Raw genomic sequence first — 130,132 nt, 5'->3', positions numbered from 1 at the left:
TGGCATTTTAGGAATTAATGTTTTACAGATGATGGAGGCTGCTGTCAAATTAAAAAAAATAAGGCATTGACCTTTTCTGCACAAAAGATTTGCAGCATCTTTTCTAAAAAGTGCATGAATTTTCTAAGCAATTGCAGTTAAGATGGTTTATTATTGGCCATCTTCTCTAAGTTCAGGAATAACAAGGAAGGACTGAAGTGAAGCACAATATGACATTATCTCATTAGTTTTGGTGCATAAATCTCTAATCACAAACAGGGGAACAACTGGAAGAATTTTCAGTTTTTTACCAGCCAGATAGGCCATCCCCCACATCACCAAAGCCATGGCCATCCATAACTTCCCTTGGGCCCCATCACACCACTGTTGGTTTTTCCTGAAAAATGGAATCGGGCACTGGGCCCTGACATCCAAACAGCAACTCGTTAAAGGAAATGCTGCCAACCTAGCCCCTAGAAATGTAGACATCACAAGCTGAAACGAGGCTCGACGGCACCGAGTGGCCAGGTGCCCTGCACAGAATGACCCGTGTCTCAGTCCCACTCTCGCACAACAGCGTGACCCAGCCACTCCACCCCCGTTCAGCACAAGAAGTGACTCTGAGGAGCAGGGCAACTCAACCAGAGGAAGCTGCCAATCCACAGCGCTGCCAGGATCTGAGCTCGATCCAGCTGAACCACCAGCTCGTGCTCGTTGACACGACGGTTGAAACAGGAAGGCTGGAGAGCGCATGTTGAGAAGACTTACTTCTCTTATAGTTGAAACTTCTTGCTGTAAGGACCACTTCCAATAAATAATCCTAAATGTGTAGTTCTGTCTGTGGTGAGCTCTCATAAGCATGATCAGTGATCTTTATCTGTTCCTCCTCATATCCATGGGGGATGTGTTCCAAGACCCCCTGTGGGTGCCAGAAACCATGGGCCCTGTATATACGGTGTTGTTTCCTACACACACATACCTCTGATAAAGTTAAATTTATACATTAAGGGGGCTGGCGTTGTGACTCAGCATTGCTGACCTCCCCTATGGACGCCGGGTTGAGTCCCAGCTTCCGATCCAGCTTCCTGCGAATGTGCCTGGGAAAGCAGAAGAAGATGACCAACTACTTTGGCCCCTGCCACATGGGAGACTCAGATGGAGTTCAAGGCTCCTGGCTTCGGCCTGATAGAGCCTTGGTTACTGCAGCCATTGAGGGAGTGAACTAGCAAATGGAATCTCTCTCTTCTCTCCTCCCACCCCGTCTCTCTAACTCTGCCTTTCAAATGAATAAACACATCTTTTTTACAAAATTAAAAATAAATTAGGCATTGCAAGAGATTAACAATAACAACTAATAAAATAGAACAATGAAAATACTATGTAACATTTAAGTGAATGTGGTCTTTAGAAAGAGTCAACACAAATATGAGTATTTTTGGACTGTAGTGGACTGTGGAAAACTTAAATGACTGAAAGTGAAATCTAGGGCAAAGAGGGACTACTGTATGGTAAAGATCATTTTACAGGTGGGAGAAAGAGGTCAGGTGGCTTGACCAAGATCTTTTGATTGGTACACGGCCTGCCTTGCCCAGTGAGAGACCTCCAGGGACAGGTGTACTGGTTCATTGCGGTGAAGGGAGACCGAAAGCAGAGGAAGCTGGTGCTGCATCACCAGAGAACAGTTCGGGGAGGGCTAGGGTGCAGGTGAAATATAAAGAAAACAGTGCCCTGATGGGCTCAGGGCAAGCACAGCTGGGCACCAAGTGTCCATATCAGGTCTGGACTGCACAGTGGACCCAGGGTCCTGTGTCCTTGGAGGTGCAGTATTATATGGATGTCGACGGTGCATCCAGAATCCACTGGCTGCAAACCAAGGCTGCTTGTTTGTGTCAAAGCAACTTGGACCCCCGTGTAGGCTGCTTCATTCTTATGGTTTTAATCAGCAATGCTTTTGATGGTCAGTGCTTTTCCAGAACAAGTCTTCGAGGGGAGTGAGAAAGTGGCCAGCACCCAAAGGGGGTTATTTGACTCTTTCCACGGTGGTGGTGGTGCGTCCTGGGCACAGATGCTGTTTCCTGTCCCCTTTGCAGCTGCCTTAGTCTTTGTGACTACAGCCTGGGGCACACAGGGCTTTGTCAGGCTCAGACACTTTTATCTTCTCAGGCCACAGTGGCACTGGATACCTGCAAAGTATTTTCTTTCCACAGGTTGTGGGAATTTAAAACACTCTTACATTTTACAATAGCTTTTCATGAGGATTTATAGGAGTGTGCAAAGCAGCTTGCTTTTACAACTTTTTCCAGAGGACCTCCATGTATGAGTTTAGCTACTTTTATTTTTTTAATTTATTATTCATCTAATTTATCTGGAAAGCAGGAGAGCAAGAGCGAGCAAGCGAGCGAAAGCAGTCCTGTCCATTGGCTCACTCCCCAAATACCCACAACAGCTGGGGGTTGGCCAGGCCACAGCTGGGAGTCAGGGACTCAATCCAGGTCTCCCGTGTAGGGCAGGAACCAAACTACTAGGGTCATCACCTACTAACCCCCAGAGAGTGTGTTAGCAGGAAACTGGAGTCAGGAGTGGAGCTGGGACTCAAGCCTAGGCACTCTGGTATGGACACAGGCTTCCCAAGTGCAGTCTTAAATGCCATTCCAAATGCCCAACCCTGCTTTGATTGTCTGAAACATTTTTTTGAGGGGGAGAGAGAGAAAGGAGAACGGACAGCGCTGCAGACAGAACTCCCTTCTGCTGGCTCACTCCCCAAATGCCCACATTGGCTGGGACTGGGCCAGAGCAGCAGCCAGGAGACAGGAACGCAATCCAGGGCTTTCACTACTCCAGCTGAGCCCTAAATGCTCCGTGTCATGGTCTGCGACGGCAGGCAGCTGGAATCAGGAGCTGGAGCGGAGTATCCAGCCTCGGCATTCTGATACGGGATGTGGGCGTCTTTAACCAGTGGGCCACATACCCTCCCCAGGTTCATTTTTCTAGGAAGACAAAGCATCTAAGTATGTTTGAGAACTCCTGGTTTAGTCCAACCTTCTCATTTCCTAGGGGAGAAATTAACAAAAGCAGCAACAACCATCATTATTTGTGTTAGGAGAACTGAGGCACGGAGTAATTTAGCAACTTCTTCTGGTGCCAGGTAGCCAATGGCAGGCTTAGAATTATTTGTATTTAATTCAATTGTTGGAGTTTTAGAAAAACAAAAAAAAATTTTTTTTGCCAGTAAGGCTGATGCTAGGATAGATGTCATACCCATGGTCCCATTATCCTGACTACAACATGTCATACATACGATACCATCTCACCTTGCTCAATGAGGTCGGCAGTTTTGAGCCAGCACTGTTAAAGCTTTGTCAGAAAGTTCTGGAAATTACCAGTTCTGCTATTATTCAAGACAAATCTCAAGTCTGGCTATCAAAACTAATGCTATTGAAATTCAACTGCTGAGACAAAATTGGTTTTAAAAGATGGATTAAAGTGCAATTTAAATCTAGAGGGAAAAGCATTTTCTCAAACACTTATCACAAGTGGGAAGCAGAAAGCCATGCTTGTCCTTGAGAAATGCCACACATTTAGAAATAAAATCATCAGGACATAGGACACTTAAGGCAGTTTTGATAAACAATATAATAGAACAAAAGTACTTGAACTAATCAGGCTTAGAAAATAAGTGATCAGATTTCTGAGTCATTTCATTACAGGATAAATTAAGCAAACTGAGGGTTTTTTCTTTTATTAATGCTTTATTTTATTTATTTGAAAGAGAGAGTTACAGAAAGAGCTAGAGCCAGAGCAGAGAGAGGTCTTCCATCCGCTGGTTCACTCCCCAGATGGCCGCAGTGGCCGGAGCTGTGCTGGTAAGAAGCCAGGAGCCAGGAGCTTCTTCTGGGTCTCCCACACGGGTGGAGGGACCCAAGGACTTGGGCCATTTCCTACTGCTTTCCCAGGCCATAGCAGAGAGCTGGATCAGAAGTGGAGCAGCTGGGCCTTGAACCGGTGCCCATATGGGATGCTGGCACTGTAGGTGGCAGCTTTACCTGCTACACCACAGCAGCGGCCCCGAGGATTTTCTCTCTCTCAGTTACTCATGGAATGCTATTATTTGCCAAGTACTGGCCCAGGGCTTTCTATATCTTTTCGCAGGTAAACTTTCCAATAGTTCTGTGGGAAAGGTAGCTCTGTTCCCATTTTACAGATGAGCAAGGTGAGAGCTGAAAGGGTAAGTTTCTTGCTGTGTTAATTTTCTTGGATTGCTACAACATGTTACCACAAACCAGGGGGCTTAACCCTCAGAAATGGATTGTTCCGCATCAGTCAGAAACCAAGGTGTCGGCAGGGGATGCACTCCCCTGGAAATCTCTATGGGAGAATCTACCTGCTTCTCCGGTGTTTGGTGGCACCTGGTGTCTCCTGGCTGGTAGCATCACCCCAGGGCTGCCTCTGGTGGCATCAATCCAAACTGTGGTAGGTGTGCGTCAAGATGGGCTTTGGCTTTCAAAGTAATGGAGGGAGTGGGGGTGAGAGAACTTTAAGGGAGGAAGAAAGTAAAAAACATGTGAAAATTTAGGACCCTAAAGATGGGGGCTATGCAGCAAAGGATAAAAAACCAAATAGAGAGCTATACTGTTACTGCAGGTTAGTGCTGCCTCCTTGGTCAGGTTGGGGGAAATGAGTGATGCTTGAGAGGCGTGCATGCTTGCTGGTCGTCCTTCAGAGTAGAGCATAGGACAAGGTTCTGACTTGCCCAATTGGGCATTTCCATCCCCCCAGGCTAGTCTAGAAGTGGACAGTAAATGCCGTCAATGACATACATGGGGAATTCTATTTCCCAGATGGCCCTAGTGAGGTTTCCTGTTTCACCTGCTCTTTCCACAACGTGATGCTCCCTTCCTTTGAATCAGAATGGACCTGCGACCAAGGCAGGAGATACTTACTCTGTGGCTGCTGAAGCTGGGTCAGGAAAGATGCTGTGGCTTGTGCTTGACTCCCTGAGAACCCAGCCTCCATGCTCTGAGACCATGCATGAGGAAGCCCAAGCATCTGATGCAGAGGCCTGGTGCTGATATTCTAAGTCCGACCCCAATGAGGCCATAGCCAACATCACTGCCAGATGTGGGTGAGTGACCAAGACTTCAGATGACTTCAGGCCCCAGCCTTTGTGCTAATACAGTTCGCACTGCAAGGAGCAAGGGAGGAGCTCTTCGGGAACCATTCAACTTGCAGAAGCATGCGTGTCGCAGTCAGGATAATGATGTTTGGCCAACTATCTGGGCACCTCATGGCTCAGTCAAGTTGACACACAGAATTATTCATCACAATGAATAAAATACATTCTTGTTATTAAAATAAAAGCCACTATGTTTTGGAGCAATCAATAACTGGAACAACCCATTTCTAACCTACAACTGGAAGCTGATTTGTACAGTAAGATAACAGTAATTGTGGGAGAAAGTGGCTTTACAGCCAGCTGATAAAAGCCAAGACAGAAATAGCAGTGTAGGCACAGTTAGTCCTGGATCCAAAGCTTTAAGAAGGAAGGCAGTTTTCCAGAAGTTGTCAAAGCAACTAAAGAGGATAGGAAGAATCTCAGCTTTCAAAAATGCAATTATGATCCCAGGGAAAGAAAAAGATGGGGAGGTACATAAAACACACATTAAAACAAAGTTCAATATTTGCAAACTACACAACTGATAAAAGATTAATATCCAGAATCTATAAAGAGCTCAAGAAACTCATTAACAAAACACACAATCCAGATAAGAAATGGGCAAAGGACTTGAACAGGCATTTTTCAACAGAGGAAATTCAAATTGCCAATAGATGTATGAAAAAATGCTCAGGATCACTAGCCATCAGGGAAATGCAAATCAAAACCACAATGAGGTTTCACCTCACCCCAGTTAGAATGGCTTTCATACAGACATCAACAAACAAATGCTGGCAAGGATATGGGGGAAAAGGCACCCTAATCCACAGTTGGTGGGAATGTAAACTAGTACAGCCATTGTGCAAGACAGTATGGAAATACCTCAAAAATATGAAAATAAGTCTACCATATGATCCAGCCATCCCACTCCTGGAAATTTACCCAAAGGAAATGAAATCAGCATATGAAAGAGTTATCTGTACCCCTATGTTTATTGCAGTTCAGTTCACAATAGCTAAGATATGGAATCAACTGGATAAAGAAAATGTGGCGTGCGCACACACACGCACACACACACACACGCACTATGGAATATTATTCAGCCATAAAAAAGAATAAAATCCTGTCTTTTGCATCAAAATGGATGCATCTGGAAATGATTACACTTAGTGAAATAAGCCAATCCCAAAAAGACAAATACAATATGTTCTCCCTGATCTGTGATAACCGATAGAGCACAAAAAAAGTAATGTATATGAGCAAAATTGACATTTTGAGATCCAATGATTGTTTCAGCCCTAGTCTCTACTGTTGAGGAGGTATTGTTTTTCTTCTTACTATTTGTTGAATTTTTTACTTAATGCTGGGTTAATCTTATGAGTATAAAATAAAATGAAAGATAATTGTAAAAAATTAAAATAATAAGAAAAGGAGGAGGAGGGTAGGGTAAGAAGTATCACCATATTCCCAAATCTGTATGTATGAAATACATGAAATTTGTTCACATTAAAATTTTTTTAAATAATTAAAAATTTAAAAAATTTGGAAGTTCACCCTTAAATAGACATTTAGACACCTTCAAAAGGCAGGACAATACGACACAGGTTATTTGTAAGAATTACAGCAGGAAAGAGAAGCAGAGATTTCCTCTCCTTCCCTTCCTCTTTTTTTTTTTTTTTTTGGATAAATTTCAGAGCTCACATCATTTCATCTCTTGAAACTTAGTATGTATTTCTAAAAAAATACACATATTCTGACAGAATCACATCACTGTCACAGCAACAAATATAGCATTTATTTATAAGCAGCAGTCTCAGAAATATCATTTTATAGTTTTTATTTAAAATTAGGAATCAAGCCAGCGCCGTGGCTCAACAGGCTAATCCTCCACCTGAGGCGCCGGCACACCTGGTTCTAATCCCGGTCGGGGCGCCGGATTCTGTCCCGGTTGCCCCTCTTCCAGGCCAGCTCTCTGCTGTGGCCCGGGAGTGCAGTGGAGGATGGCCCAAGTGCTTGGGCCCTGCACCCACATGGGAGACCAGGAGAAGCACCTGGCTCCTGGCTTTGGATTAGCGCGGTGTGCCGGCCGCAGCGGCCATTGGAGGGTGAACCAATGGTAAAGGAAGACCTTTCTCTCTGTCTCTCTCTCTCACTGTCCACTCTGCCTGTCAAAAATAAAAAAAAAAAAAGGAAAATACAGATTTTATTTATTTGAAAGGCAGAGTTAGAGAGGGAGAGACAGAGAGAGAGATCTTCCATCTGCTGGTTCACTCCCCAAATGGCTGCAATGGCCGGAGCTGAACTGATCCGAAGCTAGGAGCCAGGAGCTTTTTCTTGGTCTCCCACATGGGTGCAGGCGCCCAAGCACTTGGGCCATCCTCTACTGCTTTCCCAGGCCATAGCAGAGAGCTGGATCAGAAGTGGGGCAGCTGGGTCTTGAACCGGCGCCCATATGGGATGCCAGTGCTGCAGGCCAGGGTGTTAACCCGCTGTGCCACAGTGCTGGCCCCACAAAATACATCTTTACAAAAAAGAGACCCATGCTATCCCTTACTGAGGGTCTGCTGGGCAGCAAGCTTTCCCCCACTCTGAGGGAGAGCTTACGATCCACCTGTACAGGTGAGAAGCTGGGCTTAAGCAGCACTGAATGACATGCCTGGCTGTTAGTGGGAGAGCCAAGAACCCAATGTGGGTTTTGTCTCCCCTAAGTCCAAGCTGGTTGGCTATGAATATGGACAAAGATGCTCAGTGCTTTGGGGCAGCGCTGAGTCTTTAGCCATGTATTACATTTTAAGTCAGTAATTTGAAATCAGATGTAAAGAACACGCTTAGGAAATGCGACATCTGGGGTTGGTGTTGTGTCATAGTGAACTAAGCCACCACCTGCAACCCTGGCATCCCATATGGGTGTCAGTCCTAAACCTGGCCACTTCACTTCTGACCCAGCTCCCATCTAATGCACCTGGGAAAGCAGAAGATGGCCCAGGTGCTTGGGTCTCTGCACCATGTGGGAGACTCAGAAGCAGCTCTGGGCTCCTGGCTTTGGCCTGGCACAGGCCCTGCTGTTGCAGCCATTTGGGGAATGAACCCATTGATGGAAGATCTTTCTCTGTCTTCTCTCTTGGTCTCTGTCTTTTTAGCTCTGCCTTTCAAATTAATAAAAGTAAATCTTAAAAAAGTGACAATCAGAACCCTAACGAGCCCTGTCAAGGCATGGGGGTCCCTGTGTCTCACAGGAAGAAACTGGGAAGGACAAGTGTGAGCCTGCATTCGTGTTAACACAAAGCCGAACAAGAACAGGGGAGAAATGCAGCAGAGACACTTGCTAAACCCAGCCCCAACCACCTTCCAGAGCTGCCAGTGCTCACCATTAAGGGGCTGAAGGACGATTAAGACTTCCCAAACTTGTGGCTTCCCCACACTGACAGTTGTCCCCCTTATTCTTTATTTTTTCTCAAAGATTTATTTATTTATTTGAAAGAGTTCTATATAGAGAAAGGGAGAGATAGAGAGAGGAGAGAGATCTATCATCTGCTGGTTTACTCCCCAAATGGCCACAATGACCAGGACTGAGCCAGGAGGCCAAAGCCAGGAGCTCCACCCTGGTCTCCCATGTGGGTGCAGGGGCCCAAGCACTTGGGCCATCCTCCACTGCTTTCCCAGGCACAATAGCAGGGAGCTGGATTGGAAATGGAGCATCTGGGACTCGAACCAGCGCCTATATGGGATGCTGGCGCTGCAGGTGGCAGCTTCACTTGCTACGCCGCAGTGCTGCTCTCCCCCCCGCCCCTCCCTATCCCCTTATTATTTCTTAAACATTTTTTTGAGAGGCAGAGAGCGAGATGGAGATCTCCCATCTGTTTGGGGGCACTTCTGTAATGCTGGGGGTGCAATCCAGGTCTCCCTCTAGGGAGGCAGGAGCCAACTACTTGAGCCATCATCTGCTACCTTCCAGGGTCTGCATTCACAGGGAGCTGGAGTCAGGAGCCAGAGCCAGGAATTGAACTCGGGCCCTCCGATGAGGGGACATGCATGTTGTCACCGACAGTGCTAAGACTTGCTCCGCTGCTCCCCGTTATTACTAACAGGTTTTATTTCATCAAGTAATGAAAACACTGACATGCAAAAAGATAACCAAAGCAGTGGCAGGCCGAGATCAGCTTTCCCCTTCCGTCCTGTTAGGAAGGAAGCCCAAGAAGCAAAGAGAACGACTGCCTCGTGATGGGAAAAGAAGGAACCGGGGCTACGTGCTGCACTCCCCAAATCCAGAGATAAGACACTTCCTGCACAGCCATCAGACTAACGGTGTTTCCTCGGCAAAGCTGAGAGACACAGCCGTGGAGGCCAGGGAGTCTGTTCTGCAGGCGGGAGTCCGGATCTGTAGGTCTCCACCCAACACCAAAGTTTTAGAACTGCAGGGGGAAAAAAGACCTGGAAGGGGCTTGTACAAGAAGCCTCGTTTTTTCTTTACTCTCGAAAGAAATTTGCTTTAAAAAAAATCAACAACGCATGCAGCGCATGTATCACTGGCTGAACCAAGTATCATGGATCATAACTAATAAGACAGCCCCTGCCCCAGGAGAGCCATCAATTGTTACTGCTTGGAGACTGTTTCCGAAATGTTTGAAACACAGCACTTACTTTCTGATGTATCACAACCACCGGCAGATACAATGACTGAACTGTGAGGCTCCACAGATGTGCCCCACAAATGCGTGTAGAGAAACTCATCTCACTGTGGATCTTGTCACCCCATTCTCTGAACCCTGATGGTTCTATTAAGTGAGATCTATGACCAGGAGAGATGCACTGGTCATTTGGACTTCAGCTTAAGGGAGAAGAGGACACCACATTCACTCACTTGAAACACATCTTTCAGAAGGCAATGTGGTATTTTCGTGCCAGTTTATGTGATAATTTTACTGCACAAGAAATCACAGAGATTGCATAAATACCCATAAATACCATATAGACAAGAGTTAAATAAAACAAAAGGTTGTTTTATTCTGATCAAATAAAACGAGAATAACTCAAGGCTTAAAATACCAGTGACTTCCCAAATGTGGCTCCTTCTGAGAGAAAACTGACCTCTGGCATTTGCTAGGTACAGTAATATCGACTAAGCAAAATGAAAAATTGCTTTGCAGTTAAAAATACCAAAAAGCAACTTACATATTTGTGTAGCCCTCTTAGCAGCAAGTATAACAAACAACAAGGATGTCAGGTTGCCTGCTCTTGCCTGAAGCACGGCTGGAATTTTTAGTGACAGTGACAATTTATGTAGAACATTACATACTCTCCCATGAACTGCAACCGCAGAAACGAGGATACAAAATAATAGATGGTACAGGAGTTGACTTCTTTCTTTGGGGGAACAGAAATGCTAGACGTTAAAATTTCTTCAGTCACCTATTTGCCCTGTGTCAACACATAAAAATACAAATAAATATCTGCTTACAAATGAAGTTCATAGTATACTGTTATAAAAAAAATTTTTAAAAATCAAAAATCTTATTTTACGTTTTTGTCATTAAATAAAAATGCTAATATACAGACATACTTGATACTGATATCAATTCTAGGAGTCAGTGTTTCATTTCTCCGTCATGACCATGGTATAACAGTGCTAATACATGGACGACAAGACTCACATCCCAAACGCAGGTTTCGTTTTACTAAGAGTCACTCAAGATGCTTTTTTCTCTTTTTCTGTTTAATTAAAAAACGTTCATGTTTTGGCATTTTAGAATTACGTTTGAAGTTGTCTGAAAAAATACAATTTCAATGCAAAAACCGTATCAGGCATTCGAGAGTATATTGCTGGTGCTTTAATCTTTTTGCATGTCTCTGTTTTCATAGAAAAAAAAATCCAATAAAATAAACACGTCTAAGATTTTCCATCATGTTAACAAGATGTCTCATGCACACAAACTCAAAAGACGGAGGGCTGGGGTCAGACATCTTTCTTCTGCATTTGTTCTAGCTTTCTTCTTAGGAGGCTGTAATTCTCCTTAGTTCCCGCTGCCCCAGGGTCGAGCTGCAGGGAGATTTCGTAGTGTTTCTTGGCTAAGCTGAGGTGTCCCCAGCGATGATACAGCACAGCTGAAAAAGCAGGAGAGGCATCTCACTGGAAGCGCTCGGGGCAACGTGCACCTTCCCAAGCACTTGCACGAAGAATTACTGGGAAGCCTTTGCCAAGGGTTTTCAAAAATCAGTGTTTAAAAAAGCAAGGCTTGTACCACAAACTTTGTTTATTGTAATTACATTATTCCCTGGGGATCGTCTGTTTACCCACTGTCAGGGACTCCCAGGGTGCATGGCAACGTTAGACGGGAACACCTGCCTTCAGCAACATGCTTACATAAGGGCAGGCAGAAGAGGGCCTTCCACATCTCAAAACTGCCATCAACTTTCCAGGAAGCCAGGCTGCAGGGGATGAGGCTGCAGGTGTAGCTTTGAGAACTGACTATGTATAAGTCTGTTTATTTTTAAAGATTTATTTATTTTGAAAATCAAGAGTTACAGATACAGGGACAGACAGAGAGAGAGAGAGAGAGATCTTCCACCCAGGAGTTCACTCCCAAAAAGGCCTCAAAGGCTAGGTCAGGGCCAGAGGCTTCATCCAGGCCTCCCATGTGGGTGCAGGGGCCCAAGCACTTGGGCCATCTTCTGCTGCTTTCCCCAGGCCATTAGCAGGGAGCTGGATTGGAAGTGGAGCAGCCAGGCCTTGAACAGGTGCCCATATGGGATGCAGATATCACAGGGGGCAGCTTTACCTGCTATACCACAGTGCTGGCCCCTGTTTATCTTATTTTTATTTTTGACAGGCAGAGTGGATAGTGAGAGAGAGAGACAGAGAGACAGGTCTTCCTTTTTGCCATTGGTTCACCCTCCAATGGCCGCTGCGGCCGGCGCATCGCACTGATCCGAAGCCAGGAGCCAGGTGCTTCTCCTGGTCTCCCATGCGGGTGCAGGGCCCAAGTCCTTGGGCCATCCTCCACTGCCTTCCCGGGCCATAGCAGAGAGCTGGCCTGGAAGAGGGGCAACTGGGATAGAATCCGGCGCCCCAACCGGGACTAGAACCTGGTGTGCCGGCGCCGCAAGGCGGAGGATTAGCCTGTTAAGCCATGGCGCCGGCCTGTTTATCTTATTTTTAAAAAGTATTATGAAGAAGCCAGACATTTTCGTTATTTTAAAAATTTGAGGGCAGAGACAGAGAGACAGAGAAATCTCCCATCTACTAGTTCACTCCCCAGATGCTTGCAACAGTTGGGGCCTTGCCACTTGGAAGCCAGGAGCTGGAAACTCAATCCAGGCCTCCCACAAGGTGAGCCACCACCTGCTATGTCCAGCAGGAAGCTGGAATTGGAGTGAAGCGGGGACTTGAACCCAGGCCTGAGAAGTGACATGGGTATCTGAACAGCCAGCCTAAATGCTTGCCTTGCCATTCATTCATTCATTTATTCATTTATTTATGACAGGCAGAGTGGACAGTGAGAGAGAGAAAGAGAGACAGAAAGGTCTTCCTTTTCCATTGGTTCACCCCTCAATGGCCGCTGCAGCCGGCGCACTGTGCTGATTCGAAGCCAGGAGCCAGGTGCTTCTCCCGATCTCCCATGCGGGTGCAGGGCCCAAGGACCTGGGCCATCCTCCACTGCACTCCCAGGACACAGCAGAGAGCAGGACTGGAAAAGGAGCAACCGGGACAGAATCCAGCACCCCCACTGGGACTAGAACCTGGTGTGCTGGCGCCGCAGGCGAAGGATTAGCCTATTGAGCCGGTGCCGGCTGCCATTTATTTTAAATAAAGATTTCCCTACGCCTCTGGCAAAGGAGGAGCTTGTATGTCGCTGGGTGGAAATAAAGGCTGCGGCACCAAGAAGTGGTCATAAGATGACAGTTACAATCAGCCTCAGTATTAGCATAACGAGCCCCTGATTGCTGTGGGGACTTTGTAAGTAAAACTTCTATATGGGCAGAAGAGCGGCTGGCGCTGTTCCTGCTTCTGAAGTCGCGGGCAGCAGGTGAGGGGAACGCACACTTGTATGGCTGAGCACTCAAAACATGAGCACGCTGTGCTCTAAGTACCCTAACCACAGGGATGTGAAGACAGAAGGACGGAACGCTGGGGAATAAAGCTTTGCAAGTACATCTGTAGCCAAACCAGTTTTTTTGTTTTTCTTTTTTGGCAGTGGTGGTGGTGGGGTTCTTTCTTTCTGGACAGAGGAGGGAAAACAAGGCAAGCTGGCCAATAAACTTCCCAGGTACCTTCCAGCCTGACAGGTTAGGATCCTTCACATCAAGAAGGAAACTTTGAAAATTTTTTTTTTTTTAATTTTTTGACAGGCAGAGTGGACAGTGAAAGAGAGAGAGACAGAGAGAAAGGTCTTCCTTTTGCTGTTGGTTCACCCTCCAATGGCCGCCGCGGTAGCGCGCTGCGGCCGGCGCACCGCGCTGATCCGATGGCAGGAGCCAGGTGCTTCTCCTGGTCTCCCATGGGGTGCAGGGCCCAAGGACTTGGGCCATCCTCCACTGCACTCCCTGGCCACAGCAGAGAGCTGGCCTGGAAGAGGGGCAACCGGGACAGGATTGGTGCCCCGACCGGGACTAGAACCTGGTGTGCTGGTGCCGCAAGGCGGAGGATTAGCCTAGTGAGCCGCGGCGCCGGCCGGAAACTTTGAATTTTAACCCTAAGAAGGTGATAATGTGAGTGAGCCATTTTCAGGACTGTTCTGGTGTTGCAATTATAATTTCTAAGTGTGACTACGAACAGCCACCTTTTAAAACCACATTCTTTAAGGTTTGTGATCTGTTTTGTAAGAGATGATCTGCAAGGCAGAGAGAGAGAGAGAGAGAGAGAGAGAGAGAGAGAGAGAGAGAGAGAGAGAATTCCCTCATTTGCTTGTTCATTCCCTAAATGGCCAAGGCTGGGCCAGGGCTGAGGGCCGGAGCTGGGAACTCAGTCCAGGTCCCCCATGTGGGTGGCAGGGTCCCCGATTACTTGAGCCAACACTGCTGACTGCAGGATCTGCATTAGCAAGAAGCTAGAGTCAGGAGCCAGAGCTGGGAAGTGAACCGGGCATTTCAATTTGAGATGAGGGCATCTTAACCGCTAGGCCAAATGCCTGCTCCCATCAGACCATATTTAGGACCAGATTATGAAGAGCAATGAAGGCTAGCCTTGGAGAAAAAACAACCCTCCCAACATTGAGTTTACAGAATTATGCCCATTTCATTACAGTTCCACAGGATTTCGGTATGGTTCAGGTTGAAACTTTTCCTTACCCAAATTACCATGGTAATTTGCAGCATTTGGATTTGCCTTAATTGCCTTGAGGAATAAAGCTTCAGATTCCTAAAAAAAAAAAAAAAAAAGAAATATATATAAAAGGTATGGTATACAAAGCGAAAGTGAGTCAGAGCTTCCTGCCTGTGGTTTGCAAACATCTGATGTCCTCGGTGTGCAAATTCTGCTCAGAAGAGGTTCTGAAGGGCCAGCAGGAAGCCAAGGGGACAAGAGCGAGAGGAAGGGGACAAGGAGTGCACTGGTGACTGAGGGAGGGGATGGACATGCTCGTGGCGGCCACCACCTGCCTGCCAGAGGTGGCTGAGACTTTGCAACTTGAAGCAGGGCGCTGGGTTCAGGGTGCTGTGGAAGATGAGCAAAGATCAAAGAACAGAACAGGTCTGGCTGAAGATACCTGTGAAGGTGCCATTCTCTCTGGCATCGATGAACTCATCTCCAGGACTCTCAAGGTAGGAATGGGGGCCTATGCTCTACCCTCAGCAGCCAAAGCTCGAAAGACTGCACAGTGACAATGAGGAAACGGCAAAGCTTTCACCGTTGTGTACATGACCGTGACCGAATGCCCTGGGTGTCAGAACTCATTCCCGTATAGATCTGCATTTCCTCCAACTAGCGCTGACTTCCGGTCACTATGGGACAGGACAACCTGTCTTCCCACTGATCACGTGGCCCTCTTCTACCATTATGCTGTGAAACCAAGATGGCCCCAAATGCCCTGGGGGCCGCTATTCACTGCACCTGCACTGTGTTCCTGAAGGGTCAAGGTTCTAATCCACCAGTGCCAGACCCTGGGCTTTGATGGCCAAGGTGTCTGTGTCCTCTGTGAGTTGGGCAGGTGGGTTTCCTGCCCGCAGCATTGTGGTCTCATCACATCATGACCACCCATGCCTTTGCTGTCACGCTACTCCTGCAAAGCAGGCTGGGAACATGGGCAAACACCTCCGAAACCGCAGCCTTTTACACGGAACTGGCAGAGAAAAATTCAAATTTTGGCAATGACATCCGAGGGGGACGGAGGAAAGACCTGGGGGTGACACACGGCGCGTCAGCTCGGAGGCAGAATCTTCATCCCAACGCCCCTCCAGAAGTCCCAGGTCTTCCATTTAAAACCTTGAGCTCGAGAAAGAGAAAGGCCAGGAAACTGAAATCTACCTCTGGCTGTGTGCAAATGAAACCTGCAAATCTACCTCTGGCCTCCCTGCAGATGAAGCCGAGTAAACCAGACAGAGCTGGTTTAGAACTGACCGGCAGGCTCGGAGGAGCCCAGCGCTTGCAGACTCCCGTCTTTCTTCCTTCACCTGGGCGCTGAGGAGCCGCAGGGACACTGGCGCCGAGGGCAGGAGGCGCTTGGGTTTATGCCTCGTTACAGGGCACCTATCCCGGTGGAGCGCAGGAGGATGCGAAGGCTGGACAGGGAGGAATGGGTTCCGGGAGAACAGGCGGAAAGCAGGGGACCCGGGAGACAACAGGGGAGCAAACAGAGTGAGTTGTGCAGCCCAGGGGACGGGATGGCTGCAGGTGGACAAGGGAGGGTGGTAGAGGCAGAGCTGGCTCGGGGGAGTACGGGCTGGCAGGGTGCCCTGACCATGCCTTTCAGCTGCCTGGGGGAAGGGCTGGGGGCCTGGGCAGAGCACGCGTGGGTGTCCGAGGCCCAGGGAAGGCTCCGCTGCTGAATCTGCCTTTTCGCTCGCCCTGAGCTGCAGGCATCCTGGGGCCTCGCAGCCCGGCAGTGAGCCGATTCACGCCGATGAACACGCGAACTCACCTTTGAAATCGAGGTGTTTCCATGCTCAGCAAGGGAAAACGGCACTTTCTGAAGTGCATTAGACGGAACGCAGGTGACAAGGTTTTGGGCTGACAGCGACCTTGCCAGCAAGGTCTCTAAGTAGGAGCAGGGCAAAGGAGGAGAATTCAGCCAGGCAGTCCCTAGGTGTGGCATGAATGTCTCGTCTTTGGGAGACTGCTCTGAGCCCACAGGGCTGGCAGCAATTCAGAGAGAGAAGTCCCGGGGCCGGCAACCCCGCCAGCACGGTAAAGCAGCAGTTCGGCAACCTCTGCGGGAGGTTAGGCAGAGCGCCACCTGCAGGCCCCCCAAGGAACACACTGAAGCCAGGAGCCGGGAAGTCACTGCTGTTGGGTCAACGGGGCTGCTCGGATAAGACACAAAGGCGCCCTGGAACCACAGACCTAACAGGATGCTCAGTGCGCCCATCAAAGGCTCAGAAGACACTCCAGAGGCCTCAACACTTAGGATCAAGGGAGAGAGGCTCAGCACAACTACTAACAGGGCTTCGCACCTGCCTGTCTCCGTGCCGGCCAGCGATGGAGACACACACAGGACTGAGACAGGGCCCCAACCTCCAGCAGCCTGCATGTGCTCTGAAGAGACCGGGCAGGGTAATGACAAAATCAAACAGCCAGTGCTCAGGTGAAAAGCGCCAGACAGCACAGCTTGCCTGGCGGACAGCTGGGCTGGAGGGCTGGTCACTGCAGCCCGCAAGTCACCCCATGTCCCCTCCGCTCCACAGCACCTGCCCAGGCCTCTGCAAGGAGACCCACCTCGCACAGGTCTTAGGTCAAAGATTCCAAGTTGGCAAGCAGGGGACCCCCAGCCAGGGCACATCCCAACGAGCTCACAGCCAGGGCCTTCTGACGGATTTCCCCTTTCTGTTTCGTGTTTTAGGCTCAGTGCCCTGGCCTTGGCACTTAGGAAACCAAATAGGCAGAAAAGTGGGACACCAGTTCCTGGGTCCCGCTCTATGGAGTATTTCCTGCTGTATCTGCAAATGAAAGGCCGGCGTGACCTGGAAGCCAAGTGCACTAGGACCTGGCCCCGTCTTAGAAATTCCAGTTTAGAGAGCGTGGGCTCACGGGGCCATCAACGCAATGCGCTGCACCCTGGAGGCTCACTGAGCTGGATCTCTGGTGGAGAACAGAGCTCCCGAACCCTCCTAGCCTGGAAAGACCATTGGAGAAGACCGTCAAGTTCACCCGCAAACGCTCCACCTCCCTCCGCACGAGTACATCCCCCCAAAATAAAACTGGACCCCTCAGGAAGCCGTCTCTGGAGCAAAACCGAGAACTGCTGAAAGGCACGGTGAAGCCGTCGCACTCCCTGGCATTCCACTTGCAGAAGGCAGCACAGGCTTCACCAGGGCTATGGAAAATGACGGCACCTGTGATGTCTAATGAACGGAAGAATAAATAACACCAAACGGGTGCTGACCAGTCACTCCCGTTAGGCCCCATAACTTCTCTGCAGCCTCAGGGTGACCCAACCACACACAGAGCCTGCTTCTGCAACTGAACGGCTCTCACAGCTGGACGAAGGCCTGTGTTCCCTGTGCCACCATCGGACACCAGGGTGCTGGGTGAGACGCCTACTCTCTGGCCTGACTTGTCGGGAGGGCCCTGGGCCTGCTGCACACGCTCCCCTGGGAGTATGAGGCACACAAAGAAAGTCTGTGATCCCTGGGACAAGGACCCGTGCATCCCCTCTGCTCCCTACCACCTTGGGGCTGGCAGAGCCCAGGAGTAATACCTCATGGTTCTTGTGGTCAGAACCCTCTGACCTTGGCAGTGACCTGGAGGTCGGATGAGGAAGGACGGGTCACGTGCGGTATCCTCTGTGGATCCATTGTTGTCTTGGTGCAGAAAATGCCCCGCAAACAAAACCCAAGGACAGAGGCAAACCCCACGACCCCTGCTGGCACCCCACCCTCACCCCTGGTGACGTCCTGCCTCCTGGGAGAGCCACCCCAGGGCTCTGCTGCCACGGTCCTGAGCGAATTCTGAAGTCAACGGGGCAGAAGGGAGCTTATGGCTCGCTCAGATGCCAGCATCCCCTGTACGAAAGCACAGCCTGTGGCTCACACACCTTGTATTTCTGCGCCTTGCCCAGCACGTTGGCCAAGGAGAACATAAGAGAGTGGTCGTTAGGGATTAATTCCAGTGCCTCTCTTCCAACTGCTTCAGCTTGGGCTAAATTACCTGGGAGGAAAAAATGGAAAAGCAAAACACGTGTAAAGATCTCATCTGTGTCTTAGCTTCTCTGTAATCCACAGGCCTGTGTGTATTTTACACAACAATTACGAGTGAAGTAGGAAACTCCACGTCGAGCGCGTAAGACACACACAGACACATGCGCCCACACAGGAGGCCTTACCAGTGGCAAAGCCGGTGCAACTTGGCACCCTCCTGACAAAACACACAACCAGCTGTGGATTAGATTCTGTAAAACCATATAAAACCTAGTTTACGATTTTCCCCAGATACCAGTCCAAAGCAGAGGAAAATAGATCTGCAAAAGACGTGCAGGAACACTTTCATTGCTGAGTGTTTCTCATATGGAAACGTGTATTGCATACTTTCCTTAGAAACAAGCGGGGTGAGGGCAGGGGTTTGGGGCAGCAGTTAACACATCCCTTATGGGAGCACCCAAGTTCAAGTCCCGGTTCCTCTCCCCATTTCCTGCTTCTTGCTCACACACACCCTAGAGGCAGCATGGCTGTCTCTGATAGTTGGGTCGCTGTCACTCGGGAAGATCCAGATTGAGGTCTGGGCTCCTGGTTTCAGCCTGGCCCTCCCACGGCTGTTACGGGCATTTGGGGAGTGAGCCAGCAGCAGAGGAGAGCTCTATGTGTCTGCTCAGGATGGAAGGGAAGGAGGGACAAGGGAGGAGAGAGAGAGAGGGGGACAGAGGGAGGAACACCTGCTTGGTTGAAATTCTACCAAATTACCACCATCATTTCCTAAGAGACGTTGGATTTTCGGAACGAGTGGAGCCGAGTTACTCCTAACTGGCGGAGTCCAGTCTGTTATGGGCTAAGAAAGCAGATCCTCAAGTCCACTGGCATCACATCTCAAATAAGGACCCATGGCTCTACGTGGGGACTCGAGGCCGTCTCCTGTGAACCTGGGGGCATGGACCTGGCACCGTCCCATGCTGCTGTCTTCTGGGTGCCCCTGCGTCGTGGTGTGGCTGTGGCGAGAAGCCAGGTACGCACCCACGCCTTCCAGGACAACCCTTCTAAGTGTCACATCACTTCCCCACGCGTTCGAGAAGCTGCGTTTTCCAGAATAACAGACATTTCTATAATGTAAAATGTAAAAACCCTATAGCTATTTATTTATTTACTTTTAAAGATTTATTTGAAAGGCAGAGTTACAAAGGGAGAGGGAGAGACAGAAGGAGAGAGATCTTCCATCTGCTGGTTCACTCCTCAAATGGCCACAACGGCCAGGACAGACAGAAGGCAGAAGGCAGGAGCCAGGAACCTCTTCCTGGTCTCCCACATGGGTTCAGGGGCCCAAGCACCTGGGCTGCTTTCCCAGGTGCATTAGCAGGGAGCTGGATAGGAAGCGGAGCAGCCAGGACAGGAACTGGTGCCCACGTGCGATGCCGGGGTTGCAGGCGGTGGCTTTACCCAGTGCACCACAATGCCAGCCTCTATTTCTAAACTGGGGATGGGGGGCACACAATAATCCATGTCTCCTAAGGTCCTACAGTATGACACTGGGAACAGCTGTCTGTGGCTTGGTTAATCTGCCTGTGGCACCTGTGCTGTCCAGGAGGATGATCATGTTGTTCCAGGCCAAGCTGTGTTCGGGCTTCAGCACGGTGGCGTTCCTCCAGGCATTCAGTGCGTCCACGTGACGATTGAGATCCGCGTACTGCAAACAAATCAGGGATGGAAAAACCAACATCGCAACTGTTTCGCTCGCTCTCTCAAAGGAATCACCGATAAGTAGGTAAGCAATGAACAAACTCCCGCCCCCACATCCCAACAACAAAAGAAACCCTGGTTTTTACTGAGGGAGTTTCTAATTGGTTTATATCATGTCAGTGAATCCTGGAAACAATGCCGATGGAGTAGATATTGTTATCGTCCCACTCTACAGAAGAAGCCATAAAGGGCAGGGAAGGTAAGTCGCTTGCCCAAAGTAATTTATCTAGAACTAGTAGAGCTGGGAGCTACAGGGGTGGTCTAGCTCTGGAGCTGGAGTTATGGTAACCATGAGCAGCTAATGGCCACGGCAGATGTGCGGTCACATTTCAGATGACCATCGGCTGGGCACAGATTGCCCATTGGTTTTCCCCAGAAATTCTCAGGCCACTTCTCTTCGGTAAAGTGTCACTGACTACTGTCACCGTAGTTAATTCAAGGCTGTGAAGTAGGGTCCAGGAGCACCTCACCCTTGCCCACACCACAGCCTAACACAAGTGCACAAGTGCAGCAGAGACACCTGGGAAGTCACCCACCGTCATGTGCAGCCCCTCGGCAGCACGGTGCCTGTCTGCCTCACTGAGGAAGGAAAGAATTACCTGGTGTTTTCTTTCTTTCTTTTTTTTTTTTTTTTTGACAGGCAGAGTGGATAGCGAGAGAGAGAGACAGAGAGGAAGGTCTTCCTTTTTGCCATTGGTTCACCCTCCAATGGCTGCTGCGGCCGGCGCATCTCGCTGATCCGAAGCCAGGAGCCAGGTGCTTCTCCTGGTCTCCCATGGGGTGCAGGGCCAAAGCACTTGGGCCATCCTCCACTGCCTTCCCGGGCCATAGCAGAGAGCTGGCCTGGAAGAGGGGCAACCGGGATAGAATCCGGCGCCCCGACCAGGACTGGAACCTGGTGTGCCGGCGCCACAAAGCGGAGGATTAGCCTGTTAAGCCACGGTGCCGGCTACCTGGTGTTTTCTTTAGGTGGGAATTTGAACACTGGTAACAAGACAGCTGGCTCTCAACTGGCAGAGTTAATAGAAGCCACAGGGGAGAAAGTGTTGGGATGTGCGGCAGGTGAGCTTACCCTTATCTCCAGCTCAGTTCAAATGCACATTTCGTCCAAATGCACCTGGGCCCCTCAACTGCAGAATGCACCAGCGATAAGTACCCATCACGGTCTTCCTGATTGTGAGAGGGTGCGTTTTTATCCCCAATGAAATATTTCCACTGGTTCTGAGACCCACACAGCAAACAGGCACCACATTATGCAAGAAACAGAAAGGTCTGACGCAATACGGTGCATTCACGAATCCCCATTGCTAAAGACATGGTCAGACTTCCCATGAGACTCAAACTCAGGCAACGAAGTTCAGTCCTTTGAATGAGGAACGGATGTGAAAAGCTCCCAAAGTGAAAGCAATTTGGGATGCGTAAGTATGCTACCGTGTAATTATCTATATTTGATGTCCCAGGGATTTTCCAAGTCAGTTCTCTCTAGCAAGCGACGTGCATTTGAGTCGCTTGGACAAGATCTGTCATGTCATTCTGGCACATCCGGGACAACCAACATGGCCGCGTTCATACAATGCAACAGAACCCTTGACACACTGTACTATTTCTTATGACCATCACCGCTGTTCATTGAAGAACGACAGACTGGACGGGTAAAATGTACTTCCACGTGAGCTCCATCCCTACTCTCCTTAGGGCATCCATACAAAGTGCATAAACCACTTAGGGAAGCAGAGAACTGTGATTTAACAGGGACCGCCACCCAGGAGGGCGATGAGAAATGTGCACCTGTTCACCTGTTCGTCCTAAGCCCCTCTTCTTCAGACACCTGCCCGCCATGCCTGCCCTTCCGTGCTGGGTGCCACCGGTGCTGATGTCTGCAAACTACATTTCTCAGGCTCCTGGGCCACCTGGCTCGTGGCATTCAGACCAGGGGACACTCTCTGGCCGGCTCCTTCCTTCCCCTGCCTCTCTCTGAAGTGGCCATATCTCGGCCAACCCCCCCCCCCCCCCCCCGCAGTCCCCAGCTGGAAGGAGAAGCCTCTCCTGCCTCCCTGATCCCAGCTCCTGGGACAGCGCCCCTTTCTGTGATCCTAACACTAGCAGCATCACTTCCTCCCATCTGTTCCCCCAGTCCTATGGAGTCTCCTCCAGCTGAGAACCTCCGAGCCACCAGTTTTGCTCTTCTAGTCTCCCGATGAGTAACCAATTCCCTCTGATAAATCTTCTCTATTTGAGGCAGTGTGGTCTGTTTTCTGGAAGACATCCGGCCTGGGACAAGCAGTCCTGGCATCATGAACTGTCCCCAGGAAAACCTCCAGACGCCACAGCTGTCCCTCTCTGCGCCCACGAAGACATCCAGAATGATCCAGCTCTCCTGAATTCCTATCCTACGGGGGAATTAATCACATTATCATCTTTTCTTATCAGGCCCAGAAATCAAAGAAACCTTTAAGTTTTTAAATTCCTCTGATTTGCCAATATATACATGGGTTCTTTGAGCTGTTACAGTTCAAGCTCCTAATGCTTTTAAGCTGTCTGGCAGGCATGAGGTGGGTAATTAAACCACAGAGAGCAGACGTCCAAATTAAGCAGAACAGTGGCCGGAAAGGAACATGGGAAGACCATCTCACGGCAGCGTAATCAGTCAACAGTACCGACGAAAGCGATCAAGGGCTCAGTCTGTTCAAGATTACAGACTTGGATGCTCTTCCAAGTCACACAAAACCCAAGGGGACGGCATGACAGAAGCCAGCAGGGGGTTAAGCTGTGGCCTGCACTGCCAGCATCCCATACAGGTGCTGGTTCAGGTCTCAGCTGCTCCACTTCTAATCTAGCTCCCTGCTAATGCGCCTGGGAAAACGGCAGAAGATGAGTTCTTGGGACCCTGAATTCACATGGGAGACCCTTCTGAAGCTTCTGGCTCCTGATCTCAGCCTGGCCCAGCCCCGCTCTTTGTGGCCATTTGGGGAGTAGACCAGTGGATGGAAGATCTCTGTGTCTCTCTCTTTCCCTCTCTCTGCACCTCTGCATTTCAAATAAATAGATAAAATGTTTTTTAAAGAAGCCAGTATTTTATATTCTGTCTTCCTTTCTTCGGCTGTATCTCTTGTAGAAGGCTCATTCAGCATAAATTCTTTATTTTTCAAATCCTAAGAAACTGCAGCAACAGTCGACTACTAGGGGAGGCAAGAAACCCGCTACACAGTCGAGCTTTTAGGTGTAACCTAAAAGAGTTACCCACTTTGTGAGCAATAACCTAAGAGAAGAGTTATCTCCAAAACAGAAAAAAGGAATGAAAGAACTCCTATGGCTATCCAGTGCAGCGTGTTCTTCAAGCCCTGGTTAGCAGACAGTGCAGGAACAGTAATGCGCATATTCATAACACACTCCGCATCGACTGGATAGTGCCCCAGCGGCTCCTGTCCTGCACCCAGTCCTTTTTCTCACTTCATTAGCCTAGGAGGATCGAGCTTGCTTGGGAGATGGTTATGTTTTCTGGTGTTTACCTGCATCAGCACAGTGAGGTTTTACTGCCCCCAAGTCGCCCGAGAGCTTATCACTACAATAGCCTGAGCGCTCCTCCCAACTTCAGCAAAAGCTATTTCCACACCAAGCATCTACCCGGATATGTAAACGCAGGTACTATCTTCCTCAAAGTACATACATCGATCGGAGAGCACAGAATTGGGAAATGTAAAAAAAAAAACAACAACCCAGAAACGCACTCAGGGTCAGGTGGGTCCGGGAGTTGATGCTGGATGACGGGATATCGTGGCATCCGTCTCCCTTGTTCAAACACCTTCCTGCCCATGGACTGAGCCTCATTACTGCCCAGGAGGAAGTGATTCCTCTTGCCCACTTTGGAGCAAGCTTGCAGAGATGTCATTTCCCCGTAGCACCACATAACGCATGCTTTCCACTTGTTTGAAGAATCCAAAAAAGTACAAGCCAACTCGCTCTATAAAATTCCCGACACCAGCATTATCGGCCCCCGACAGTGACTTAGGCAGAGTGGGAAAGCTGAAACTTTACTGTGACCTCGCTCTAGGTTCCTCACTTCTGCTTCCCACTCATCAAATCCCATCTCCGTCTCAAACCATGGCCGCCCAGTCCAGACACAGACACCAGGGCCAAAGACACCCACATCACAGTGAAAACTGCAGCCCAGTTTTCCAACGAATTTAAAGCGACTAGCGCGTTCTGGGTTGCTCTCGCCATGTAGTCTTTCTGTTCTGGAACGATCAGTCTGTCGGGGAGCTGCTCTGGGGCAGGGCCGACCACACGGTACCGTTCTCCCCTGCAGACTCTGCTCTTAGTTTTTACAACGAAGGCTCTCTACGGAGCGCTGGATTCCCTAACTCAAATGGGATGGGAGATGTACAACCAGTTTTGGGAATGGGTTCCAATAATGCAAAGACTCCAGAAAGCCAAGAAGCTTCAGGTCTTTAAAATGAAAACAAACAGGCATTGTGTTGGCACCCTGGGACGTGGTCCGCCAGTGAGGCTCAGCTGGAAACATCTGGAAAATTATACACGAGTTTCCTTAAAGAGCTACATCAGTGTGCAACATGTTCCAGTTTGGTTAAAACAAACAAAACATTTTTACTGTAACAATTTTATCTCATAAATTAAACATACTATGAACATGCATATCTGGTTTCTTAGAACCAAATCAAAGGGTTGACTGAGGGGAGAATATAATCTTTCTTATTTAAAGAATTTTGCCATTCATGTCTCATTTTTTTTTTGTCAAGAAAACAAGATCAATATGAAATTTAAGACTATCGTAGAACATACTCTTTTAAGATTTATTTATCTTATTTGAAAGGCAGAGTTAGAGAGAGGGACAGAGGGAGAGAGGGAGAGACAGAGAGACAGAGAGAGAGAGATCTTTCATTCACTGGTTCACTTTCTGGAGCTGGGCCAGACCAAAGCCAGGGGCCTGGAACTCTATCCAGGTCTCTTACATGGGTGGCAGAGGCCAAAGCAGTGCTTTCCCAGGCTCATTAGTGGGGAGTTGGATCAGAAGTGGAGCAGCTGGGACTTGACCCGGTGCCCATATGGGATGTAGGTGGAGGCTTAACCTGCTATGCCACAGTGCTGGCTCAGAACATATTCATTCTGATTTCCATCAAATAGCATCAAAGGCCTTTCGAATAACTCCCACGCCCTCTGAAGCTGTCTCTTTTGGGAGAAACTGCCCCGCAGGTGAAGACAGATCTCTCTCGAGGAAACAGAGCAGGAAGCTCAGAAATCACAGGCGTGTGCTTTTCAAATCTCAGTTTTTACCAAGTCATGCTTTGAGCCAGTGAAATGGATGTTTACCAGGAAGTTACCTCTTGGAGTACTGTTTTATAGGGAAGAAGCGATTTAAAGTGTTTCAGCAGCAGGTGTCTGGCTGAGCTGGTGGGATGCCGGCTAAGATGCCTACCTCCCATATCAAAGTGCCAGGGTTCGACTCCCAGCTCTGGTTCCTGACTCTAGCTTCCTGGTGACCCTGGAAGCAGTGCTCATGGCTCACGTGACAGTGTCCCTGCCACCCACTCAGGAGACCTGGGTTGAGTTTCCAGGTTCCCGCTTCAGCCGCGGTCCAGCCCAGCCATTGTGGGCATCCGCAGTGGATGGCAGCTCACCCATGTCTATTTGCCCATCTCTCTGCCTCTCACATAAATAGTTAACAATTTTTAAAAAGAAAAAAATTAATTTATTCTTTAGTTCAAGCTATTGCCTTGGTGATCTCTTAAACTTGATCAATTTGAGTTGGACTGCTCTCTAATTGGAGCTTAAAATAACATAAGGAGATGAAACGGCTACCTGCAAGTGAGATAAATAGAAGAGGTCTTCAAAAAGTTCATGGGAAAATGCATGCTATGAAAAACTGCATGGGCCGGCGCCGCGGCTCAATAGGCTAATCCTCCGCCTTGTGGTGCCGGCACACCAGGTTCTAGTCCCGGTCGGGGCGCTGGATTCTGTCCCAGTTGCCCCTCTTCCAGGCCAGCTCTCTGCTGTGGTCCGGGAATGCAGTGGAGGATGGCCCAAGTGCTTTGGCCCTGCACCCGCATGGGAGACTAGGAGAAGCACCTGGCTCCCGGCTTCAGATCAGCGCGATGCGCCAGCTGCAGTGGCCATTGGAGGGTGAACCAATGGTAAAGGAAGACCTTTCTCTCTGTCTCTCTCTCTCTCACTGTCCACTCTGCCTGTCAAAAACAAAACAAAACAAAACAGAAACTATGCATGGATTTCAAAGGTTTTTTTTTTTTTTTTTTTTTGCACTGAAACAAAGCTACTGTTTAATTCCATTCTTCCACACATTTCAGAGAGTATTTCCATACATGTAAAGAACATGCCGGATGGGTGTTGCTACTGTGATTTCATTACCATGAAGGAAAAACTCAGCCTTCTCTTCTGTAGACCCAGGCCACCGTGAGCTTACCAGGCGCCCGAGGTTGTAGTAACAGTCTGGGTATTTCCTTCTGTGTTTAATTGCTGTCCGGTAACTCTGTTCGGCAGCCTCGAACCGTTTCAGGCTGTTCTGTACGATGCCCAAGTTCATCCACGCGGCAGCAAAGTCTGGCCTAGAAGAGCATTTAAAATATATATATATATGTGTGTGTGTGTGTGTGTGTATAAGCAAGACAGAGTCCGACGTAGATGCTGGAACAAAGAGCCCAGCTGTCACCGGCATGGGTATCAAGACAACGCTTACTGTATCTGCACGGCCAAGGACAGCAGCTCCTCAGCTTCCTGGAGCTCATTCCTCTCTTTCAAGATATTTCCAAGATTATTCATGGCATGAACATACTTGGGGTTTAACCTGGATGTTGAGAGAGAAACCAGACAAAGTGTTACCGCTCAGAAGTTCCTACTAAACTCTTAAGGACCTGGTTAAGGTATCTCAAAGCTGGGGTCTTCAAGGGGACAGGGGAATACAACAGGTGCATATACATGATATGTGCTCTGGGACACAGGTGCACAGTACCTGACAGCTTCCCGGTAATATCTGATAGCAGCAGTTTGGTTGCCTTTGTCGGCCAGGTTTTTGCCAATATTGTAGTGAACCTGCAGAGGTGACAGGTTAAAGGAAACATCTGGATGTCAAAGGATTCTTTCTTGAGAGCTGGGGTATCTGTTATATTTTCTAACTGAAGCCCAAAAAAAGTGAAAGGATTTAAAAACAAAAAAGCCGCCCACCAGAACTTGGGCTACAAGCCTCTAGGGGCTAGGCCGGGGGCTGGCTTGTGCTTTAATTCCCCACCCTGCAAAGAAAAAGTTTAGAAGAAAAGGAAGTAAGGAACACAGCACATCCCTACAGTTCCAGAGAAGGAGAAAGAACTAAAGACCTGACCAGAAAATGCCAGAACATCATGAAACCAGGCTCATCCTACTACGAACCCCTCAAATCCCCCTCCTCTCCCACACACCCTAGTAGAGCTGGTTCAAAAAGCCCAGCCACAGGTGCACAGGAGAGGAACAGCGACTCTGTGCCCTTTCTTGTGCGACACCGCTCTTCTGCTGCTTTAGAAGCCTTTCGCCTCATACGCGTTGTGGTGGAGAGTTTATGTCCCTCCCAAAGCCTGAAGTGGAAATGCCAAATGCTAACGTGCCTTTGGGAGGTGATTCCATCACGAGGGTGAAACCCAGATGAATATTATCAGGGGGCTCTATCAAAAGTGGAGCAGCCGGCATACAAACCGGCACCCATATGGGATGCTAGTATCACAGGCAACAGCTTTACCTGCTACACCATAGCGCCAGCCTTGCTTTTTTCTCTTAAAGTAAAACAACATCTAAGACTGCGGTATCCCCTCAGGTTCATATGTTGAGCCTCTAGCACTCCAGAATAGGTCTTTAAAGGGAAAATGAGGTCCCGAGGGTGGGCCCCAGTCCCGTGTGACTGGCATCCCTGTAAGAAAGGGAAACAGGGGAGCTAGGGTTTAGCCTCGTGGCTAAGAGAGCTGCATCCCCCAAAAGAGAGCCTACGTTTGATTCCTGGCTCCGGCTCCTGACTCCAGCTTCCTGCCAATGCAGCCCCCAAGAGGCAGGTGATGGCTCAGGTAATTGGGTTGCTGCCACCCAACTGGGGGAACCTGGACTGAGTTCCCCGCTTCCTGGCTCGGCTGCAGGCACCTGGGGGGAACCAGCAGATAGAAGCTCTCTTTGTCTGTCTGTCTCTGTCTCTCTGCCTCTCTGACAACACAAAAGAGGAGGAAATCTGGACACAAAGATGCCAAGGAAGTGTGCGCATGAAGGAAGACCCGATTTTAGAAAGTCAATTATTTATTTTATGTATCTGAAAGGCAAACAGACAGAGCTCTCCCTCTACTGATTCACTCCCCAGATGCCTGCAACAGCTGGGGCCGGGCCGGGCTGAAGACAGGAATTTGGCAGGGACCTGCCACCTCCCAAGGCACACACTAGAAGGTGGACTTGGACTTGGACGTGGAGCTGGACCGAGGACCATGCGCCCCTACAGGGGATGCTGGCGTCCTATGTGGTATCTTAACTGGCCTAACGCTCACAACAGAAGTTCCTTTTAAAGCGTCAATTTAGAAGTAAATGAGTAGGGCAAGCTTTGTAGCTTGCACAATGGGTCAAGGCTGCTGCCTGGGGTGCCTATTCATCAGAGTGCCAGCTGGAGTCCTGCCTCTGCTTCCAATCCAGCTTCCCACTAAGGTTCACCCTGGGAGCTAGCAGGTGGTGACATCAAGTACTTGGTTTCCTGCCACCCATACAGGAGACCCAGATAGAGTTCTTGGCTCCTGCTTCTGTCTGGCCCAGCCGGAGTGAGACACTGATGGAAGAATTGTCTCTCTCTGCTGCTCTTCCAAATAAATGAAAATTAACTTAAAATAAAAACAAACTAGAGGAGGGTGGAAGTGAGCAAAGTGGGGAAGGGTAGGATACAAAGTATCAAAATGCTCTTAAGGGTCTGGCACTGTGGCGTAAGGGGTAAAGCCATGGCCTCCAGTGCCAGCATTCCATATGGACACCAGTTCGAGATCTGGCTCCTCCATTTCTGATCCAGCTCTCTATGGCCTGGGAAAGCAGCAGAAAATGGCCCAAGTGCTTGGGCCCCTGCATCCACGTGGGCAGCCTGGAAGAAGCTCCTGGCTCCTGGCTTCAGATTGGCGCAGCTCTGGCTGTTGTGGCCATTTGGGGGAGTGAACCAGCAGATGGGAGATAGATCTCTCTCTCCCTCTGCCTCTGCTTCTCTGTAACTCTGCTTTTCAAATAAATAAATAAATCTATTTTTTAAAAAATGCTCTTACTAGAAGACTAAGCCTCCACCTGCAGTGCTAACATCCCATGAGAGCACTGGTTCAAGTCCTGGCTGCTCTACTTCTGATCCAGCTGCCTGCTAATGGCCTGAGAAAAGCAGCTGAAAATGGCCCTGCACCCACATGGGAGACCCATGTGGAAGAAGCTCCTGGCTCCTGGCTTCGTCCTGGCTGTTGTAGACATTTGGGGAATGAGCCAATGGATGCAGTAGATGGAAGGTACCTCTTCTCTCTCTTTCTCTCCTTCTCTCTCTGCCTTTCAAATAAACAAATAAATATTAAAAAAAAAACACCCAAAATGCTCTTAAAACAGGATATATGAAATATATGAAATTTGTTTCTTTTATATAAATAAAATTTTTTTTTTTAAAAAAAGAAGTTCCAAAAAAAGTAGATACATTACTACTTCCCTAATCTGGTGAGAGGAATCCCAAGCAGAGAACTCACAGGTGAGGTGGTACACTACACAGGATAGTAGATACTTCTTGAACCAAACAAGTACCCTTTCACAGGTAAATTACAGATCGTCAGAGGCTTGGCCAGGATGCACATCCCGACAAGGACGCCCTAAATAGTCCGATCGTGTGCCTCTCCCAGCCCCAGATGGCAACTGTGAGTTCACCTCCCACCCGTGCACAGAAGAACCGGAGCTGGAGAAGCCAGCCAGGGAGTGTGCCCTGGTGGTCCCCCAAAGACGAAAACAGCTGCTACTCAGACTCTTCCGACCCCAAGCTCTTGCTGTTTTCTTTGTGAGCAAATTCTGTTTTCTCGACAGAAAGCTCAGAGTGCGACTGCCCCTACAGACAGCGCTCCGTTCCCAGCTCAGACGGGACACAGGCAGAGGGCAGCCTAGGGACTCAGAGCCACCACTTCAGCAGAACCAGCTAGAAAGCTAGCAATGCTCTAGGAGGCTGACTGTAATTAAGAGCCAGGAAACAGCTTTAGCCTGTGGGTTATGCGGAGGGAATGCACCGAACAGAAAACAGCTACCGAGACTGCAAAATACAAAGCTCACAGCCAGGTTACCTGAAACAGTGGTTAGAGTTTTGGTTCTAAGGAAGAGAAAAGACTGGAAAAGCCTATTAATCCTTCACCTTTCCCTCTACCTTTGTGGTTCATTCAGTGAAGCAATGAGCCAGCCAGACACCAAAGATAAAATCAACACTGTGACTCAACGGTCTGCAAACAGAAGCATCAGCAGAAAGGGACACTGGGGGCCAGCGCTGTGGTGCAGTGGGTTAAGTCGCTGCCTGCAGCACCAGCATCTCATACAAGCTCTGGTTTGAGACCTGGCTACTCCACGTGTTTTTTTTTTTTTAAGATTTATTTACTAATGTAAAAGGCAGAGTTAGAGAAAGAGAGAGAAAGAGAGAGAGAGAAAGAGAGAAAGAGAGAGAGAGAGAGAGAGAGAGAGAGAGATCTTTCATCCACTGGTTTACTCCCCAAATGGCCGCAACAGCTGGAACTGGGCTGATCTGAAGCCAGGAGCCAGGAGCTTCCTCCGGGTCTCCTATGTGGGTACAGGGGCCCAAGTACTTGGGCCATCTTCTGCTGCTTCCCCAGGTGCATTAGTAGGGAGCTGGATCGGAAGTGAAGCAGCCGGAACTCAAATCTGCGCCCACGTGGGATGCCAGCACTGCAGGAGGCAGTTCACCGGCTACAGCACAGGGCCAGCCCCTGCTTCACTTCTGATCCAGCTCTCTGCTAATGCCCCTGGGAAAGCAGCAGAGGATGGCCCAAGTGCCCAGGCCATGCCACTTACCTGGGAGACCCAGATGGAGTTTTGGCTATTGACTTTGGCCTACCCCAGCCCTAGCCATTGTAGCTATTTGGAGAGTTAACTAGCAAATAGGAGATCCCCTCCCACTCTCTGCCCTCCCCAGAACTCTTTCAAATAAACAAATAATTTTTTTAAAGGCACACTGAATACCAGCACTAAACTCCTTTGTTCCAAATATTCTAGCAATATTGGATATTAAACTTAAAATGTTTTAACACATTAAAATCCTTTCACTCATTCTGGGTCAACGCTTAAAGAAATAGGCCATTGTGGTATATGATCTTTTCCACTGCTACGAGACTTTGGAATTGTACCACAGAGTTGATATTAAGTACACAGAGCTGTAAGCCTTAAAAACTGACAACTAGTGTAAACACAATTAGATACTGGCATCTCAGCCACAGTGGGCCCAGGGAGCTCAATTTCCACTTGGTCCAATTCAATGACTGAGAATCCGTCACAGGCCAGGGGCAGGGGTGACTTTAAACGCAAGTCCTCGTAAAGCCCTCGGCATGTCACTGACGCCGCAGTCGTTCCAAATGGATGCATCTTGGTTTACGGACCTGGGCCTCCACGAGAGCCAGCCGCCAAATGCTCACGCAATGTTCAGTGAGGACCAAGGGACCCCAGTGCAGAGAGCGTAGCCTCCATAAGGGGCTGAAGGAAACCAGTGTCTTGCTAAATGAGATCACTTCCCTGAAGTCAACCTCACTTCTTCAAAACCAGGAAGTAAAGACCATTTTACGATGTCTTATAGTGGAAAGTTAAGGGGGGAAAAAAAAAAACCAGCAATACTCACTCTGTCTTGCTTACACTGTATGCTGTGATTAAAAAAAGTTCTTGGACCGGTTGCCCCTCTTCCAGGCCAGCTCTCTGCTATGGCCCGGGAGTGCAGTGGAGGATGGCCCAAGTGGTTGGGTCCTGCACCCGCATGGGAGACCAGGAGAAGCACCTGGCTCCTGCCATCGGATCAGCGCGGTGCACCGGCCACAGCGTGCTACCGCGGCGGCCATTGGAGGGTGAACCAACGGCAAAGGAAGACCTTTCTCTCTCTCTCTCACTGTCCACTCTGCCTGTCAAAAATTTAAAAAAAAAAAAAAAAGTTCTTGGAAAAGGACTAGCTCCATGGGTGTGCTCTGCAGGCAAGTCTTACACGTATGTGTGGTGTGAACTAAAACGCCACCATTGCCACCCCAGCCTGCTGAGTGTGTGCATGTCTGCCCTGCGCAGGCTGTCTTTTCTGCCCTACTACGTAAGAACTCACTGGCTGGGCATACTTCTAGGTCCAGGCATCACAAATGTCACCTCGGGCACAGGGCCACGCCAGGCCCCGGTCCCGCTGCCTGTGTCACTAACCTTCAATGCCTCAGTTTCTCCCACCTGGAAAGACAGAAAGCAGGACTTTCTCTCCCAGGAAACCTAAGCAGGAGGAAAATGGAGATTAATTACAGAGCCTCTCTAAAGAGATGTGAGTTCCTTGTGGGGAAGAACCACATAAACAGAAGAGGTAATTACCACCACTCCAACAGAAAAGCAAAACTAAGGCAAATCTCCTAACACTGATGAAATTAAATAACTGGCAATTTATTCTGCGTAGCAGAAAACAAACTGATAGGTCAGCAAATCAAATTAAAGCAACAGCACAAAGTACTTCACGCTCTCATCTAAATCTCTTAGTCATCAAACACAGTAAAGGCCCAGCGCGGAGTCAGCACCTCTTTCTACGCTGCCTTTCACTTCAGGGCCACAGAAACACCCCGGCTGTTCACGAGCTGTGTTCACACGATTTTGCCTGAACTCACTGCCCTTTCTTCAATGCACAAGGCGGAAATGCAGGAACTCCAGAGCGCCCCCCCGAGGAGGCAGCTACCCGAGCAGTCTCAGCAGCTCCGGCTCGCAGGAGTCAACGGACAATGCATTGTTATTTAACCATAAGAAGCTACACGAACAGAAAAGCTGAACTTAACCCCCATTCTGAGTGCACGGCTTTCCTTTTCTGTCACTTTAACGTGAAACCAAAGCTAAAAGGAACCGATGAAAGCTGACATTTCTTGAGCACCTACTATGTGCTGCTACCCACTAGCCACCACGTCGGGGCCCTTGAGCTCAGTCAGCCCTCTCAACAGGCCAGCAGCAAGCCCCTGCTCAGAGAAAGGGCACCGAAGGCTCAGAAAACTTTAGCTTCACCACAAAAGGTGCTACTGGTTGGGTCAACACCTTGGATTCTTCAAGAACACGAGTGAAACAAATTCCTTCCAGACTGCTTCAACAAAAACCACTGCCAAATGTGGTCGACACGCTGATGCACACTCCCCTGACGTAACAAGAGGAAACGCAGGCAGAGACCTCAAAGGGACACCCATGTGCACTACTGCGCAGCTCACAGCACAACGTAAGCTTCCTGAACCCAACTTGTAGGAATTACACCTTCAAATCACGGCGCAGAGAAAGCTGCTGATGCGACAGCAGTGTGGGTTTTGCGTGTTGCACAGTGTCTTGCCCGGCCCCAGACTGGAGACACAATGTCACCTCCCTACAACCACTAAAGACGGTGATTCGCCAAGTGGAAGAAGAGTAAGAACTTGTTTAGGGACTGGCGCTGTGGCGCAGCAGGTTAAGCTACCATCTGCAGTGCCGGCATCCCATATGGGTGCTAGTTCGAGTCCCAGCTGCTCCACTTCCGATCCAGCTCTCTGCTAATGCACCTGGGAAAGCAATGGAAAATGCCCCAAGTGCTTGGGCCCCTGCACCCATGTGGGAGACCCGAAAGAAGCTCCTGACTCCTAGCTCTGGCCTGGCCCAGACCCGGCCATTGTGGCCATTTGGGAAGTGAACCAGCAGATGGAAGCGCTCTGGCTTGCTCTCTGTAATTCTTCCAAATAAAATAAATTTAAAAAGACCTTGTTTAAGTGATCTGCTTAAGTGCCTGTGGTTTGGTTTCAATGATTTCTGCTGACTTGTTTTGCCTAAGTTTCATTTTACTGAATCTTATCAAAATCATTTAACACACACACACACACACACACAAGGAAAAGCCCCGTCACTGGTCACGACCACACACTAGATTCCGCATTAGCTGAAGAAGTTCAAACATCTGCCCGTAGAATCTTTTCTGAAAGAAATGTGACAGCGAAGGTACCTTGGCGTTGAGGGGACACACGGACAGGGCACTTCCGAAAAGCTGATCCTCACTGCGCCACTCGCTGCTTCGGGTCACACACCGCAGCACGTTGGTGGCCAAAATCCCCAGGACCACGGCAGCAATGAGTTTCTGAGAGAGAGAGAGAGAGAGAACGAGCGTGTGTGTGTGCGACGTGCAGACAGCATCGGCGAGCTGAGCCCGGTCCTTCTGGGGTGTACACACACCAGGCCTGCTGGATACCTTTTTCTTGGTCTGCCTGCTCAGGGCTGCAAAGCCGCAGGTCAGCAGCACGCAGTAGCCCACGCTGGGGAGGTAGAGGACCCGCTCTGCAACCACGAAGCCCACGCGGAAGAACAGGTTACTCGCAGGCAGGAACGGGATGACGAGAAACCCCAGGCCCAGGGTGAGGATCCTGAGAAACGAGAAGTTGCAGGGACAGGGCTGTTTTCAGATGTCTCAAAGCAACAGTCCCACCCGACACTGCACTCATGACGAAGACCTTTGTGTTTCATGCCAGCGACTGAGGAAAGGCCGCGCTGTTGGCACAAAAATGTCACTGGGAGAGAGGATCTGGCCTGCGTGGCAGCACAGGGGCAACACCCAAAAACACAAGTCACTTGTCCGCAAGCGTAAGGAAAAAGCGTACATGCAATTCACATCAATAACGTTCACATGATTACATCTGTGGGGTCTGATCGATTCACCTGCTCCAACCATTCAGTGCGAACCAGTCCCAATTAGCTCAATGGGGTTTTCAAGGAACTCCCCCACCCCTAACCAGACTTAACAGGAATCGGAATTTTCTTAACCGGTTTAATTGTCAGCAAGTCTGAATGTCAGAAACCATTTTCGGTTCTGTATCATTGCAAATTTCAGAGAGACGGCTGAGCACTGACAGACTTCTAGAACCAGTGGGTGATTTCCAGCATCCCCCATGATGCAGGACCATGAATGAATAAACTAGGCCAAATTTGGTGTCTCTGTGCCTGCTGTGCCAACAGCATTTTTTTTTTTTTCAAGTCTCTTTCACACATCTAAGTGAGCTGGAACTAAAGTTTGTTGGTCTTTAGAATGACTAGCCATTTTAGACACAGGTGAACCTAAAATCTAATTTATTTTGACAAATTACTAATCTAATTCCATAAACACACGCTTAGAAGAAATCATCTTAAACAGTTTTCGTGAAACACATTTGTTTTTCCCAATTACTTTCTCAATAACTTTTTTTTTTCCACCCAGGAAGAACGGTCTCTGGGCAGCAGCCTATTTTGTACCCAACAATAACAGGAGGAACCGCGACAGCAGTCACCAGGGTTTTTGAAGGAGAATTGTGCAATAATGGGCACAACACACATCAATTACATTCTCTGTTCTGACCACAAATTACTCTTTACCACCCATTGCGAAAAGGATCTCAAAATGCTACTTCTGGGGGAAGGGGCGGGGGAGGTAACTCAGTCATCCATGCCCCCTCCTGCACGCCCCCTCCCCACTAGTGGAAGCCAGCAATGGTCCCGAATGGATGGAACGCATCCTGGCCATAACTATGTATTTGAAGGCAATGTCCTTGGACAGCACTTCCACAAAATCGTCAGAGTGGTGAGTGCTGGACTGAGCAAAACACTTCCGACCACACCCAGGGAGGAAGTTAAAATCCAGCGCTGCCTCTTACCTTCTCTTGTGGCTGTCTTCAGAGCACAGGGCTTGGTGTATCAGGCCAATTAGGCAGAGCCAGAGTGCAGCCAGCGCAATTACCCTCCAGTCGCCGAAGGACTTAATGAGGGGGATGCAGCCCATTGACCAATCAAAACACAGCCACCAGGGACACAGCAGCAGCCAGGCATTCAAAGAATAGTAGTAATTATAGTTTATGGCCTGTCAGTCGAAAGGAAAACAAACATTTACTTGATAGTGGATTTGAAAATACATATATATATATATATACACATATATGTATGTATGTATATATATATATACATGTGTGTGTGTGTGTATCCTACCTTCATTTTTGAGGCATTCATACACTTCTGTTCAAGGATAGTAGCTCTATAAAATACAACATAGGGGCCAATGCTGTGGCACAGCAGGTAAAGCCACCGCCTATAGTGCCGGCATCCCATATGGGCACTGGTTCTAGTCCTGGCTGCTCCCTTCCAATCCAGCTCTCTGCTATGGCCTAGGAAAGCAGTAGAAGATGGCCCAAGTGCTTGGGCTCCTGCACCCGCGTGGGAGACCCAGAAGAACTTCCTGGCTCCAGATCAGTCCAGCTCTGGCTGTTGTGGGCATTTGGGGAATGAACCAGCAGACGGGAAACCTCTCTCTCTGCCTCTCCCTCTCCCTGTCTGTAACTCTACCTCTCAAAAAAAGAAAAAGAAAAAAAAAGAAAAAAACCTTTTTAAAAAAAGTAAGTAAAATACAATGTAGCCACTCTGGATACTGGGCACGGGACTGTAGGCGGTAATTTATTAAATGCATTCAGATTTCAGTATACACAAATACAGCACAGCTTCCAGACTAGGTGATATCTTTGCTCTATTTCTGGCCAAGCTCTGAGTCATACATTTAGTGGTGCCTAAAGCGTGTGCAGGAGATCCGAGGCTCAGGGGTCACCTATGTGCCCAACGACACAGGGACAGGGTTCTGGGGCTGTCTCTTTGATTTCTCTCTCTATGAGTGCACAGCTAACATCGCAGCTTGCCAAAAAGGCAAACCTAAAAAACAGAGTCTTGACTATTAGACTAGAGCCAGCATTGTCAGACTTTTAAAAATATCTCCAGGAGGGTTCAATCCAGCCTTCCTGATCAGAGAAAACAGGATCAGGGCAAGGGACTTGACGTTAAAGGAATCATACTCTAATTTTAAAAAGACACACACTTGGCCCTCCATATTTGCTGGTTCTGTCTCTGCAGAATAGAAAATACTGGGGAGTGGGCTGGCACTATGGCATAGAAGGTAAGGCTGTTCTGAGTCCTGGCTGTTCCATTTCCAATCCAGCTCCATGCTAATGCAGCCGGGAAATCAGCAGAGGAAGGCCCAAGTCCTTGGGTCCTTGTACCCACATGGGAGACCTGGAAGAAGCTCCTGGCTCTTGGCTTCAGATTGCCCCAGCTCTGGCCATTGTGGTCATTTGGGGGAGTGAACTGGTGGATGGAAGATGTCACTTGCTCTATCTGTAACTCTGCCTTTCAAAATAAATAAATAGATAAATCTTAAAAAAATATAGGGGGGATAATTACGGGAAGTTCCAAAAAGCAAGCCTTGATTTGCTCTGCACCATGCACTGTGCTGAATGGCAGTGACTGAAGTGACGTGTGGGCATTGCAGGAGAACCTGGGGGTGGGTGAAAGCCTGTGGGGGCGTGCATGGGTGGGACTTGGCATCCACAGGAGTCCAGGGGCCAGCCCTCCATGACGGATGCTCAGGCAGCTCACACAGGTCGCGTCATGTGTGCCCACGCTTGTTGTGGAATGGCTTTAGCAACAGCAAACAAGTACGGCGGTATCCCAGGTACTGGGGGTGATGGGGAGTGAGATGCCCACGACGGGTGAAGGGTCTGGGAATCTGGGGAAGGGGAGCAATCTTCCAAAGGAGAACAGGCTCAGAACTCACCCTGACCCACGCACTGTCGGCAAAGGAGGCCGGATTGTCCACCTCGGTGAAGGCGGGCGGGCCCGTGCCCATGATTTTCCAGCGCACGTAGAGCACGGTGGCCCCTCCAGAGATGAGCAGCACCATGCGGAAGAGCAGGGCCCCGTTCCTGAGCACGCTGACGCTCTGCAAGGACGGCACAGCACACAGTCCCCGATGCCACACAGCTTCCACTAAGAGCGTGGCTACGTCTGGTACCAACGCAGAGCGATTCTGCCTGGACCACTCTCTCACTGTGCATGCAGGGGCTGGTTATTCCACAATTCAGAAAGCATAATGAAAATGGCACTCCAAGTCGGCTGGTACTTGACGTTTCCCAAGGCTGGGCTGGACACAAAAGCAAATACTCACCCCTAACGACTTGTCCTTATGCAGTACCTTGTGGACAATTTCTAGGACATTGAACTTGCCGATCACCAAGATGTCAAACACCGCATTCAAACCCTAAGGAAACAAAGCCAGACAATCAGGGCCGGGAGAACGTAGCTCCGATTAGGCAGCAAATGCACCTCACCAATGCAGGACTGAATCGAGACAGGAAATGAGATGGATAAGATAATCACAGATTTCTCCAGGTCTTAAAAAAAGAACTCATCGTCTCTATGAAATGCTTGGTTCACGGTAATATTAGATCACAGTAATGATTTCATAGCCTGCATTTGGAGGTACTTTAAGTGGGCCAGCATTGCGGTGTAGCAGGTTAAGCTTCCACTTGCAGTGTGCGAATCCCATAGGGGTGCCTGTTTGAGTCCTGCCTGCTCCACTTCTGATCCAGTTCCCTGCTAATGTTCCTGGGAAAGCAGTGGAAGATGGCCCAAGGAGACATAAATGGAATTCCAGGCCCCTGGCTTCAGCCTGGCCCAGCCTCAGCCACTGAGGCCATTTGGGGAGTGAACCAACCGATGGAAGTTCTGTGTCTCTCTGTAACTCTGCCTTTCAAATAAATTAAACTTTTTTTTTTTAAAGCAGTACTTTAAAATGCAGGTCAGCTAGGAATTTGGGACTCCCAGGCACAGTTGCCCCTTTCCCCACCACTGGAATGTAGTCCTTGAGTTGACACAACACAGCTGCTCCCTGGGCAATCATTATGCCCCAACCACACAGAGCCAGCCACAGCCAGGCAGAGACAAGTGCTGGCTGAATGTGGCCCAGTGAGGAGGAGCCTGGGTGTTCTCCCAGGTCCAGGGTCCCAGTTGCCCCCTAGTCTTCTCCCCAGCACACAGTCAGACCACATCTCCCAGCCTCCTCTGCTAGCCAGAGAGCCTGGCAGAAGTGACCTGGGGGCCCTTTGGAGGTCTACGCGTAGAAGCTAGACAATCCTCGGCTCACCCCTCTGGCTGGGTAGCATGAAGATGCCCTGGGCAACTCTGGGAGCCAGGCCGAGGACAGCAGGGCCTCCACCGGCCCAGGCTGACAGTCTGCCTGGCACAGAGAAGGGCTGCATTTGCAGCTAGTAGAGGGACAGCTGCCGGCGGAGCAGCCTGAGGTTTTTCTCGCTCCCCCTCCCTGGGCTTTCTACAAAGGCTGCTGGCAGTGATGTCATCCAGCAGAGCCCCTGGGGTCCACGCTGGACGCGACGGTCTCCATGGCCCGGTGCACACAGTTAAAGCTGCCCCTGAACGACTTGGGTCTTTAAAACATGGGGCTTTGCAGCACAGAAGATCATAAATCATCAGAAGTCAGGGTTAATTTGTGGTTTTCAGAGAGCGGGTGACATCCCTGCGTAACCCTCCCCCGTAAGCGCTGGAGCCACTAATTATCCCATCCACGGGCCAGCACTGGGCCATCATTTCAGAGGATCCTGATGCTATTCGCCCGTGTGGGTCACAGAGCAGCACGTCTGCCGGGCTGCAAACTAGCGCTAGAAAGCAGAGGCGCTCTGTTGAGCTGCCCCGTCTTTTCAGGCCATTTGTTTTTCTGCCTGTGAGCTACTGGACAGTCACCCGGGGTGACAGAGTCGCGTGATCATGATGACTGGGCTGAACAGAATACTGACATTTTCTCCTCCTTCTCACTGAAACGCATCATCAAAATGTCCACATTTAATAAAATGTCTGAAAACAGCTAGAGTTCATGGTATCACGTAAACCCAACCTAATCCTTCAGTGCTGCTAAAACGCTACTGATCGGGGACTCGCTAGAGACCGGGACCCAGCAGGCCCGGGTTGGGGCTGGGGTCCTGACCACCTAGCAGGCTCCCAGCCACTGCTGCTCCTCACGCGTCCTTTCTGTGGGGGTCACGCTTTGGCTCTCAACACGACTCACTTTAGCAAATGAATCTGATCTTTTCTAGGGCTGGGCTGGGCTGAAGCCAGGAGCCAGGAGCTTCCTCTGGGTCTCCTACAAGGGTGCACAGCCCCAAGCCTTTGGGCCATTCTCTGCTGCTTTCCCAGGTGCATTAGCAGAGACCTGGATTGGAAGTGAAGCAGCTGAGACTCCAGCCAGCTTCCATATGGACTTAACCTGCTGCGCCACAGCACCTGTCCCCATGAATCTGACTGATTTCATTAACTGACCAAAGCAACAATGAGCCTTAGGTTGAATCATATGAAATAACTGGTCTCATCGAAACAGTCACATTCTCTCAGGTATCACTGATGATATCAGGAAACCACGAGGGGACTTCAAAGAGTTTTTGGGGGGACTGGTGCTGTGACGTAGTAGGTTAAGCCTCCATCTGTAGCACCAGAATCCCATGTGGATGCTGGTGTGTGTCTAGTTGCTCCTGTTCTGATCCAGCTCTCTGCTTGTGGCCTAGGAAAGCAGTGAAGGGAGGCCCAAATACTTGGCCCCCTGCACCCACGTTCAAGACCCAGAAACTCCTGTCTTTGGATCAGCACAGCTCCAGCCATTGAGGCCATTTGGGGAGTAAAACTGCAGATGGAAAACTTTCTTTCCCTCTCTCTGCCTCTCCAGTAAATAAATAAGTCTTTAAAAAAGTTTGTGAAAAATGGAATTAAAAGATAAGCTTATTTTGGTACAAATTTTTTTTTATAAATCCATGCATAGTTTTTGCCATAGTATGTACTTTCCACGAACTTTTTGAAGAGCCCTGCAATCTATCCTATTCTCTGGTTCTGTGTCTAGGTGGTGATTTTTCCATTTCTCTTATTTAATGATTTTTAATATTTAAAACATTGTGAGGTTGCTTCTGGGTGGGACAGAGGCATGAAGGTACTTCCTGGGGTGATAAACACCATGCATGTCTATTTTTTTTTTTTAAAGATCTATTCATTTATTGAAAGACAGAGTTACAGGCAGAAGCAGAGACAGAGATCTTCCACCTGCTGGTTCACTCCCCAGATGGCCACAGCAGCTAGAGCTGAGCCCATTCAAAGCCAGGAGCCTGGAGCTTCTTCTGGGTCTCCCACATGGGTGCAGGAGCCCAAGAACTTGAGCCATCTTCTGCTGCTTTCCAAGGCATATTAGCAGGGAGCTGGATTGGAAGTGGAGCAGCTGGGACTTGGACCATATGGGATGCCGGTGCTTCAGGCAACAGTTTTTACCCGCTATGCCACAGTGCTGGCCCCACCATGCATGTCTTGGTTGGAGGGATGGGACTCAGGCATATTCATTTGCCCAAATTTAATCCTTACCTTTACAGCTGAGTATTTTACTGTATGTAAATTAGACCTCAGTAAAATAATCACAAGAAATGTTGGAAGGCTTGCTTTTAAAGACCGGAACAATGGGAACTGATGAGAATTGTGTTGTAGTAATTATCATGCATTTGCTTTGACCCTGAGAACCTAATGTATAAATAAATTTCTTTAAAAATGAATATTTCTGGGTAATGGAGTGTAAGATAGAGAAAGGGGAATTTTTTATCTTTTAAAAGTTTTTTACTGTAGAAGATTTTTTTAATAAAAAGTTACTGCCCTATAAAAAAATAGAAAATTAAACTCAAAATAAAGCAGCACAGGAAGAGACAAAAAAAGATTCGAACAGAATTTAAGACATGAAACAGACTGAAATTTTCTTCTTTAGTTTTACCTCTGGTTAAAAAAAAATAAAGTTTTCCATCTGGATTCCACTTACACTTACTAAATAAAACATACTCTGGAACAAATTTACAAACATGAGACGCGTACTACATAATGTATGGTGAGATGTCAAAGCTCAGAGGTAAAGACGTACGACCAACAGACACATCTGACTTCAAAAGAGCTCTCCGAGGAGGAAGTCCCACTTGAAAATTGAGAATGATCACCAACTCTTCTTTAAACGCCAGACTAACGAGTATCTTCCTCATGTTGAACGCAGGCGAGCGTGGAATGCTTTGATTCCAGTGTCTGTGGAAGTCTTGCTGTAGGGGGCTGGTAGGTGATGAGCAGGCAGGGAGAAGACCCAGGGATGTGGATGCATGGGAAGGCTTCATTTCCAAATTATCCCCTGCCCTTTAAAAATTCAGGACAAAACACACCAATGGGGTGGGGCTCGTCCTCTGTTGGATCTAGGACTGCCGAAACCCACGAGAGACCCTACACAGCAAGCAAACCGCTCTCTCCTGTCTTCCTGTGGGGCTCCTCCAAGAGGATTACTCACGGCTCCGTACAGACTTTCCATGCACCGTTCCCTAGCAGCTGCTAATCACAGCCATGAGAGCCAGTCACCGCTCTGAAATGCTAGAACTGTGACAGCACACGCCACTGGTCCGGAGAGGTCTACAGCCTTGGGCCAGCAGCGGGATGCAGAAACAGCGGAGGCAGAGGCAGGACTGGCCAAGCCGTCCCACTAGAAGAGGACAGGTTGTCCGGCTTGCGTCTTGGCTCTTACCAGCACGGTGATCCCTTGCTCCTTGCACAGCATGGCCACAGCTCCCAGAAAGATACTCAGCAACACCCAGAACGTAGAAGAATGTGTCCCCTCTTTGCTGCCTGCCATGTAAGAGAAAGGATAAATACAGGTGAGGTGATGTAGTGCTGTCTTGTTAGCATCAGGACCTAAATTTATAAGCACAGATTAAAGCCAGAGTCTGGATTTCAGACAGCACTTCTCTGTGGGTGAGTGGGCATGTCTGCACTTGTGGGGGCACAGCACCCTTTAAAAGAGACACACATCCCCCTCTCAAGGCTGTCCCAAGAAGGTGCCCAGAACCACTGGGAGGCACCATGATGAAGCCCTGGCCACAAAGATGCCCAACCTAAAGTTCCCATGGGGAAGTTTCTTCATCCCACCTTACCACCTACTAGACCTTTCTAACAAGTCATGGTGAGAACTCCCGTGAAGACTGCAAACCAGCCATCTGCTTTCAAGACAGCACCAATGCCTGCTGTCATGACAAGGACCTAGGAGTGCCTGAGCAGCCTGACGCTCTGCTGCTCCCATCTCGTGGCTCAGGGCAGTCTGCTCTGCTGCTGGCGCAGGACGGCTCCCAACCCATACAAGGATGCATGATGCCTGGGGAGGGCTGGCACCCACTTAGCACCTGGGACTCGTAGAGGCATGGGTCAAACTGGGTGAGTCTCCACAGGAGCTCTGAACCTTGCAGGACCCATAGCCCCTGTAAGAAGCTCAAGTGGGCAGCACATAAGGAATGACTGCTGGCCCCTACATAGCCCAGGGAAGCTGGGGTCCAGGGGGTGGCGTGCGCATTCTGCTTTGAAGTAGGGGCAAAGGTAGACCTTCCGGGAGGATCCAATCATTAGCTTGAACAAGGTACCTATGAGTCTTGGCCCAGTTCCATTTAAAACCACACTTAGGGTCTGATTTCCAGCACAACACTATTTATGATGACACTGGGCAAGCAAGTTATCCTCAGTCTCAATGGCTTTAATCTATAAAATAAGGGCATCGTAACAACCCTCGGGACATATTCGAGAGGAAAAAATTATAGAACTGGCGCTCCAGTGTGGTTTCTGCCTGCAGCGCCAGCATCCCGTATGAGCGCTAGTTCGAGTCCTGGCTGCTGCATTTCCAATCCAGCTCCCTGCTAATGCATCGGGAAAGCAGAAGATGGCCCAAGTGCGTGGGCCCCTGCATCCATGTGGGAGACCTGGAGGAAGCTCCAGGCTCCTGGCTTCAGATCAGCCCAGATCCGGCTGTTGCGGCCATTTGGGGGAGTGAAACAGCGAATCGAAGACCTTTTTCCTCCCCCACCCCCCTGTAATTCTGCCTTTCAAATAAATAAATAAATAAATACTTTAAAAAAATTATATAGAACTCCTGGGTGTGTTAAAAATTACATGAACAGGCCGGCGCCGTGGCTCAACAGGCTAATCCTCCGCCTTGCGGCACCGGCACACCGGGTTCTAGTCCCGGTCGGGGCACCGATCCTGTCCCGGTTGCCCCTCTTCCAGGCCAGCTCTCTGCTGTGGCCAGGGAGTGCAGTGGAGGATGGCCCAAGTCCTTGGGTCCTGCACCCCATGGGAGACCAGGAGAAGCACTTGGCTCCTGCCATCGGAACAGCGCGGTGCGCCGGCCGCAGCGCGCTACCGCGGCGGCCATTGGAGGGTGAACCAACGGCAAAAGGAAGACCTTTCTCTCTGTCTCTCTCTCTCACTGTCCACTCTGCCTGTCAAAAAAAAAAAAAAATTACATGAACAAGTTTGTAAATGCCCAACACATCTCTGGAAAACACCAGAAACCGGCTAAGCACAAAGAGTGGGTTGGGGGAGGAAGGCAGTCTTATTTTGCACTGTATAACTTCTGGTACTTTCATGTTTCCTTAGCCATATGCATGTATGAAAAACTAGGTATTTAAAAAATCACCTGGTACAGTGCCAGGAGCAAAGGAGGGGCTCAGCAGACAAACACTGCGTGTGATTCAGCCGCACGCCCTCAGCCGAGGGCAGCCGAGACTCTCCACGGGGCTTCGATGTGGCAGTCAAGGGGGGACAGCTGAGTCACCTTGTCACAAAACGCACCGGGCACACGGGCAGTGTCGAGGGTGCACTCAGGTTCGCCTTGAACCGCTTGGCTGTGTGTGTGAGACAGGCAGACCCTGAATGAAGGGACAAAGGCTCTGGATACTCAACAAGCATCAGCGAAGTCCCAGGAGAAGGCTCTCTGTCGCCCCAGCAGCCAGTGGGGGTCTGGTCTGGGGGTAGGGTGGCTTTCCTCTCACACATTCTACATGGGGCCTGAGCCCTGTGCAGGTCACAAAGCCTAACCCAACAGATGCCCTGGATGCAAAACAAAGCACCGGCAGAACACATTCTGGATGGGACCAACACCTGCTCTTACTCTTCAGAGGTTTCCAGGGCCTTGCTAACGTGGCTACCTGGCACCTGTAGTTTCTTCAGGTTTCTGTTTCAAGCCAGGAGCACATTCTCCTCATGCTCTGCTTCCTCTGTTCACTTAGGCTAGAATGCTGGTGGCAAAATCCTACCCACTCGGGGAGCTGTCAGAGGCCAATGATGCTGGAAAGGGCAGCGCTGTCCTCCAGGCAGCCCCCCTCCCCCACTAAGTGAATTCTAGCTGCAGCTCCCCACTGCCCAAAACCAGTGGGACTCACAGGGTGTGGTCCAGACACCAGTGCCTGGATCTGGACAGAAACAGACTCAGGGCCCACCTAAGGATAGGAACCTGCCACAGATCTTTCTCACCAGCTCTCCGGGAGACTCTGGGGCTCCCTAACGGTTGACAGCACCACTCTCCATGGCGCATGGCCGGCTGGCGGGAGCAAACACCCATGTTACAGCCTAGACCTGTAGCTGTACCTGCCCGGACTCTGCCAAAGCAACCATGCTCCTGAGTGAAGTCACTGCCGGCTACTGACAGGGATGCAAAGTGCTTCCCCAGCCCCAGGTCCCACCGAGCAGTGACAGTGCGTCTCAAAACTGTGATGGCCTGAAAAGATGGAAATGCGGGAATCCCTTTCAAAATGCCCAGCAGGTGGCCACCTGGCCTCAACAAGTGTTTATTTACATAAATGGAACAAATGTCACGTTTCTCATACAGTTTCAAGAACATAATGACACCTCTCACCCCATTCTCCCTCCCTTCCTCACTCCCACTCTTCCTCCTACTTCCTTTCTTATTTTTCTTTTAATTTTTGCAATAACATACTTTTTTTTTAAGAACAAGTTTTATCATGAATTGAAGAAGCACCTAAGGAAACAAGCTGGGCATTTTGGCTTATCTAGAACTTAAGAGACATAAGAATATCCTCCACTTAATACACTAAAACGAAGTATATATCTGAGAACAAGTTTTATTATTAACTCTCATAATACATCTCTTTGAGGACAGAGGTCCTGCATGGAAAGTTAGTGCCCAGTGGCTCCTGTTGTTAATTTAACGATTAGTACACTTATGAATGACATCAGTGATCACCCGAGAGGCTCCTGACATGAACTGCTTAGGCCAATGGAAGCCTTTGGAGTCCACACACTCCGTCAGTATTTAGACAAAGCCATAAGCAAAGTGAAAGTTCTCTTCTCCCTTCAGAGAAAAGTACATCCTTCTTTGGTGACCACTTCTTTCCACTGGGGTCTCATCCATAGAGGTCCTTCATGTAGGACACTTTTTGCTATTGTGTCTTGGCTTTCCATGCCTGAAATGCTCTCATGGGCTTTTCAGCCAGACCAGAATGCCTTAAAGGCTTATTCTGAGGTCAGAGTGCTACTTTAAGCCATGGTTGTGTGTGTGAGACAGGCAGACCCTGAATGAAGGGAAAAAGGCTCTGGATACTCAACAAGCAATCAGCAAAGTCCCAGGAGAAGGCTCCCTGTCCCCTCAGCAGCCAGTGGGGTCTGGTCTGGGGGTAGGGCAGAGTCTACGAGTCTGCTATATGGACAGCTTCCCATGTTGCAGCACTCACGCCTTTTTAATTCTATCTATAACTTTCATAATACAGTCCACTCTATTTTTTAAGCTCTGGGGTGTCAGAATATCCTTCCGGAAGTATGCTGAGCCCAAGTCTGCTTCCCTCAACTTCAAGTCTTAACTCCAAGTTGCTCAGGTGGAACAGAACCTGGAAGTCAGGTTCTCACTACACACACTGTGTTTCACCAAGCAAATCAAGGACTGTGTTACTTGCAGAAATTAGTTACACTACATGAGAGTACTACAAAAAGTTCATGGAAAATGGAATTATAAGTTTATTTTGTGGCCAAAAATAGAAATTCACCTAGTTTTTCCCCCCATAATATGCATTTTCCACAAAACGCATGGATTCCAAAACATTTTTTGACACCAAAACAAACATATCTTTTAATTCCGTTTCCCATGAACCCTCATTCCTATGTAATACCAAGAGGCCACAGTTACAAGCCACAACAACGATAAAAAGATTGTCAAATTCAGCAGGATCCCAATTTGAGCACTTTCATATTTACTGGAACTTACTACCCCATCTGGGTGCTTGCTAGCACTCATCAGCAGACAAGCGATGGTAGGCAACAAAGCCATAAAGCACACATGGCCAACAGAACCCTCTGGCTGAGACATTCCCAGATTCCCTCAAAGAGATGATTTAGGCAAAGAGCTCCACAGGTTTTAGGGGAGCACAGGGGTCCCACTGATGAAACCTAAGGGGACCACAGCTCACAACGCACCAGATGAGGGCATGGGAGCATTTTGCACAGGACAGCAGTGGCCTCAGCGCCCAGCTCATGTCGCCCCTCCTGAGTCAGGGTCAGGCCACTTTCGGGATTTTCACACTTTAGTAGCTTCTATGTACACAGAGGCTTTACTGGTTAATGACCCTGTTAATCACAGTGGTTTCTCATCTATGAGTAAATGGGGTAGAAGACACCCCTCCTCCCTCCCCCACAGTTGGCAGCCTCATCAGGCCTGCTGAGACACGGTGGTTAGCCTCAGTCCACTGTTTCCGTGGCCACTGGGCACTCAGCTCTGTAGTGCACACAAACCAAGGGACTCCCCACTGCTGACCTGTTACCCAAACTTTCTCACTCTCACAGCTCATGTCTGTACTATTTGACTAAACAAAATATGATTTCCTGATGTGTGGGTCCCTGTTCTTAATTTGAAAAACAAGTCCCAGACAAACAGAATTCGCTTACATTTCACTTGGCTGTCACATAGCTCAACTTCCCCCACCAGGAACCAGTGGTCTTTGATAGGAAGAAATCCCCGGTTCCTCCACTAAAATGCTCTCAAAGGCACTCTGCTAACACAAACTTAAATTACTATGCAGACATGAAAGGGACAGCCTCAAGTTCCACTTGTATACAATTTAAAATGGTGCTCTTCTTGGATGGCTAAGCCAGACAGACAGACAGACACACACACACACAGCCTTCAGAGGCCTGGGTTTCTCCCTAATGGCAGCCTTGATTGTACCACACCTCTCACACCTCAAATTCCCTCCTCCTCTTGGAAGCTTCTTCGAGAATGCTGCTTGTTCATTTTCCCTTAGGCTTCCGGCTTTGCTTCAAACACACCCAGTGTACAAATACAGGAAAGATGAATGCCATGCTGCTTTGCTGAATGAAGTCCTCCGTGTCTGAAAGCACTGGGGGGAGAGGGGCATGTGAAACAGCGTCCCGTGTCAGAGTGCCTGGGTCTGAATCTCAGCTCTGGCTCCTGACTTCAGCTTCCTGCTAATGTAGCCTCTGGGAGGGAGCAGGTGATGGCTCAAATACCTGGGTCCCAGTCACTCAAGTGAGAGAACAGAATCGAGTTCCTAGCTCCTGGCTTTGGCTTGGCCCAGCCTTGGTTCTTCCAGGTACTTAGGGAGTCAGTCAGTCAATGGGGAGGGGCGCTCTCTCTGCCTCTCACATAAATAAGTAAAGATTAAAAAATAATAATACGAGCAAGCACCTGGTGCAGTGGTTGGTCTGCCGCTTTCCCAGGAATATTAGCAGGGAGCTGGATTGGAAGTAGAGCAGCTGGGACTCGAACCAGCACCCATACTGGCATTGCAGGTGGCAGCTTTACCCACTATGCCACAATGCTGGTCCCTCCTTCACTTCTGACAGCTTCTGGCTAATGCTGGGAGGCATTGGGTGATGGCATTTCATTATGAGCACCATGGTTTGAGTCCTAGCTGCTCCACTTCTGGTCCAGCTCCCTGCTAAAGCACCTGGGGAAGCAATGGAAGATGGCCCAAGTGCCACACACATGGGAGACACTGATGGAATTCCAGGTTCTTGGCTTCAGCCCCAGCTGTTGTAGCCATCTAGGGGTGTGAACCAGTGGACAGAAGATCTTTCTCTTTTAAATACTTTCTTAATAAAGGATGATGTATAAATGCAAATGACATATCATATAGAAATTTTGAAAATAATAAAGATTGACTGAGTCTTGGTTTGTTAAGGTGACTGATGCTAAAAACTGTCCACAGACAGCATAATCGACATGGATTTGGACTTTGAGATTCTGTGGTTATGATCGTAGTAACTACACAAGTTATTCTTTCGCTTGCAAGCTTGAGCATTTTAATAAGATAACTAAGACGCCAGGGGCCACCCTGCAAACAGCAAATGCGCTATCAATATTGGCTGGATCAATACACAGGTGCATGTATCTCCATGTCTATCAGTAGTTGTATTGTATCACTCTACTTCTTATGCAATTAGGAGATGGAATTCAATTGCAAAAAGTGAATAATCTGCTCCGTGCTGTGAACCAAAATGGCCGCAAGTTGCCTTCTCACTTTTAATTTAGTTTTTAAATCACCTGACACTGGAACAATCTGTGTTATGTAAGAGACCCTTAAATTAAAAAGAAAAAAAATTACATAAGGACTATAAAAAAAGCATAGGGTAAATTTATTCAATTTAGAAGCAACTTAAAAAAAAAAAACAGTAAAAATACATCAGAGAGGCAGGTGTCCTTCCAGTGAGGCTGCATTCATGAATATGTTTGGTTCAGAAAAATCTTCCCATGACAAGGAGTCCCAGTTTGCGTACGGCCCCAGGTCTGCACCTCAGGACGTCACTTTGGCCCAGTTTCCCTTCTCATCTTCATCCAGATGGCTGAATGTTAGGTACCCACAACCAGGATGAGGATGGGCGAGCATCCCTCGCCCGTCGGGGACGGCGCGCTCTGGGAGAACTACACACATGAGCAACCACCAACACTTCATGACACGGGACTCTGAAAGCTGCCCCGCCATGCGTTTCTTGTTGGCACCCCTTCCCAGCGGGCAGGTGGCCCAAGCCGGCACCCTTCAGCACCTCTGCCTGCCACCTCTGCCACTTGCAACCGGCACACCATGGGGTGTGTGGGAACGACGCCACCTGACAAGTGGCCACGCTCTGTAGCTGCCAGAGCTGCACAGTGAGCATCGGATTCACACTCCAAACGTGGAAACAACCAAGCCGTGCACGGAATGAGAGAAGTCGGCTTTGCCGCGCGGAATTGTGAGCCCATTCTGGGCAAACCCAGCAGCGGAGGTCTGCAGAAACCGAAGGCAGAGAAATGAGAGTGGATGTGAAGTCCAACAGCCCCAAACCGAAGGACAATGACCACGTAGGACAGGAGCTAGGGAGCTGCCTTGATGTTTCTCAACTGCATAGTTAAGTCCAGGAGAAACGGAACGTGAAACCCTAGGAGTAAACAGAGCCTCTTCCGTGCCTCCTCTGATAGCGACAGCAGCACGGCAAAGGCTCCAGGCCTCAAGAACAACCTAGGTTTGAGATCCTGGCTGATCCTAACGGGCAACGGCCTGGACTTCACATGACAGACCCAGGTGGACAGCAAATCCATTCTCCTCTGCAAGAGACCAGACTCTTCTCTCTGTGAGAGAGGAGACTCAGACTTCTCTCCTCGGTCCTAACTCCTAATGGGAAGAATTTTAAGGTATTGGTTTAGAGCCAGAGTGGTTTCGGCTACTGTACCATTTCTATTGGTCAGAGGTTATGTTTGCAGTCTCTAACGCCAGATTTTCACAAAGAGACAGAAACACAGATAACATGTTCTATCACAATACACAGCGCTTCTTATATTGAGCATTCAGAAGTAAGATCAACTCCATTTGACTTAGCGGATTTTTTTTTTAAAGAAAATGTATGCTTGTGTTATAAAAACATTTCCTTTTTAAAAAGATTCTGCTGCAAAAAATCTTGCTTGAAGCCATTCTATTTAAACACACCACACACACACACACACACACACGGGCAGAGCCCCAGAGATGTTACACGGGAGATATTCATTTTCTGAAACCACCAAGATTCTAGAGGTTAACACAGAATTGCCTGTTCATAAACCCAAGCTGTTAAAAATCGTCCCGATTCATAACACTGGTATCTCATCTATACAGACGCTAACGAGGTTACTGGAAAAGAAGTGTGTCATCTGCACGAGCTTTGTAACTAGCTAGCTTGTTCACTTCAGAGTGCTCAATGTTTTGTTCCCTTACAAAATAATACCAAATCTATACCTCTGTAACAATCCCTCTTGAACATCGAGTTTATGTGTGATGAACGCTGGACCTCTTTATTTGAGTTTCTATGCAGATCCAAAAAGCACAAAGACTAGGTTTTCAAGTGGGTTACTTTGAACATTAACTGTTAACGTTAAACAGCATTATTTGTACCTGAATAAATACTGGACTTCTAGCACAAAAGAGTCTTGACTCTTCGTTGAACATTTAGAAACAAGGGTGATTAGAGCAAGCAACCATTATTGCAAGGACAATAAATACACGAGTTTACCACTCAAGCTTTCTGTGGGTCTGTGCTGACTAGATGGAGAAAATAAAAATATGATTATTTATTAGCCTTTCTCAAACTCCAAATGAAAATCCATACAGCTGGATGTCCATTCGTATGAAGGGCTCTGCTCTGTCCAACGGATGGAAATGACTCAAAGGTCAAAGAAACCGAAGCACAAAGGCCAGACACCGGTTCTGAGTAAACACACCAGGGCAAGCAGCAAACACTGACTGAGAGCCTGCGGGGATGCGGGGACAGGGAGCAAACCCCTCCCAGGCTGTACAGGGAACCCGGCATGCTGCTCTTAAGGCGATGTGAGCAATGGATGTTGTATTTATTAGAAAGGCAGTTACAGAGAAAGAGGAGAGACAGATCCTCCATCCACTGGTTTACTCCCCAGATGGCTGTTATGGCAGGGATGGGCCAGGCTGAAGCCAGGAGCCAGGAACTTCATCAGGGTCTCCCAAGTGGGTACAGGGGCCCAGGGACTTAGGCCATCTTCTGCTGCTTTCCCAGGCACATTAGCAGAGAGCTGGATGGGAGTTGGAGCAGCCAGTACTTCAGCAGTCTATATGGGACACCAGTATTGTAGGTGGCTGCTTAACTCACTAGACCACAATGCTGGCCCCTGGACATTTTAATCAAAACATACTGGACTGGATGTCCTCACAGGCAGGGACTTTGCTCTTCTGTATCCCCAAAACTGGACACAGGTCCTGGGGCAGGAAACGCTCTTATTTGATTAATCGCTAGAGACAGAATTAATGACCAATGCTGATAAGCATCATCTGGTTGAGCACAGAACCAGGGCATCTTGCTGTAACTACTGCTGTGGGTTCTCCCCCAGGTTCACCTTTGTGAAGCTCGGGGCAGTGTTGGGAGGTGGCAGCACCTTTTAGAGCTGTGGCCTATTGGAGAGTGATTAGTTCCTTCCGGGAGCTGTCCTTGGAAGAGATGAGTGCAGCTCTCAAGGGACCCTTGTTAACTTCTATGAGCTGTTACAAAGCAAGGTTGCCCACACACGAGTCCCCTTCTGCATGAGGCCACTTCCCTCTGGCTTCTCTGCTATGTTGCACCACCCTGAGGCCAAATGGATGAGCCACTTCATCTTGGACTCTCAGTCTCCCAACTGTACACTAAATGCACTCTTTGGTTGAGAAAGTAGCCAGCCTCAGGCATTTCGCTACAGTAATGTAAAAATGGAGACAGAAATGCCTTCTGCAGAAACATTTTTGTACACATGATTCTTAACTGCTCCTTTCCTATAAAGGTATTCTTAGTTTGTGGAAACTAAAAAGGCTCTTGAGTAGCACATGTATAAAGCTGAATGTGGGGGCCGGCGCTGTGGCGCAGCAGCTTAATGCCCTGGCCTGAAGCACCGGCATCCCATATAGGCGCTGGTTCTAGTCCCGGCTGCTCCACTTCTGATCCAGCTCTCTGCTATGGCCTGGGAAAGCAGTAGAAGATGGCCCAAGTCCTTGGGCCCCTGCACCCATATGGGAAACCCGGAAGAAGCTCCTGGCTCCTGGCTTCAGACAGGTGCAGCTCCAGCCATTGCAGCCATCTGGGGAGTGAACCAGAGGATGGAAGTCTTCTCTCTGTCTCTACCTCTCTGTAACTGTCTTTCAAATCAACAAAATAAAGCTTAAAAAAAAAAAGATAAAGGCTGAATGTGATGTTTAGGATTATTAAGAGTAAGCAATGGAGCCTGTTCTACTCATGGTATGTTTAAAAAATGAGCATAGAACTTCAGAAACAGGAGAGTTGCTGAACACAGTGCCTCTGTCAGCAGAGACTGGGACAGGCTCCACCAGCCTCTGTCAGCACTGGTTTAAGGAGTAATTAAACCAAGGAGGGTTTAGGAGCTGTGAGAGAGCAGCTGGCAGAAGGACGGACAGATCCAGTGCCCCCTGGTGGGGCAGGGGGCTGGACATTAGTTCACAAGGCCCTGAAGTGAGAGAGGTGGGGCTCTAGGCACAGCACCTGCCTGGTGAGGGGTCAGGGACACAGGACACAACCCACTGAAGCTAACCACAGAGAGTCTAAGGTCGTCTTTTGAGGATCTAGGCTGTTCTGCAACTCCAGATCTAGACAGAGTTCAATCATGCTGTCCACAGACTGTGACGGGCAACCACGAATGGGGACAGGCAATAGTAGGGGATACCAACTCAGAATAACCACACTGGGCTGGGAGTCGCAAACCAACCACCTTAAACATCTAAGAACGAACTGTGACAATCTACAACTCAAAGCCTGCCTGAGCAGGTGGATAGAGTTAGAGGACAAAAGGACAGAGAAGTTCATGGCCAACAATGACGTTCAGGGTCAAGACTCCTGCAGGCTGGGTGGATGTGTGGAGCAAACCACACAGCTCCGTATTTTTCAAAGACCAAATAAGCAGTTGGTGATCACAAAGGACCAGAGACCGAGCTGGGGGACTCTGTGTGCTCCACTTTCCGTCCTTTAAAGAGGGTTCAGGCTAACAGCAGACCAAGTCCAAGGAAGAGGGGGCAGCTTGCAGACCAGAGGCCGAGCAAAAACCTTCTTCAAAGGCTTCCTCATCTATCCATGCAACTAATCCAGGTGACTTCAGCTAAATGGAAACCCATTCAGGCCTTAAAGGGCTTCTACAGAAACTGTGCCTGTCACTGCTGTTGGTGTGCAAACATTAAATACTTCCCAGGGAACTTTCTCAAAAACATTTACCAACTTAATCTTAAAGGTCTGATTGTTTCTTTCCAACCCTAAAGCAAACATACTTTAAATGCAAAAAGAATGTTCCCAGATCAAGAAGGTCATGCTCTTACTTCTAGTTAATATACAAAAGTACTTCAAGTTCATGGAAAAACCAAATTAAAAAATGTTCATTTTGCTGCAAAAAAAAAAAAAAAAAAAAAAAAAAAAGAAATCCATGCATGGCTTTTTTTTTTCTTTTTAAATTTTTTTTTTTTTTTCACTTTTGACAGGCAGAGTGGACAGTGAGAGAGAGAGAGAGAGACAGAGAGAAAGGTCTTCCTTTGCCGTTGGTTCACCCTCCAATGGCCGCTGCGGCCGGCACGCTGCAGCCGGTGCACCATGCTGATCCGATGGCAGGAGCCAGGTGCTTATCCTGGTCTCCCATGGGGTGCAGGGCCCAAGGACTTGGGCCATCCTCCACTGCACTCCTGGGCCACAGCAGAGAGCTGGCCTGGAAGAGGGGCAACCGGGACAGAATCTGGCACCCCGACCGGGACTAGAACCCAGTGTGCCGGCACCGCAAGGTGGAGGATTAGCCTGTTAAGCCAGGGCGCTGGCCTGGCTTTTTTTTTTTTTTCTAATCTACATATTTTCCATGAATTTCTGAAGACCCTTTATATGTATGTCAGAACTGAAATATCCTTCACCAATTTCTCATGAATCAAAGTATTAATTAATTGATAAATCATCACATATTCAAGCATCCTGACTTCTGGTTTCCAGAACTTTATAAAAATTGATCTTTGTATGGATAAAAAGTCCTGGAAATAATCTTATAATATGCAGCTGAATTACAATCAGGTGCATATGGCAGGATATATGCATCTCTGACCTGGAACAGAGCGAAGGTTACCAAAAAGAGCCAGGAAAAGAATATAAAATGTCTTTAGCTTTTCTCCATTCTGGGAGAAGGAAGGTTTCTGTTCACGTGACTGAAGCTTTCACGCCTCACGGTCATTTTCCCATTACTTCATTTTCCATTATTTAAAGAGCAATCTTTAAAAGCACTGAGAGGGTCTATTAAGTCTCCTAAATGATGTCTCTCACATGTTAAATCCAACAACATTTAGTACTCGCTTCAAAAAACCACTTCTGATGTCTTTGAAATCCACTGAGCACAGGGAGTTGTGACTTTGAGGGAGGATGAGTTAAGATTAATAAAACACTTCACGAAACTGTAGCGTTGTCTTTGAGAAAGGCCACAAGACTTAAGTTTTAAATGTCTTCAAGAAAAAAATACAACTGCTGAGAAAATGCTATTCTCTGTATCTGCAAATGCAGATTTAACTCCCCGCTTTCGAACATGATGTAGTACTGTTGATTATGGACCCTCTCCTCCATCCCCACACGATGGTACTGACTCAATATGGGGCTGGGGCAGCTGCAACCTCCCGAAATGCCCATCACAGATGGGGAGACCCCCACCCAGGAGGGGATGGGCGTGCCTTATGGCTAAATTAACTTTCAGTCTCAGCAAGAAAAGTTGCCACCACTGCTCTCCATACTTGAAGCTGCTAATCCAGCTGTCCCCATGATCTGACAGAAAACTGATGAGTCAGTTTTGATGAGTCAGCTTCTGCCATGTGAACGAGTGGGGGCTTGGATAAAATAAACATAACCAAAGAGTGGGTGCAATCAAGTCCTAGGTTAGCACTGGACACTTCTTAGTGGCAGCACAGGTGTGAGGGAACAGGTGCTCCAAGACACACAGCCTGGGCACAGCTCCTAGGAGGGTTTGGAGGAGGGGTAGAAGATAGAAACACTTACAGGCCCTTTCCGATCCAGCCCTGGAAACCAAGGAGGGGCGGCTGGACCACAAAGGCAGAGATCACTACAGCCCAGCCTGACCCACAACAGTCTTGCTGGAAGTTAGAGTCCCAAAACTCAATCGCAAGTGCAACAACAGTTCTGCTACTGCCTGTGCTCTGGGCCTCACCGCCAGCCAGCAGCCTCCCTCCCTCCCGCCATCTGGACACTGATACAGGAAGTTTGCATTACCAAGTGGAAACTTCGCATCACACACAAAGCAATGTCACAAACACATAGCTCCAAAGAGTGGACTCCTCCGCCCCCACCCCTCACAGAGGTCAGCTTATCTTTCCCATCTCTTACAACACTGCGGGACAAGAGCGCGGAGAAGTGGGATATTAAGAAGGCAAACATCATGCTTACTTTCTCTGAACGCTCTACAGTAGCCGAGGAAAGACAACAGAAAGAAGAGGGCGCACAGCAGGTCTGCGCGGCCGACGACACCAGCAACCTTGGGAGAAGGGGGAGAAAAAGAGAGTTACGCAAAAAACATTTCAGCAAATCCGCAGCCCAGGAAATACTGAACATGCCTTAGACATAGCAAAGGAGAAACTCACCAGACTCCGCCACAAGCCTGGGATGTTCACTCACAACTGGCTTTCGTCTCTCGTTAGTCCTAAGGTCTAGGACCTCACTGACTTCCAAGCGGAAAGCAGTCTGGGCTGCAGCTGCCAACAGCCATTCTGCAAGCCGCACAGAGAGCAGGACACACGTGTGCAATGAAAGCTGTGTTGTTTAGCACACTGCACCCATTAGCTCCACCGACTCTGGCTTCTGAGGTCCCCAAAGTGGACTTGGACTTGGAAAACGTTATTGGCTCAAAGGAAGGGCACGATACTTAGAAAATAAGATTTGTTTGGAAATGAAGGACATAAAGGTGGGAAGCAGGTGGTAAAAGCTACAAGGCAGACAGAAAAGCCACAGGAATATTCTTCCCCGGCTGCCTTTGCTCACTCATCTTCCCTTGGGACCACTTTCAGTGAAGACACTGAAAGTGATTAATAAGTAAGACGACCACAGAACGCAGTTTCCACCAGCTCATTTCCCCCGTTTTGCACGCGATGACTGCCCTTCCTTTCTGTCTTGGTGTTCAGGAAGTAATTCACAATTAGTTTCTTTCTTTCCAGCTCATTACTCCAATGTTGGTTCTGCGAATGATCACGTGGCAATGGAAGACAGAATCCTACCCACGGGTACTGACCCGGTGTGTGTGTGTGTGTGGGGGGGGCTTTCCTAACTGGTATGCAACGGGACAGGCGACTCCAGACACTGCTTTAAAGGCTGGGAGCTAAATCTCTTCTCAAAGGACACTCATGTGATGAGTGTAGAGCAGGATAAAGGACTATTCTGCCTGTGGAGAGACTATACAGGAATTGTCGGCCCCCACCTGGACATCACACAATGCACCCTTGTACTGAAACAGCACATGATGCCCCACAAATGTGTAACTTTTATGTTTCAGTTGAAAATAAAAACTTTTTTTAAAACTTTAACATACGAAAACATGCAACGCCTATGAGAATGACATGTGATTCTCAAGTATATGTATGATTAATAGCTAAAAAAGCAAGCCTCAAAGGAGCAGTTTCTCCCCAATCCTGGCTATACAGGGTACTTCAGAAATTTCTATGAACTTTTCTATGAAAAGAGGAATTACAAGAACAGTTATTTTGGTGCAAAAAAGCTTGAAAGCTGGGGCTGACACTGTGGCACAGCAGGGTAAGCTAACGCTTACAATGCTGGCATCTCACATGAGCACCAGTTCAATTCCCGGCTGCTCCCCTTAAAATCCAGCTCCTTGCTAATGTATCCGGGAAAACAGCAGAAGACGGTCAAAGTGCTTGGGCCCCTGCACCCATGTGGGAGACCCGGATGGAGGTCTAGGTTGCTGGCTTCAGCCTGGCCCAGCCGCGAACGTCACAGTCATTTAGGAAGTGAACCAGCAGATGGAAGCTCTCTCCCTCTCTGTCACTCTTTCTAATAAATACAATAGAGCTTTAAAACAAACTTTTGAGGGAGAGCTCGGGGGCACTGGGGGTCAGTAACACACCAAGGGGGCAGCCTGCAGAACACAGCCCGACCGCGCCCGCCGTGGCTAGGGGGCTTCCGCAGACTGGAGCAGAAAGCACACAATCAGGGGCTGAGTGAGTTAGCAGCTGGGGATCCTGGCTCCAGGGTCCTTCCACCACCAGAAGGACGAGAGATGTGAGAAGCATCTTGGCCATCCACAGCGCCTACCTGCAGTCCCAGGCCCTCGCACACAGAAAGCAGAGCCACTCCCAAGCAGCTCGTCCAAGGGCACCAAAGAGGCGGGGGTGCTGGAAAGCAGTGATGGGGAAAGAAGGGGCTTGGACAGACACCAGGGACGGGGTCACAGGACCAGCCTGTCTGAAGATTTGTTTCTTTATTTGAAAGGCAGAGTTAGAGAGAGAAGGGTGAGGGGAGAGGAGGGAAGAGAGCTTCCATTCTCTGGTTTACTTCCCAAATGACCACAATGGCCAGGGCTTGGCCAGGCAGGAGCCAGGAGCCAGGAGCCAGGAGCCAGGAGCCAGGAGCTTCCTCCAGGTCTCCCACATGGTAAGAGGGGTCTAAGCACTTGGGCCATCCTCTGCTGTTTTACCAGGCCATGAGCAGGGAGCTGGATTGGAAGTCGAACAGCTGGGACTTAAATTAGAGCCCATACGGGGTGCCAGCATAGCGGGTGGTGGCTTAACCTGCTGTACCTCAACGCCAGCCCCAGGACCACTCATGTGGGGAGCTGAGATACATGTGAAGGACCGCACAGAAGAGAACTGTAAATGTCATACATTGATTTTAAAGGAAATGATTTTTATTAAGCGTTGAAGAGAGTCCCGTGTATTTAAGCAATGCATATCACATTGTCTGACATAAAGAAAAATAATTTTTGATATATATGATACATGTTTTAAAGCAAATTGTTGGCCCAGTCATTAAGGAGAGATTCCGTAGTAAAAACATGACAAGGCTGTCCGGGGAGGGACCGCACGCAACCAGGCTGGAGAATGGGCACGGGCAAGGACAGGTTCTCTTTCTCTCCTGTGTTTGCATAATGCGATTTTTCAGGCAAAGCTCCCCACAGGGCTCTGCTCTTTCTCACAGATAACCCCTAACACTCCGTAGGGGCTACATGCAGCCAGCAGTGCGACCCCCTGAATCCACAAAGCAGGGGCCTCCTTGCTTGCCCACAGCTAGCACAGGTGCCCCGAGAAGGATCAGGGGTTGGGGGGTTCCCCACCCACTTCCCTCTGCATTAAGGTCTGGGGTCTTCAAATGGCAGAACTGTTAAGGGAGCCCCACCTCCCGCCTTAGATACTGAAATCAGGACAATGTGGAAATCACCACCAATGCTTTGAGGTACCCTCAGGGAACGCCGGGGCCTCCATCCTGGGGCACTCACAGAGCAGCAGCTGCCCAAGTGGACAGCCGGACAGCAGAGAGCTCCTCCCCGCAGCGGGGCCTGGCTTGTCACAAAGCTTACTCACCCACAAACAACCCAGAGGGCCCAAAGGACGTCCTCTCAGGTGAGGAGCCAAGGACCCTGACGACAGTGAGGTCCCCACCCACCAGGAGGGGCCAGCCCAAGGACCAGACTTATCCTGCTCTGCCTGCCCCTCCCCCCTGCCATGGACACAGAGAGTCCTGAGTTCCAGAGCCCACTGGGTGCCCGGCCACCTGGAAAACGTGGCAGAGACGCCACACAGGGCTCACGCTGCCACATTCCCACCGGCCTCATCTCACAGGGACCAGCGTGCTCACTGGGGATGCTGCGTCCACACCTGGCCTGCACCAGGGACCTGCACTGCCTCCTGGGAGCCGGCAAGACGCCAGCCCGGAGCTAGCCTGCAGCTACTTTCTCGGGGATCCTGCTCTCTGTGTGTTTTCAAAGCTGGAATTAAAAACTGCAGAATGGGAGATATCAGAGGAATGATGCTAAGAGTAAACTGACTGTTATTTGCCAAGATAATGAAAGGTAAACGGATGAAACATCTCTTAGAATGCCGATTTTTCTTCACATGTGGGGATGGATGGCTGTCATGGAATGGAGGCGGGAGAGAAGAGAGTGTTCAAATATTCCCACCTCTATAGCCAGACCTGCCTCAGTTTCCTTTTAAAGATTTCGAATGCAGGGGCTGGCATTGTGGTGTAGTTGGCATGCCAACGGGTGCTGGTTCCTGTCCCGGCTACTCCTCTTCTGATCCAGCTCCCTGCTTATGGCTGGGAAGGCAGTGGAAGATGGCCCGGGTGCTTGAGCCCCTGTGCCCACGTGGGAGACCTGAAGGAAGCTCCTGGCTCCCACCACTGTGGCCATTTGGGGGACTGAAGCAGTGATGGGAGACCTCTGTAACTCTACCTCTCAAATAAATAAATGAGCCTTCAAAACAATAATAATAAAAAAGCTCTCGAATGTGGGGTTCAAGATTAACATGGTCCCATATTGCATTTACCTGATGTGTGTGTGTGCGTGTGTGTGTGTGTAACCATATTCAGTTATGCTTGTGGGCACTTAAACCTTTTTTTTTTTAAGACAGCTTTACAACACATAAAATCAGCATTTTAGAAAACTTTGTTTGGCTAATAATTCAAATATTTCATTTTTCTTTTAAGATCATGCTCAATCAGATAGCAGTGAAACAGTGAATGGTACTCCTCCAGAGATTCCTTACATAGGAGCAATGGGTGCACCATTTCTGGGTCCCAGCAAACATTTAGCCCCCGGAGAACTCGAACTGAAGCAAAGCCTAATTCAGTCACAGTTACACATAAATAAAGAGCTTTTAACGAAGTTTCTACATCAGTCTCTACCCTCTCAAGCCCCAAGTAAAACATAAAAAAAGAAGGCATCAGGGCAGGGTTGTGGTCACAACTCTGCAAAACTACTGATTCCAAAGACCAGAGTCTGACAGAAGCAGACGCTAACAGCAGTCATTCCGCTCAGCATCCTGCAGCTTCCTTCAAGATGCTCAAAAGGACAATCGGCTCATTGGAGGTACTGAAGCGCGTGCTAGATGCAGGACTCTGCCGTGACAGAATGGAGTGCAGGCCAGGTTTACCACAAACACCAAATCGTCCGTGGGCGGCTGCTGAAAACCTCACGGAAGCCTAGTTAAATCCCAACCCCGTCTGCACCAAACACTCACACCCAGCAGCCGCTGGTGCAACAGGAGAGGCACCCATCCCCCAGCCTAAGTCCCTTAAGGGGAAGAAGGTAAAACTAGGGGGTGGCGGAGGAGGAACAGAAGGAAAAGTAGAGGAGAGAGTCGGGGGAGGGGAGGGGGAGGAGAGGGAGAGCAGGAAGGGGGAGAAAGATGAGAAGTGGGAGGAGGTGGGGAGACTTAAGAGCAGCCCCCCAGCAGGGCAGGGCACCCACTTCCCCATCCAACTCCAAGGCTGTCTCTCGAGCATGGCCTCAGTAGCCCAGAATTTAGGTCCTCACCTGCATCGGCAGCTACAGACCCAGGCTAAGTCCTCTAATCACCGCCCAGCCCACTTCCCTAGCTGTAAAGCAGAATTTGTCACATTAGCTCCAAGTCTTTCACGAGGATCGTGTTAAGAAAGCATTCTGTAAATCCTAACGTTGTCAGCAGATTTGCTGAGACTGCCAACAGTTCTAAGCCTCTGGCCTTTAGATCCCAGAGCCAGGCAATCCAGCACTCACAGCTGGAGCAGTCCTCACAGGGAGCACCAGGTGAGCAGACCATACCCTTCCTGCTACAAAGTCTCCACCAACAGGGAAGGCAGCGTTGCCATAGAAAGAGCGTTCCAGTATCTGCACACGGACGCCTCGCCACACCCACTGATGCCGAGACGGGTGATACTTACGCACTCGGTGTGCACCGGATGGACAGCAAACAGCAGTGCGGCCAGCAGGGAGGCCCTGGGGGCCAGGTGCACCCTCCGGCCCTTGCTGGTGAACTGCAGGCCACCAAACAGCACGGAGAAGACGTCCACCATGAGGACAGAGATGCCACCATGCAGGCAGATGTTGACCACGTGGAAACCCACGGGGTAGAAGCCTCCGGACAGATAGTAGTTCAACCTGCAGCAAACACGGGACGCTCACACTCAGTGCGCAGCACATGGCATGGAAAGGCAGCAGTCTGGAGGGAGAGGCTTGGGCGTGAAAACATTAAAAGACGACTCTGTGCCTGACTGGTAAAAATAGCGCCCAGGTAATAACTCTTGTCAAGCTATGGAGGTTGAAGAAAAGGTGTGGGTATAATCAACTCAGCCGCAGGCCCACGCTGCAGCCCGGTGATGTCACAGTGCGCGGCTCAAGGCAGGTGCGCACAGCTGAGAGCCTCCCTCACCTCTCGGTTCTGGAAGGTTCTACCCTTCATCAACCCTGGCAGAATGATATCAGGGGCTTTCACAAAGTTCACGGAGGGGGTTCCAGCTTTGGACAGCTAGTTAAGCCGCCACTTAGGCTGTGGCATCCCTCATCGGAGTGCCAGTGCGAGGGCGAGGGAGTGGAAGGAACCACAGACCCAAGGAAGCAGGGAAACTGAAAAGAAGGCCAGGCCATTTTTTTCAGCAAGGGGCAAGGCTGCCTTCCAAGATGATGTGACACGCCACACATTACCCATGGCTACCCCACAGGGTTTAATTAAGACAGTTGCGTAACTTGCTTAATCCACCCAAAACGTGTTCTTCAACAGTAAGCCGAATAGCCTTCCACCCAACAAAACATCTTCTTGCTGTCAGGGATTTTTGGCTGCTTCTTCCTGTGGGTGGTTTGCCACTCACCAGTGCCAGCCTGAGACAGCTACACACAGGCATTCAAGCGCACTGGAGAAGCATCAGTGAGAAGCTTTGCAAGGCAAATTCATCTATTCAACGCAACAACTCCTGCAGGAACAGTGGCAGCGGAGAGATCCTCTTCAAGCACCATCCTGGTTTTACATAACGACTTGGAAGAGTGAGAAGATTGCTACCTTTTTCTCGTAATGAAAAAAAAAAAATCCATTAGGTGCTGTGTTGCTCCGACTCAAAGGCGGGTACCTCAAACAGTTCATGGAAAAAACTGGGATGAAAAGCTAAGTTGGAGCAGGCATCTCACATCAGAGTACCTGGGTCACTACCCAGTTCCAGCTCCTGCTAAGGTAGACTCCAGGAGACAGCAGGGACAGCTCAAGTGACTGGGTTCCTGCCATTCACAATGGAGGCCTGGATTGAGTTCCCACTTCCTGGCTTCAGTCTGGCTTGGACCCAACCCTTGTGGGCATTTGGGGAACGGACCAGCAGATCAGAGCTCTGACTGTCAAGGAAATAAAAGTATTTTTTTTGGTGAAAAATTCTTGAAATGCATGCATAGTTTTTTCAAAATATGTATTTTCTATGACTCTTTTTTTTAAAAAAGATGTATTTAAGTTATTTGAAAGGGCAAGAGAGAGAGAGAGAATCTTCCATCAGCTGGCTCACTACCCAAATGGCTGCCAACTGCCATGACTGGGCCAGGCCGACCACAGGAGCTCTACCAGGGTCTCCTGTGTGAGTGGCAGGGACCCAGGCACTTGGGCCATCACCTGCCGAGTTCCCCGGCCATCTGCAGGGAGCTGGATCCAAAGTGGAGGAGGCACTGGCACTCTGATGGCGGATGCCACAGCGTAAGCAGCGGCTTAACTAGCTGTCCAAAGCCGGAACCCCCTCTGTGGAACTTTGCGAAGGCCCCTGATATCATTCCGCCAGGGTTGATGAAGGGTAGAACCTTCCAGAACTGAGAGGTGAGGGAGGCTGTCAACCGTGCGCACCCGCCTCGTGTAGTGCACTGTGACATCACCGGGCTGCAGCGTGGGCCTGTGGCTGTGAGCTGAACACGCCAAAGCCCGCCCCTCACGCACTGCCTGTCTCCCTGGGCCTGCCTGCTCCCGGTGGTGTCAGGTCAGCACATACCTGGTGGGGGGGGAGGGCACACACAGGGTGGCTGGTGCCTCCCCAGGAGCCCCTGGCTGCACGCCCCAGCACAGGGCCCTGGGCACCCCCAGTCCCCTGGCACGCATCAGACCACCCTCCAGCCTGCAGGCGCCACCAGCCTCACCGGAACGTCAGGACGGCCAGGGGCCGGTAGGACTTGTGGCTGGTGTTGCTGCTCAGTCGGCTGCCCCAGAAGTCATGAAGCCAGAGGTCGGCCAGGGGCGTTTCTGCTCGGAGGTCCTGCGGGGACACGGCAGGGGACGCTGTGGACAAAGCAATCACCACTCCTCCTCCCCGGCTCCCTGGGCAAAGCCTTCATCCACCCTGCGCCTTCCAAGTCCCTCAGAGCTCGCCAATCTGCCCACCTCACTCCAGCTCTCCGGCCAGTGCTAGGCCACACCCAGTCTCCCACAAAGGACGAAGGCTTCCTAGCAGCGCTGTGTGCCTTTGATGGGTCGTTTCAAAATGCATACTGGCTCAGCCCACCCCACTCGCCCTACAATAGCTTCTCACTCTCTTGGGACAAAACCCATATCCTGAGGGGGCCACCACAGCCCAAGGTGGTCCCCTGCTGACTGTGCCCCCCCCCCAGGCTCCCATCCTAGACTCTGCAGGTACAGGTATCTCCCGGACAGCTGGTCACCCTCGACTCCCCCAACTCGGCTCCTGTAGTTGTCTACATCCCAACCATCCCACCCCCTCTCATGGGTCTTGGGGCATCCTGCACCTGCACACACACTACTCGGCATGAGGCCAGGGACACACCCGAGTTTGCCAGGAGTATAGGTAAGTGGTTAATGCATGGTGAATGAATGAACACACCACACAGCCAAATGTCAGTATTGATCTCTCATATCCAATGATGTAGTTTGCCCAGAATATCCAAATTTAAACATAAGTATGGATAAACACCTATTTTTAAAGTTTTCCATTTTTGATCATGAGTTAAGCAGATTGTGAAATTGGGGAAAACCCTCCCATGTAATTTTAAAAGATAAAAAAAAATCACTAAATTTTTGAAATAATTTATTTATTCATTTAAAAGGCAGAGTTACAGAGAGAGAGATAGAGACAGAGACCTTCCACCCACCGGTTCACTTCCCAAATGGTTGTAATGTCCAGAGCTGGGCTGACCCAAAGTCGGGAGCCAGAAGCCTCTCCTGGGTGTCCCACATGGGTGCAGGGGCCCAAGTACCTAGGCCATCTTCGGCTGCTTTCCCAGGCCCATTAGAGGAAGCTGGATCAGAAGGGGAGCAACCAGACATGAACCAGCACCCACATGGGATGCACAGGCGGTAGCCCTACCTGCTACAACCACAGTGCCGGCCCCCAAAACCATGAGATATTAAAAAGCTATGCCTAGCCTACTGCTGGGATCACTTAATTTGGTACTGAATTTCAGACACTTAAAAATGCATCTTTTCAATGTTTAAAATATAAAACCAGATGACAAACTGGTGAGCGTCAAACAAGGCACTTTGGTGTACTTAACAAAAATGATTACTAATTTTCTCTTTTAAGCAGAATAAATATTTTAGAGACTAGAAGTGAGGATGCATTCAGTTTCCCCCAATCTACCCCTGCAGATTCTGCCTCGCAGTAACCAAACAAACTGAATCTCTGAAGCACAAATTCAGGCTCACAGACTCTCTGGTGGCTACAGATCCAGGCTGGGGCTGTCAGCAAGAAGCCTGCCCACCAACCACACCACTGGCCGCCTGGCCATCTCCTGACCCCACCTCTGTGTGCCTCGCTCCTGACCCCAAGAGCTGGGTGTGCCTGCAGGGAGAGCCCAAGTCTGTGCCATCTTCCTAATCAGCCGCTCTTCTGAACACACACTAGTGACCCAAACAGAAGCGACGGGCCAAACGGTGCCTGGTCCCCAGGAACAACAAAGGTCCTGGATGCACGTGGAGTTTGCAACTTGTTGCTTGCAAGCTTCCTGGCTTCGGGAGGGGCCTGAGAAGGGGTAACAGATGCAGAGGTGGTCAGCTGATAGCCACTGTTACAGTGACCTGCATTTCCATTTGGGATCCACTTCAGAGGCCTTGAGTGTACTGACCAGCCCCCCTACCCCAGAGCAGGTCAGATATCCCGTGAAGGTCATGCAATGCACCTGCTCCCCAACTTCATGAACTTGGAGACAGAACGGGGCCGTGCGAAGGATCTTTCCCTCCTTTTGAACAGTAAATGGACACCAACAACAAAGCTCTAAATATTTGATCAGGTGTAGCCGACACACAGCAGGGTGTGCCACCACAGGGACGCCCACTTTTCCCCATTATTTATGAAGGAGACGTCACGTGTGTCCAAAATTCCTCCTCACTCCACTGTCGCAAAGATCACCATCTCAAGGAACAAAAAGACAACTCCACAGCACAAGGAAGCATCTGGCAAACAGTCCGTGACACCACTGAAGCCCATAACAGCCTGTTTCACATCGCCGCGGGCCCGGTGCCAGGGAGCCGAGGGCTGCCTTTCATTCAACAGGCACGCAGGGGCGGGCGGACGCGTTCACAAAGCGGGCACAGTGCGAAGCTCTGCACGGCCCTGCCAAGAGCACGCTCAGCAGAGCCCCGGGAAGGTTTCCCCTGCCTCACTGCACCCAGAGGCACCCAGAACCCCATCCACACACCAGGACCCAGCTCCCGTTTCTGTCCTGCCTGCGCTGGATTAACACTTCACATCAACATGCATGATGGAATTGTTGAAACAGGGCTGTATCCTTGTTGGAAAAGCCAGCCCGCGGCTCCTAAGCCATCCATTTGACACGGCTGATCAGAGTTGCTTCTTTTTTAAAGGATGGAAGTGAATCATCTACAGCAACTTCCATGTGAACCTGAAGAAAGTTACAAGAACCTGAGTTGAAAATAAACATCGAGGACGCGCTAGCCTGTGCCATGACAATGGAGGTCTGTGACAGTACCGTAAGTGTTTCATGATGGACAGGCGCTGTGGTGCAGGCACAGGTAAAGCCACCCCTGCGACACCCCATTCCATGAGTGCTCCTCTACTGACCCAGCTCCTTGCTAACGCATCTGGGAAAGCAGCAGCAGACGGCTCAAGTGCTTGGGCCTCTGCCAACCAAGCAGGAGACCAGGATGGGAGTTCCTGGCTCCTGGCTTCAGCCTGGTCCAGCCGTGGCTGGTGGGGCCATTTGGGGAGTGAACCAGTGAACAGAAGACCTCTCTCTTTTCTCTCTGCAGCTCTGCTTTTCAAATAAATAAATAACTGTATGATAAATAAAATCTCTGCAGGGCATAGCCCCACCCCCACCCACAAACAGAAGGCAGGCTTCTTGCACAGAGAGTTGTGGTCGACATTTCCAATATGAAATTGAAGCTGGGATCCGAGACTTCCCATCTCTAAGGGCATTCATTGCAAGGAGCTGCTACAGCTCTGTGTCTTAGAGACAGATCACTGGACCCCTTCACGTCCTCTTCATCGGTTAAGGGACATTCATCAAACATCTGCCGAGTAATCAGACTGTCACCGAGGCCCTAACTTGTGCCAGTTCCAAGTTCCTTCTCCTCTGGGCCTTCCCTGCCTCTGAGTTTCTTGTTCTGATTTTTCTTTTGGCTCCCCTGAGTCTTTTTCTTCCCTTCCCATAAACCGATTTCTTCTTCTCTAACTCCCGTGAGTCAATGGAAAAGAACACCTTTTTTCCCTGCATCAACACAGCAGCCACTGGTGAGCAAAACTGACTGGGGTTCTGCAAAGTCAGCAAATCTGGGTCTCTAAACACGAAGCGGCGGGAGGCGCAGCACCGCCCGTGCCTGGCGGCTGGCACAGGCTGGCCTGCCTCTCACCAGGGACAAAGCAGCAGCTGCCGGCTGCCTGCAGCCGAGGGCACACCGTCCAGCGGGGGACTGGACTCGGCCATCACGGCGGCAAACCTGAGACTTTCTTCTCCTTTTAGATTTCTAGGATTTTTTTTTTTTCTCACAAAACCTGAGCTGCTGTCTTCAGTGCCTTGTGACAGCCATGCCTTGTAATCTTTGCAAAGTCTGAGTCATAAGACTGGGGCCTCATGAGGGTAGGTGGGGGCTGCAGATCCCACTGCCTGCAGTAAGAGGCATACTAAATTCAGGAGAAATATTGAAAAGAGATGGGAACCACGGCCACACAACCACGGCCCAGGCAAACGCTGAAGTTTAACAGAGAAGAATTCAAGACCAACCTGGGTAATTGCGGAGACGCAAGGGAGTGGTTAATATTCGTATACCTTGAGAGGGCTGGGATACAAACCTTATTGTTAACAATAGCTTCCGAGTCGTCAAAGACAAAGTCTCCATCGTAGCTCCGTGCAAAACACAGGAGGGAAACAAATCCCACTACTAACTTAGCCCAGACGGGGGGAAGTAGGGAAGACGGAATGATGTGGTCCAAGTCAGCGTCCAGCTCAGCCATTCTGAAAACTGTGGGTGCCAGCCTCTCGCCCCAGCATCATGCTGGTGAGAAATCTGCAGGAAAAACAGCACCGTATGAAGATGCACCCATGTGTGTCTGGGAGACTTTCTGAACTGCACATCTTTACAGCAAGTGGACAAGAACTGGTACGTCACAGATGCTGTGATTTCAAAGGATGTGCTTTCAAACGCCTGTGGGCAGAAAAGTCACCTGGGCCCCAGGCAGATTCCTGGGCCCCACCACGATCCAGAAGGGTCTCTGGTGGAGGACAGAGTATCTTCTAGAAACGATAATTTAATAGAGTCCTACATTTATCAACACCACCATCATTTTTAATAGACATTGAGCCAGTTTACAAAGCTTACAAACAAAACAAAACAAAACAGAAACAGTGTTACCATCTACTTCACCCTATCAAGAAAAACTGGTAACTTAATGGTTTGGTCTTCGCACACTGTGTGTGTGCAGTGTATAAAACATGACCTTGATTCTGAAAGAGCTGACGGCCTAGGAGGAGAGGTCGCCAAGCCCACATTGCAGCTGGATGAAAATCTGCATGTCAGAAATCCCAAGGCAGGGCACATGACCGGATGACCGACGGCTGCGTTAAGGGTTCACACACAGGATAGAGGAGTTGACCACTCCAGGGCAGTATCTTGTCCCAGAGAGGAAACCATCCTACTCAGGGATACAGCTTCAACACCGGTCTAAGAGGCAAGTTAGAAATACATAGGCCGGCGCCGTGGCTCAACAGGCTAATCCTCCGCCTAGTGGCGCCGGCACACCAGGTTCTAGTCCCGGTCAGGGCGCCAGATTCTGTCCTGGTTGCCCCTCTTCCAGGCCAGCTCTCTGCTGTGGCCCGGGAGTGCAGTGGAGGATGGCCCAGGTCCTTGGGCCCTGCATCCCATGGGAGACCAGGAGAAGCACCTGGTTCCTGCCTTTGGATCAGCGTGGTACGCCGGCCGCGGCGGCCATTGGAGGGTGAACCAACAGCAAAAGGAAGACCTTTCTCTCTGTCTCTCTCTCTCACTGTCCCTGTCAAAAATAAAAAAAAAAAAGAAAGAAAAAGAAATACACGCTTATCCTGAACGGTTCTTTCAAACAGCGCAAAATGCTGTGACCCAGCCTTGCCATTGATTGGCTGCGTGGACTTGTGAGACGCTCCCTCCTTGCTCCCAGGACCACTTCCGGTGACCTCTGTGAAACATCGGAACTTTCCAGCATGGAGGGCCTTGGAATTCTTGCCTCGGAATTCTCCCAAACAAGCATCACATCTCAGCTGCCCCCACTCCCACCACGCTCTCAACAGCTACTTTCTTTGGCTTTACCAAGACCACGTGTGGGTCGAACGGCGTGGTTCCAATCCTGCCTAACTCTGGACACCTGTTTCCTCGCCTCCCACATGGGCACGCCAACAGGGCCCACCTGCTGTAGCTGCGAGCTACCAGGACTCAGCCCTGCCAGGCTGGCACGAATGCTCAGGGGAGACTGGCTATTACGGCAAGACTTTCTTCTGGGAGGTTGAAAGCACAGGCAGAGAACAATTTTCCCTGGAAAATCCCCTGTAGTACTGGTTTATTGCACGGAGGCTCCTGTGCTCCCTAAGGGACCTGGCCCCAATTCCGCTCACGCTGACATGGAGAGGATGCAGCCCCTGGCTGGGGAAGGCGGCTAAGACACGTTGTCTTCCACATCTCCAAGTGAACACCGCTGATTATGGAATAGATAAGTTGGCCAATAGGCGTCTGAGTCCCAGGCATCTGTGCCACAGTCATCTGTGAGAGTGTGGGGGGTACTGAGCCAACAGGGAGCGGACACCAGGTTGCCATGACACTGGCCCCTTCCAGGGGCCGATGGTGGCCCTGATCTACGACCCAGAGGAGAAAGACTCGCCACGCTCTCTCTGCCCCTCCCTGGAGCCCTGTGCCCTGATGTACAGCAGGCTGACAGCAAGGGCCGCACAACATTCCAGCTTCTCTCTGCTGCCTTCTTTTTCATTGAACGGGTAAATCATCGCTCGTATCCACAGGACAGCTGCAAACACAATGCAGGTCACCACGCAGGCCCCAACCACTGTGTTTACACTGAAACGAGGAAATTACTCCTATTTAGAAAAATGACAATAGTTTAAAAAAAAAACTGAATAGACAGGAAGGTACCTGGCTGAACATGGAGAGACTAAAAGTATCCTCTTTAGAAAATTAAAATGGAGGTAAACAATTACTTTATACCACGTTGACACCACAGAGTTGTGAGCGGGCAAAGGGTCACAGGACTGGCTTTGGTGTCATCTGCTTTAGCCCCGAATATCTACTTTGTCACAAAGATGCCTTAAAGGACAAACACTGCATCGGGAAATACTGTGTGCTCACGGATTAGCTACTGTGGCATCACTTTGGTATTTCACCACCAGCTCAGTTCCATGTAAGGCACCCTGCGGGACCCCAACATCTGGGGCGCCCTGGCTCTCCGGGCACCAACAGGTCTCAGAGTGACGGCCTCTGCTTGTCTCGCAGGAACAGGAGCTGGTGCCGCACCTGCCCTGCGCTCTCTGCAGCGCTTGTGTCGGCTGCCTCTTCCCTCTTCATCACAGCATCCCTGCTCTTTGCTCAGGGGCTCCTCTCCCTGTCTCCAAAGCTCCCCTTGAAAATCCCCACAAACGCCCTTTTCCTGTAAGGGATTCACTGCTAAAGTGCAGAAGGGGATTGGTCAGAAAGTGCCCGTCACTGGCAAATGCGACAAGCAGAGCCGGCTTGCAGCTTCCCGCGTGCAGCTCTAGAGGCTCGTCCACTGGTTGTCAGTGTGCACTCCCAGGCAGATCTCCACCTGCTGGCTGTGTGACCTTGAGCCCCTCAGTCTTTCTGAGGATCAGCGTCCTCACAGGCACAACAGGGAACCACCGCTTTCTACACGAGGCTGGGGCAAGCATGCAATGAGACAATGCAAACCAACACCCAGAACCCACTATGGCTAACATCCTGTAGGATGTCACACGCTGGCATCTTCTTTTACTGCTGCATAACAATTCCAACTCCCCTGGGGGGGGGGGCAGGTATTTGGTGCAGGGGTTACGACCCTGCTCCCGATGCCTGCCTGCCATACTGGATTGACAGGACTAAAATCCTGGCTCTGTTTCCCATTTCAGCCTCCTGCTAATGTGCACCCTGGGAGGTAGCAGGCTCACGTAGTTGGACCCAAACTGAGTTCCCAGCTGAAGGCTTTGGCCTGGCCTGGCCCAGCCCTGGCTATTGTGGGCATTTGGGGAGTGACCCAAGGATGAAAAAAATCTGTCTAGTCTCTCCCATAAATAAATAGAAACCTAAAAAGTTCCAATTCCTCAGCCAGGCGCCCTTCTCGGGTAGAAGGAGGGCACAGGTGCCCTCAGGTCCTGCGCCAGCAGCCATGACCCAGGCTGGGCACTCAGGTAGACGCAGCCCCGCCCACTCGATGGGCGGAGCCGGGCGACCATTCTCTGCCCAGGCCAAAGGACAGGAGGGGCCTGGAGCTGCACTGCCCTCGTAACTCTCCCCTAGCGGGTGTCCTGCCTGAGAGCCACGGCCACATGCTAAGGTCCCCTTCACCAGGACAAGAAGTGAGACCTTGGAGTCCTTGGCTTCGGTCCAAAGACAGTCTACCTGGTCCTATGCATAAAACAGCCAGTACTGCACTGACCGCTGTCTCTCTCCCACGTTGGAATTAACCGTCGTCCCCACCCCCTCGCCCCACTCCCGCCCACAGTGGGTGAAATCCTAACAAATCAGAGGTCCCAACTTCAGCAATTTCAAGCCTCTATATGCAAAGGGTTCGAACAAATGCATCCATCATCCACGAAAGAGCCATAAAGATCTCAAACAGGGTCTTCCGGAAAAACCCCAATGTCACTGAGCTGTTTAGCACGGGGACCCCCGTGGCGGCTAACAGGGCGGCCAGGGCTGCAGTCAAGGGAATGGGGAGCGCAAACCTACATGACTCCTCCATAGGCACGCAAGGGCATGCCCGGCCTCTGCCATCCACACCGCCGGGGCGGAAGTCACATCACAGCGCAGCTCTCGGACCCAGCGTCCCTGGGCCTGGCCATAGCCTGGGGACCCCGAGCTGGCAGCTCCCGGCCGCCCCCTCCACCTGCCCCTCGGCAGAGCGCAGTCAATAGCTGCTGGGGGGCGGGGTGGTGGTCCTGCTGCGACCGCCCGCGAGTCTCCCCGCGTCCCGGCGGGGCTCGCACGCGCAGCCGCACCGGCTCGCAAAGTTTCCAGCCGGCCAGCCGCGGCGGCTTCCCCCGTCGAGGCCAGCCCGCGTCGCTTCAGCCCGACCGAGGGAGCGGGGACCGGAGCGGCCCCGGCCCACCGTGCCCGGACCGCTCCTCCCCGGGATGGGCAAAGTGCGCGACGACTCCCAGCGGCGGGCGCGCTCCTCTAACTCCGCCCTTCTTTTGTGTGCGTGGTTAACGAGGAAGGGGAGAAAACACACGACACGCGCAGCCCGCAGCCACAACACCCACAGGACCGGGAGCCCGAGGCGAGCTCGGCTCCCAGCACGCCGAGTCCACGCCGGCTCTCTGGCCGCTCGCTGCGCCCCGCAGCCGCCGCCTCCCCGGGGCAGGCGGCCAAGCGGCCCGGCTGCGCCCAGCCTCCGCCTCGCCGCGACCGGCTGGCGGCCAGGTGGCCGCGCCGAGGGAGCAGCCGCGCGCCTGGCGCCAGCGGGGGCTGGGGAGGGGGCCTCGCGGGCGGAGGTCGCGCAGGAGCCCGAACCCCGGCCGCACGCCCTGTGTCCCGTGTGCTGCTTACACCCGGGCGCACGGCGCCGGGCCCACGTCCCCTACGGCCCCGGCCGCAGCCCGGGTCCCGGAGGCAACTCTCCGGGCCGGCGGGAAGCTTGCGCCCGCTCCGAGACCAACTCTGCTCGCCCCGCCGCGCGCCGGGCCCTGCGGGGGCCGCCCCGCGCGTTACCTGCAAGGACACCGCGCCGCGGCCGCATCTCCCTCCCGGGCGCCGAAACTCCGGCGGCTCCCGGCGCCCGCCCGCAGCCGGCAGGGGGAGGGGCCGCCCGCGCACCGCCCCCCGCCGCGTCCCCGCCCCGCCGCGCCGCGCCGCGCCGCCCGCAGCTCCCCACGCGCGCGCGGTGCCCCGGCTCACACACCCGCCTCGGCCCGCCCCCTTTCCCCCCGGCGATTGGCTGCCGCTCCCGTCACTCCCACGCCGCAGCGCGGTCTCTCTCAGCTCATTGGCGGGCGCTCCGGTGACGTCAGGCCAAGTCGGCGGTGCCGGAGTAGACGGTCGCGGCGGGAGCGCGGCGGGCAGGGGCGAGTCGGGCTGCGGGCGCCGGTCCGCGGGGCTCGGGCGCCGGTGGCGGGCCTGGCTGGCGCGCCCTGGCGCTTGTTGGAGGGCGGCGCCGATGCGGGCTTCCTCCTGCTGGAGACTGCACTCTGCGCTCTCCCCTCCTAGGCCATTCCGCCCCCCCTCCCCCCCAGCCCAGACGTGGGCCCCCGAGCCGGCGTGTCTCTGCGCACCCGGGGAGCAGTCGGCTCCCTTCTCACTGCGTGTCGCGGCGGCTTGCTTCAAGAGAAAGAGGAGAACTTTACCCGCTCGTCCTCCGCCGGACCAGGGACCCTGCGCCGGCCATCGCCGACGCCCGCTGCCCTCTTTCCCCGGGGTCTCCGGAGCCCACCCGCCCCGCCTGCCCCCGGTCACTGAGAGCTGCCCGCCTCGCCTTTGCACTCTTCCTCTTTCATTCACTCGATTTCACTTTTCAAGAACATTCCATCACGAAGGCATCAAGCCAGTGCAACTACACAGTGGCATAATGAGCCCCCAAGTGTCCATCGTCCATCTTTAGCAGGTCTTGGGAGGGGATTATCCACCCAACCTATATGTTATTTTGAAGCAAATCGAAGATGTGCAATTTTTTATTATTAAACCAGCGTGTTGTGCCTGAGCGAGTGCAAACAGAGAAGCACCACACACTGATAAAATTTGACAGTCCTTTATTGCCGGTGGTGGAGAGCAGGCTCATGCCCCAAAGAACTCTCAACCCCCAAACTCAAAGCAACAGCGTCTATAAAGGCAAAAGACACAAAGAGGGGAGGGGGGATATATGGTTACTAGGGTCAAGCGGACCTAAGGCCCATCCGAAACCAACATCGGTTACAATCTTGACAATAGACAAATTGCAATCGTGACATTGATCCAGCTGCATCCTATCTGTTTTAACCTTGAGTGATCACGCTAGGGAGTTTGTTCTGCCGGGTGGGATACGGTGTACTGTTGTTGTCTAGGTTTTAGACTACATTTGTTTAAGACCATGGTCAGGGGTGGGGAATGCTTTCTCACAATGGCGTCCCTACGGTCAAGGTGTCACTTCAATGTAACACACCATGTACTGTTGAAGTACAGTGCGGTGCGCCAAGTATTCCCTTCTCGGTTTCCATCTTCAGTGAAATTGCCCTTGCTGTAGTCACCAGTGACACCCCACAGGACACTCTGCTTCCTTGTGTTACCCACCAGCAAAATTCCTTCTTCCTGCTTAAAGCACATTCTTCCTGTGGGGAGAGCAGGCCTCCAGGCTCCTGTTTCCTCGCAGTCTTCTTGGCTGGTTTAACTATTCGTGGTGGCCTCCAAACAACAGGTGTTTAAGGTCTCAGCCTTTTCTGTTCACCCCACAATTTTCTCTGCATGATTTAGCCCACAGCCACATTTCAATCTGTGTATCCCAAATCTACACCTCTGGTCCTTGCTTCTCTGAGCTCAGAAGCCATCTATGCCATTTCCCCTTCAGCTGTTCCACCGGTGTGTCATAACACATCCTAAACTGAACACACCCATGGACCGCTTACTTCCAACTCCAGGTCTCCGCCATCTGTCCTGGACTCTGCCTTCATCTCTGGGATCTCACACATCTCCAGGATCCTGCTTCCCAAATCTCTCTCAGGCCTATCCACTGTCTTCCATTTCTACTACTACATAAAATAATATGCTATTGTACATGTCCCAGCCCACACTCAGTGATGTCACCTTGGTAGTAGCAGTTGGCCAGGGTGAGAATATTTGCACCGTGGAAATTGGCAAACTTGATGAATCAGGGCTTGACTTGTTGACTATCTCTGGACTGAGGAAGTTAGGGGGAACAGTAATGATCACATTTCAACATTTGTGGTTGATATCAAAAGGAAAGACTTTCAATTTAATGAATTTGTACAAGGGTGAGAAAAAGTTGAATAGATCACACGTCTCAGATTTAAGGACAATAGATTCATTAGAATGATGTGGGATACAATTCCATTTGTCAAATCATGATTGAATTGCATGCATTGGCAAAAATAAAAGCATTCTGTAAGATCAGTTATAAAGAATTTTTAATAATGTTGGGGCTGGAGTTGTGGATTAAGCTGCTGCCTGCAATGCTGGCATCCAATATGGGTGTTGGTTTGTGTCCTGACTGCTCCACTTCTGATCCAGTTCCTTGCTAATGGCCTGGGAAAAGCAGCAGAGGATGGCCCAAGTGCTTGGGCCCCTGCCACCCACATGACAGACCTGGATGAAACTCCTGGCTTAAGTCTGGCCCAGCACTGGTCGTGCAGCCATCTGGAGAATAAACCAGCATATGGAAGAGCTCTCTTGCTGTCTCTCCCTCTCTCACTGTAACTTTGACTTTCAAATAAATAAATAAATAAATCCTTAAAAAAGAATTTATAATAATGTTTACATATTATTTATGTTATGTTCTACATATCTTTTCTATCAGGAAGTTATAATTCACATATGTGTATAGCATGTAAGTGTGTCCATTTTTCTTTTCCCCAGAGTCAGTTGTCAAACACCTCCTAGCACGTCCTTGCTTAGTTACCAGTGCAGGGTGCAAATAAAAGTAGACAAACTGTAGTCAGTTTTACTGTTTTCTCCCGATTCTCTGTAGACTGGGCGTGTCTCATTTCCTGCCCCCGGGTTGGTTTGTTCCCACTGTGGCCCCTGGTGGGAGGCCACTGCTTCCCATGACGCTTAGATGACCCACAATGCCCCTGCATGATCTGGCCTCTTGCCTACTGGTCCTGAACCATCTCAGGCCTCCCTGCCTGTAGTCCCCAGTGTGTTCCTCTCGTGTCCATCCTGGTGGTCACATGCACCTGCAGCTCCCACTCTTCTCTCATTCGCCCTTCCAGTCTCTGTTCAAATGTTACCTCCTTTCTAAAGTCTTCCCCGAATTACCTCCTCAAGCACCCTGAGGCTGCTCTGTGTATACAGTCATTGTTCTTAGAGTAACTGTGAGGAACTTTGGTGTGGTCATTTTTGCAAAGTCTTCCTTCACCATTACGCTGTGAATTCCATGACAGCAGAGACCGTGTCTGAGTTGTCAACTTCTGTCCTCCCATAGTTCCCATGCCTACCACGCAGCAGGATTTCAACAATGTCTCTCCGAGAGAACTACGATTTTTGAAGTCATATTGCACGCTGTTGGAACCGGAGTCTCCTGACTTAAAGCAATGCTATTTTGTTCTGGTAACTGCTGATCCTGCCATGATAAAAACACTATGTGCCAAGCACAGGGGTAGGCTCTCGGAAGGATTTGAACATAATACATATTCTGTCTTGTACATTCTTGTAGCTTAATAAGAAGTCTAAGGTGCAGGGAAAACTTTCCCGCTGCTGATGCCTTGCATTGACCCCAACCCCATGGCTCAGCCCCTTGGACAGAAGCTCTAGGGTTATCTAGTGTGCAAGACATTATGCTAGGTTCTTTGCATATTTTATTTACTTCTTGCAAAAGCTCCATCAGCTGAATATCATTATCCACATTCTACAGGTGAAGAAGGGAGCAGAGATCCAGAGGTCAAGGGTCAAATAGCCAGTATGTTACCCAGTGAAGTCAAGACTGGGGTGTGGCCAGATTTTTCTCACACCTCACAAATGCCTGGTAAGGTTGATATGTTGGACTGGAATGAACCAAAACAGAGAAGACTCACACTTCCTCTCCTCTCAGGAGCAGGTGTCAAATGTTGTCGGGGATGGGGGCCAGGGAGAAGGTCCTGTTTATTGTAGCAGTGAAGATGCAGCTTGGTACACCTGCATTCCATATCGGAGTGCCTGGTTCAGCTCCTGGCTCAGCCTCCGACTCTAGCTTCCCGCTAGCGCTAATGGGAAGTAACAGTGGATGGCTCAAGTTCTTGGGTCTTTGCCACCCTTGTGGGAGATCTGGATGGAATTCCTGGCTCCTACTTTGGTGCTGGCCCAGCCCTGACTGTTGTAGGCAAGTGGAGAATGAACCAGTGGGTGGAAGATCTCTGCTTATATTTTTTTCTAGAAAGATTTATTTACTTATTTGAAAGGCAGAGTTTTAGAGATGGAGAGAGAGAGAAAGAGAGAGAGATAGAGAGAGAGGGAGAGAGAGAGAGAGAGAAATATCTTCCCTCTGCTGATTCACTCCTCAAATGGCCACAGCAGCCAGGGCTGAGCCGGGCTGAATCCAGGAGTCAGCAGTTTCTTCCAGATCTCCCACGTGGGTGCAGGGGCCCAAGTCCTTGAGCCATCCTCCGCTACTTTTCCAGGCACATTAGAAGGGAGTTGGATGGGGAAGTGGAGCAGCCAGGACTCGAACCAGTGCCCTTATGGGATGCCAGCACTAAAGGTGGTAGCTTTACCCGGTATGCCAAGCACTGGCCTTTCTCCTTTTCAAATAAAACTGGATACATTTTTTAAAGTTGGAGAGAGATGAGCTGCTTGAGTCTTTTTTGGGGGAGCATCCATACTTTCAGCTGGTGTGGTCGCAGATTTGGGGAGTGGTTGAGATATTCGGCATCTGGGAAGCCTTAGGGTCTGAGAGGTGCATGTGTGGTTCATTGCAGTGTATGAACAGAGCCCTCTGGAGTTGGACCAGGCACAGTTACCCCAGTAGTATTACAGCATCCCTGGATACCAGGGACTCTTGGTGAAACCCCCTTGACCTTGCAAAAAGTGCAGACTCAACAGTTGCCTTCCTGAGTGTCACCCAGCTCACTAGGCAGAAGTCCTCTGTAGGAGCGGGGGAGCCACTGCAGAGCAGCACAGGCCTCACAGCACCGTGTGCCTGTCAGAGACTCCGGTGGAGGCTGGCCGAGGAACCCCAACACCTCACAGCACCGTGTGCCTGTCAGAGACTCCGGTGGAGGCTGGCCGAGGAACCCCAACACCTCACAGCACCGTGTGCCTGTCAGAGACTCCGGTGGAGGCTGGCCGAGGAACCCCAACACCTGTCCCTAATAAAGTTACACTGGAGAGAGGCACGTAGAATACACAGACTTGTGTCTCATAAGGCTAAATGGAACCAAATAATAAATACTGTACATAGAGTGCTAGAGGAAAAAAGCGTTGATGACAGAGTAGGCAACATTTGCAGAGTGACATAAGAATGTGTAACAATTTTCAAAATTATTTACTTGTTTGAGAGGGAGAGGGAGAGGAAGAGGGAGGGAGAGAGAGAGAGAGACTCTCATCCATTGGTTCACTATTCAGTTGCCCAGAATGGCTGGTCCAGGCAGAGGCCAAGAGCCAGGAACTCAAGGCAAGTTTCCCACCTTGGTGGCAAGAACCGAACTACCTGAGCCATCACCACTGCCTCCCAGGGTTTGCGTTTTAGGTCACCTTGAATGCAGTCTACATGGTTTATATTTATCATAAGGAAAATACCTTGCATAGGAAGTAGTACTTGTCTTTAAAACTGGGTATTTTAAGCCTACAGGGTGAATCTGGAGGCAGTTTAGTAATATTGCTACTTTTAGAGCACACACACACACACAGTGACTCCAGTAAAGCCCTGTGTCTTGATTTGTATTAATTGCGTGACCACCATAGCCCTTCTATGTATCACACAATCACCAGAACTAAGAGAAGGCGTTGAGAACTGAAAACTAGGCGCAGTCCGCTAATTAGGAGTCATACACTGTTACCTACAGGATCAGGTGCATGGCACAGTGTGCTGTAAGAATGGAACCTCCCAATTAGACGGGGAAACCAAATCATGGTGTTTTTTTTTAAAGAATTATTTTATTTATTTGAAAGCCAGAGTTACAGAGAGAGGTAGAGACAGAGAAAGACATATTCCATCCCCTGAGTCACTCCCTAAATCATTGCAATGACCAGAGCTGAGCCTATCTGAAGCCAGGAGCCAGCAGCTTCTTCGAGTCTCCCACATGGGTGCAGGAGCCCAAGGACTTGGGCCATCCTCCATTGCTTTCCCAGGCACATTAGCAGGGAGCCGGATTGGAAGTGGAGCACCCGGGACTCAAACTGGAGCCCATATGGGATGTCAGTGCTGCAGGCTGGGGCTTTAACCTGCTGCGCCACAGCACTGGTTCCCAAATCGTATTTTCGGATGATTTTAGGAATCTGTTGAAGCAAAATACTCAACTCAGCAGGGAATAGACCAAAGAATACTAATAATAAACTAAAAAGTCATTCTATAACCAAATAAACATCTCATATTTCCTTTCCCTTTAAGAGTAAATACAGTGAAGCCTACTTTTAGTCATGGAGCCAGTGTATGTTTGCCTATGATGATCTTGCTAACAGCTACACAACATCGATGCCCTCTGCTAGGATTTTTGTTTAAAGAAAGCCATGGTTACAAGAGGCATCTACTGGAAACACATACAACTTCCTCTCATGGCAACCGCTCTAGAATTCACTTGTCTTAAACAGTGAACAAGGGAAGATGGCCTCGTGTTTCTTTGCAGCGACAGTGCACGTTGGGGATCAGGTGGCTTGGGAGCAGCCTGGTGGATGTGAAAGTGGCTGCAGTTTAGATCAGTCTGTTGCCTTTATGGGTTGGGGAGTCTGTGATGACGTCACCACAGTGGGCTATGCTTGCTTGCTTTCTTTTTTTTAAAGAATTATTTATTTTAAAGCCAGAGATACATAGAGAAGGAGAGCCAGAGCCAGAGAGAGAGAGAGAGAGAGAGAGGAAGAGGTCTTTCATCCGTTGGTTCACTCTCCAGTTGGCTGCAACAGCCGGAGCTGCACCGATCCGAAGAGAAAGCCATGGCTGCTGACACGCTGGGCCTCCGCACCGCCGGCCACGGGCAGTGGCCGAGTTCCCAGGAGAGTGGCCGGCGCTCCTGCGGCTGGCGCGGGACGGACCGGCGGCTCGTCTGGCTTGGCCTCAGGAGAGAGCCAGGGCTCGGGCCTCGCCCTGCCCCGCTCCTTCCGGCTTGGCGGCCTTGCCTCAGGCGGGGCCTCAGGGCGCCCAGGCCTCCGCACTCCTGTCCTGCCCGCCCGAGGGCCCAGCTGAAGGTCGCCCTGGGCCAGATGACCGCCCCGCCCACCTCGCCTCGCCCCGCCTCTCTCCGCCCCGCCCCGCCTCTCTCCGCCCCGCCCTGCCTCTTCATCCCACCCCGCCCACCTCGCCTCGCCTCGCCCCGCCTCTCTCCGCCCCGCCCCGCCCCACCTCGCCCCGCCCCGCCCACCTCGCCCCGCCCACAGCTCCTACCTTCCGGGCAGCGGCGCCATGGCCTTCCTAGGCTGCCGCCATCGCTGCCTCTGAAGCTCTCGGCCCTCGCCCAACCCGCCCCCCACGCGGACGGGAGAAGCCGGGCCAGGTGTATTTACGGTGTGAGTGTGGGGAAGAACCCGTCATGAGCGGCCCAGAGGGCTCCCGGAAGGAAGAGAAGAGAAAGCCTGAATAGCCCCCAACCGTGCTCGGGGGCAAAGTGAGGCTGTGCTGCTGTCCGGCTCTTTTCTGGGGCAAGGGCTGGTGCCCCCGCGTCCTAAACCCAGCTGGGAATTTTAGATCTCCCCACGGCGTTCAGTGCCCACACGGTGGTCGAGGCGTGTTCCCCTCCTGGCCCCGAAGAGACACAGGTGGGAAGGTGCCGTCCCCTCCTCCCTCCGCAAGGGTTCATTTATTTATCTGGAAGTCAAGAGTTCGGGAGAGGGAGACAGAGATCTTCCACCTGCAGGCGGCGGCCCTACCGGGTGGTTGCAAGGTCCAGCAATGGGCCAGGCGGAAGCCAGGAGCCAGGAGCTTCACTCAGGTCTCCCCCTGGGTTCAGAGGCCCAAGCACTTAGGGCTTCTTGCTGCTTTTCCTAGGCCATTAGCAAGGAGCTGGACTGGACGTGGAACAGCTGGGATATCAACCCATGCCCATACGGGATACTGCCAACGCCAACCTCAGGCAACACCTTTCCGTGCTGGCCACAGCAGGCCCCGAGGGTGGGCATTTTTGACCGACAGGTAAATAGATAATATTATATTGCAGGGCTGCAAAGATTCCTGGTCACTTAGACCTAACCAGCTTCCTGGCTATTTCCCCGGTATCAGAGCTATCTTTAACAGCTGCTTTTCCTTGTGGACAAAGGAACTTTGCGTGAGAGAATGTGGGTGTAAAAAGAAATGAGACTTTAGTTTGTGCCGGGAAGACCATGGCGCCACTGCCTGGGTGGTAGAACCTATGGAATTAATTTACCTTCTGACACGGGCAGGCAGCTTAGATGAGATTGATTAGGTTTGTGAGCTGGAGACCAGCCTTTGCCCTGCCCTATTTCCTGATCTCACACAGATACCTGACCTCACCTGTATGTGCCCACTACGTAACCATGCCCCTTGGGAAGTGAATAAAAGGCCTGGAGCACGGTGGGCCTGCCCCTTGTTGTCCTGAGCCTCCAGGCATGTGGCCTTCTGGCTGCCACTCTCTGCTTTCCTGGTCTTGCTCGGCTACCTGTGACTGTGCCTAGCTGCGCGCTTGCTCCACGTGGCTCCTGGTCTGCTCTCTGCCTGGTGTGGAGCCAGTGTACGTTTCTAGACTTCTTGCCCCCTAAATAATGCCCTCACCTTCCTGTATATTTCTCTCACTGAGTAAGTGGTAAAACTGTACCTGTTTGATTTATAAACAGGTGATATTTAGAATTCTTATCTAAATATATGGCAAGAACCCTCAAAATTTTGAGTGAAGGTCCCCGACTTCACTTCCAGCCCTCTCCTCTTGCCCTTGCCTTGTTTCTAACCTTAGCTGGCTGAGCCGAATCAGAGAAAGCGAATTAGGCTGGTCCAGACTTCAGAATGGGCACACTTCTCTCCGCCTTGACTACTGATAGCCCAACAGAGCAGGGAGGATTCTGGGGCATAGCAGGTCATGTAAAGGGGAAATGTGTTCATGGGCAGAAAATTCTGGGAGCCTGGGACTAAAATGCAATGAAGAGGCTCCTCAGAAAGTTCAACATAGAATTACCACATGGCCCCATAGCTGCACCCCTAATATGTATGCCCTGAAGAACTGGTTTTCAAATAGATCCTTGCATATGGATAGTCCCAGTAGCCCATTCACAATGGTCAAAAGGTGGAATCAATTCAAATATCAATCCATTAGTGAATGGATAAAGAAAACAGTGATACAGTCATAAAAGGAAAGTTCATATCCATGCTGTAGCATGGACGTACCTCAAAAGCAACTCAGAGAAAGAAGCCAGATACAAAAGGGTACACTGCATGATCCCGTTTATGTAAAATACCCAGTATATATAATGCAATAGAGTCAGCAGACTGATGGCTGCCAGGGGCCGGGGGCAGGGAGGGATGGGTAGTGCTTAACAGGAGAGGAATTACCTTTTGTGGTGATGAAAATGTTTTGGAACTAAGATGGAGGTGGCAGCTGAATGACATTGTGAATGTATGAATCTCCACTGACTTGTGTACTTTAAAATGCCAGATTCTATCTCAACTTTTAACAAAATGCAGTGAGGAAGGGGACCAAGGAGCCTAGGGCAGAGCCCCAGGTCTCAGAGCTAGGGCTATTTGCACGACAAATAGGACCAAGACCCAAGAGCATTTGGCGGATGAGCAAGGTGGAGATGCGCAAGAGTGGAGAGGAGGGGCTCTCTGGACCCATTCACACGTTGCATCTTGGGCCCTCAGTGTGACTGCACTTGGAGATGGGCCTTTAGGCGGTAATTAGTGTTAAATGAGGCCTGAGGGGGTCCTTATACAGAAGGGCTGCCAGAGAGCTCCTCCTCTCTGCTCTCTCCCGTCCCACACCTAGGGAAGGCCATGTGAAGACACACCAAGGAGGTGGCCACCTGCCAGCCCAGGAACCCCTTGAGCCAAATCAGCCAGAATTGTGGGTAAACAAGTTTCAGTTGTTTAAGCCGCCCAGTTTATGGTATTTTATTATAGCATCCAAAGCTCACCAATATAAGGGCTACAGGGTGGAGGAGTAGAGGAAACTTTAAGGTTAGAGAGGTGGCTGCATCTTGAACTTGGAAACTCAGTCAGTGGACATGTGTTGAGTATGTAGCCTGTGCTAGTTGCTGGCAAACACACGTTCATCATGTTCCCTGGAAGATGGCAACACATTGGTTGGCTAATCGTAAAACTGCGAGCCACAGGCTAAACAGTCCCTGAACAGGTGGAAGTCGAGGTGAGTGCTAAGGATCCTACTTTCCATGCTGCTCATGTTACTGACCTCCAGCACTGTGGTAGGTAGGTACTGCGAAGTGGCTTACACGACTTTAATTAAAGCCTTAGGATGTCTGTGAGCCAGCTGCCATAGTGATTCTGGACCAGAGGCCCTTGTCTTAGCCCAAGAAAAGAATTTCAGATGTGAGACAGAGAGTAGCACTAAGCGAGGCAGCAAAGGCGTTTAGTGAACGGAATATACCTGGCAGGCCGGGTGGGCACTGTTGGAACCTGCTAGGCCACTGAGGCCTGATAGAGCCCCAGGCTCCAATGAAACTGGGAGCACATAGGTCATTTAAAGGCAAGTAAAATGTTTATTGATCCAGAAAGCCTCACTTGTGGGGACATTCCAAATGGCTAAGACAATGCCCTGTAAACCAAGGCAGCCAAGAAGCCTCTCTGCATGTCCCCCACCCACCTTCTCAGGGTCCGTGGGGTGCTGTGCACCTTCCCAACAAGCAGCTCGGGAGGGGACCCTGTCTGCTGCTCAGCCCTCTGCCTGGGCAGGCTCTTTGCCCCTCCCCTCTTTACCTCTCTTCGTTCTTTCCCCCTAAAATAAAGTCTTTAATTAGCCATCTGCTTGCCGCCTTCAAACCCTAAAATCCTCAAACCCAACAGGCGTCTCGGCAAGGAACTGAGAGCCCCGCTGTGCACGGAGACTGAAGTTTCTGTAGGTGTAACCCCATTCCTCCTCCTTCTGGTTCTGGGACACTGCTGGGGAGGGGAGAGCTTTCTGGGAGTGGAATTCGTGGAATCTTCCCAGGGGTTTATCAGCAGTGGAGCAGCTGGGACTCAAACTGGCATCCATATGGGATGCAGGAACTACAGGGGGTGGCTTTACTCACTACGCTGCGGTGCCAGCCCCAAGGCAGGGTCTTAACGTAAGCCTGAAAGTCTTGGATTTTATTTTATTTCTTTTTGCTAAAGATGTATTTATTTGAAAGGCAGAGTGATAGAAAGAAAAGGAGAGAGGGAAGGAGAGAAGGAGGGAGGGAGGGAGAGAAAGAGAGAGAGAAAGAGAAAGAGAGATATCTTCCATCTGCTGGTTCAGCCCTCAGATGTCCTCAACAGCCAGGCTAGGCCAGGCCAAAGCCAGGAGCCAAGAACTCTATCTGGGTATCCCATGTAGGGAGCAGGAATCCAAGTACTTGGGCCGTGTTCCTCTGCTTGCCAGGCACATTAGCAGGAAGATGGACTGGAAGCAGAGGATAGATGGGGAATCAGATCAGCACCCCGATATAGAATATGGGCATCTCAAGTGGCAGTACGATTCACTATCCCCCAAAGCCCACCCCTAGTTGAGGGACTTTGATCATGGGGAGTCCACAGTGAGGAACTTCCAGATCCTTAGGTGTCTTATGTAGTACTTCTTTTCCTTCTCATAATTTGCAACAACATTGCATTTAAAAAAAAAAAAATGTTGACCTTTCCATGGTCTTCAGCAAAATGTAATACACACAAATCCTCTCCTACAAGTAAGCTAGCTGCAATTTCGGCTCCACTCGGGACAAATTGCATCTCTTCAGTATTTAAATCAGCACATTTATTAACGAGTTGCCTTTATTTCTAAATTTTAAGGTTCAATTAAATACTTAGTTGGCAGATTCAAAAACAGTAACACTGTTGCTTATATGAAATTGGGCTTACTTAAATGGCGAACTAATTATTTATTCACTTACCTCCGTATTCTTTAAACAGAATGTATTGAGAGGCAGCTCCTGCCCTGGGTACTGGGGCTTCAGAACTGAACACTTTGCACGTTCAGGGCAGTCACAGATTTTTAACTGAGCGAAGGAAGGAAGGCAGGGGATGTAAAAAAGGAGATGACCTGGGGATATGCACAAGTTGGCAGTTTGGCACAGGCCAAGTCTGAGAAGCCTGGGAGACATGGAGGAGATGAACAGGTGGCTGTATATTCTGGTCTGGAGCTTGGGAGGGAGCCGTAGCAGATTTGGGAGCATTTGCCGAGAGTACAGGCTGCAGGCACATGTGAGCTTAATACAGGGAACCCATTTGAAAAAGGAGAAGGCAGTAAGCATGGGATCCCAGGGAGGTGTGTTTGGAGCCCCCAAGAACGTCCTCAGATTCAATGATTCACTACAAGGACTCTCAAAAGTAAGTAGGGCTGCTATACTCACAATTACAGTTTATTGCAGCAAAGGATACAGATTAAAATGAGCAAAGGAGCAAGGTGCACAGTGCAGGGGCCAGGAGACATCAGGCGCATGCTTCCAGCTGTCCTCTCCTTGTGGAATTGTACAGACAACAAGTATTCCCCCAGCAACACCCATGCAGTATGACATCCAGGAAGTTCACTCAAGCTGTGGTGTCGAGGTTTCATAGGGGTTGGTCCCGTGGGCATGGCTGATCACATGTACTGCTGACCTGCATGTCCATCCCTTGCAGGGGTCAAGCTGATATAGCCCAAGCCCCCTACCAATAGATGGCATTGTTAGCATTGACTCTCTGGCTAGACCTAGGTGCCCAGGAAAACAAAGACCCTCGTAGCAGACAGGATATTCCAAAGGCTTAGAGATTACCTCCCAGGAACAGGGCAAGTGCCAAACCAACCTTTGGAATGTGCAGGGTTAATCACTTACCACACAGGAGGCCAACATTTGAGGGTCAGATGAGAAAAGACACCACAGTAGGGAACAATATTCATTGACCAAAGCTGGGTTGTGGCCCAGAGGAAGTATGACCATGGAATCTGAGAGCAGAGCATTTCAAGGAGGGGATAGTAGTGCCGACTTAGTCCATGAGGGAGCAAGGAAAAGCCTTTGAACTTGACCACCAGTAGTTTATCGCTGACCTTGCACAGTTTAGTAGGGCCTCTAGGACCAAGCAAACAATGGAATGCATGGATTCAGGACAGGATTGGAGAGCGTCTTGGTTCATCCCACAAAAAAAGTAAACTCGTACCTTACAGACTCACACATCTGTTTCTTAGAGTGCTGAAGGCTGTGGATTCTGAGGTCAACAGGCTGGCAGATTAGGTGTCTGGTGAGGGCCTGTCCCCTGGATGGCGTCTCCCTGCATTATCTCCACATGGTGGAAGGGGCAAGGCCCTGGTGTCACCGCCAAGGCTCTGTCCCCCTGATCTAACGACCTCTGAAAGCCCCCACCTCCTGGTGCGGTCACAGAGGGCCTCTGGTTTCAACACCTGGATTTAGGGGAGAGACACAAACATTTAGACACAGCAGAGCGCATAGGTTATTATTTCTGAGAAGGGTATCTCAAAAAAGAGAAGAAAGATGTTGTGCAGCCAATGTCTTCAACAACAAGCAGCAGAGAATCCCGGCTAAATCCAACTCCTACACGAAAGGAACTTATGAAGTCACCTAACAGGAGGGACAGAGGCTGGCTGCTCACGCACCAAGGGCCCCGGGGTCTTGCCGTGTCTTTGTGCTGCCCTTCTGTTGGGATGGTCCGAGTCCCTTCCTGGCATCTTAATGTACTGGTGACATCTGGACGCAGGAAGGCGTCTTCTGTGATGTTTCATTCTTGGGAGGGAGGAAACCTTTCTCAGAGGTTGCCTAGCAGAGGTCCTGGTCACAGGTCTACCCCTCATCCAGTCACTGATGAGGGGGATTCACATTGCTAACTCGGATCACTCAGGACCTAGCGGCAACACAATCTTCCCTCCCTATAGCACACAGAGTGGGGCAGTTGGGTGGCCGGCAATGCGGGGGTTCCCCTGGAAGGAATGGAGGTTGGATAAGACACTCTCAGGGGGGCCGGCACTGTAGTGTAGTAGGCTAAGCCTCCGCCTACTGCGCCAGCATCCCACATGGGCACTTCTTGATGTCCTGGCTGCTCCTCTATCGATCCAGATCTCTCCTATGGCCTGGGAAAGCAGTGGAGGATAGCCCACGTGCTTGGGCCCCTGGACCTGTGTGGGAGACTGGAGGAAGCTTCAGATGGGCTCAGCTCCAGCCGTTGCGGCCATCTGGGGAGTGAATCAGTGGGTGGAAAACCTCTCTCTCTGTCTCTCCCTCTCTCTGTTACTATACCTCTCAAATAAATAAATAAAAAAAAAAAAAAAAAAAGAAGCTCTCAGGGAGTTTTGTTAGATGGCAACTGGAAGGAGGTAAATCAATGGACAATTTTATTTATTTATTTATTTTGACAGGCAGAGTTAGTGAGAGAGAGAGAGACAGAGAGAAAGGTCTTCCCTCTGTTGGTTCACCCCCCAAATGGCCACTATGGCTGGCACTGCACCGATCCAAAGCCAGGAGCCAGGTGCTTCCTCCTGGTCTCCCATGAGGGTGCAGGCACCCAAGGACTTGGGCTATCCTCCACTGCCTTCCCGGGCCACAGCAGAGAGCTGGACTGGAAGAGGAGCAACGGGGACTAGAACTGGTGCCCACATGGGATGTTGGCGCCGCAGGCGGAGGATTAGCCAAGTGAGCCATGGCGCCAGCCCGACAATTTTATATTTTTAATACATGAAAGATTTTAGTTTGCTGAGAAACAAGAGGCAGAAAGTGGTGGGGATTGAGTAGGTGAGATCATTAGATAGAGGAGAAAAAATATCCTATGGGATTGCTGTTTCTGAAGAACTGTGGACAACTCAAATCCACAGCACAGGCTGGAAATAGAAATCTTCTTTGACCTCTTTGAACTAAAGACGATTTAATGGGATTACAAACATCCCACACACGAGTCGTTCAGTATTTTGAAACATATTTTTCCCTGAACTCAAGTTCACCAAGTTTCACCAAGCCTACTATCTACTCTCTTCTCAAATGAACTACTTACTTTCTCTCATTTCATCTAAATTTGCCTTTTCTCCAGAACCCCGCAATCGCTTCTATTTTTAGAATTCCCAAATTTCACTCAAGTTAGTGAGAATGTTTGTAAATCTATCAATACTTACTAAATTGAATTTTTTTTTGGTTATAAATATTAAAAGTGCTTTGGAGAGAAATGCTAAATTTTCTTATTTGCTTAATCTTAAAGCATCATATTTTACATAGTATTTCCATAAATTTTCATGCTTAATGTGCATTTTCAACACTAGGTATATAATAATAAATTAGGCAAACTAGCTTGTGTAGCCTATGTAGTTATATTTGAAGCTAGATTTAGTCCTGAAATAACTACAGGAGACAGTGTGATGTCGGAAGAGGAGAGAAAAAAGTAACACGTAACACTTATCATAATAGTTATCATTGTGATAGATTCCTAGTACATTGTTTTGTATTAACATACTAAATCTGTCCTATGCCTGTTTCATATATTAATTCATTTAGTCCATAAACAATTTTTTTTAACGTTTTACTTATTTATTTTTATTTTATTTGAAAGATAGAGAGATTGAGACAAGGCAGACAGACAGGCAGACAGAAATAGATCTTCTAGCAACTGATTCACTTCCCAAATAGCAGCAAGAGCTGGACTGGGCCAGGCTGAATCCAGAAGCCAAGGACTTCGTCCAGATTTCAATGTGGGTGGCAGGGACCAGGTGTTTGGCCTGTTACCTGCTGCTTCCCAGGAGAATAAGCAGGAAGCTCGGTCTGAAGTGGAGGCAGAGGTGGGCTTGCCTTCCAGAGTTCTCCCAGAGACAAGTGAACCTGGCTTTTTCTCTTCTTGTTATGAAAAACCTGCTTCCAGCTAGAATTGCATTATCTTAGTTTCTTGAAGAACATTTAAGAAAATTGATTTGGAATGATCTCATTCAGAAGAGACGAGGCCACAAAATGTGTTTGTTTTCTTTTGTCATTTGCCAAAATACACTTTGTATTATCGTGTGTAGTGTTTGCTTTATAAAAGGCAGAGATACTGTCATCTTTCCCCGGTAGTTGATGTAAAAAGCTGTAGGTTTAATTTTGAGTTGTTGCAAATTCTGTCATCGTTGCTGTTTTGATAGCTATTTTCAAATGTAGCCTTAGATTTTAAATGCCTTTCTTTTTCTTTCTTTCTTTTCTTTTCTTTTTTTTTTTTTGACAGGCAGAGTGGATAGTGAGAGAGAGAGACAGAGACAGAGAGGAAGGTCTTCCTTTTTGCCGTTGGTTCACCCTCCAATGGCCGCTGCGGCCGGCGCATCTCGCTGATCCGAAGCCAGGAGCCAGGTGCTTCTCCTGGTCTCCCATGCGGGTGCAGGGCCCAAGCACTTGGGCCATCCTCCACTGCACTCCCGGGCCATAGCAGAGAGCTGGCCTGGAAGAGGGGCAACCGGGACAGAATCCGGCGCCCCGACCAAGACTAGAACCCGGTGTGCCGGCGCCGCAAGGCGGAGGATTAGCCTGTTAAGCCACGGCGCTGGCCTAAATGCCTTTCTACTGTAAAATGTTATACATCAGAAAATAGAGAAAGCCCTGGAAGCACCGGCTCCTGGTGAGGATCAAGTTGATGAATGCAGACGTATGTGTGTGGTTTCGTACAGACGTATACTACACATTTCTGCAACCAGCGCTCGGTCATCTGTCATGGGTGTGTTCTTATTTCGGTGAATCTCGGTCTGGAGTTCGCTGATTGTGGTGGAAGATGATCACATTGTCTGTGCCATGTTTGTCAGAACCGTAATTGACTCAGTCGGTCCTTGTTAAGCCAAGCACCACTTACTGTCTTTTTTTTTTTTTTTTTTTTTTTGTCATTTTAAACAGTGTTAAACATCTTTGTGCCTACATTTTCCCACTTTGTAATCATCGTCTTCGGGGGGATTGCTGAGGAAGAATAAGCAAATATTTTACAAAATCTTAGTTGGGTGGTTATACCCATTTGTGTTTTTTTCAACCATACGTAAAAGGCCATTTCTCAACACCCTACCCAAATAGGTTTCGCCACTCCATGAGTACTATCCTACATCAGAGGTTAAGGAAAACTTAAAAATTTTTGTCTTCAAATTATTTCTAGTAAAGCATAAAAATTTTAAATTCACATGTCTTCTGCACTACCCAGTGTCTGGTTCTACCTTTTTAAATCTGTGTTTTAATTATCTATAGTGACAGTTCCTGTGGCTGAAGATCTGACTGTAGTGTCTGTGTATTAACACTGGAGAACAGGCTGACTGCTACTGAGTTAGCGGGCACACAGGCTCTCACGGTCATCCTGCAACCTGCATCAACCCAGAGGTTAAGTGAACAGGTGGATTCAAGAGGAATTCCAATAGGAGGGGGTTGTGGCACCGCAGGTTAAGCCTCTGCTAGGGTCACCTGCATCCCATATCGAGGGACAGTTTGACTCCTTGCTACTCTGCTTTTGCTCCTTTAGCTTTCTGCTAATGTGCCTGGGGAAGCAGCAAATAATGGTCCAAACACATCGGTCCCTGCCACCCACGTGGGGAACCTGGCTCCTGGCTGTTCTATCTCCTGGCCTGGCCTACCTTCTTCTGTTGCTGGCATTTGGAAAGTGAACCAGTGAATGGAAGGTCTCCCTCTCTCTCTGTCTCTCTCTCTCTGTCTCTGTCTCTCTGTCACTCTGCTTTTCAAATAAATAATCTTTTTTTTTTTAAAAGAATGCCACACATGCAAAGCTTTGATGAACAGTGTTTACTCCTGAGGAGCCCTGGAGATAGGTGCACATTGAAGCAAAAGTACGCAATTTTAATGGTTGTGGAAGACATTCTCACCTCCACCAGCTGTCTGTGGTCAGCTACAGATGCCAGCAAACTCTCTCATTCTCCTCTTCAGAAGATGGGTGCTGTTCTTCCTCCCCATGAACCTGGGATCACCTTGTGACAACTTAATGGTGACAAGGGGACTTTATAAAGTGCATGGAAAATATAATTAAAGGACAAATTCACTTTGATGCGAAACCTTTTGGAATCCATGCATAGCATTTTCATAATACGCATTTGCCATGAACTTGTACGCATGGATTTCAAAGAAGAGCTCTTACCTTCCAGGAGCTTTGTGGAGTCTCCTTGTAGAGTGCAGTGAAAATTAACTCGCATCCCTTTCTTTAAGGTTTGGCTGTGGCTTCCACTTCCTCTCTGTCTGGGACACTCCCAGAGCCACCAAGACTGGGAAGCTGTAGCTATAGCTGTTGAGCTCCCAGGTGACCGCCAGCATCCACTCCACTCCAGCCCTGGGAGTGAGCCATCTGGTGCCATCCAGCTGTCTGCAGCTCCAGCTGTGTGTGATAGTGTAGGAAACGGACAACATAGCTCATTGACTTGCAGATTTGGCTAAGGAGATTCCAGCTGTCTTCAGATGCAGCTGACCGAATGCAGGGCCCCAGGGACCTCCTGGGGAATACAGCACCTGGGTGGATTGTTCTAGAATTATGCATCACTGAAGCAGCTGCCCAGCCACTGGGCTTATCCTTCATCCCATCCCACATTGCACTCTTCGCCTGGCTCCTCATCCATCCTCTCCCATTCTCTCATCCTCCTCCCTGTCCTCACCATCACTTCTCCTCCTTTCAAGAGCCAGAGTTGACAAATCCTTCCTCTGGCCTTATTTGAAATATGTTTCCCTGAAATGTGGCACCTGCCAACCCAGCTCTCAGTGGGCAGGGTGATCGCTTTGTCCTGCTACACACAGTGAGTTACCTCGCTGACAGTCGCTGACCCACGAACCTGCTCACTACTGCTACATGTATAGCAGAACCAAGTTCTCCTTCTCTTCCTCCCCTTGGCTTGTTCTTGTTTTTTTCTCTTCCCCACCCTCTCCTGCCTTTGTACACCCTGAGGAGATAAAGCTGTGAACCATGAGACTCTGTTTTCAGATCTCTTGCTGCTGCGATTCCAAAAAACAAAGTACCTGCCGGCAGAACCCGTGCACCACGAGTCCAGGGTGCTAGACAGCTACAGGAATGAGTCATTCCACTGACGGACACATTTGTGAAGTGCCTCTTGGCTGCAAGGCGCCAGCCAGCTAATGAAGACAACACCGGTTCACATGTTCCTCTCCCGCAGCTGTCCCCAGCCCCTGACACGTGCAGCAGGAGCTGCCATCCTAGCTTACAAACTCAAATGCATCCACCAAGGGCTTCCCGGAGTCGGGTAGCACAAAATGTCTCAACCTTTCAGAAGCTTCCGTCTGCTCTCCATGTTCTCTCCTTGAATGAGTTCGCCGGGGCTGTCATCACAAGCCCCATGAACAGGTCGGAACCAGGAGCAGCTCGTTCTCTGTCTGTCCTGCAGGTGGAAGTCTGAAACGACGGCGGCATCTAGAGGCAGGTCCTTCCTTGCCTCTTGCACTTTCTGGGGGCCCCTGTGTTCCTTGGCTGCTGGCAGCAGCTCCCCAATCCGTGCCTCCATCTTGTCTGCATCCAAAATTTTCCTCTTCTTGTGAAGACTCAGTGACATTGGAGTAGACCCCACCCTAATCCAGTGTGACCTCATTTTCACCTGATTACAGCTGCAAAGACCTTGCTTCCAAACCAGGTACTGGGAGTTAGGATCTCAGAGGGGGACACAGTTCAACTCAGAATACCCCTTCCCGCTTGTTTTTTTTTTTTTTTTTTTTTTTTTTTAAGATTTTATTTATTTATTTGAGAGGTAGAGTTACAGACAGTGAGAGGGAGAGACGGAGAGAGAGGTCTTCCATCCGATGGTTCACTCCCCAGATGGCCACAATGGCCGGAGCTGTGCCAATCTGAAGCCAGGAGCCAGGAGCTTCTTCCAGGTCCCCAACATGGGTGCAGGGTCCCAAGTACTTGGGTCATCTCCAACTGCTTTCCCAGGCCATAGCAGAGAGCTGGATCGGAGGAGGAGCTGCTGGGACTAGAACCGGCACCCATGTGGGATTAACCTGCTATGCCACAGCTATGGCCCTGCCCCTTCCCTCTTGCCCCCTTTCCACCCCTCCCCTCCCCTCCCCTCCCCTCCCTTTCCCTCCCCTCCCCTCTGAATCCACTGCTCTAGCTCTTCCTCTCCCTGTTCTCTAACTTGCCACCCCTTTCTCTGCACATCTGTACCCTCCAGCCTTCATTCACCTCCCCCCAAAACCAGGATCCCCTTTGCTCCCAGCTGCACACGGAAGCCCACTTCCATCACAATGTTGGCCGGGTCCCTTGCAGGAGTGTCACACAAGCACAGAGGTGTCTAAAGGAATGAAGCACTCAGGCAAATGCCTGCGCAGTGACAATTGTGTCAGCAATTGTTCTCTCGCTTCCGCTCTCTCAGGGTCCTGTGAGTGTGGATGTGCCGCCCACCGGGGACTCAGTGGGAGGACAGAGCGGGGAGAAGAGAAGGGAGAGAAGGCCGAAGCAATTCTCCGGCTAATTCTAGCAGGCAATTAATCTAATTAAGCCAACATTATTCCACGACTTTCATTATGCTTGTCAGAATGTTGTCAGATTTTGTTAAAGTCCAGCTGTACATTTCTCGATAAGTAGGAAAGGACCCATAGCTCTCAACTTTGGCAATGAGACTTCCAGTGAATCCATTGACTGTTCCTCCCAGTGGGGTTTGCCGTTGGACATCACGTCACTTGGGATGGCAGGCAGAGCGGTCATCAGAGCCAGCCCGTGTCACTGCTGTGAGTACACTTTATCAGGCTGACCCAGCTTCTGAGAGCCAACAGTCAGCACCTCTGCCGTCTGCTTTCTTTCCTCATTCCCTCAAGAGTGAGGGCTTGTGGTCAGATCGTGGCTGACCCACCGCCGTGATGTCATTGTGAATCATCTGTTCTCCCACAAACCTGCCTCTTGTCCACAAAGGAACATTAGGGCTTCAACCCATGAATCTTGGGGACACAATTCAGTTTCCTCCATCTGGCTTTGCCAAGGCTGGCTGGTTTGGGCAGGTGCATGGCAGTATTTCCTTCTTTCTGTCTCTACCCTATTGTGCAGGGCCTTGGTGGGGTGTTTCCTCCAATACCTTGGGACACCATGTTGAAAACATGAGGGTACTTCATTGAGTGTGTGGGAACATGGAATTAAAGTTCATTTTGGTGCAACATTTTTTGAAACCCATATAAATTTTCTGTAATATAAATTTCCCATGAGCCTTTTGGTGATCTCTTATATGCATGGACGTCAAAATTTTTTGCCCCCAAATAAACTTTATCTTTTAACTGCATTTTCCAGGAAAAATGCATTCCTGCATGCGCCCACAGCTGTTGTAACACCTGCGTAGCAAACTTTTGTTGCGTCGGGGGTTCACAGCTGCAGGGACGAGGCGAGAACCCTGTGGGGTGTTGTCAGGGACCATGCAGTAGGTGGCCTTACCTCTTGGTAATAGAAAAACCTGGCGTGTCAGATAAAATGTACTATAAGCCATGCGCCTGTAACCGCCCTGCCCCCCTCCCTAATCTTGTAGAAGCCATGCGCCTGTAACCGCCCTACCCCCCTTCCCTAATCTTGTAGCTTCCCGTAACAGGGCCCCTTCCCGTAATAGGGCCCCGCGGGTTTTTCTTGATTGCGTCAGCACTGCAGTAGCGAAGACAAGCCCTTCCTCTTTCCCATGCCTCAATGATATATAGTGAGCAGTTCAAAAAATAAAGTTGCAGCTTGATCAGCACTTGTCTTGCTGCCATCCTTGTGTCTCCTGCCCCTCTCATTTCTCCTTCTAGGTACTCGACCCCAGTTGCTGTCCCGCGGGCCGGGACATCTGGCGCCCAACGTGGGGCTCGAGTGTGGCCCTTGGGGCTCGAAGTGCCTGTAAGATTGGAGAAACGCCGCCTTCCAGGAGGAAAACTTGGATCCAAGTGATTGTGCGACCAGCTCGGAACTGCCCACCCGAGATCATCAGCATCGGTCGACGCTGAGGAGCGAAGACGGCGCAAGGTAAGTGACAGCCATGGGGCAGGCATTATCGTCACGGGAAATGTTCATTAAAAGCCTCAAAGATACTCTCAAGACACGAGGAGTTCGGGTTAAAAAGAAAGATTTAAAAGTGTTTTTTGATCATATAGAAAGACTGTGTCCCTGGTTTCCCAAGGAAGGCACAATCGACGAGGTTAAGTGGAATAGAGTTGGAAGTTGTCTAAAAGATTTCCATGAGACTTTTGGCCCTGCCAAGGTGCCTATTACCATCTTTTCATATTGGAATCTAATTAATGATATTATAAAAACCCGGCATACAGATAAAGCTGTCGACGCCCTGGTGAGGGAAGGCGAGGAGACGCTACGGCGATGCTCCCAACCCCCCTCTAGATGCCCTTCTGTCATTCTAGATATGCCCCCTGTTTCTGATAATGGCACCCCAGATGACCCCCCAGATGTGATCGAGGAGCCCACCCCTTCCCTCTCCAACAAGACGGGCCAATTATATCCTGTTATTCGAGACCGGTCAGCCTTTGAAGAGAGAGAGGAGACTGCCCATAGTGCCCCAGATCCCCCTAAACCCCCGCCATATAATCCTCACCTACCCCTTACCGTTTGCGCCCCCTCCTTCCACGATCTTAACCCACCTATACCTGACTTGTCGGCTCTGCGGCAGTCACTTCAAGCCAGGCGGGAGCACATCCAGCTCCTTAAAGAACTAAGAACCCTCGATGATGAGCTCCGCCATCTCGCCTTGGAACGACCCCTTCCACGATCTAAGCAAAATAACACCAAGCCCAAAACCCAACCCCTTCTGGCTTTCCCTGTAACCAGGAGACAAGCCCAAGGCCAGTCCGACCCTACCACTGATGGGGAAGATGAGGATGAGGATAATTCACCCCACCAACATGAGGAAGACAGTGAGGATCCGGGGTCAGAGGGAGAGGATCAGGCCCCCCATCAGGGACCGGGAGATGGACAACCGTCATCTTACAAAAGGCTTAGTCTCAAATTTATTGAAAAACTTAAAACAGCTTGCACCCAATACGGCCCCACCGCCCCGTACACTCAGGCCTTATTAGAAAACCAAAAAACCCGCTGGTTCACGCCTAATGATTGGGATTTTCTTGCCCGAGCCACTCTCAGCGGGGGTGATTACGTCCTGTGGAGGGCTGATTATGTTCAAATTTGTAAAGAGTTAGCTCAACAAAACCTTACTAAAGTCTCATCAAAACATTGGACCCTCAAAAAACTTTTGGGAGATCCCCCGTATAACTCCAATAATTTACAAGCCCAATTCCCTACTGGGTTACTAACACAAATTAGCACTGCCGGCATGGGGGCATGGAGAAAACTCCCTCAGAGAGGAGCGGTCACCGCCTCTTTAGCTAAAGTTCAACAAGGGCCCGACGAGCCTTATAGTGATTTCGTTTCGCGCCTTAATATGGCAGCTGAGAGACTCGTCGGCCCGGGAGAGAGTGGAAGCGCGTTCGTTACACACCTTGCCTTTGAAAACGCCAATCCAGTTTGTAAGGACGTTCTTCGGCCTCATAAACATAAAAATGACCTTTCAGAATTCGTGAGGCTCTGCGCTGGCGTGGGATCAGCCCACGCTATGGGTCTGGCTATCGGAGCTGCATTTAAATCGGCTCACAACCCCTCCGCAAAAACCTCCACTTGCTATGCTTGTAAACAGCCTGGACATTTTGCCCGTGATTGTCCCACTGCCTCATCAACCAGGCCTATGGCACAAAATATAACCCCATCCCCTCCAGGTAGGCCACTTCCTTCCACCCTGTGCCCTCGATGCCATAGGGGTTATCACTGGGCAAATGAATGTAGGTCAAAGACTAATTCTTCAGGCCAGCCCCTCCCTCCTAGGCTGCCGGGAAACTCCCAGAGGGGCCAGCCCCTGGCCCCAAATTATCCAAGGACAAACCCTGGGGCGATACGGTTTGTCCCTCCTCAGGCCCAAGCCCAACAACAAGTTCCTCAAATGCCTCAACAATTACTTCCCTCCAACGAGCAACCACAGGTAGCGCAGGACTGGACCTCTGTGCCGCCTCCGATACAATATTAGATTCCACCCAGGGCCCACAAATTATCCCTACAGGGGTGTGGGGCCCTCTGCCTTCGGGTACCTGTGCTCTTATTCTTGGTAGAGCATCAGCCACCCTTAAGGGCATTCAAGTTTTTCCTGGCATTATTGACGGTGATTTTACCGGACAAATAAAGATTCTAGCAGCCGCTATTAACGGAGTGGCTGCCGTTCCACAGGGCACCCGCCTAGCACAACTAATTCTTATGCCTTTAATTACTAAAAATACATCCTCAATTTCCTCCAGGCCCCGAGGCATTACCCCTTTGGGCTCCTCGGATGCCTATTGGGTCCAGCCAATCACAAAAAATAGACCTACACTAACCCTTACTATTGAAGGAAAGGATTTTAAGGGCATTCTAGATACGGGGGCGGATGCCACGGTCATATCTCAAGATCATTGGCCCACCCACTGGCCGCTGACCGCATCTTTTACTGACTTACAAGGTATAGGCCAATCTAATAACCCCCAAGTCAGCTCAAAGGTATTACACTGGAAGGATAGTGAAGGCAATCAGGGCACTGTAACTCCTTTTGTATTACCAGGCCTTCCTGTTAATCTGTGGGGACGTGACATTCTCTCCCAAATGGAAGTTATCCTGTGCAGCCCTAGTAACGTGGTCACACAACAAATGCTGCGCATGGATTATGTGCCTGGCACGGGACTTGGAAAAACAAGACAGGGCATAACTCAACCCATTACAACTCCCTCTAAAACAGATAAACACGGGCTCGGATATTCGGATTTTTAGCAACGGCCACTGGCCTTCCTGTACCCCATGCAGATAAAATCACATGGAATACTCAAACTCCTGTTTGGGTGGACCAGTGGCCGCTTACTCAAGAAAAACTAAATGCCGCTACAGCGCTTGTACAGGAGCAGCTCGAGGCTGGACACTTAGAGCCTTCTAATTCTCCCTGGAATACACCCATTTTTGTCATAAAGAAAAAATCTGGCAAATGGCGCCTTTTACAGGACTTGCGTGCCGTTAATAAGGTCATGGCACCCATGGGTGCCCTCCAACCTGGCATCCCCACCCCTGTAGCCATTCCAAATGGTTATTTTAAAATAATTATAGATCTTAAGGATTGCTTTTTTACTATTCCTTTACACCCTGATGACCGTCCTTTCTTCGCCTTTAGCCTTCCCCGTGTTAACTTCCAGGGACCAATGCAAAGATTTCAATGGAAGGTCTTACCCCAAGGAATGGCCAATAGCCCCACCCTTTGTCAAAAATTTGTGGCACAAGCAGTAGACCCAATTCGTTTACGCTGGCCACATCTTTATATTTTACATTATATGGATGATATTCTATTGGCAGCCCAAAATAAATCAAACCTACTTCGTTGCTTCACGGACCTTACTAAAACCCTTCTCGCCCTTGGTTTACAAATTGCCCCTGATAAGGTTCAGTTACAAGACCCCTTTACCTATTTAGGCTTAAAATTACAACAAAACGAGGTTTTCGTGCCTCGCATCCAGTTTCGCTTAGACTGCCTCCATACCCTTAACGACTTTCAAAAACTTTTAGGAGATATTCAGTGGCTCAGGCCCTATATAAAGGTCCCTAACAACACTCTCTTGCCCCTTTACGACATCCTTCGAGGAAACTCAGATCCCTCTTCCCCCCGTGAACTCACCCCGGCTGCGAGAGAGGCGTTAAACCAAGTAACACAAGCCATCAGCCAACAATTTGTCTCTCAAATTTCGTATACCCTCCCTTTAACTTTTATTGTCTTAGCCACGCCACACACGCCCACTGGAGTGTTTTGGCAAAAGGCCCTCACACCTGGTAAAAAGGGTCAACCTCTTTTCTGGGTCCATCTCCCCACCTCCTCGTCTAAGGTAATTTCTGTATACTCTTCCCAAACCACTTCATTAATCATTAAGGCTCGCTCCCTTTCCCGCCAGTATTTTGGAAAGGATCCCGATATAATAATAGTGCCATATACTCGAGAACAGACCCAGTTCCTTCTTCAAACATCTGACGACTGGGGAATAGCCATGTCAGGCTTTATGGGGATTCTTGACAATCACCTCCCTGATGACCCGGTACTACAGTTTGCCCAGTCCTATTCCTTCATTTTCCCAAAAATTACAAAAAGTAACCCCATTCCAAAGGCTGTCACGGTGTTTACAGATGGATCTTCCAATGGGATGGCCGCCTTCGTGGCAAATAACCGTTCTCATGTATTTAAAACATCTTATCAGTCAACTCAGTTGGTTGAACTGTATGCCGTACTTCAAGTCTTTACACAATTTTTCGATCAGCCTGTAAATATCTTTACTGATAGTGCATATGTGGCTCAATCTATCCCGTTACTCGAAACTTCCCCTTTTCTTAAGACAACTTCTAACGCTACGCCCTTATTTGCACAAATTCAAAAGTTAATTCACAAGAGACAACAGCCTTTCTACTTGGGACATATCAGGGCACACACAAACCTACCAGGGCCACTATCAGAAGGTAACGCCCAGGCAGATGCAGCTACGAGGCTTGCCTTCCCCATAATTATGGGATCAGTACAAGAAGCTCAAAAATTACATAAGTTACATCACCTAAATGCTCAATCCCTCCGTTTACTTTGTAAGATTTCACGAGATCAGGCTCGTGAAATAGTAAAACAATGTCCCACATGCATCACAAGCCTCCCTGTACCGCATTTAGGAGTCAATCCGCGTGGTCTTCTCCCTAATCAGTTGTGGCAAATGGATGTCACGCATTTCCCAGAATTTGGCAAATTAAAGTATCTCCATGTGTCTATAGACACGTATAGTGGTTTTATCTTTGCTTCCCCCCATTCAGGAGAAGCTGCTAGGGATGTCATCTCACACCTTGTCACTGCCCTTTCTGTCCTGGGAAAACCTGCTAAAATTAAAACAGACAATGGTCCTGCTTATGTCAGCACTAAGTTTAAACAATTCTGTGAAGCGCTCCATGTTAGCCATGCTACAGGCATTCCCTATAACCCACAGGGACAAGGAATAGTTGAGAGAGCCCACCAAACATTAAAAACTTGGCTCACTCGGCTTAAAGCCACTTCCTTCTCTTTTACCTCTCCCCGCGATCGCTTAAATCATGCGCTTTTTGTGACAAATTTTTTAACTTTGGATAATAATGGTCATTCCGCTGCTGACCGTCACTGGCACCCTTCCCCTAATACGGCTCCACCTATGGTGATGTGGCGAGACCCCCTCACCAACAGCTGGCATGGCCCAGATCCAGTACTTATCTGGGGCCGCGGCTCAGCCTGCATCCTGGATCAAAAGCAATCGGCACCCAGATGGCTGCCTGAAAGATTAGTTAAACAAGTTAATTCGTCAAACTCTTCTAATATTAACCCTACACCAGAGCCTACATCTGGCCCTGAGGATATTTTCCCCTTGTGTTTACAGGAATAAAAAGACCCGGCTGGACTCTACTGGGACTCATTACAGGACTCCTTGTTATTGTCGGTATTGTTGCCATTGTTGCTATTTGTGTATCTTATCTTCTCTCTATTCGCTCTTCCCCTACCACATTTCCTGAGGGCTCACTGATTAACCCCTCTGAAGGGCCCTAACAAAATGTCCCTCTTCCTTGCTCTCCTGATAATGGCAATCTACACCATCCATTGGGCTCCACCAGTCTTTGCAGGGTTTGACAACCCTCAGGCCATTCAAAAACTCCTTCAACAGCATAACCCTTGTACCTGCTCGGGGGGCATAACAGTATTACTCCCACAAACATCAACCTCCTATGGATCCCGAGTCCTCAATCGTAAGCCTCATTTTACACATGACTGTGGAGATAAAACTGCATATCGGGCTGCCACAGATTCCAAATGGCAGTGTACTCTCAAACCTAAACTAGACTCTTCCCGCCCTGAGGATCAATGCCCATCAGAATGCAATAGTACTATCCACTACTCTGTGCACTCCTCCTGTTATACTCAGTATCAAACCTGTAATGAGGGGAGTAAACATTTATTGTTTGCCACTATAACAGGAGATCATGGGGGAATATTTGGAGGAGACTTATCGTCTTCACGCCTCAGCTCTCCTCCCTGCCCCCCTAAGGGACAAGTGGCCTGCTGGTACCCTGCAGCCCCTGTGGGAGTGTCTGATGGTGGTGGCCCTCAGGACACACTTACCAGGTTAAAAACACAAAAGATGCTCGAAACCGCATTCGAAAGCCTTTATCCTTCTCTCCCATACCACCCTCTGGCTAACATCCGATCTCGAGGAATGGAAGGCTTAGATGCCAACACCGCCGATATCCTCACCGAGTCCCATAAATTACTTAATATCTCTAACCCCTCCCTTGCAAACAGCTGTTGGCTCTGTCTGCGCCAGGGACCCCCCCTTCCTCTTGCCGTATTTTTACCGCTTAATAGTACCTCTATGTTTAATGATTCCTCTAACGCTCAGCCTACACATCCCTTTCCTGTTCTTCCTTACCCAGCTGAAAACATCACTTGCCTTTATAAACCTCCCCTTAATAATTCCTTTAATATTGATGTAGGCCTCGCTCCCTTTTGTACAGATAATGAAACAATAGATTTCCCTCTTTACGCCCCCAATTCCACCGTATTTGTATGCAAGGATAATTTAGCCTATACTGTCCTACCAGCAAATTGGAGCGGTAATTGCGCACATGCTACGCTTTTCCCCAATATTGAAATCATTTCGGGAGATACCCCTGTTCCCATCCCCTCCTTTGATTATATTGCGGGGCGACCGAAACGAGCTGTTCAATTTATTCCTTTAATAGCTACATTGGGAATCTCCTCAGCGATGGTTACAGGTTCAACAGGACTAGGAATTGCGGTCCACAAATATAGACAATTGTCCCAACAGCTTATTAATGATGTACAAACCCTATCCACCACCATTCAGGACCTTCAGGATCAAATTGACTCCCTAGCGGAAGTCGTTCTCCAAAACCGTAGAGGCTTAGACTTGCTTACTGCCGAACAGGGAGGTATTTGTTTGGCTTTACAGGAAACATGCTGCTTCTACGCCAACAAGTCCGGCATTGTTCGTGATAAAATCAAAACACTTCAAGAAGACCTGGAACGTCGTCGACGTGCCCTGGCTGAAAACCCCTTCTGGACTGGATGGAATGGACTGCTTCCCTATTTGTTGCCACTTCTAGGCCCCTTTGCTGGAATACTTATTATACTATCTGTAGGTCCTTGTCTCTTCAATAGACTCGTGGCCTTCATCAAACAACAAGTAGACAATTTGGCAGCCAGGCCAATTCAAATACATTACCAGAGTCTAGCCATGCAAGATCCCATGGAAACTTATCATCCCCTCTCCGGCCAATAAAGTATAGCCAATAAGGTCACGGTCCTTTCAACAGCTAACCTTCCCCCGTTCATTGCTGTCCAGTCGGGAGCCCAGGAAGGGCCCCAGGCCTATCAATAAAATGAGCAGTAAGCCAATGACGGGCACCTTCCCGTACCCACACCCGCCTAAGACAGGAGTCCTTGGGGACTGGCAAGGATATCCAGCGACGGGTAAGAGGTGTTAGGGTTTCGGGTCGATTCCTAAGACAGGCACTGCTCGTTCGTCAAACTTGGCCTAAACCACAGCTATCCTTCTTAAATTGATAAAGAAGGGGGATATGTCAGGGACCATGCAGTAGGTGGCCTTACCTCTTGGTAATAGAAAAACCTGGCGTGTCAGATAAAATGTACTATAAGCCATGCGCCTGTAACCGCCCTGCCCCCCTCCCTAATCTTGTAGAAGCCATGCGCCTGTAACCGCCCTACCCCCCTTCCCTAATCTTGTAGCTTCCCGTAACAGGGCCCCTTCCCGTAATAGGGCCCCGCGGGTTTTTCTTGATTGCGTCAGCACTGCAGTAGCGAAGACAAGCCCTTCCTCTTTCCCATGCCTCAATGATATATAGTGAGCAGTTCAAAAAATAAAGTTGCAGCTTGATCAGCACTTGTCTTGCTGCCATCCTTGTGTCTCCTGCCCCTCTCATTTCTCCTTCTAGGTACTCGACCCCAGTTGCTGTCCCGCGGGCCGGGACAGGGTGTGGCCTCGAGCGGTTTCTGTGTAGCCCAGGGTTGTAAAGACTCTCGGCTCACGCACGTAATAAGAAGTGGAAGACCTAATTACTGCTGGTTAATAAGGCAATGTGTCTCAACATTAATAGTGATTTTGTATTTAGTAGTTATGCCACGTAGTGCGTTAGGACAAGTGCACCATGATTAGAAACAAGGGAGTCAAGTAGTGCCAATAAGCATTTCACAAAAATCAACAAAAAACACTTTAGACTTTGGCCCACCAGTCATTAGGGCAATTTATGAGGAGGCATTAAACACTGACAAGAAACAGCACACCCTAGACAAGATAAAACAAAGGGAGCTGAGGTGTGAGCTTTAGAGAGCTGAGGTGTGATTTAGGTTCTGGGTTATCAGAAAGTTTAGGCAGCATGGGGATGAGAAAGCTACATTCAATCTTACATAGGTGATATATGGGACTTGGGCTAACAAGCACCACCATCTGATAACTCCCCTGTCCCAGGTTCTCCTAGTGAGAGGTTAACTAGTAACTTGACCTTTACCTTTTCTTAAAAGTAGGACTGCGAATCATCACCACAATGTCTCCCTGTGTCCCTTGTAAAGTTAATCATGTAACCCCATTAGCCTTAACAAGTTTTTGTAATCTTGGAATTTCTTTTGTCTTCAGCAATGTAAGCTTCTCTATATAAACTCTGGTTTTCCCGCCAATAAACTGCAGGCAGACAACTGCAGCAGCAGCATACTCAAAAAGTGTGTGTGTCTGTCTGTCATTTCCCCGCCGATTCCTGATTCTCCTACGAGCCTTCGCCCTGTTCTCCCTCGGTCTGAGTCTCCGCGAGAGCCGGTCCGCGGCACCTGCATCTTGTAGCAATATAGAGGGGCTGCCTCAGTGCAGGAGCTGGAGTCCTGCCACCCGTGAAGGGGCCCGGGTCCTCCTCACCCACACACCAGGACCGTAGGTACCTCCCACTACAGTGATTCAGGGTGGCAGCACCCTCTGCCCTGCTGGGCTGCCCACTCTCCTCCCTCTTCAGATGCCCACCAGCTTCCGGGGCTGGGACCAGGAACGCCATGTGTCTTGTCCATTTGGCTGATGCTCTGCTGCTGGCTGGGCCCACTGCTCTGTTCCTGTGTGTGGTTCAGGAAGGTTCGTCGAAGATTCTGAGCTGGCCTGGGGCTCATGCTCAAGACGTGAACAAGCCATTTCTGGGGACACGAGAAAGACACCTTGTGGGGAAGCAGGTGTGGCAGTCATGGTCTGGACTCCACCCACGCCTTTAGGCCTTCCCTTGGCCCTCCGCTGCCCCCTGCTCCATCCCCCTGCACAAAGGTTGGTGTTTGGCTTCCCAGGGCTCTGCGCCTTTGACTCTGAGAATTCCTGGAACTTTTGGGGCTCACTTGCCTTCAGAGACCCTGCAGGGTGGGGGGATTGAGGCTCCTCTCCCCCACCCCAGCGAGCAGCTTTAGCCAGGGCAGGCTGGTGCTGAGTCTGAGGCCTGGCTCCCAGGCTTGATCAGGACAAACCTCAGCACTCGGTGGAGGACCCGGCCGCTGCTCCCCTGCGCTCTCTCCATGGTGTCTGAAATCCCACCTTCTCCTGGCTTCCCCCCTCCCCTACCCAGCTTCCTCAGGAAGTGCCCTGCAGAGGGGCCTCTGGAAAATCCCACCTAACATAGTAGGAATGTGTGGGACACAGAAATTGGCCATTTTACCTGGATTGAGGATTGGTAAGAGGGCCAAGTTATAGAGACTTTGAAGAGCCGGCAAGGCGCTGCTGTTCTGTTCTGTAGGGGAGGGGTCGCCATCAGTTTTTGAGCTGGGTGTTAATCTACGTATTAGAGGCGGATTAAGGCATAAACGTCTTGGAGGCCGTAAGTCGGCTCGGAGAGGACTTCTGTAATCCTGAGTTACTGTAGGTTTGTAGGACGTGCAGGCAGAAAGTTGGGGGTGGGGGCAATGCGGGAGGGATCTGGGGGGCTGTCTTGTCACACACAGAAACCAGGGCAGGGCCATGGGGGCCTGGGAGAATGGGAGATGGGGCGGGGCCTGCAGGCACTGGCGGCTGAGGAGGAAGGACTGGTTTAGAAGGAAGAGAATGGATTTGGCCACACTGAAAGCAACATTTGTGCTGGGATTTGATACTTCCTCCCCTCACACCCAGCTTGATTTATCTTCCAGGGGCAGGCTGCTCTTTCCAAGTCGTCCTCTTGCTTAATTCTTAGATCATTCTGGCTTAATTGGTGTTTGATCATTTTTAGGCTCAGTGCTTCAACATCAAGGGAGAATTTATGGGAAAAAAAAAATCTCCCCCTTACAGTGACATGTTTCCCAGAGCGGTGTGTCAAATCTTCCTTTACAGGTTCTTGAATGATGGCATTGCACTTGGATAACACCTAATGCCCACAAAGTCACCAGCTGTGAGGACTTGGTGTTAAACAAGAGCATTTAACAGGAGGGCTGAATTTACTGGACCTTTCAAAAATTAACTCCCTCCTTTTTCGTGATTCCAAGATCTATGAACCATTCTGTAGAGCATGATGGGAGTGCCTCCAGGCCCAGAAATTCTAAATAATAAAGACTCAGTATAACCCATGTACACTCAGGTCATTTCTTTTTCTTCGGGCACAACACTCAGCTTTATTTGTCAGCGTTCTCTGGGACTGTATTTTGCTTAAGATAATGAACCTTTGTGCTAAGAACAGAGAGATACTCTAAGCCACTCAGTTTTAATTTAAACACGAGTGAAATGTACCATTGCAGAGTGGAGATTGCCATTGTTAGCGCATCTGGGGGTTACTGCTTTCCACATTTACACGTTCCTCGATGATGCTGTCAGCTCCCCGTGAGTGTCCTGAGGGGAAAGAAAAAAAAAAATCTCACACATATTAAACAACGACCCAATTACTTTCATTAATTTAGTCATTCACGAATTGAGTTGGACCCAGCAACATTTTGAGCACCTGCCATGGACTAGCCATAGTGCTGACCGCTTGGCATCGGGGTGTGCAGAAGAGTCCATAGAGAGTGACCCCCATTGCAAAGAGACTTGCAGGCTCATCAGGGTTACAGGTGTCCAAGACAGGTCATTTCTGCACAGCCAGGTGTGACACGGAGATCTCAGTGACGCAGGGCCACCTCAGAGGTACGGGAAGTCCATCCCAGCGGCCCTTGGCTGCCTGCATTGAGCATGCCTTACATCTGGCACTTGAGAGGATTTTTCACAAAGCTGAACAAAGAGTGACCATAGCACCCTGCACTTTCACGCCTCAGTGTGTTTCCAAGAGAACTGAAAAACGTATATTCACTCAAAAACTTGCCAGGAAATGGAAACAACCCAAATGCCCAACAGCTGATGAAGGGAGGAATCAATGTGCTGTTGATATGGGAGGGCAGGCAGCCAGCTAGGTGTGCTGAGCTGGAAGCCACAAGTCCCCATGTGATTCTCTCCTGCTTGTCAATCAAGATGCTCCCTTTCGGCATCTGCTTCATCCCATGGGCTACGGCGGGACACCAGGAAAATACGGATACTGAGCTCCATGTGAAACTTAGGGAGATGCTAGATAATTCCTAAGTGTCTTCATGCCTGGAGAGCCACCACTCCCAACCTCATAAAAGGGATTAACAACTGGGAGGGCCCTCTCTGCCTCCATAGAGAGCTGGAGGGGCTGCCAGGTGCTCTCTCTCCTTCCGCTCTGCCATCCCTTCTCCTTTCAGGTAATCCGCTGGCCCACTGCCCCCTCATGATGGGTATTTGTGTGGGGCAACCCATGCTCATGTGTGTGTGTGTGTGCATGTGTTTGCTTTCTTACCTTTTGAATAAATTTCATCACTTTGTACAGCTTCTGTGTGTCAGCAAAAAGAGTGCTTGTTTTTGTGCATGACAAGAGCCTGGAGTGAAATTAACACTCTCCTCACCCACATCCGTCTATACAGATGATGGAGTGCCACTCAGTCTTGAACCAGAACATTCTGCAAAGTAGAAGCAGCCAGTCACCTGTCGTATGGCTCCATTATGAAATATCTGCAGTAGGCAAACACAGAGAGGTAGAAAGTAGATGAGAGATTGCCAGGGCCTGGGAGGGGGTGGAATGGAAATGACAGCCCAGTAGGCGTGGAGTTCTCTTTGGGAGAGGTGGGGATCCTTTGGATAGACCCTGTGCATTGGAAATATCCACACAAAGATGTAGTCCCTGTCCTCAAGGATCTTACAGGCATGAATATAATAAGAGGAGAGACTGAGTCTATGGCCAGATCGTATTCAATAGAACTCTGACCCAAATCTGCAGCCTCCAGCCCAGGGAACCAACCTGGTATCCAGAGTCACCAGTCCCGGAAATCACCTCCTATCTCTAAGTCAGACTTGCAGGAAGTGATCTAGCAGCTGAGCTAGGAAGCCAAAAAAATAACCCCTTGAGCCATCAGCCCCAAGGAACCAGGAATAGACTAGTACGTGAGGGTTTCCCTATTGTCTGTTTCCCATTTGCACCTTAGCAGCAAGCAGAGAAAGTGAAACCTTCCCGCAGCCAATCACACAGGCTGCCCCTCTCCTAGTTAACCGCTCCCAGCTTCCCCAGGCCTGCAGCCTCCAACGGGGCACACCTGCAGCCTTCCTCTTCTCCGGCCCTAAAGCTCTCCCACTGCTCTGCTTGTCTTTGAGTCACCAAACCCAAGTGACAGGGACTAATTTGCTTTCCATAGCAGGCTCCGAATACATAGTCTTTGCTTGCCCTCCTTTGGATGGTCTTCTTTTAGGTCTACATAGAGAAGGTGTAATTAAGGATGTATGGAAAATACCCACAAATTTTACATCATGTGGGAACTAAGGAAAGGGTAATCCATTTTACCTGGGAAGCTTGTGAAGCCGCCTTGCACGGTGTGTTCTATAATAATTTCCCTTTCAAAATTGTCTGCAGAAGTCACTTGCAGACTGTTCTCCTAAAGGGAGAGAACCAAGCCCCACCTCCATAAGGGACTTTGTCCCCGAGCCAGCCGAAGTCAAGGCTGCAGGCAGGTGGCTAAGGTTGGTCTTGCTTCTAGCTCAGAACAATGAGAAAGACTTGCCTCGTGGAAACCAGCAGGGGCTCAGCTAGACTTAAGGAATCCCCAGTTGGATTTGAGCTGACACTGTTTTGAGAGAGAAGGGCTATGTTTTTTCATTGCTCTGGGTTTAATAGCATTTTGAGATAGTTAACATTTTTCCATCCAGTTTTTTACACTTTATTTAAGCAGAGAGGTTCTAAGTTTCAATAACCCCGGGAAAGGCTTGAGGCTGCCCGGCTTGCTTCTAAAACCTGAAGCCAATGAGGAAATCAGCCACCCGGTTCCTGAGGGTAACTTTGAGATAAGGATCTGCTTGGATCTGATGCAGTGGAGAGGGACAAGCCCGAGGTAGGCAGCCTCCACCCCCGCCCCACCCCCACCCACATCATGGATTAGATAGAGTGAGTGCTGGCACCCTGGCTCACTAGGCTAATCCTCCGCCTGCGGCGCTGGCGCCCTGGGTTCTAGTCCCGGTTGGTGCACCAGATTCTGTCCCGGTGGCTCCTCTTCAGTCCAGCTCTCTGCTGTGGTCCGGGAAGGCAGTGGAGGATGGCCCAAGTGCTTGGGCCCTGCACCCGCATGGGAGACCAGGAGGAAGCACCTGGCTCCTGGCTGCGGATTGGCGCAGCACGCTGGCTGTAGTGGCCATTTGGGGGGTGAACCAACTGAAGGAAGACCTTTCTCTCTGTCTCTTTCTCTCACTAACTCTGCCTGTCCAAAAAAAAAAAAAAAAAAAAAAAAAGTGAGTGAGAACAGCTGGGAGTCTGGTTATGGCTTCCCAGAAGCACCTGCAGATGTTGAAGAACCAGAGGGAAGCGTTAGAGGGGCTGTCCAGCGCACTGGGCAGATGGGGGCATTGCCGGGTGCCTAATGGCTTCACAGTGGACGCGCTTCCTGGTACCACCGCTGTCCACTTTCCCAGCCACCATTTTCAAGGCTGTTAGGATCGTATCATCTTCTATCTCAAAGGTGGAATGAATGAGTGTTCCCCAAGTGTGCGTGGGTGCAGCAGCAGGGGGCTGCAGGGCCGTGTGGGGAGCAGAGGTTGTCCTTGTGACAGCAAACTGATGCTTGACCCAAGGGTTGGTCCGGGACCCTGGGCAGTGTAGTGACCTCCGTGACCTTTCCACAGCTTCAGGGAGCTGTCTGGAAACTCTGACGGTGATTGAGCTTAGCTTTTCTCCCAGGCTGGCCTCATCTGCCCTGGGATGAGACATCAAGTGGATTTATACAAATAAGGAGATGTGGTTTCTTGCCCTGGGGTTTGTGGACCGTGAGTCATGTACATGAAGTTAGCAAAAAGTAGAAATATCCTTAGAATCTATTTGTGCAAATTATGTGTGTGTGTGTGTGCACAGTGTCAGGCTATATTGAAACACTTGTGACTCGGGGGAGATGGAAGACCCAGTAGAGGAAATAGATTAGTGACCTCATCAGCCACTAGTTGGTGTCAAGGAGAGTGTTATTTTATATTTGTGGTCAAATTTCTTTGCCCTTCCTGTCCCCTTTCCTTGCTGCAGACTTTGTGGTTGTTCTTTGTGTCGAGATTCTATGTTTGTGAATTAAGAAGTTAAGACTCCCTCTGGGAAATGCGGTGAATTGGAGTGGAATTGATGAGCATGTTGGGAAATATCAAATCTTTACTATATAAATTCTTGGTTCTTGTGTCTGTTTCTGGCCTTCAAGAAGAGAGAGCTGGCATATGTATTTCTTTTCAAGGAGAAATATTTCAAAGCAAGCAAGATTTGGGGGAATATTTTTCCCAAAGTCTACACATCACAAATTGTGATTTGATGAGAAATCATTACTGGAGTTTCAACAGAAAAGGTAAGTGGTTCTGATTTCTGGCTTCAGCAGGCAGCCTGCAACTTCATAGCCCTTTGTACGTCAGCTCTTCTGCCAGCAGCTCTAACAAAGACAAATGGGGGCAGAGGGGAGGCGGGGGATGGTTTTGATAAGCTGCATCCTGAGCCAGGGCCAAGGCCAGGTGGAGGTCTGTCTGCCTGGGGTCTGTACAATTGCACTCAACCCCAGCCTGGAGAGGGAGCTGACAGATGGAAGAGCAGCTTCTCAGATGGGTGCTCAGGTGGTCAGGAGTGCTGAGCCCCTGGAGGACAAGGGTCAGAGGAAGGAATTCTGGTGGAGGCTACTTCTGTGCCGTGGTCCAACCCCGGATGGCATAGTTGGATGTACAGGGCTTTCCCCAACCTGGGCGCACAGACTACAGGCTTGGGCTGGGAGAATAAGCCCTCACACCCGAAATCCTGGGGCCTGTGGATGTTTCCTTACCAAGCAAAAACATTTTGCAGAGGTGATTACGAGGAGTCGTCAATAACGAGTTGAGGTTGTGGTGGGTCCTCAGAGCAGAGAGAGTTCTCTGGAACCCAGGGATAAGGCAGATGGACAAGTCAGAGACATGTGAGAGAGTACCCTTGGTACCACTGCTCGCATCAAGCTGGAGGGGGCAAGGTGACGAGGAATGCAGGTGGCCTCGGGTAGCCGAGAGAGATTATGTCAGAAACACGTCCCTCAGTCCTACAGCCGGGAGGATCGGAGTTCTACCAGCAACTTCCATGAGCTGGGCTTCAGATTCACTCCCAGATGACAGCCTAGGGAGACCAACATTTTTTTTTTTTTTAAAATCAAACTGGTTACTGTTTAAAGTCTTATTTATTTATTCAAATTTTATCCAAAAGACAGAGAGACTTATCCAGAGAGTTCTTCCATCTGCTATTTCATTCCCTAGATGCGTGCAACAGCCAGGGATGGGTCATACAAATCTAGGAGCCCAGACTCCATCTGAGTCTCCCATGTGGGTGGCAGAGACTCAAGTACTTGAACCATCGACCACTGCCTCCCCAAATACACATTAGCAGGAAACTGGATGGCAGGCAGAGCAGCCAGGACATAAAGTAGGCACTCATAAATGGGGTGTGGGCACCCCAAGTGGTGACTTACGCTGCTGTGCCCAACTCCTACCCTGCAACAACTTGGTTTTGGCCTTGTGAGACCCAGAGCAAAGACACAGCTGAGTCTACCAAAAGTCTGACCTACAGACCTGGGAGCTGGTAACCTGGTATAACTTGAACCTACTATGTTTGTAGTTAATTTGTCATAGCAGCTAAAAGAGGTGAATTGAGGACTTGAGTGACAGGGTGATGAACTCAGGGCTTGAGAGGATATTGAATTCCAAGTCTGGTGTGCTGGTAGGGGTGAAGGTGGGTGATTCTGGGATGTGGGACTGAATCTGTGGGGAGGGACATCAATGGATTTGGGAATAGAATACAGAGACTTCAGGAAAAAGGACACTAATTCAACACAGTGGAATTCATTGCAAGCTCAGAACTTGCCCCAGTTCGGCTGCCTTGATCCTGGTGGGTGGCAGAATCGTAATGTTAGCACCTCATGGAAACAGCCTTTGTCCTCGGTGGATAAGCAGCCAGTTGTACTTTCTGGTCACTCCTCATTCTCAAGCTAATTGGGCCGTGTGTATAAGGGGATCTAGGAAAAGTTCATGGAGCATGCTTGCTGTGAAAAATCTATGTATGGATTGAAAACTATTTCTGCACCAAAACCAGCTCATCTTTTAACTCTATTTCCCACGAACTCTTTGGAGACCAGTGAGTTGATACCTCTCTGGGAAACCAGCTCGTGAAACTAAACATCAGGTGGAAAAGGGGTGAATTCATCCTGCCACCATCCACTTTCCTTGATACAGCATTTCAGAAAATAAGAGATGATTCCTGTATGTCTCATGTGAAAACTGTGCTGGGAACCATCAGAAAAATCAATTTTCCCAAGAGCAGAGTATTAAGGTTTATACTTGTGTTGTTTTTATCTGAAAGAATTTGCAATGAAAAAAAAAGATAATGCTTAAAACCATCTTTCATTGTTTCTTGTGATGTCACTTTGACAGACTGATGATGCTAGGGCTCTGTGTGTCTGTAGTGACATCTTGATGGACAGTCAGAAGTGCAATGAGGATGGCTGGTGTGTGTGTGATGTGCCAGCCTCCATCGCACTGGACAGGACCCCTAATGCTGCCCATCTTCACTGTACCAGTGACTGTGACATGGTGTAACTAGGTAGGTAAAGTTTAGTGAGCTCTCTGCTATGGCCTGGGAAAGCAGTGGAGGATGGCCCAAGTCCTTGGGCCCCTGCACCCACGTGGGAGACCTGAAGGAAGCTCCTGGCTTTGGTTCGGCACAGCTCCAGCTGTTGTGACCATTTGGGTAGTGAACCAGTGGATGGAAGACTTCTCTGTCTCTCTGTCTCTTTCTCTCTGTTACTCTGCCTCTCAAATAAATAAATAAATACTTATTATAAATTATATATAATATAAATTTTATAAATATTTATTTGTTTATTTGAAAGGTAGAGTTACAGACAGACAGAGGGAGAGACAGAGAGAAAGGTTTTCCATCTGCTGGCTCTCTCCCCAAATGGCCACAATGGCTGGAGCTGAGCAAGTCCAAAGCTAGAGCCAGGAGCTTCCTCTGGGTCTTCCACATGGGTGCAGGGGCCCAAGCACTTGGGCCATCTCCACTGCTTTCCCAGGCCATCAGCAGGGTGCTGGATCGGAAGTGGGGCAGCCGGGACTTGAACTAGAGCCCATATGGGATGCCAGCACTGAAGGAGGAGGCTGGCACCACAAGGGGAGGCCTAAGCTAGCACACTATAGCACCGGCCCTGAGAATGTTTATCTTATGCTCTGAGACATATACACAAGTGTGATTGTTTAATCTTGCAAATGGTATGAATAAACCCGCGAATTCTTACCAGCTTATTTATTATGATTATTGGTTTGCTAGAATGATATATTTCTTTTTTTTTAAAGATTTATTTCACTTATTTGAAAGACAGAGTTAGAGAGAGAGAGGGAGAGACAGACAGAGAGAGATCTTCTATCCACTGGTTCACTCCCCAGATGGCCACAACGGCCAGAGCTGTGCTGATCTGAAGCCAAGGAACCAGGAGCTTCTTCAGGATCTTCCATGTGGGTGCAGGGGCCCAAAGACTTGGGCCATCTTCTAGTGGTTTCCCAGTCCATAGCAGAGAGCTGGATGGGAAGAGGAGCAGCCAGGACTAGAACCGGTGCCCACATGGGATGCTGGCACTTCAGGCCGGGGATTTGGCTCTGGCCCCTCGAAGAATATATTCCAAAACAAGCATATTAAGACCGTTATCAATGATTTTTGCTCTACAATAATTTTCAAAAATTTACCACCCCAACTATAGTACATTTTTAAGTTGGCATTTAAAAGTATTCAGTGTACAGTTTTTTTAAATTATGCTCCAAACTTGGTAGGTTTATTATTTTTAATTAGTTAATTTTACTTGTTTGAAAGGAAGAGAGACAGAAAGATCACCCATCCACTGATTCACTCCCCAAATGCTTGCAGCAGGCAGGCCTAGGCCAGGCTGTTCACTTAGTATTGCCTGGGCCATGCCGAGGCAGGCTGCTGGGAACTCAGTCTGGGTATACCACAGGGATAGCAGGGACCTAACTACTTGAGCCATCACTTGCCTCCCAGGGGGCACGTTAGCAGGAAGATGGACTCAGGAGTAGAGCTGGGCCTTGAACCCGGGCACTTACAGACAGGAAAGTGAATAAAGTGTAAGTGAACTTCTGCAAGGTAAATGCACTTGTATGACGGCATGCGGATCCAGTGACAAAGTGTTCTCAGGCCCCCAGGAACGTCCTTCCCTCTTCCTGTCACTTCCTGCTCCATCGAATGATTACCGCCATCTTGTCCTAATGCCATCACTGGGTAGTGTGCTTATTTTTGAACCTTACCTGGTAAAATAGGATCACTGGGCACTGGTTACTAGCTGTCTGGGTCTGGTGCAAAAGAACACCCATCACCCAACACATTACATGAAATGCCTTTGTTTGGCTCAAATGTCTAGGCTGCAAGGGATCCCCAGAAACTAGGATTCATTGTGGTCTGGACCCACAGCTCAGGAAGCCTTCCCAGTGCCGATGGAGACTTGTTCCACAGCTGAGGGGCACTGAAAAGGCAGACCCAACTGTATTATAGCCTGTGCTATACCCACTTTTGCACTCAGCCCTTTTATACTCACTTTTTTTTTTTTTTTTTTTTTTGGACAGGCAGAGTGGACAGTGAGAGAGAGAGAGAGAGAGACAATGGCCGCCACGGCCGGTGTACCACGCTGATTCGAAGGCAGGAGCCAGGTGCCTCTCCTGGTCTCCCATGGGGTGCAGGGCCCAAGCACCTGGGCCATCCTCCACTGCACTCCCAGGCCACAGCAGAGAGCTGGCCTGGAAGAGGGGCAACCAGGACAGAATCCGGTGCCCCGACCAGGACTAGAACCCGGTGTGCTGGCGCCGCAAGGCAGAGCATTAGCCTATTGAGCCACGGCCCCGGCCTTTTTATACTCACTTTTATACCCACCTGTTTAATGTACTGGGGCAATGTGAGTTGCTGGGCTAAGTGTTGAAGAGCATTCTGTTGTTGGGGGTAGTAGCTTCCACATTGCCCCTCCCCCATCTCAGGGTGCTTATTGTCTTTCTAGCACATTCCTCAGTTATTCTTGAGGACTACTAGTAAAGAGAAGGGGCAGGACAGCATCAGTCCAGGCCACCTGAGAACCATCCTGAACATGCAAACGAATCATATAAAGCTGGCTTCTCTTGCTCAACATCAGTTGATGAGATTCAATTGTATCAACATTTTAAAGTGAACCTGCTCAATATACTTTTAAGTTTATCCAGTAAAACCTTAAACGTCATAATGATTTGATGCATACTATTGTCCTTTACCAACGTATATGTAAACAAATCTTTCCTAAACACTCAGGAAATTTAAATTTTGTCTTTGACTTGAATTTCTATTCTTTAATAGAGTTTTATTCTATTTTAAATATAAGTTTTATTTATTTTATTTCAAAGGCAGAGTTAGAGAGAGAGAAAGAACTTGCACCTGCTGGTTCACTCCCCAAATGACTGCAGTGGCAAGAGCTGAGCCAATCTGAGGCCAGGAGCCAGGAGTTTCTTCTGGGTGCCCCATGGGGGTTGCAGGGACACAAGCACTTGGGCTATCTTCTGCTGCTTTCCTAGGTGCGTTAGCAGGGAGCTGGATTGGAAGTGGAGCAGCTGGTGCCCATATGGCATGCAGGCACCACAGGGCAGCAACGTTACCCACTACACCAGAGCACCAGCCCCCCAGTTTTATTCTTATAACATAATTTTATACTTGGAAGTCTTTATTGAGGGGCTGGCATTGTGGTGCGGTGAGCTACGTTGCCTCCTGAGACACCTGTATCCCATGTCTGAATGTTAGTTTGTGTCCCAGCTGCTTGGCTTCCCACCAGGCTCCCTGGTAATGCACCTAGGAGGGCAGCAGAGAATGGCCCAAGTGCTTGCGCCCCTGTCACTAGTTCTGAGAGAGGGATGGAGCTCCAGGCTCCTGGCTTTGGCTTGGCCCAGTCCTGACCATTGCAGACATTTGGGGAGTTAGCCAGCAGATGGAAGATCTCTCACCCATCCCCCAATTCTGCCTTTCAATTAAATAAATGAATTTTTTAAAAAAAGAAAGTCCTTACAGATCAGTTTTTTTTTTTGCAGTAAAACTATGTTGTTTTAAAGATCTTTCTCTTTCCCTGAGAAAATCAGGTTCTTAGTGGTGACAAGTTAATTCTATATTTAGTTATAACTGGCATCAAAACATAATTGATCCAAGTGACATTATATTGTAAACATTGGTAGCTGATCCTTAAAGTTAAACCTACATTTTATTGGAATCCTTGCTTGATAATGTGATAGGCAGAGTACAGCTACCCCAAGTTATCTGTGTCTTAGCATCTGCAGCTGTGAGTGAAGAGGTTGGGTTAATTGGCAAATGGGGAATCAGGGTTTCAGAAGGAATGAACGTTGCTACTCAGCTGACCTCGAGATGGACAGATTCGTCTGGATCACCCAGGTGAATGTGGTATAATCACGTGTCCTGACAGGTGGAAGCCAGAGGCAGAAGGGAGAGAACCAGAAAGGCGGAAGCCGGAGAGGCTCTTGGGCCAGGGCTAGAGGTTGGAAGAGGAAGGAGCTGGGCAGTGATTCACGGCATACAGGCGACCCTACAGGCTGAAAAAGGTGAGAAGATGGGTCTCTCCTACAGCCTCCAGGAGGAACACAGCTCTGTAGACACCTATACTTGAGCCCACTGAGACCCATCTCAGTGTCTGACCTCAGACAGGTACGATGGTGAATTTGCATTTTTGAAGCCACTCAGTTAACCGTCATTAACCACAGTGCCAATAGGAAGCTGATACAATGGGTGAATGTGGTCGATAGGTAAAATGAGGTAGGGTGCTGCATTGATATTATTTTTAATTAAAAAACAGGACTTTTTGGCCAGCACCATGGCTCACTTGGTTAATCCTCTGCCTATGGTGCTGGCATCCCATATGGGCACCGGGTTCTAGTCCCAGTTGCTTCTCTTCCAATCCAGCTCTCTGCTGTGGCCCAGGAGGGCAGTGGAGGATGGCCCAAGTGCTTGGGCCCTGCGCCCGCAAGGGAGACCAGGAAGAAGAACCTGGCTTCTGATTGGCACAGCGCCAGCCATGGCGGCCATTTTGGGGGTGAACCAACGGAAGGAAGACCTTTGTCTCTCTCACTGTCTATAACTCTACCTGTCAAAAAAAAAAAAAAAAAAAAAGCAACCGGACTTTTAACTCATGAGATAAGCTAGCATGAGGAATGACTAACTGGAATAAAAATTTATGATTTGATATAATTTATATGATTCAAGAAGTCAAGTAAAAGTTTTACGTGTGGGTTTTGTTAGGAACATCTTAAAAAATGTAGGATTTCCAGAAAAACTCTGGTTACGCTAAAAATTTACATCACTAACTCTGTTCATTATATGAATGTTTTTCTTTATCCCAGGTATAAGCATTTAAAGAAGCTGAAATGAATTGCTTAGGTTTAAAAATAGGGAAAAAAGCCACTTTTTGCACGCAATATTTCTTACAAAAGCTCTTTGCTTGCTTCTCCCGAGAATCCTCCCTCAAAACTGACAAGTCCCCAGTCAGTGGTTTGGGATGATGGTTGCATTGCAGAGAAAAGAACATTGCTGACTTCCACCATTCTACCTTACTATAGGTCTGAAATCAGAGCATCTAACAGAGCTCGGCATTCCCTCTCCTTACAAGGTAATAGCAGAAACGTGTGTGACGCAGGAAAGACCGGGTTCTTCTGGGAGTGCCTATGGCTGGTTAGTCATTAGAGATAGCTCCTCTTCTGCTTGCCTCCTGGAGGGATTTTCACTGGGTAACCGCCCAGGTGAGGCAGTGCAGCCTACTTCTCCACAGAAGGGGGCAGGGAGCCCACGAGACTTTGAGAACCAATAGCCATGGCTTCTGGGGGTGGACTCATTAGGCTGAAAAGCAGTCTGGTAGGGGTCCCCAAAGTGTCTACTGTGGTCCATCTCTTGTGAACAGGATGTAATTGATTCGATGCTTATGGAAGCTGAATGTTCCTTTGCATACAATGTGGTGGAAGAAAAAACTGTTAGGGTTAGTGCTTGGGGTCCTGTGAATTAAGATAACAGAAGACGGGTTAACAGGGAAGTAGGCAGGTAATTCTATGGTGAAATTCTGAGAAGTGCTTGGATACCCACACCTAGACACCTTCTCAGCATATTTGGGCCCTGAGAAGATGATGAATTGCAAGGAAGTGCCAAGAAAGTATACAGGGGGGATTAGGGGAAGAGGAGGGCTGTTGCAGTGAGGTGTGGTTTCGTAGACTTTTGTCCAAGCCTCCTCTGCCTTAGGTGATAAGAGTTACCCTCCTCTTCCTCACACGGGAGGGGGAGCACTTGCTCAAAGAGAAACCTCTGTCCTTCTGAGCGGACAGAGGGAGAGCAGAGGCTGATTCCTGCACCCACTGGTTCTCAGTGACCTTTAGCTTAAAATATTCTTATGTCCGAGTGGCGTGGTTTGCGGTAACATATCCTGGTCCTCTTCAACACCAATTTAACCTTATTCCCCACACCCCGTAGATTCATCTGTCTCTACAGAGTTCCTCCCAAGTCCGATAATTGGTCACTGCTTCCACAAACACCATCAGATAGCACTTGGGCTAAAGCAGTAGCCTTCAAATTGACCAACACTTGTCATTCTCCAGTACTACCGTCACCAGAGAGAAGAGCCGTGGAAGCCGTGGGGTTCTTGTCATCACACAAGAAAGAATTCACGTGTGAGACAGTAGTAAGGCTCTACTGGGGGTAGGGCATCCGTCAGAATGGAAGGGACAGGTAGAGTACCCAATCATTCAGACTGGGGGAGAGCGAGGCTACATGGTTGAATGGAGAGAATACACCTGGGCGGGACAGGTGGGTGGCTCAGCAGAGAGCTGAGCCTGAAGTCTTTCTTTGGACTCCTGGTTTTTAAGGAGGTCTTTTGTCCCTTCCCACTTCTCCTCCAGTACAAAGGTTGGGGAGCCCTGGTAAAAGGGTTTGTTGGGTGAAAATTAGCAAATTCCTCCTCAGATTTGCTGGCACTGGGCAGAGTAGAGGGGGTTCCCTTAGGGCGTCGTGAAGGTTGTATTGCCCCATGTTATCAGGTCAGGTAACCCACTTGGTTCTGAGGATAGAGAATTCTGGGAGCTTGCCTGGGGGAAGGGCTGGGATCACCTGGGAGGTTATCAGGGTCTGAGCAGGACTTTGAAGTGCACAATGCTGGACTTCGGGGGCTCCCACAGCAGATGTTGGTTTCTTTAGGCCCTTCTCACACACACATAAGCTAATTTTTAACTTCCTACCTAACACTTTTTTTTAATAGCACCTACACCTGAGCTTACATTACGCACCTGATGCTGTAGGGTCTGTTTCCATAATAAGAATGTAAGCTTGATGAGAACCTTTCATTGTTGTGTCTCAGAGCCTATAACAACACCAGCCTCAGCATATTCCAAATGCACCTGAAAACACAGGGTTGAACTAAAACAGCATCCCTTAGTCCTGTATGTTGAAGCCACTGTGTGTTTGGGTCACCCTAAGGCCTCTGTGCTTGGGTTGATTCCCTCTGTCTCTCTTACCAGAGAAGCTAGAAAGAATTCAGGTGTGAGACTGAGAGTATTGGAAAGCAAATAGCAAGGTTTATTAGGGCAGGGACATACGTAAGAACGGATAGGCACTTCTCCAGACAGAACCAGAGAGAGAGTGCCAGTCGCTCAGACTGGGGAAGAGCGAGGTTACATGGTTAAGTGGAGAGAATACACCTGGGCAGGCCAGGCGGGAGGCTCAGCAGAGAGGCAGAGGGCTGAGCGCGCAGTCTGGTTGAGGCCGGGGGTTTTTAAGGGGGTTGGTCTTGCCTCCCCACCTCTGCTCCTCCTAGAACAAAGGACTTTTTGTATGTAAATATGAAAAATTCCTGAGTTTTCCCCTTGAATTTATCAGACAGGAGGAAGCCTGGCTGGTGTAGCCCTGGTTAGAGGAAGGATGGGCAGGATCCCCTGGAAGATCGGTAGGATGTTTGAAGTGCAGATACTGGGCTGCACCTGGAAGGTTATCGGGATGACTTTGAGATGCAGATGCTGGACCTAGAAGTCAACTCCTTAGGCCTTTGTCACACACACATAAGCTCATATCTGACTTCCTACCTAACGTCTCCATTTCTGTTCTCTGAATATTCTCTCTGGTTGACTTTAATTGGGTTTAGTTAGTACTTCATTTTTTCTTTCTCCTTCTAAATGGAAAACGTTTGGAAAAGTGCACATTTTACATCTAATCTTCTGATGCCTACCTTTATATACAAAGCATTGTTGAGAATTACTGTCCAGAAACAATCTAGAATTAACAAGCTTTTTCTGGAGTTTTCTTTACCCTCTGCACCCCTCAGTCCCACTGAGAAGGTAAGAACTTCGTTGCTCTTTTAGCTCCTCCTGCTCTCCATCCCACTTGCCTCCATGGAATTTAATACTGCATGGGATTTAAATGTAAAACTTGAGTAGCTAATACCTACTTAATGTAACACAACTGTGCTTGTAATTTGTTGCTTTGTACATCTAGCCTCTTTCTTCCCACCTACTCCCCATGATTCTCTTATTTTCATAGTGATTCTTCCAAGCAAGGTCATTGCATAGTAAATATTACATATTTGTCAATGTCTTTATTTAAAGCAGATGTCAGCGGATTATTATTATTATTTTTTTTTTTCAGTGATTCAGAGTAACCATTGTAGGCTTGCAGCTATGTGGTCTCAGCCCCTGCTACTCAGATGAAACACAAAGACAGCACAGATGCTGTGTCAATGAATGGGCGTGGCTATTTCCCAAACTCCTCTTTTACAAATGGGGTGCTGGTCCCCTGGCTGTAGTCTTCTGACCTCATTTTATTTCTAAAGGTTTATTTACTTATTTGAGCAGCAGAGACAGGCAACATAGAGAGCTCTCATCTACTGATTGACTCTCTGAAACTCTACAACTGCTGGGTCCTAACCAGAGTGAAGCTGGAAACTCAATCCAGGTCTCCCGTGTGTGCGGCAGGGACCCAATCACTTGAGCCATCACCAGACTCCATCACCAGCACTGCCTCTGGAGTCTGCAATACTGAGATTGGGAGCCAGAGCTGGGAATTGAACCCGGGTACTCTGATATGGGACATGGATGTCTTGAGCACTACGTTAAATCTCTACTCCATTCAGATCTCATTTTAAAGGGGTAATTTGGGTAGGTTCAAAGATCTTTTCCTTTAGAAATTGGAGATAATTGTTCCAAGATCTTTCTGTGTCCACTGCTATTATCAAACAGCGCAAGCTCAGTGTTTCTCCTTTTCAGGTAACCAGATGTTCTTTTCTGGAAGGCTTTAGGGGTTTTGCTTTTATTTTATTTTCATTTATTTGAAAGGCAGAGCAACAGAGTGGGGAGACAGGGAAGGAGAGGGAGAGGGAAGAAGGGGAGAGACTAATAAGCAGACAGACATCTTCCATCTGTTGATATCTGCAAATACTGATATCCCCAAATATCTGCAACAGCCAGAGCTGTGCCAGGCTGAAACAAGGACCCTGGAGCTCTATCCAGGTCTCCCATGTGAGTGGAAGGGACACAAATAGTTGAACGATGTCATAGTATGGCTCAGGGTGTGTGTGCATTAGCAGGGAGCTGGATTGGAGGGAGAGGTGGTACTTGAACTCTGGCATTCCTCTATGGGATGCAGGCATCCAAAGCTGTGGCTTTACCCACTGCACATCCCCATTTCATTTATTTTTATTTTTATTTATTTGACAGAGTTAGACAGTGAGGGAGAGACAGAAAGGTCTTCCTTCCGTTGGTTCACCTCCCCAGATGGCCGCCATGGCTGGAGCTATGCCGATCTGAAGCCAGGAGCCAGGTGCTTCCTCCTGGTCTCCCACATGGGTGCAGGTGCCCAAGCACCTGGGCCATCCTCCACTGCCCTCCTGGTCCACAGCAGAGAGCTGGACTGGAAGAGGAGCATCCGGGACTAGAACCCGGCGCCCATATGGGATGTCAGTGCTGCAGGCAGAGGAATAACCAAGTGAGCCACAGCACTGGCCCCACATCCCCATTTCATTTTAATGATAGTTTTTTCATGGTTTCAACTGTCAGCTCCCTAAAATATCTACCTAAAATAGCCTTTTGATAAGGGAAAGCTAATTTGACTAAACTCCCTATGATAAGGAGAGACTATCACGTTGCAAGGATCTTGGTGATGTGTTAGAGGGAGAGTTGAGAGGTGTAGGAGTCAGGACTCTGGATTTAAGGCAGATTTAGTTCCAGGTGGAGAATTGATCGAGGTTGGGCAAAATTTGTAAATAATGGCTTAGGACTGTGAGCACAGTGAAGCAGAGGGCTAAAAGCAAATATTAATGAGTAAGTTGTTTGATAAATGATCTCTTTGCCCAGATGAAAATACTTCTGTCCTGCCAAGAAAATTGTTTGCCCAGATGCACAAACTATTTACCCAAACTGGTTTGCAGGAATTTCCTGAAGTAAACAGCCTTATCTTTCTGGGCAAGGATTTCCTGGAGCAAATAATTAAGTCTTGTTGAGACAGGTGGTCTTTGTCCTTGGCCCTAATGCCTAAGCTAAGTGGATGGACACAGATGTTGTCTGTTCTCAATTGTGTCTGAATAATAATAATAAAATTTATCCAGCTGGATAATGTTGGCTATTTTTAGGGACTCCCATGTGCTTAGTTCTATGCATTTCTAATCAAATATTTATTTTAATTTCTACTTTTGATTTTTTCTAGGCTCTTATACAGATGCTGGTGCTAGATTCTTGAGTATTCTGCACGTCTCTTATTTTGTGTCATTTTGAGCAAACTCTGTGGCTCTGGTTTCCAGTTTATTTGCTCCTTAGTTGTTCTCATGCTCTTTCTCCATCTATTTTTTTTTTTTTGGACAGGAAATAGGATTTAATGTTGGTGATGGATTAAGGAGAGGGCAGAAACACTTGGGACTGAAAGGGCTGTCACTCATGCAGGGGACCATGGTTGGGATGTTTGTTCTCTCCCTTCCTCACCCCCCCCCCCAACTTTTTTTTTTTGAGATTTATTTATTTACTTGAAGGTCAGAGTTAAACAGAAGGAGAGCCAGAGAGAGAGAGAGAGAGGTCTTCCATCTGCTGGTTCACTCCCCAGTTGGCCGCAACGGCTGGAGCTGTGCATATCTGAAGTCAGGAGCCAGAAGTTTCTTCCAGGTCTTCCACGTGGGTGCAGAGGCCCAAGGACTTGGGTCATCTTCTATTGCTTTTACAGGCCATAGCAGAGAGCTGGATTGGAAGTGGAGGAGCTGGGACTTGAACCGGCACCCATATGGGATGCCAGCACTGCAGGTGGTGGCTTTACTGGCTATGCTACAATGTCGGCCCCTCTCCCTTCACTTACAGCCCCCAGATGAGCTCTTCCACTGTGTTGTGGAGAGGTGGCTTGAATGGGGAAGCTTTTGCTGCTACATAAATCATCTCCCTCCTGAACCTACTGCCTTACTCCACTTGGGTTGCTATTGCAGAATACCTGACTCTGTATAATTTATAGAGTAGAAACTTATTTCCCAAAGTTCTAGAGGTTAAGGATCTAAAATAAGGTGCAGGCAGGCCTGTTGTCTGATGATCTGGCCTCTGCCTCCAAGATGGCTCCCTTCATGGTACGTCCACCAGAGGGGAAGAATGCTCTCTCTTATGGCAGAAGAAAGCAAAGCCACTTTCGTGAACAGGTGTCAGGAGAAGCCAATGGTGTCTACCTGAAAAGACACGTAAGCCTCTCTGCACATGACAGCTTCCAAGCAAAGCCCTTGTCTCCATCAGCAGCTCCACCACAGTGCCCAAATAAACTTGCAAGTTAATGAAAAGCAGTATGCTTGCTGTGTAAGTGTGGCCTGAAGATCTGTTTCTTGCTTTTTCTTTGAGTTCTTTTTATGTCCCCACTTTGTAGACCTTCTGGTGCTTCTGTTGTGCAACAGTGAGGATGTACTCAATATCTGAACTAATTATGTTTGCATACATTACACACTGAACAAAAATACTTGATTAGATATTTATGGGTGATGAGATTTTTGGGTTGTTCTCCATTTACTAACGGCCTGAACAGTCTAGATTTTTAATTTGCTACCATAAACAATATGGAAAAAACACCTACAGATACTCTCTATGTCAGACACCATGGATTGCCTTTCTAGTACCCATCCATTCTTCTTTCTCTTTTTACCATTTTCTGCTTTCTTGGGCCCTGGGGACCTATCCATCCATACTTCATTCTCCTGTGTGCTTCCTTCTGATCAGGTGTGGCCAATGGCAGGAACTGGCATGAGGTGAATGGGAAGAAGGAGGAATCAGTTGGGCATCTCCCACCTGTGTTCCATCAGTGCTGACACGCTGGGGGCAGCTTCATCCTTTACAGGACGTTTATTGTTGTGCAGCCATCCTCGTGGTTCTAGGTTTTGCTGGATTCAATTACATCATTCCTTTCATTCTCATTCAAGATCAAGGGGGTAGTAACTGTCTCTCTTGCTTTTCCTGAGTACCTTTTATATTCCTGTTGGCTCCCTTAAGGCTGCTTATACCTCTATAAATAATTTCTGTGTTCAGTTCTCTCCATGACATCAATGACTGATCTATGCTTCCTGCTAAACCATGAATGAGCTGTGTGATGTTGCACAAGTCCCTCATGTCTTGCAATTGGATTTCTTCACTTGGGAAATACAGATTTAGACTAGACTGGAGTTTCTCATGTTACCCTTCTTCCATGTTAACAATTTTTTTTAAGATGATTCCACTGGTGTGTACTATTGATGAAAATGTAAAACAGTGCAGCTGTTGGGAGGAACAGTGAGATAGTTCAATTACCATAGTATCCAGAATTTTTGCTTCTGGGTATATATCTGAAAGAATTAAAATCAGGGTCTTGGGGCTGGCATTGTGGCATAGCAGGCTATGCCACTGCCTGTACTCTATGTTGGAGTACTGGTTGCTCTACTTCTGATCCAACTTCCTACTAATGAGCCTTGGAAAGCAGCAGAAGATGGCCCAAATGTGTGTGCCCTGCCACTCATGTGGAAGACCAGGATGGAGTTCCTGGTTCCTGGTTTTAACATGGCCCAAACCTACGTGTCCAGTGGGGACTGAGCCAGCAGATGGAAGATATATCTCTCTTTCTCTCCCTTTTTCCCTGTCTCCCTGATTTTCAAGTAAATAAATAATAAATCTTTAAAAGGAAAAATAAAATCAGGGGCTTAAAGAGATATTTGTATACTTAGGTTTATAGCAGCATTATTCACTATAGCCATGTTGTGGAAGCAACTCAAATGTAGACTGATGGATGAATGGATAAATAAAATATGGCATAAAATATTATATAAAATATTTTGTATGTAAAGTTAATTGAAAATTGATATTGGTAAAAGATAAGAGTGGGAATAAGGGAGGAGAAAAGGGGTAGGAGTGTGGGTGGGAGGGCAGGCATGGTGGGAAGAATCACCATATTCCTAAAGTTGTAATTGTGAATTGTGTGAAGTTGGTAATGTAAAGCTGTATAGTTCTGCATACATTCCTAGGGACCATTTTGTTTATGGTAGCATAGGGGTACAGTTTGAAAACTTGCCTTGGGACCCCAAATCCCCTTAAGCTGGGTGATTAAAAATAGCATTTTAAGCATTAAAGTGATCATATAGATAGGATTAAGTGTTAAAATGATCATATAAGTAGGATTAAGTGTTTGGTAGTAATAATAGGTAGAATTAAAACGGAGTAGATGATCCAACATGGAAAGCAGTTCATACAGCAGACTCATAGAATGACAATTGCTTCAAGTAGCACTCTGAGCTTAGAATCAGCCCTTAAGGCATTATGGTCTGACTGAAAAGCCCATGAGAGCATTTCAGGCATGGAAAGCCAAGACACTGAGGCAAAAAGTATATTACATGAAGGACTTTGGTGGGTGAGACCCCAGTGGAAAGAAGTGGTCATCAAAGAAGGATGTACTTTCCTTTGAAGGGAGGAGAGAACTTCCACTTTGCTTTTGGCTTTGTTTAAATACTGACAGTTTGTGGACTCAAAAAAAACTTCAGTAGCCTAGGTAGCTCATGTCAAGAGCCTCAGGTGATCACTGACATCATACATAGGAGTGTTAATTGTTAAATTAACAACAGGAGCCACTGTACACTAACTTCCCATGCAGGATCTGTCCTCAAAGAGTTGTATTATGAGAATTAATAGTAAAATGTGTTCTCAAAGATTTACTTCATTTTAGCATATTCAGTAGGGGATATGCTTATGTCTTATAAGTTAGTTATGTCTAAGTGCTCTCAAAAGATGTATCATTCTCGAGTTCTTCTTTAAAATTAATTACATTTCTCAAAAGATGCTTAAAATAAAAAGTGAAAAAATATTACTTAGCCTTAGAAAGGAAATTCTGAAAAATGCTGCATCATGGATGAACCTTCAGGATATTATGCTGAGTGGAATAAGTGATCACAAAAAGACATATGATTCTAATTGTATGAAGTATCTTGAGCAGTCAAATTCATTGTGACCTGAAGTAGCATGGTGGTTACCAAGTGCTGGAGGTGGGGCCGGATTTGGAGGGTGGGGTCACTGTCCAATGGGTATAGAGTTTCACTTTTGCAAGATGAAAAATTTCTGTAAAGTAGTTGAACAGCAGTGAGAAAACACTACTGAAATGTACACTTAAAATGGTTTAAATAAGAAATTTTATGTTAATACTTATTTTACCAGAATTAAACACTTTTAAAGCATTTAATTAGTAAAAGAAGGGAGGACCATGGTGACATTAGTATTGGAAAAGGTAGATACTATACATTTTTGTTGTTGTTGTTTTAAGATTTGCAGTCTAAAAGTCCCCTGAGAAATCTAATTTTCTCTGTTGGAGATCATTTCCCAGGACGAGTTGGTACTGGAGTCTGGGCCACAGCTATGAAGATAATCTCCATGTTCCACATGGCTCTGAATCTTATGGCTCTTTTGTGAGTCTGCAAATGGTCAAATCCAGCCACCATTATTTTTGACTTGATTTCTGCTGCCTTTTCCTGAATTCATGGATTCTCTTTGTCACAGATGTGTCTGGACGATGACAGGTGGGGAAGAATCTTCTTCGGTGACCAGAATCCATGTTGACAGCCTTGGGAGGCCAAGGTAAGCTGCAAGGATTCTCTTGAGCTGTGGCTGAATATCAGATGGAATGAGCCTTGTCAACTGAACTGCAGGTTGCTGGCGTGCAAGCATTTTCTGTGTGAATAGCTTTGATTGTTCTCCTCATTAACCATTAATGTGCATCACAACCCAGGAACATACACTTCTAAGATCGTATATTCAAATCCCCTAGGTATTGCATTTTAATTGAATGTTCTATGGAATTGTAGGGAATTTTACAAGGGCTTTTTCTTCTAATTATGGTTTTTTTTTGTTTTGTTTTGTTTTTTACACTAAGAACCTGACTACAATAATCTGATAGGCCTTATTTGGTCAAATTGTACATAAATTCTTCCTCTACTTCTTTCTAAGGCTAATACTTGGCAATTAGGAAAAACCACCATAGTTCTTTTTTTTTTTTTTTGACAGGCAGAGTGGATAGTGAGAGAGAGAGAAAGGCTTCCTTTGCCGTTGGTTCACCCTCTAATGGCTGCTGCGGCCGGCTCATCTCGCTGATCCGAAGCCAGGAGCTTCTCCTGGTTTCCCATGCGGGTGCAGGGCCCAAGCACTTGGGCCATCCTCCACTGCCTTCCCGGGCCATAGCAGAGAGCTGGCCTGGAAGAGGGGCAACCGGGATAGAATCCGGCGCCCCAACTGGGACTAGGACCCGGTGTGCCAGCGCCGCAAGGTGGAGGATTAGCCTGTTAAGCCACAGCACCGACCCCACCATAGTTCTTATTTACAAAATATTTCAAAGAGATTAGTAAGGATAGAAAACTCCAGAATAATGATCTCACCTTCATTGGAGAAAGACGTTTGAGCCAAAGTAAACATTTGTGCTACTTCATTCTTAGCATTGAATTGGCATGGCAGGAAACCAGGGAAATCATTTGATGATCCCAGGGACTTTCAGTCTCCTTTTTCTCATCTCCCATCCTAGAATCTAGACAAGAGTGTTGCTGGCTTTCCTTCTCTATCTGTGCTAGCATCCTGGGAACACAGGAAGGTATGCAAGGAGACAACTGATTCTAACCCAGTTATCACTGCCTTCTTCCTTCTGTAGACATGGTCTTGTGAGGGCTTGATGTCTGGGGCTATGGCAGCCACCTTGTACCCAAAGGCAAAAGGCCACCAACCTGCAGGGTAGTTGATCGGGGCCTGGATGGATCAGCTCTGGAATTAGCTGTGTTTGAACTTTTCACTTATGTGAAATAACTAAATGCCTCTATTTCACATAATTCAACAGATTTTTAAAGCACCTGTAATCTGTCAGTTACTTTTCTTAGTACTTTAAAAGCATCAATGAACAAAGATGCTTGCCTTTACAGGACTAAATTCTCTCACTCTTAGTCATAATCTTGTTACCTAAATGTCCATGGTGTAACCTAATGTCTCAAGGGTCGGATGTAGTGTTGTGCTGGAGCTCATTTCTATCAGCTTGCAAGAACCGTTTTGGAAGTTTTTAGAACCTGTCATTAAACACAGTCATTAAGTTTTATAAATTTATAATTGCATTATATTAGAATACTCAGACTTTACACTATCTACTTATTCTGTCCTCATCTAACCCTTGGATGTCATTTTATAGTCTTGGTTTTATGTGATGCTTGTAGTATTTAATGGGTCACTGCTGTGGATCTCTCCTCAAGTCCATGTTTAACGTTACCACTTTGGCAGCTTGAAGTTAGCCACGGTGGGAATATTTATGCCATGAAAATGATAACTGCTACAAATCGGGACTTGATTTATTGCTCTAATGACTTCCTAGACGTAGGAATGAGATGGAGAAGATGTTAATAATCCAGATAAAACCTAATATTGTCATATCTGTAGCATTACATTGTGCATAAAATAAAAATTTGAGGAAACTGTCTTCACACATTAGAAAACTGTTATCTGAATCAGCAAAAGAGCAGCTTACATCATGGACAGTCAAGTGATGTTCGGATCATTTACTCATTAAGGCAAACAAAAATACAAGCCAACCTTCTTTATGATAGTATACTCCTATATTGGTTGAAATCGTAGATTGGTTATGGATAAGAGAGCTTGGTAAGAATCCAGGAAAACATTCTGTAAGAATCCATCAGCTATATGGAATGTATAATTAAGAGTATTGTATTATTTGTTATGTGTTTGATATACATACTCTATGTCAATGAGACTGACAAACTCATACATATGCATATATTTACTTGCATTATCTGGAGAGCCTGAAGTTGTACATTTATCAGCACAACACTAGTTGGGTGAGATGTGGGGAAGTAGAGTAAGAAAATGAATAACAGCAAGAGGGATTGCCTGACTGCTCAACTCGACCACTTGGTAGGATTGCTCTAGACTCCTGTTCCTAGAAGCCCACACACGAATCCTGGCTGTGAATCAAGGCCGAAGCTGAACAGAGATGTTAATCTAACCCACCAGCTACTGAGCAACCCGAGTCCCCTACAAGGAGAACTAGAAAAGTCTTAAACCAGATGCTTTTGGTAAAGTGTATGTGACTTGGGCCATAAAATGGTCCAGAGTCCATGACCCCAAGCGTTCAGCTGCTCAGAGTGTGCCATGTCTTCACGACATAGCCCGCATGTGCTGTGGTAAGCTGTGCCCCATGGAGCAGCTAGTGGGCTGTGAACACAAAGGAAAACAAAATAAAAACATAGATGTAAAATGGCGTTCCGAGATGCTCTTAGGAGGTCCTTTGTGAACCAAGGAAGTCACTGACACATTCTCTAAGTGCCATTATTTTCTTTGCCTTGGGGAAAAAGATGAAATATACAAAAACTGATATTAAATGACCACATGATTCTGGATGTTT

At 49.0% G+C, this 130,132-nt stretch overlaps 1 protein-coding gene across 2 annotated transcripts; it reads right to left on the bottom strand.

Annotated features, from left to right (window-relative positions):
* Window positions 1-10,110: 10,110 nt before the first annotated feature.
* On the bottom strand, window positions 10,111-73,504 carry TMTC4 (transmembrane O-mannosyltransferase targeting cadherins 4). Of its 2 annotated transcripts, XM_062193967.1 has the most exons (19): window positions 73,414-73,504; window positions 68,306-68,520; window positions 64,182-64,297; window positions 61,967-62,183; window positions 56,489-56,576; window positions 42,792-42,892; window positions 38,367-38,459; window positions 37,977-38,141; window positions 36,040-36,242; window positions 34,608-34,779; window positions 34,365-34,496; window positions 32,582-32,644; window positions 27,147-27,226; window positions 26,874-26,981; window positions 26,601-26,742; window positions 19,997-20,111; window positions 18,316-18,428; window positions 14,417-14,486; window positions 10,111-11,233 (listed from the first exon to the last, which is right to left on the bottom strand). In XM_062193967.1, exons 2-19 carry the CDS (start codon window positions 68,465-68,467, stop codon window positions 11,085-11,087), a joined length of 2,289 nt encoding a protein of 762 aa, XP_062049951.1. In that variant the 5' UTR covers window positions 68,468-68,520; window positions 73,414-73,504; the 3' UTR covers window positions 10,111-11,084. The 2 variants fall into 2 exon arrangements, with proteins under 2 accessions (XP_062049951.1, XP_062049952.1); XM_062193968.1 differs by lacking the exon at window positions 32,582-32,644.
* Window positions 73,505-130,132: the final 56,628 nt, after the last annotated feature.

This window comes from Lepus europaeus, chromosome 6 (genome assembly GCF_033115175.1).
Source record: "Lepus europaeus isolate LE1 chromosome 6, mLepTim1.pri, whole genome shotgun sequence".
In the NCBI taxonomy this organism is placed as follows: Eukaryota; Metazoa; Chordata; class Mammalia; order Lagomorpha; family Leporidae; genus Lepus; species Lepus europaeus.
This window is presented reverse-complemented; position numbering and strand designations above follow the sequence as displayed.

Excerpts from the sequence above, each read along its gene's own strand:
- TMTC4 (XM_062193967.1), bottom strand. The coding sequence starts at position 68,467 with ATGGCTGAGCTGGACGCTGACTTGGACCACATCATTCCGTCTTCCCTA. Across the intron at positions 62,184-64,181 it reads CTGGCCGTCCTGACGTTCCG|GTTGAACTACTATCTGTCCG; the intron begins GTGAGGCTGGTG and ends TGTTTGCTGCAG. Across the intron at positions 26,743-26,873 it reads TCCTTGGCCGTGCAGATACA|GCCAGACTTTGCTGCCGCGT; the intron begins GTAAGCGTTGTC and ends ATGCTCTTCTAG.